At 38.6% G+C, this 122,662-nt stretch overlaps 14 protein-coding genes and 4 long non-coding RNA genes across 37 annotated transcripts; 9 read left to right on the top strand and 9 right to left on the bottom strand.

The window, feature by feature from the left end:
* The first annotated feature begins 14,630 nt into the window (after positions 1 to 14,630).
* Positions 14,631 to 18,156, top strand: LOC124201864 (PAN2-PAN3 deadenylation complex subunit pan3-like). Of its 4 annotated transcripts, none has more exons than XM_046598118.1 (10): positions 14,631 to 14,769; positions 15,332 to 15,414; positions 15,478 to 15,802; positions 15,950 to 16,108; positions 16,224 to 16,502; positions 16,582 to 16,799; positions 16,882 to 17,021; positions 17,125 to 17,325; positions 17,394 to 17,556; positions 17,638 to 18,156. In XM_046598118.1, exons 1-10 carry the CDS (start codon positions 14,646 to 14,648, stop codon positions 17,794 to 17,796), a joined length of 1,851 nt encoding a protein of 616 aa, XP_046454074.1. In that variant the 5' UTR covers positions 14,631 to 14,645; the 3' UTR covers positions 17,797 to 18,156. The 4 variants fall into 4 exon arrangements, with proteins under 4 accessions (XP_046454074.1, XP_046454075.1, XP_046454072.1 ...); XM_046598119.1 differs by having other exon boundaries at positions 14,668 to 14,776; XM_046598116.1 differs by lacking the exon at positions 14,631 to 14,769 and adding an exon at positions 14,797 to 15,256.
* A 1,031-nt stretch (positions 18,157 to 19,187) lies between these two features.
* LOC124203157 (tetraspanin-2A-like) lies at positions 19,188 to 20,919 on the bottom strand. The gene is made up of 5 exons (XM_046599813.1): positions 20,639 to 20,919; positions 20,061 to 20,258; positions 19,794 to 19,973; positions 19,515 to 19,700; positions 19,188 to 19,438 (listed from the first exon to the last, which is right to left on the bottom strand). Exons 1-5 carry the CDS (start codon positions 20,726 to 20,728, stop codon positions 19,340 to 19,342), a joined length of 753 nt encoding a protein of 250 aa, XP_046455769.1. The 5' UTR covers positions 20,729 to 20,919; the 3' UTR covers positions 19,188 to 19,339.
* Positions 20,920 to 21,796: 877 nt separating this feature from the next.
* LOC124203156 (protein mothers against dpp-like) lies at positions 21,797 to 24,536 on the bottom strand. 2 transcript variants are annotated; one of them, XM_046599810.1, is made up of 6 exons: positions 24,185 to 24,536; positions 23,861 to 24,099; positions 23,281 to 23,743; positions 22,883 to 23,191; positions 22,574 to 22,814; positions 21,797 to 22,504 (listed from the first exon to the last, which is right to left on the bottom strand). In XM_046599810.1, the coding sequence occupies exons 2-6, from the start codon at positions 24,089 to 24,091 to the stop codon at positions 22,345 to 22,347; spliced, it is 1,404 nt and encodes a 467-aa protein (XP_046455766.1). In that variant the 5' UTR covers positions 24,092 to 24,099; positions 24,185 to 24,536; the 3' UTR covers positions 21,797 to 22,344. The 2 variants fall into 2 exon arrangements, with proteins under 2 accessions (XP_046455766.1, XP_046455767.1); XM_046599811.1 differs by having other exon boundaries at positions 24,154 to 24,499.
* Positions 24,537 to 25,612: 1,076 nt separating this feature from the next.
* Positions 25,613 to 28,030, top strand: LOC124203154 (pre-mRNA-splicing factor SLU7-like). Its single transcript, XM_046599808.1, has 4 exons — positions 25,613 to 26,003; positions 26,068 to 26,727; positions 26,801 to 27,195; positions 27,260 to 28,030. Exons 1-4 carry the CDS (start codon positions 25,841 to 25,843, stop codon positions 27,842 to 27,844), a joined length of 1,803 nt encoding a protein of 600 aa, XP_046455764.1. The 5' UTR covers positions 25,613 to 25,840; the 3' UTR covers positions 27,845 to 28,030.
* Positions 28,031 to 28,420: 390 nt separating this feature from the next.
* LOC124203155 (protein misato homolog 1-like) lies at positions 28,421 to 30,801 on the top strand. Its single transcript, XM_046599809.1, has 8 exons — positions 28,421 to 28,628; positions 28,797 to 28,883; positions 28,941 to 29,076; positions 29,149 to 29,390; positions 29,462 to 29,743; positions 29,829 to 30,000; positions 30,078 to 30,341; positions 30,587 to 30,801. Exons 1-8 carry the CDS (start codon positions 28,554 to 28,556, stop codon positions 30,784 to 30,786), a joined length of 1,458 nt encoding a protein of 485 aa, XP_046455765.1. The 5' UTR covers positions 28,421 to 28,553; the 3' UTR covers positions 30,787 to 30,801.
* A 640-nt stretch (positions 30,802 to 31,441) lies between these two features.
* LOC124202384 (lisH domain-containing protein ARMC9-like) lies at positions 31,442 to 32,885 on the bottom strand. Its single transcript, XM_046598728.1, has 5 exons — positions 32,662 to 32,885; positions 32,317 to 32,583; positions 32,064 to 32,229; positions 31,867 to 31,994; positions 31,442 to 31,764 (listed from the first exon to the last, which is right to left on the bottom strand). Exons 1-5 carry the CDS (start codon positions 32,743 to 32,745, stop codon positions 31,654 to 31,656), a joined length of 756 nt encoding a protein of 251 aa, XP_046454684.1. The 5' UTR covers positions 32,746 to 32,885; the 3' UTR covers positions 31,442 to 31,653.
* A 1,551-nt stretch (positions 32,886 to 34,436) lies between these two features.
* Positions 34,437 to 36,722, top strand: LOC124203307. 3 transcript variants are annotated; one of them, XM_046600045.1, is made up of 4 exons: positions 34,437 to 34,566; positions 34,720 to 34,979; positions 35,064 to 36,014; positions 36,072 to 36,722. In XM_046600045.1, exons 3-4 carry the CDS (start codon positions 35,667 to 35,669, stop codon positions 36,465 to 36,467), a joined length of 744 nt encoding a protein of 247 aa, XP_046456001.1. In that variant the 5' UTR covers positions 34,437 to 34,566; positions 34,720 to 34,979; positions 35,064 to 35,666; the 3' UTR covers positions 36,468 to 36,722. The 3 variants fall into 3 exon arrangements, with proteins under 3 accessions (XP_046456001.1, XP_046456000.1, XP_046456002.1); XM_046600044.1 differs by having other exon boundaries at positions 34,720 to 36,014; XM_046600046.1 differs by having other exon boundaries at positions 34,562 to 34,632; positions 34,720 to 36,014.
* LOC124203309 lies at positions 36,443 to 37,373 on the bottom strand. Its single transcript, XR_006878508.1, has 2 exons — positions 36,892 to 37,373; positions 36,443 to 36,818 (listed from the first exon to the last, which is right to left on the bottom strand). It is a non-coding gene; the product is annotated as an uncharacterized LOC124203309 (long non-coding RNA).
* Positions 37,358 to 40,805, top strand: LOC124203308 (V-type proton ATPase 16 kDa proteolipid subunit). Of its 3 annotated transcripts, XM_046600048.1 has the most exons (5): positions 37,363 to 37,546; positions 39,252 to 39,615; positions 39,955 to 40,144; positions 40,199 to 40,412; positions 40,498 to 40,805. In XM_046600048.1, the coding sequence occupies exons 2-4, from the start codon at positions 39,525 to 39,527 to the stop codon at positions 40,401 to 40,403; spliced, it is 486 nt and encodes a 161-aa protein (XP_046456004.1). In that variant the 5' UTR covers positions 37,363 to 37,546; positions 39,252 to 39,524; the 3' UTR covers positions 40,404 to 40,412; positions 40,498 to 40,805. The 3 variants fall into 3 exon arrangements, with proteins under 3 accessions (XP_046456005.1, XP_046456004.1, XP_046456003.1); XM_046600049.1 differs by having other exon boundaries at positions 37,358 to 37,486; positions 40,199 to 40,805; XM_046600047.1 differs by having other exon boundaries at positions 40,199 to 40,805.
* A 3,403-nt stretch (positions 40,806 to 44,208) lies between these two features.
* On the bottom strand, positions 44,209 to 48,761 carry LOC124201834. The gene is made up of 5 exons (XR_006877720.1): positions 46,941 to 48,761; positions 46,505 to 46,842; positions 46,299 to 46,443; positions 45,968 to 46,208; positions 44,209 to 45,889 (listed from the first exon to the last, which is right to left on the bottom strand). It is a non-coding gene; the product is annotated as an uncharacterized LOC124201834 (long non-coding RNA).
* Positions 48,762 to 50,585: 1,824 nt separating this feature from the next.
* LOC124201831 lies at positions 50,586 to 53,585 on the top strand. The gene is made up of 2 exons (XM_046598073.1): positions 50,586 to 51,735; positions 51,852 to 53,585. Exons 1-2 carry the CDS (start codon positions 50,900 to 50,902, stop codon positions 51,868 to 51,870), a joined length of 855 nt encoding a protein of 284 aa, XP_046454029.1. The 5' UTR covers positions 50,586 to 50,899; the 3' UTR covers positions 51,871 to 53,585.
* A 7,492-nt stretch (positions 53,586 to 61,077) lies between these two features.
* Positions 61,078 to 69,387, bottom strand: LOC124201832. 4 transcript variants are annotated; one of them, XR_006877715.1, is made up of 11 exons: positions 69,229 to 69,387; positions 68,968 to 69,148; positions 68,729 to 68,894; positions 68,499 to 68,657; positions 68,341 to 68,425; positions 68,177 to 68,278; positions 68,034 to 68,121; positions 67,825 to 67,900; positions 67,551 to 67,761; positions 63,272 to 63,274; positions 61,078 to 61,089 (listed from the first exon to the last, which is right to left on the bottom strand). It is a non-coding gene; the product is annotated as an uncharacterized LOC124201832 (long non-coding RNA). The 4 variants fall into 4 exon arrangements; XR_006877716.1 differs by having other exon boundaries at positions 67,569 to 67,761; positions 69,229 to 69,386; XR_006877714.1 differs by lacking the exons at positions 61,078 to 61,089; positions 63,272 to 63,274 and having other exon boundaries at positions 67,279 to 67,761; positions 69,229 to 69,325.
* On the top strand, positions 66,386 to 68,153 carry LOC124201833. 3 transcript variants are annotated; one of them, XR_006877719.1, is made up of 6 exons: positions 66,392 to 66,568; positions 66,649 to 66,829; positions 66,903 to 67,068; positions 67,140 to 67,269; positions 67,363 to 67,754; positions 67,817 to 68,153. It is a non-coding gene; the product is annotated as an uncharacterized LOC124201833 (long non-coding RNA). The 3 variants fall into 3 exon arrangements; XR_006877717.1 differs by having other exon boundaries at positions 66,388 to 66,568; positions 67,140 to 67,754; XR_006877718.1 differs by having other exon boundaries at positions 66,386 to 66,572; positions 66,903 to 67,754.
* A 4,378-nt stretch (positions 69,388 to 73,765) lies between the features above and the next one.
* On the top strand, positions 73,766 to 76,863 carry LOC124202965. Its single transcript, XM_046599495.1, has 5 exons — positions 73,766 to 73,930; positions 75,423 to 75,493; positions 75,561 to 75,864; positions 75,930 to 76,002; positions 76,082 to 76,863. Exons 2-5 carry the CDS (start codon positions 75,423 to 75,425, stop codon positions 76,282 to 76,284), a joined length of 651 nt encoding a protein of 216 aa, XP_046455451.1. The 5' UTR covers positions 73,766 to 73,930; the 3' UTR covers positions 76,285 to 76,863.
* Positions 76,864 to 76,961: 98 nt separating this feature from the next.
* On the bottom strand, positions 76,962 to 88,428 carry LOC124202963 (PHD finger protein rhinoceros-like). Of its 6 annotated transcripts, none has more exons than XM_046599486.1 (14): positions 88,277 to 88,428; positions 87,685 to 87,772; positions 87,368 to 87,564; positions 87,090 to 87,295; positions 86,865 to 87,028; positions 86,650 to 86,801; positions 86,273 to 86,560; positions 86,030 to 86,203; positions 85,816 to 85,967; positions 85,618 to 85,738; positions 85,401 to 85,523; positions 85,018 to 85,296; positions 84,752 to 84,916; positions 76,962 to 84,688 (listed from the first exon to the last, which is right to left on the bottom strand). In XM_046599486.1, exons 2-14 carry the CDS (start codon positions 87,746 to 87,748, stop codon positions 78,077 to 78,079), a joined length of 8,697 nt encoding a protein of 2,898 aa, XP_046455442.1. In that variant the 5' UTR covers positions 87,749 to 87,772; positions 88,277 to 88,428; the 3' UTR covers positions 76,962 to 78,076. The 6 variants fall into 6 exon arrangements, with proteins under 6 accessions (XP_046455442.1, XP_046455446.1, XP_046455447.1 ...); XM_046599490.1 differs by having other exon boundaries at positions 86,650 to 86,798; XM_046599491.1 differs by having other exon boundaries at positions 86,650 to 86,798; positions 87,884 to 88,427.
* Positions 88,429 to 89,078: 650 nt separating this feature from the next.
* Positions 89,079 to 92,539, top strand: LOC124202964 (zinc transporter 9-like). Of its 2 annotated transcripts, XM_046599493.1 has the most exons (16): positions 89,079 to 89,394; positions 89,459 to 89,632; positions 89,688 to 89,830; positions 89,909 to 89,937; positions 90,004 to 90,086; positions 90,151 to 90,265; positions 90,323 to 90,461; positions 90,674 to 90,791; positions 90,858 to 90,895; positions 90,974 to 91,085; positions 91,147 to 91,202; positions 91,265 to 91,433; positions 91,496 to 91,563; positions 91,982 to 92,159; positions 92,215 to 92,261; positions 92,332 to 92,539. In XM_046599493.1, exons 1-16 carry the CDS (start codon positions 89,340 to 89,342, stop codon positions 92,374 to 92,376), a joined length of 1,569 nt encoding a protein of 522 aa, XP_046455449.1. In that variant the 5' UTR covers positions 89,079 to 89,339; the 3' UTR covers positions 92,377 to 92,539. The 2 variants fall into 2 exon arrangements, with proteins under 2 accessions (XP_046455449.1, XP_046455450.1); XM_046599494.1 differs by lacking the exon at positions 89,079 to 89,394 and having other exon boundaries at positions 89,511 to 89,632; positions 89,695 to 89,830.
* Positions 92,540 to 95,590: 3,051 nt separating this feature from the next.
* On the bottom strand, positions 95,591 to 96,932 carry LOC124202420 (piggyBac transposable element-derived protein 2-like). Its single transcript, XM_046598770.1, has 2 exons — positions 96,263 to 96,932; positions 95,591 to 96,194 (listed from the first exon to the last, which is right to left on the bottom strand). The coding sequence occupies exons 1-2, from the start codon at positions 96,920 to 96,922 to the stop codon at positions 95,610 to 95,612; spliced, it is 1,245 nt and encodes a 414-aa protein (XP_046454726.1). The 5' UTR covers positions 96,923 to 96,932; the 3' UTR covers positions 95,591 to 95,609.
* A 507-nt stretch (positions 96,933 to 97,439) lies between these two features.
* LOC124202955 (pinin-like) lies at positions 97,440 to 98,441 on the bottom strand. The gene has a single exon (XM_046599476.1). The coding sequence runs from the start codon at positions 98,439 to 98,441 to the stop codon at positions 97,440 to 97,442; it is 1,002 nt and encodes a 333-aa protein (XP_046455432.1).
* Positions 98,442 to 122,662: the final 24,221 nt, after the last annotated feature.

Here is a 122,662-nt window from a genome sequence, read left to right as displayed (position 1 = left end):
GTTTGCTTTAAGATCAAATCCAGGCTAGGCTTATTAGGGAAGAACAAAATACGACATGCAACGTGAAACAGTAAAAAATGATCATATTTCTCATCTGAAAAAATGTCTTTTAAAAGGATTGGACCAGTGTAAAGAAGGAATGTTTTAAATCATGTTGCTTCCCTATTCATGTCATTTCAATTAGACGCGGTGTCGCGGTTTACCTGTATTCTGATAATATTCAGATGTATACATCTTTCACACTGGACCCGGACCACAATGACCAGAAGTGGGCCTTCTCCTCTATCACTGCCTGTGTTGACGAGACGAAGCAATGGATGACGTATAACCTTATCAAGTTCAATGAGTCAAAGACTAATGCTCTAGTGGTGCACTCTAAGTCCAGTCGGTGTAAAACTGCTGCTCTTCCTCTGATTGTTGGTGAATCGTCTATCCTACCATCGGACTCTGTTCGGAACCTTGGTGTCATCCTAGACAAACATTTGACTATGCAGCAACAAATTAATAATCTAATAATATATATCTGATAATATCTGTCGGACGTCCTTCTACCAGCTAAGGAGAATTGCCAAGATACGGATATTTCTCTCACGGCCGGCTGCTGCCCAACTTGTTTCTGCTTTCGTGCTCTCACACATAGACTATGGCAATTTTCTTCTGGCTAATCTTTCAGCAACGCGACTGTATCCACTACAGAAGGCTCAGAACGCTGCGGCGGGGCATTATGGGCATTACTCGCGTCATTACGGGCGCTCGTCGACGAGACCCAATGACGTCACATTTGAGAGATCTCCATTGGCTGCCTATCTTCTACAGGATTCACTTCTAGATCACGGTTTTGACCTTCTGATGTTTGAACGGTTTTTCCCCCTCGTACTTGTCTAGTCTGTTAAGGCGTCAGAGCTTTGCTAACCCGGGTGAGTTCAACCAAGTTTCAACCAGGTAAGAGAAGTTTATTCTCTCTTCCTTTTTTTTCTCAAAGACAACATGATTAGTCCCATGTATAATAGGTCAAACCATGATGTCATTCATCTCATCGGTTCAACAAATGGCAGCTCAACTTACCGACTTACAACTACCGATATCTGAACTACAAATCATATCAAAGGTTCTTATGTCTCTCCCAACTAACTACTTACACTTCGTATCAGCCTGGGATAGTGTTCCTGCAGCTGAAAAGACTATCACTCTGCTGACATCGAGGCTATTGAAAGAAGAGAAAATGACAAATATTCGTAGTCAGAACAAACCTAGTTCACCTGATGCAGCATATTTTTCCGGAACTCCAGATCAGTCATGTATGTTATATACTAGACTGCATTTTATTCTTTTTATATAAACTAACAACTGTACTGTTACAACACAGCCTCTTCTCAATTTCGCGGTGGCTATCGAGGAAACCGTGGAAACTTTCGTGGAAACCGTGGCGGTCATCCTTACCGCGGAGACCGGGGTTCTAATTACATCAGACCCCAATGCACATATAAACATTGTGGAAAGCCAGGCCACACGGCTGACAAATGCCGGAAGAGAATTCGAGATGAAAGCAACAACCAAGACTTTGGATACACATCAGCCTTCATGAATTTCTCAACCAGAAGGTGTGGACATAAACAATTCTCTTTATATACCCAAACTAACGAATGTCGTTTCAGAGCGTTTGACTGGTTTGCTGATAGTGGCGCTACCCAACATATGACTGACCAGTTACCAATCATGCGGAACTTTCTGTCAGTTGACGACGACAATTGGCTTGTCACTGGAATCGGAAATTCAAAACTTGCTGTTAAAGGCAAAGGCGAAGTTGAGATCACATCATTAGTAAATGGAGTGAACCTTAATGGTAATTATTAATACGTTGTCAACCATAAAAGAGATTTGGCTTATCACTTGTGCTCACTAACAGGTGTGATCAGAGATGTCCTATATGTACCAGGACTAGGTACAAATCTATTCTCCATTGGAGCTGCAACTCAAGCTGGCTCAGAAGTTTACTTTGTTAACGAGACTGTAACCTTCGTGCGTGGTGGGCGAACTGAGATCCAGGGTCAACGAGTTGGAAATACCCTATATTATCTTAACATCCTAGCTAAAGAAACAACTGGTAGCTCAACAGCCTTAACAGTGAAGAAAGCTGGCGTACCCCTCGCCACCTGGCATGATCGTTTTGCACATCTGAACTTCAAAACAATTCTAAAAATGGTCACCCTGAACAACACAACCGGACTCAACGTATCAGAAAACAACACTGACTGTAAAACATCGTGTGAAGGCTGTATCTTAGGAAAGATGCACCGTTCTCCTTTCAAAATTGGACGGACTCGTGCTACGGAAACAGGTCAATTAGTGCATACTGATTTATGTGGTCCGATGCAAGTTCCAACACCCAGTGGATCCCGCTATTTTGCAATCTTCAAGGACGACTATAGCAGATGGACTGTCACTCGGTTTCTCAAGAAAAAATCTCAACTGGATCAGTGTCTTCGTGAGTTTGTCGCACAACTAAAAGGATAAACGAACAACGAAGTAAAGACAATTCGCTCTGACAACTGGGGCGGCGAATACTTCGGAGGGGAGCTCGTAACCTGGCTGGCTGAACATGGAATACGACACGAAAGCAGTGCTCCACATTCACCCCAACAAAATGGTGTATCAGAGAGGACTATGCGTACACTAATGGAAGCTGCAAGAAGTCAAATGCACGCGATGAAGGTTCCGATCGAACTCTGGGGTGAATCAGTAGCCTCTGCAACATACGTCCTAAATCGCTCTTCAACAACGAAATCGGATGTAACTCCATTCGAGAGGTGGCACGGTAAAAAACCCGACGTTTCACACCTGCGTACGTTTGGATGTCAGGCTTTTGTTCATGTCCCAGATGCTGTTCGACGCAAACTTGACGCTAAAGCCAAAATGGGCATTATGGTTTGATACTGCAATGAGTCAAAAGCCTACCGCGTTTGGAATCCAGACACACGACGAGTCCTCATTAGCCGAGACATCATCTTTAATGAAGAAGAGATACCTTTCTCCACTGAGAGTAACACGGATTACTCACTTATTTTTCCTACGGAACTAGAAGAACTACCGGCTACAGAAATGATGTCGTCTGATTCTGTCGGAACCTTACCTACAGCCACTGTCAGACAATCATCCCCTGTCAATCAACCATTGGACATCTTGATGGAAGAAACCCCATCAACAACAGAGTTGACTGAGGAACTTCATCCGGGCGATCTAAGTCCTGTACGTGGACTACAACCAGATCTCCAACAAAACGCACCTAGATCAAGCAGTGAAATTCAACAAATTGAGGTGGTTCAACCACGAAGAACATCTAGAAAACCCATACTGAAATTTGAAAATTTCAAGGGACTCATATCTTCGTCAGGCGATTTGTCAACAGAACTCACCAAATCACTTGCTGAGCCATTCGAACCTCTCTCATATCAACAAGCGCTGTCGTGTGATCAAGCTGATCAATGTAAAGCAGCCATTTTGGAAGAATATGAATCCTTAATGACAAACAAAACCTGGGAATTGGTTCCTCTTCCACCAGATCGTGCTACCATCAAAAGTCGGTGGCTTTTCAAAGTCAAACCAGGACACAACAACGTTCCACAGAGGTACAAAGCCAGACTCGTCGCAAAAGGATACACACAAAGAAAAGGCATCGACTATCGCGACACCTATGCCCCAGTGGTGAAACATACAGCGCTGCGAGTAATTTTTAGTCTTGTTGCTGCTCTTGATCTTGACATGATCCAACTGGATGTAAAAACCGCATTTCTTCATGGTGAATTAGAAGAAGAAATTTTCATGGAACAACCGGAGGGTTTCATATCACCAGGAAGAGAGAAAGATGTCTGCCGCTTGATCAAATCTCTTTACGGCCTGAAACAAGCTCCTAGATGTTGGAACAACAAATTTAATGATTTCCTAATTAAGTTTGGACTAACACGTTCCACCTCTGATTCCTGCATCTACTACCGTCGTCATGGGGAGGAGTTCACTGTCGTAGCAATATTTGTTGACGACGGCCTCATATGCAGCAATGAACCGGATTCCTTATCAGCTATTCTTACACATCTTCGAACAGAGTTTGAAATGACAACGTCAGAGGCAAACCGCTATCTTGGACTTAATATCATCAGAGATCGCTCTCATCGGCTGCTGTTTGTCAATCAGAATCACTACATTGAAAACATCCTCAAGAAGTTCAACATGGATACCTGTAATCCCAAGCCTATACCTGCTGACCCTAACGCAAGAATGTCTGCTGAGATGACACCGAAAACAGAGAACGCAACCAAAGAAATGTCTTCTGTTCCATATCGAGAAGCCATCGGGTCACTTGTGAATCTCATGGTGATGACGCGCCCAGATATAGCTTTTGCGGTAAACCAAGTTTCTCAATATTGTCAAAACCCTGGACCGGGACATTGGAACGGAGTCAAACGGATTTTAGCCTATCTCGCAGGAACACCTAACCATGGTTTGCTTTTCAAGCGGAATGATGAAGAATCTCTCATTGGATACTGTGATGCAGATTATGCTGGCGATACAGACAAACGGCGTTCTACCACAGGATATGTTTTTCTACTCTATGGAGGTCCTGTTTCGTGGTGCAGCAAACGCCAGTCCTGCACAGCACTATCAACAACAGAAGCAGAGTTTGTTGCTGCCTGTGAAGCAGCCAAAGAAGCAACCTGGCTTTTACGCCTTCTACAAGAACTTGGAATCAAAGAAAATGGACCAGTTCTTTTGATGAGTGACAGTCAAAGCGCAATCAGAGTAGTAAACACCACGGAATTTCACCAGAGGACCAAACACATTGACGTGAAATACAACTATATTCGTGATCAACAGTCCAACGGAATCGTGGACGTGAGATATATATGAACCAATCAACAACTTGGTGATATTTTCACTAAACCATTGCCAACACCACGTTTCTTAATGTTAAGAGATCAGATAGGGATAAATACAATGTAAGAGGAGAATCATTTATGTTTGAGGGGAGGTGTTGAAACAAATGAGTAGCGTCAAACACAAATGTCTCGTTAAGAATGTTGCCGAAACCCTTTTCCCTTACCTTTCAGTATTGTTCCCTTGAACCTTTCTTCTTGTCTGTCTCACTCTGATTTCCCTCTCTTGTGTGTGTGTTGTCATTGAATGAGGTAATGAATTTTGTTACGGCAATATAAGTAATTTGGTAAACTATCTATATTCTAAGTGTTATTACGAGTACAAAACAAATAACTTTAATAACATTTGCATTTAATGTTGTTGGATTCAGCGGAAGATCAGTCAATATATCCCTAACTGAAAGTACACTATGTCCTCGTCAATTTTGTCATCAAATAAATGTTCTTCCTGTTTTTAATCAATAATGTCATTGCAATTAGGAGTGATGATGCACCTTTTTCTCTAAAGCACGTAATGAAATTTCATCCATTATCTGTTGTGAATCCCCGTACCTTGAAACTCATCATGAAATGCTTCTGAGTTTTTCTAAATAACACCATATTTATAATACCAATGAATCTTTCAAAAGCAAGGCAGGCACTTTTTTCTTAACGGTTTAACTATCACACAAATGAACAAAATCATACAAAATTGTCTCTCCAAAGTAAGACCTTCACCTATATGTACAGGCATCTGAAGTTGAGGCAACATCATTGAAATTCGTAAATGAATCCTCGAGTTTCTGTTGTCTTTCATTGAAATGTTTAACTTGCATTTTTGTGAAACCATAAATAACAATTTTTAATATTCCTAATTGGGTTTTTATAATCTGACGTGATTCCTTTATGTAATTCCCCTTCTCTCCTTCCCCCCCACCCCCGCCAAAAAAAAATTAATAATACGAGTTGTATTCCTCCACCGAAATGATGTAAGTGTTAAAAGCAACCACAGAATTTCCATAACTACAGTGTGGCAAATACCAACTGTAGGTGCGGATGGAGTCGTGTAATTCCAGACTAATAGCAACTTCTCACAAGCTTGCATTAATCATAATGGTCAACGTGACGGTGGTTTTTCTATTTCTTATACCGTTTACCTTTAATAATTTTAGAAACATCCATTTCAACTATGGCAAGGCATCACATTTTCCAGGCTGAGGGCTGTGACAGCAAAATTTAACTCTACAACAGAGACCTTGCCAAGGAAGTGAATAAATGAAGAATATTCACTGATTTGTGATACAATTATTTCTTTGTCACGAAAAAGAACGTCGTTTTACAGTTGATGTTCGCAATCATCAGTGGTGTCCTACTACGTAATGTGAATTTTCGATTAGATGTAACGTCACAGTACAATCTTCTACTAACGCAGTGGAGACCTCGCATTACTTCCGGTCTATTCTTGGTAAGTAAACCACTCAGTGGTAGTCTTCACCCCCCCCCCCCCACCCAAGCGACCAGACGTAGGTTTCCCTGTTTGGCTTGGCAATTTCCACACTTGAACCCATGTTTCTTTTGTTACGCAGATTGCGCAGTTTCCTTGCACCCTGTTCATCCAAACTCTAGTTAACATAGTTTTTTCCTCCATCTCCTACGCCAAAAAAATATTTCAAGACAATTCCGATGGCAACACGGCTTACAACTCCGTGCCTCGTGTCTTTCTCCTACTCGATGCCTTCCCAGTAGTCTACGTCGTCGTGGTCTTCACAGAAAAAGGATAAGCGGACATCCACAATCACGAAATTCTATAAAATAATTTAAAAATTCACAGAACAAACTCATTTGTTGAATAACAGAATGACTTTACCATAATCTAATCATCTGAGTCATTCTTTGCACAATAAGCTTGGATGAAGGGTCACGACTATAACATTCAAGTTGTCCTTTCTGGACATCTTTTCGATAGCTGATCTCCATTTATCCTTGTGCCCAAGTTTACCATTGGGATCATGTTCCTAAACAAAATACCACATTTAACTTGCAAAACCAAAAAAGGAAACTATATCCTACAATAAAATGTCTCATCTCATTGTTTCTTGAATGAATAAGACTCAAAGGGTTAAATCTAATTTAAAGTAAACTAAAGCTGTTCACCTTAACAAACCTTTTTGGAGAGAATACGCCCGGACATAGACGGTATATTTTGTGGAGAAATCCACTGGCCGTCAAGTTTTCCAAAGAGCCTAACGAAGCATCATCCATAACCTGGAAAGATGAACAAATTGCTTTGGATGAAAACACGAGATCAAGGACAGCACTTCTACTCACAACTGCAATGACTGCAAAGGGAGACATCTCACGGCGACATACATGTGATAAAGGAGACGCAAGAGTCTCTATAAACCTTCAACTTCCAGCAGCATCGCGACTGCAAACTTGATTTCGACCACTTCAGTATGTGCCAGCTCATTCGGTCAACTGATGCTAAAAACACCAACTGTCATCATCAACGGTCCAGACGGAAAATAATCAAGAGCTATTTAATTCTCAGCTATTTAATTCATTCGATACATAGGATCAGATTTTGCAAACCGATGGGAATTCTAGTCGGATTGGACCATAAAATCAAGAATATGTCCAACAAAGTGGCAATTCAAGGCCCGTCAGGTCTAAGAAATAAACAAACAAATTAGGCAAAATGCTAGCGCTGAACCATCACAAGAAATACGCTTAAGATAGGCAATCATAAAGTTCTAAGTATCCACTTCCACAAATTATCTTTCACAGCAAGTAGCTCAGAGAAAATGTCAAATCAGCCCAGTCAAAATAAACTGCACTTGAAAAGATTGAGATTTCAAAAAAAAAGATCGTAGCAAAGGCCTATCATTTTTCTCCCCCTGTCCCTAATATTTAAAATATATTGGGGAAAATCGGCAACTACGGGAGGAAACAAAGGAGGAAAAAAGTCTAAGAAAAAAACATTTTCAATTTCAAATCGAAATTTTCATGATTTTTTATATGGCATGCTGATCAAAATTATGCATGAGCTTATAGAGCTAACGATGCTCTTTTTTAAAGCCTTGGTGAACCCACCTAACTATATTTTCCGTCCAGTACAAGAAAGCCAAAGAAGTACGATTTACTACAGGCCCTCTCTAATGTGCGAACATTTTTCATTCCATTTTAAAAGGGATCTTCCCGTTAACAACAAAATCCCCTTAAAATATATGTTATCAAACTTCGATCTAAGAACCCCTAGTCCAAAAATTGTTTTCGTCATCAAACGAAAATTGATTTTTTGCCATTTGCCAAGTTTCTCTCAGCCACTCTCAGCTGTGCGAACCACAAAAAACCATTGGAAGTGTATCTCTTACTTCTTGAATCTCGATCACCAGGTCGAAATAAAAACTTAGGCACGAATACTTCCCTGTCACCCAATACCAAATACATCCCTGTTTACCCAAGTGTGAATATATTTAGAGGCCACCTTGCGTTGGTGATCGCATTGAATTGTTTGTCGTATAAAATCGCGTCAATTGTAATTCTTCTTTAGTCAACGCTGGGCTGTTCACCCTGTCTAGTGTTGATTTACTCTTTCGCGTTTTTTCTTATTGTTGTTGCATTTTTGTTTCTGTTGATCTTGACTCTGGCTATACGGCTATGGCCTGTGTGTATGCCGAGTTCTTGATGTATTTTTGACTTATGTTAACGTTTACCGGAATAATCTTTCCTTAACTTCCAAACTGAATACAAGGCCTGAGTATTCAAAACAGCAATAATCGAGTAACAGCTATTTACTTCGTTAAATTAAGTAGGGGCGTTACACTATCTATAACAAACATGTGTAATATTTTTATTTTGTCTTGCTTCAATTGAATGAATAATGAATAATATGGTTGAAAAATGATGTATCGATCGCAACACTCTTAACTGTAAATGTTTACATATTGCATCAGCAATAAAACAATAGATTTGGGATTGCCAATAATGAAACACATAAATATTGGTGTAGTGACTGTGATCGGTGAGTGTCCGTTTTGAGTAGAAAGATCCCGAATTCAGTCCTTGGGGCATAAGAGATAATAAAACATTTTTAGTTTGCTAAATGATGTATGGGTCACTACCAACGAAAGGATCATTTCGTCACTACCAGAACCCTTATTATCAAAACTTACTCTTCGCAGACATGGAAGAAATTCTAACGGAGAGAACGCTATGCCTAACCTGGAATTGTCACAAGGATTTATTCGAGCTACAACAAAAATTTCCAGTAACAGTAACAACCAAAAGATTTCTGTTTAGATGAGAAGCGAGCGTATTTTATCCGCTCGTCTCGTGCGTCGTCGTCAGGTGCTACGAGACCGCTTGCAAAGTTCAATGGAACGAAACTCTCGGCCATGGCATCATAAAACCTTGAGAATAATAGATTCCCTGAGCCAAATCAACCTTCGCAGTCCTACTGCAAATTTAAAAATGAAAAAACTATTGTCACAGAACTTCACGCATTCTCTGATGATTCTGAAAAAGGATACGGAGCCATCGTTTTTATTATGACCTTATTTTTAAAAAGAGTATTGGTAGCCTTCTTCGTAGCAAATTAAAGGAGTGTCTCAAAGAAACCAATCTTCATTCCGTGAATTGCCAACGGTGCCCTTTAAGCGTTCCGACTGATTAAGACGGTGCTCGCACTACAGTCAACAGTGCGAAGCATTTGGATTTCAGAATACTGAAGCTACCACTCGTCACCAACAGAACATTAGGAGATATTTTAGAAACCAGAAACGTTTCTGGCAAAGGAAAACTCAACGGATGATCGCTGTTGAGGAGTATGAGGAAACCAATAGCGAACAGCATTGCTGGTTATAAAGGCCAGTCTTCCTAAAAAAGCCGACAGAAAACTGGCGTTCCCTATCGATCCAAACTGAACTTCTTCAAACGACGTTGAGCCAGAAGTTAAGATATATGGTAGTGTTGACCCGCGGCCCAGCAAATGAAGCCGGAATCAATTGGTTTACGCGCGGTGCATCTTGAAATGGTGGATTTTATACAGATGAACTAATTTATGCGAGCTTACAGCTGATTCATCTTCCTCAAAGAAAAATGGACTAACTGTTACAATGACAATGGGATAAGTTTCACATCAGAGGCAAAATAAATCAGCGAAGGTATATAAAACTGAAACAAAACTGGAGTTCATTGACAAGAAGGCCGCGAAGCAGACGACTTGACACTTTTATCCCCCCCCCTCCCTTTATGCTCCCCATTTTGGAGGCGCATGGGAGAGACTCATAGGCTCAGCCAAAACCCCTTAAACACGTTTTTATCGACCCACTTCGTACCAATTGTCAATTGGGCGAGCCGCTGAATATCGTTGACGAGCCCAACGTAAACTTTACGGCTACAGAGCAGGCCTTGCCTTTGTAAGGCGCCTTTTCGGGGTTCAAAAAGGCGCACTTACTTCGAAGAATAGTTCAAAGGTTTTGGGCCGAACTATTTTATTGATTTCACAGTATAAGCGAGGTTTAACTTACAACTGTTGCCACAGGTAGTTGAAGAGTGAGATGACTAGTCATCTGACTCTTAAAGGCTACGACGGGAGTTGATATATTCGCGCGCGGCCTATGCAACGGTTGAGTGTGTCAACCGTAGAAGCAGGCAATTAAAGAGGGTGAGAGTCAAGTGAAGTAATAATGAGGGTTCAACGTTGGGTGTGGTCATAAGAGAGAGTACAAAGTTGAGCATCGTCATAAAGAGCATGGAATGTGAGAGCGAAGGGGGAAAGAATACTTGGGGTGTGGCGTGACTTTTATTTTATACAGGGACCCTTGCCACTGGGGGTAATCATGCAAGACTTTACAGGCACTAATGGGGTTGAGCGATGAGTAATGGTAACTACTCAACATAGAGAGTACCCCAAGATGAAAGGTGGCAAGAATTTTTTCTCTTGAGAAAAGAGTGTTGGTCGTGATAAAGATACTGTTGAATTCGGGTGCGATTCACACGCAGTCAGTTTATTCTAGATCAAATCGCACAGCATCAGAACACAATCAAAATTACATGAGACGAACATGAAGATGAAACTGAAGCGTACCAAAACGCGAGCTCGAATGCCACTCTCTCCCTACCGATTGCCGTTCCCCTAGAGGCGTTTTCTGGGCGCTAACCGCCGCATCACAAACATAATCGATACGACTACACAACAGATACTCTGTAACCACTCCTCTTGCATTGACCACCACTCGTTCCGTTTAGATAGAGGCTAGGAAGACGTGACAGACGGCGCCAGGTATAATGAAAAAGTTTGCAAGAACAGCACGATCGGAGTGAAGGAATGATCTTCGATCGCACAGTACGATCAGGACAAGAGAGAAGACACCAACGGAAGTTTGCTTTTGAAGAATTTGCCCAAAAATCATTTTTACAAAAATTCTTTTGTACAAGTGATTCAACGCAAAATAGTTCACATCTCGTGTTGAAGTAATGAAAAATTGACCTAAGTTCACTATAGTGAATAACCAGTAGAATTGGAAATTGCCAGAGATATCACGCAGTAATCCCTAAAGGCAATTTGAATTGTACTAAAAGAATGAAGAGAAGACCGAAAGGCGTAGACTTATTTATTACACAAAAATCCAGCTATTTAAAGCCAACACAAGGTTACAGAAAACATAAAAAAGGGTTACCCTTCATAACCGTATCTTTCTTCCTTGCATTTCCACCCACCTTGACTCAGACTTATTTTAACAATACAAAACATGGGTGTGGGTGGGCAGGTTAACAAATTGCACAATATTTCGTGCCCATGAAAATTAATAGATTGAGCCAGAGAAAAAAAACTGTTTCAGGCAAAAAAATACTCTGCTCAACAAACATTGTTGTGTGGTGATCGAGCTTGACATGTACTAATACATTAGGGAACAGACAGACAAAAAAAATTTTTAACTTTTTTGTCTCGCTCGAACTGGCCTCCTCGGATTACTCCTTCCTTCCTTCTTTGGCATTTCTCTGCTACTGGACTCTACTCCGTCGCTAAGAAATAAACTAATTTGAATTAAGGTTCAACAAAAAAACAACTTGGGAGGGCTATAGGGCGGGTCATTCCTTTAGTACAATTCTTATTGCCTTTGGCTGCCTTGGCTTCCCTGCCTTGCCTTGGCTGCCTTTGCTGCCTGTCCTATTCTTGGCTGCCTTTGCCTTTGGCTTCTCTGGCAATTTCCAATTGTAAAGCGAATTCATTCGCTCGACCCTAAGGTTGAATTTAAAGCTGTTGAAGCCTTAATCATGATTCCCATTTTCTCTCTCCTTGATCTCGGCCGCTGCGTTCGATACCATCCCACTTCTATTACAGAATCGGTTGAATGTTTATTCTCGCGCCAAACTACCTGTTTTCAAAATACTCTCTATCGACCATCCGTCTTTTGGCGCCTGTGACGATGCCGCACTTCCAGTGGAATGGGCAGAAAAAGTGTCAGGCGTCTCAATGCCCGACTCCTTCATGGCTGCTTTTATCCACCTCGCGATTGTGTTGGATGATACCGGCCCGTGCGGTGCCCTAACGCTTACCCATAGCTTCTAGTCCGCTGAACCCGACCGAAAAGTGGCCGTTGCACTAACAAAGCTTCTAATGGCTTCTACCGGGCACAATAGCGGGTTTTCAAATTTTTTATTGAAATACAATAAAAGGACATCAAGCGATCCGGTTCGGATCGCTGCGTTTTGCGGAGAGTCGATAATGAAAAAAGGACCACGTCTTCTGGAAAAAAAACACAATGATTTTAGATCCATTCCCGCTATTTCCGCTACCCTCATAAAGGAGGCGAGTGCTACTAGTGTAAACGCCTTTCTTGTCATCACTGGTAGTGGCAATGAATTATTTGAACCTAGCGAGGAAAGATGCAATAAAATTTGGTCGGGACTCCACATTACTGTATACTTAGGCTGTGAGGGGTTTTATTATAGCATGCTTTTATTAATCTAGTCACCAACGGGTGCTTTCCGATCGCCCCCCCCCCCCTTTCTATCGAGTCTAGAGTCATGGAAAGCATCGAATGATGCAAATTGATAGTGCTGCACGCTTTACCCACAACCCGTAGACTTCGAAGAAACTCTAGAATATTTCCTTGATCCACCGACCAGGAATCTTTACCCCTCTCCATGCACTTACACATCCAATTGCGCCATGCCAATTCGTAAGCTGACTCGGTGCTTGGGCGGAATCCTTCCAAGAGAAGTTGGACCACTTCCACCAAAAATCCCTGCAAGCTATAACGTCTCCCGAGAGCTTCCACGCGACTAATAGTAATCCTTTCGTTATCAGCAGGGGATGCGGATCGTTCAACGGCTAGGCCAGTAAACAGCACTCCGATCGCAGGAGCCGTGGTTGGTCGGAGCAAAGCTCTAGAAACAACGGGTACCAGGGTTGGCTGGTTCAGACCGGACAAACAAATACAACGGTTGCTTTTTCCCTTCTTATTTTTTCAACGAAAAATTGGAGAAAAGGGAGGAAAGACAAACGCGGCTTGGTGGGGGTTGAAGGAAGGTTGCCATCTTGGATGGGACTTTTCCCAATTTGGTGCAACCACAACCCAAAAGCATTGACGTTGTCCATAAGAAAAGGGTACGAAAAGAAGGACAGTCAAGGAAGGGAAGAATGGAGTGGGAAAGAAAGGGGTCGGTCCCTCTTTTTTTCTCTCTCCCTTTGTCTTTCAATTCGTACACTTTCTTATGGACAATGTCAATGGTTTTTGGTTTGAGGTTGCACCAAACTGGGAAATGTCCCATCCAAGATGGCATCCTCGAACCACTCTATTCCAGGGCAACGCAAAAAGATCAATATTAGTTGGCCATAACTGATCATTCTTTCCAAACACTTCTGGATCCAATATCCAGTCGCTAGCAGTGATAAGGAGATGGGCCACTCTGTGTAAAGTCCAGCAGTCGACATTTTGCCCCCTCCCCCTCTTCAGACGACGAATTCGACTGCGCTGCTCCTTTCGGCGAGCTCCGGAAGCATTTCCCAGTAGTTCTCCCCCTTCAGGACCGCCCCTATCGCAAAGTAAGGCAAAGCTTCCGGAGCTCGAGGAAGCAAAAAGGCCATGCCGCTGACGCAGTTAATTTTGAAATATTGTATTAATTTTAAAATGTGAGAATTACCTGCTGCATTAAGCTGACCAAACTTTATGAGGCCAAAGCAAGCTATCAATACGGCAGTGGTGCAAACAGACAAATACAGTGTTGAAACCAGAGCTATAGATGATGGTAGAACCACTGCCTGTAAAATTTTCCTCTAAAAATTTTTTTCTAAAGTTGCAGCCAATATCGCGAATCGAAAGTGGAAATATGTGCTTACGTATCGATTTAGACCTAATTGTCAGCGCCAGCGGCCATCTACTGAATCTTTTTTAATTTTAGTACTGGAAAAAAAATATGTTTCCCAACACACCCGCTGTGGCTCTGTAACTAAGGTCTCCAGCCAGAACACTTCCAGGAGGAAAAGGCAATGGAAGGCCTTTCCTTATAAATGGTTCTACCATACATCTATAACTCTGCTGAAACGGAAAAAAGTGGTGCCGAACTCGACGAAACTGGGGCGGAAAAAAAGTGGCGAAACTGGTTGCAACCGTCCAACTGCTCAATAAACTTTCAGGCAACCTGCGATCATCGATTTATTATTCCCACGATAGATGTCGTGGTAATAGAAAGTTTTGACGGTTGTGCAGGTCATGGTGCCGGTTGTGCATGAAGTCCATCAAGTACGCCTTCATTTGTGTCCATCATGCTACGACATCTTTCGTGGCACTCGGCTTCAACCAAGCAGTACAGCATCAGTCAGCCAGCAACAGCATGCAGTCAGTATGGTCAAGTAAATGGTACTTTTCGCCCTCTGTTGAATAAAACAACTGCTAATCGTTGAAGTGGTTTGTTGGTTTGTCGAGCTCGACGAATAGGAAATAGGCCTATATTATTTTTCGTAGAAATTACATTCTCTTCATTGTTATAGTCTTCTGTACATTGTAAAGTGTATCAGTGTATATCATTTGCGAATAGTGTTTGACTCTGAGGGGCAGAATCTTAATATTGGTTTGGTCGTTATTGGCCTGGACAGAGAATTGTCTTAAAAAGGTTTATGATGGACGATATAATTAGCCATTCACGTAAGCCTGTTGTGTGTCGCTATTTTGCCGCCTCTGGAACTTGTTTTTATGGAAATGATTGTCAGTTTTTGCACAACTCAGTTTCTCGATCAAGCGTTTCACCTACATTTCCATTGAATTCATTTTCATCTCCAGTTCGCTCAGTCAGTTCCACTGCTTCAAATTCGACAGAGTTTAGTTTGTCAGTTATAGAGAGTAATTGCTTACATCAATCATTTGGGAAGAATGTAAACACAATTCCGTTGTCTAATTCTGCAATTTTAATTAAAGATGAATACGTGCAGAAATCACAAGAGTTACCCATATCACCAGATTTGCAAATAGCTGGAGGTTCTAATTCGTCCCTTTTTGAGGTATGTGTGTTCTGTTCATTGTAATCTATTGTTGTATCTAATAAGTTGTTTTGCACAACTCAGGAAAATGTTGGAGGTACCACTTATTACTACACGCCAGATGAAAATGTGAAACCCACTGTAGAAGAACCAATAATTGGAAAACACAGTCAAATTACTGAAAAAATGTCTCACACTTCTCTTTTAAATAGAAGAATTCAATCACCAAATCAATTGGTCTCAACATCACAAAATCAGATGTACTCAGTTTATAGTGGACCTTCCAGTTTTTTACAGAGCTGTAGTGGTCAGCAGAGATCTTCTTTTTTTATGAATGAAGATATAAGAGCTGACTTACTTCAAAGAAATTCAGTTGCATTATCTATATCAGACCCTGCTTTGTTTCCAGGTATAGCCAACTTATTTCATGTCCTAAGTTTATATTTTATTATTTAAGAAACACTTTATCTGAGCTGTTTGATTGTAGCAATCAATTTTATTACAAACATACATTAACTTTATGAAGTATCTAAATTGCATACATTCTTTTAATTAGATTTGCCAACGGAAGTTGATCACTATCATGAGTTGGTCCCCCTTGAAACCCACACTTTGAATCATGCTGTCAAGTCTAACACTTATGGCTTAATTACATCTACATATAAAGCATCAAATAGCAGAACCGGCATGAGATATTGCTTGAAAAGGATTCATGGTAATATTTAAATGAATAAAAACTTTAAACTGAATCTTCTTACCTAATATATAACCTTACAAAAAAGAAGTATTGAGATTTATTGGAGTATTATTATTGTTTATAATATCTTTAGGTTACAGAGTGACAAGTGCTAAATGTATGTCAATGGTAGAGTTATGGAGGAAAGTGCAGCAGTGTCATTTAGTGACTTTGCGAGAAGCATTCACTACCAAGGCCTTCGGTGACCATTCTATAGTTTTTGCATATGATTATTACCCTGGAGCTGAAACACTTATGACTAAGTATTTGGCTTCGACTGCTCCACACCTTGATCCATTCAGCAGTGACCCATCTGCTCCGCGTCCATATACAATGCAGAAAAACAGAATGCTGCAGCAACAAGCTGGCAAAGGTTGTTTTTGTGTTTTCATTATCATTATTATTTTATTGAGTATTTTATTTTATTTTTGATGCCTCCGCGTTTTTGCAAGGTGTGTTACCTGAATCTTTACTTTGGAGTTACATAATCGAATTGTGCTCGGCGTTGAGATCAGTACATTCTGCTGGTTTGGCTGTAAGAGCATTAGATCCATCTAAAGTACTTATAACTTCAAGAGGCCGTTTGCGTTTGTGCGGTGGTGGAATTTTTGATGTACTTACCTATGACTCTAGTTCTTCCAACATCACAGCTTTGCTTCCTCATTATCAGGTATGTAAAATTTTCCTTTTGTAACATACTTATTGTTATATAGTTGATGTTTAACTGTCATCATTTATGACTAAAAATGAAGCAAGAAGACCTTTTGGCCTTGGGTAAACTTATTCTTGCCCTGGCTTGTAATTCGTTGTTGGCACTTCAAAGGGATAATGTCTCTACATCTATGGATATCATCAATAAAAATTATTCTTCAGATCTGCGCAATTTGGTGATGTGAGTATTTTTTAATATTATATGTAGATACGTTAAAAACTGCAATCTGGGTTAGAACTATCTATACTCTGTAAAACTGCCCACTGAACTATGATTTCGTTAGGTATCTGCTCTCCACTACGCAAGGTTCAAGATCGAAAAACATACAGGAAGTGATGCCAATGATTGGAGCAAGGTTTTTCAGCCAGTTAGAAGCCGCCACTCTGCATGCCGACTATCTAGAAGATCAGCTAGCCAGAGAATTGGATAATGGCCGGTTATTTCGTTTGCTTGGAAAATTGGGAACCGTTGTTGATCGTCCAGAGTAAGGCAAATTAAATTGGTTAAGTTAGTCTAGTTACCTATCGAAGTAAACTTTATTGAATGTTTAAGGTTAAATTTGGATTCGACATGGTCAGAAACGGGAGACCGATATTTGCTTAAATTATTTCGCGACTACATGTTACATCCTTGTACGGATGATGGACGACCATGGGTCGATTTGGCCCACATTGTCGCATGTCTCAATCGACTAGATACTGCTTCTCATGACAAAGTAAGGACTTCATAATTTGAGAAAGAATTGAAGTGTATTATTATATTCTGCGTTGTTTTCCCCTACGTTCACTTGCATTAGATATGCTTAACATCTCGTGACCAACAGAATGTTCTGGTTGTAAGTTACGCCGAATTGCACCACTGCTTGGAGACTTCTTTTAATGAACTGCAACAAGCAGCGTTAGCTCCGTCTTCCGCTCATTTGCTACTGGGCAGTTCTTCCAATAACGAGCAATAAATTCATGCACTGGGCGTTTCCACGAAACTCGTGAATAGCTTCAAATGTCAGAGAATTGTAGGGCCACTATTTGGCTCATTTTCCCATATAGGGAGTCGAAGAATCAAGGCGAATCTCATGCTTTCTCTACGATATCTTAATTTCAATCTGGAAGTATGTGATTTGTCGTGATAATTAAATTCGCGATTGAACGCCTAGGAAATGGCATTTGTCTATGCCACAAAACATCTTGGAACAAATATTTTTGCAATTATCAGTTTGTGTAGCATGAATGAATTTTCGTTCTATTGTTACCGTAACTCTTGTCTAGTGTGTATGCGATGTTTGATAATAACAATACATTTGTTTCTTCAAACCAAATTGAATCATCTTTTTAGGCGATGCGTCTTGCTATAATTTACAGATATAATGAGTGAAAATGTGAAGGGTATCATAGCGGGTTTTGGGCCTTAAATCATTCATTCCCTCTTGGACTCTTGGTTCACCAAGGCTGTTTGAACTTTTGACACCATTTACTTCCGCTACCCTGTTTTTAGTTGTCTCCGTTGAACGCTAAACTCCGAAACGGCAGTGCAGTAGACCACTATAGACCTATTTATCTGAAGCTGGCAGGACAAGCGGGAACAGTATCCCGACAAACATACGAAAATTTGGGGTATATTTCAGACGTAAACTGACGTACCAAATTTCTGAGAGTCATAACACTGATAGGCGATTTGGCCTTGAAGAATGAATGCAATTTGGGGAGAGAAAGGGAACATTTTGAACGTAGGTTATTTGCGATCGCTAGATGGTGTTGTATTCGTCGTGCCTTAAAAAAAAGATAACAAATATTTTAGAAAATATGAAGAGGGCAACAACAACATTCCTCTCCAAATGTTCTTATCAATAAAACGCAAATAATGTTGAAATGATGAACACATAAAATGCACCAGCGATTACCTTGTGTCAACTAGATAATGCGATGCGCCAAAACAGAATCTATTAAATTGCGTTAAGACCGTTTGTATCTATTTTTATTCTAATCAGATCGCTCAGGTTTAATAGGGGACGGGAAAAAAACGAAGGCGTAATTTTAATTTTGGGTCGTGCGATGTATTGGTTTTACAAAAAAATTTGAGTAAGCCTACAACATGTTGGACGTTATAGTAAATAGCAAAATGAAATTCGCTTGCGAATAGAAAAATGAATAATCTAGGCTGCTACCATGAGTAGAGACAAATTTAAAAATAAGAGGGGTTAGTATAATGTATATATCCGGTCTGTAGACTGGCAAGACTGACACAAAAGGCGCCAATATAGGAAAAACACTAACTTAAATTCTAACCTTTTCTACTAACTCTTTCATCTACAGATATATCCTATAAATCAATCGTTATGCTCAAAAGGTGTTCAATTTTAAGATTGCGGTATATTTTGATCTTCAATTTCTAGCAGGCATTTACATGAAGTTGTAGAATGTTGTGAAAAAAAGGATTCAGTTAAATGTTCAATTTGTAAAAGCAAATTTGCTGCATTAAAGCAATTAAAACGGCGAAATGATTTAGGCTTTGGATTTCTTTACTGGATTATAGACTTTTCCTTCGTTTTCCAATTTTCGCAACGTGTGTCGCATAGTCAAGCTTGCAGTTATTCCTAGAATCTGTGAACACAAAAATATGCAACGAACAAGTCAAATATGTAATACAATCCATTTTCCCGAAAGAGGGCTTTATTACTTGTAAAACTGCAAGAAACAGAGCAATCCCAGCGATCCAACCACTGCGTTCTTCCAGATAACGTGACATTCGGATATAACACCCATCCAGATATTCGTTGCCCGTTGCCTTATCCCTGCACTCGTTCGGAACTGGTTTGTGAACATTGATGTAGTCCAGTGAACTATACGAACCACAGCAGCCAACCTAGTTTTCAATGACACAAGTGTTTTAGTTTTTGGCACTTCCACGTTTTATTTTTAACACTTAGTATCTGCTTATGAAATTACCGAACATTACCTCTTCTTGGATGATGCGAAGAATTCGAGCTTCTCTTGCGTTAGTATCGCTTACATATATAAGCTCATAAAAGCGATCGCGTAGCCACCACGTGACATTAGACCACAGTGTTCCATTATTCAAAAGGACGGCTACTCCAGCGATTTCCAGGACGAAACACACACATAGTAATATACCGTACTATGAAATAATCACATCATCCACAATTAGCTACAGTTTTTTTACAATGTATAAAATGCATCTTAAATATTATTTGTTTGTCTTTACCAGTCCTAAAATGGTTGGATTTTCCGTTATAGTTCCACAACAACCAATAAACGATAGGGCCATGACGATTGAGGCAGCGGCAATCAAAATATAAACTCCTGTCCAAAACTGATACAGATGCAGTTCCAAGATATAGTGTTTGAAATCCCAATCATAACGGATCCATAATCCAAGAGTGAGGATGACAACAGCTGTCAACTGAAAAAAAAAAAAAAAAATTAAATTAAAAAAAAATAATAATAAATAAATAAATAATGTGATGCTATATTTTTCAAAATGATATATGTTTAAAAATTTTCACGGCACGACCGTTGCGACAAAGGGGATTGGTTTCCATGGTTATTGTTATCTTGCAACGCCATAAAACTTATCAAGATAGTTGGGTGTGTGTATGACTAAATGAGAACGCTTAAATTTTGTAATTAAAGTATGCAATATTGTAAAATAAGTTACAGAGTTGACGAATAATGTTAAATTCACTCCTGATTCTGATAGACGATCAGTTAAGCAGAGCAGAAAGTGAAATTGATGAAATAAAAATGTGATATGGCCAGAAATGTAAAATACGCCAAACTTACGAAAGAGAGAACATTGAACACAAAGAGGAAGTATTTCATGCAGAGCAGCGCACGTTCGCTTTTAGGCCACCCATTTCCAACTCCTGCCATTTTTATAAAACAATTGGTTTATCACTGCTTTGTCCGAAGAAATACTATTGATTGTTAAAATACGATTCGGCTTGTAGTACAGGTTCAATACGACTAACGCGTAACGTAATTTTATCCGGAATATGAACGTTTTCTGTAACTAAAAAGAAAATTTTATCAGCACTTCCTGAAGTAATATAGTGGGGACTGGTCTGGGCCGGACTGGTGCGTAGGTAGATGATAAGAAGATAAGATATGGTTTCTACTTGATGTTGATTTAGGTGATTGGGCACTGTTATGGATGGTGTGGTGCAACAACTGTTAGCTGTAAACGAACTTACTCATAGATTATTAATTTATTACGGCATTTAAAGAATGTAGCATAAGGCGCCGTTGATATTTCACATCGCACGAGACGTTAAAGCTTGGCATTGGATTCTACCAAGTTCTTAGTTAAATAGTTTGCGTCACCTATAACGGCACGGCAGTATCCGAACCGCAAGCGACATATACTCAGTTTGAATTTCGCTTTTACATTTTCTACTCAGTGGCCGCTGCCGATAAGCGATAAACGTCGAAGTCGAACCTTACAAAATCAAATAATAAGGGAAGACTACTTTGGGCATCTGTGTAATAACTTCATTTTCTGCTGAAATAGGACTGCCACTCAAATTGTACTGGAGATATTTACGATTTTTTGCCATTCCATATAGGAGTTTTTAAAATAAGATTCAAAGTAATTGAATACAGCTGCCAATTCATTTAATTGTGAAATAAAAATAAAACAAAGTCTGTGTTCTTAAAATTTACATTATGGCGCGATTTAAAAAGAAGTATGACCTGTAAAATTCCAGACGCGACAATACATACACCAAACAAACTCAATAAAACAAAATTCAAATTAAATAGCCATACGTTTTTAATATTATTGTTTCCATAATGGAAAGAATGTTAACGGGTCCTAATTACAGTCACGGATCTATATTTAAATCAAGATGGCAAAAATTACAAGGCATTACCTGGATACATAAAGCTCTTCTCGGTGGACTATTCCAATTCGGGAAAAAAAAATGAACACATAAAACCTAATAAGATTTCGTCATTTATTAATAAAATGGTACGAGTACATAGTTAAAGAACAATTTTGAACGTCAAAGCACATAATGAATCTCTACCATTATCAAAGAATTGTCATTCACCCTCATGAAAAATCAATCAGCAAGAATGTTGTTTTAAAATTGATGTTTCCCTTTTTAAGTGGTTGGATCCCACACTTCGAATTTTCTTCAAATCCAAATGAGCAAACTCGGAGAATATGGCACATAATGTTATAATGGTGTCCCTATCCGAATAGATGAAAAACACGAAAACTTGTCGCTAAAGGAAGTTAACATAAAAAAGCAGCATCCCTTCAGTTTACATTAAAGGGAGGTGAAAGCAAAATTTACTCACAATTTAATATTGATGTGTGAATTGTTCAACAGTGAAAAATAGACTATCGGCATTGAAATATATCCGCAACAAGGCTGCCACATATCTACGTTCGTCTCACACTGACGCAGCCTTGCTTATTACCGTAGATTGTCGTTGATAAACAAAATAATTCCCATGATAAAACACGATGCAGGTTGAAAGCCTTATGAGACAGATGAAATAGGATTGTGCGGTGAGCCCATTTGAGTGAGAACTTTATCCAGCCATTGCAATGGTCCATGAAGATGAATTTCTATCCAGCATGGCGTACTTGTAACATCTTGACGGTGATATTCGGCACCCCACCCTTTGACGAACGACATCCTGAAAGGTGACAATTCATAACATGTCGATGAATGAAATACAATTTAGCGATTGTGTGCTAATAGCTACCTTATTGTGCACATTTTGGTGAGCTCATAGACTGCTTCAAAACCATGATTGACTGATTGTGACAGAAGCTGAGCAAATTCCTGGTTGTTGAATATTTTAAGGGAACATCCAGGAGGAATCTTGCATACAGTTGTGGGATGAAATCCATGATGGTGATTGCAATTACGTGACTGAACAAATATAGCAGAGTCGGATAGACATTCGGCATAAACTTCACCTCCAACGTAATACAAGTGAACACCTAATTGGAATAAAATTTATTATTATCACAGTGAAACATGGTAAATAAAGCTAGATGCTAGATACAACCTTTGCCAATATGACGGCGCGTATTTTCGATGGTTGAGTTACGATTGACATTCGAGAGTTGACCAAGACAGAAACGATCAGATTTGTTATCAGGATTTGTAAATCCATCAACAATTATTGAATGAGATTGGGCGTGGAATACTTCGCCAACTCGAGAGTTCAATTCATAATAAGCAATGCTGCACCAATATATGGGTTCTTGGTAAGCCACAGGAGCAAGGTCTCCCACTGGTCCCTGTGTTGTATCCATGGGTTCCTGGGATGAAGCATTTTCATCATGGGGACTGTAGGCTGGTGGTGGAGTTTCAGCTAAATCAAATGAAAATACACATACAAATTAATACATGCAAAAGATTCTAGTGTTGGACAAAAATGATTTAATGAATGTTTCCTCTGACCTGGTAAACTGTTGTAAGGGCTGTTTGGGGCAGGACTTGAAACATTGCTCATGGGCGACGTAGGATTGGGACTAACAGAAAGGGTACTTAATGCACTTGTCACAGGCCTCTCCATACTTTTAGTGCTTGAAGGTCCAGGTGCTTGAGTTAAGCCAACAGATTGGTTTCCAAAACCATGAGCTGAGTAAGAGACATTATGAGGCATTGCTGGTTCAGGTAGCTGTTGAAAAGGTAAAAGTGAATGTCCGGGAGCAAATTCTGAATGTCTTGGCACAAGAACAGGTGGAAGCACTGGACTTTCAACTCTTTTGTAATGATAAGGATTAATGCAAACTTCCTTTTGCTTAGAGGAAAATGGATATTCACAGATTTCTAAGGGTTTTAATTCATGATGAGATTGCAAATCAGGCCAACGCCACACACGGCAGTAGATCACATGAGGCAAACCTTTCCTGTGTGAAACCTGGAACACAATTGAGAAACATGTAACTTTTTACAATTAAAATAGCTAGAGGATGAAGAACAAATGACAAAAAGTCAGTAGATGCAAAATTTTAAGATAGCATCAAGTACTCTTTACCTGTAATCTACCATCTAAACTTCTTGGAATAGTAACACATTTACTCGGTTGTCCAGGACAACTAAGTGCTTTCTCCAACTCTTCTATGGCACCCTTCTTCTTTTTCAATTTTTTTACCAAGGAGTCAACAGCTTTTTCAGCCCATTTTTCTTCTTCATCTCCTTGTTTCCAACCAAGCAACTTTTTCACTGCTGGGCTTGTAAATGAGAAAAGGCTGTTAAGTGCAGACATCTTCTAATCTGAAATTGTAAAAAAATAAGTCATCAATCACATTAAATTTAAATTCTTTAAACCTCAATGAATCAGGATGTTCGAAGTTATTACTTGCCACTCTCCAAAATGATGTATAATTGACGCTAAATTGTTAATTGCAGGTGGTTCCAGAATCAACAGTTTACAACGTGTCAACGCCTCTCCAAATATCTGTTGAGCGCTTGCCCGCTTTTAACCTCAAGCTCTGCGCCTCTGCCTCAACCTCAAGTATACTGAAGCGAAGGCAACAATTTTAAAATGACAATCACAACAACGTATTCATACTAGTAACTGCGCGAATACTAAATTGATTTTTGTTCCAAATCTAGAAGAGATGCATTAAAAAGTTGGGAAATTTTTCATAAAGAATGGCATGACGCACTTCTGAAATTACATAAACGTAAAGTGTGGCATCGTAGCACAAAATTCGTTCGATTTTTGCTTTGATCGATTAACAACAAGAGACGTTTTTTTCTTGCTTTTTGCTTTGATAAAATGATGCTGATATAGGCCTAGTAACAACTGTTCTATACTCGATAAAAACCTAATTGCAAAAGCATTTGGAATTTTTAGTGCATTATGAACTGTATTTATAATCTTATAAAATAAAATAACGAGAGTTAAAAGACCAAAATCGATTATTTAATCGCGATAATATGTTACAACAAATTTTCAAAGTATTTTCTGGAATTTCAGATTCAGCAGCACAGGGAATCGAATGTTTTCTCAAGTCAAATTATTTAAAATATAATAAATTAAAATTAATTTATTGAGTAGTTAAGCCAAATCATTTATCTGTTCAGTCTTAATATCTTAATGGAGGTAATGGGGCTTAATTGTGTAACGACATAACGAGGGGCGGAAAAACAACAGACCCAAGAGTACCGTATTCAGTCTAGTGCTGTAACCACTAGCACAAATTATTTTCACAAAATAGCAAGGTTATGGGGAACATTCACGAAGCTCCAATTTTTAGTGACTATTAAATCTAACGTAACCCGTTATCCTTATCAGCCGCGCGCCGTTACGTATGAATCGCAAACAAAGATGCGTAAAAACCATTCCGAAGATTCAATATTTTCCCGTATGAAACGGCGAAACGCACAAGAAAAGCTACTCTACATATAGACATCCGCTAAATTACGATGTTCAAATCAACTGGGAAAATGATTAAAATCGTCCCTGTCGTTCAGCATTGATGGATTTATGGTCTAAACTTGAGATGGCTCACATTTTTTAAAAAAGAGTATAACAAAAAATAGAACTTGTTTTTAAAAAGTTGTTTTTTCCCGCGACCATTTTTAGCCAACTTTATTATTATAAACGTTTTCACTTTTCAGCCGAGCCGCCTCAATCACTTTTATCGAAATGTGAAATGTTAGTTCTGATCCTGAACCTGACTCCCTGAGACCCTGACTGAACATACTCGCTTGAGGCCTATTTATGCGTACAAAAAGTAAAAACAAGCAACCCTGCAGGCAGCAGGCTGCATGAAGTACTCCTGCAGTCCTGCATTCCGCACCCACACTTTATCCACTTCCCCTTATGTGTAGTCAGGTGTAGTGTCGTGGAGTCGTAAATTCGTGTATCGCAATAACAATCAAAGGAATAAAGGATTGCTTGACAAACGAACATTGCAAACTGGTTCATTTCACACCAATTGTTAAAATTGTAGCACATGAATTTTATCAACTTCTTTTACTCGTTGGTTTGAAAAATTTTCCTAAAATGGCGAACACTCCAAGTTTACCAGTTTCGCTGCTAATAGCTAGCAAATCTCAGTCTGTAGGTAGTGAACCTCAAAAGAAAACTCGAGAAGACTGGAGAAAGGCAAAAGAGCTAGAAGAAGCCAGGAAAGCAGGAACTGCACCAGCTGCAGTAGATGAAGAAGGTAATTGTTATAAATTTAAAAAAAAAATAAAATTACTTGTTTGACAACTCTAAATTTTCTACAGGCAAAGATATCAATCCTCACATTCCGCAGTATATTTCTTCAGCGCCATGGTATTACAACACTGTTGGACCAACACTAAAACATCAAAGACCTCAAGAGGATGATAAACAAAAACAGTTGGCCAAAGTTGGTGATTGGTTTCAGCGGGGGGTGAATCTTGATTCCCTTACAACCAAATTCCGAAAAGGAGCTTGTGAAAACTGTGGAGCAGTGACTCATAAGAAAAAAGATTGTATGGAAAGACCAAGGAAAGTATTGGCAAAATTCTCTGGTGCTGAAATAGCCCCAGATGAGTTTATCCAACCTGATCTTAAACTTGACTTTGATGGAAAACGTGACCGTTGGAATGGCTATAATCCAACTGAACATTTGGGCATTATAGAAGAATTTGAAAAAGTTGAAGACACTAAGCGCCAACTGAAAGCTCAGAGGCTAAATACTGGAGATGAAGATGAAGGAGGAGAAGAAGAAATGGATGGTGATGAAGATAAATATGTTGATGAAGTTGACATGCCTGGAACAAAAGTGGATTCTAAGCAGAGAATTACAGTTCGTAATCTAAGGATTCGTGAAGATACTGCCAAATATTTACGTAATCTGGATCCTAATTCAGCCTACTATGATCCAAAAACTCGTTCAATGAGGGAAAACCCCTATAAAGGTACCTTATATCAATTTGTAATGGAGTGATCATTTTGAAATCCTAATTTAATGATTAATTTTTTATTATTAAGATACTGGAAAAGAAGCTGAACAGGTTGACTATGCTGGTGAAAATTTCATTCGTTTTAGTGGGGACACTTCAAAACATGCACAGGCTCAATTGTTTGCGTGGGAAGCTCAACATGCCGGTGTTGACGTACATTTATTAGCTGAACCCACCAAGGCTGAGAAACTTAAAGTCGAGTATGTTGGGAAGAAAGAAGAAATCAAAAGCTCCATTCAAGAGAGTATCTTAGAACGTTATGGTGGTAAAGAACATCTGCAAGTTCCACCCAAAGCACTCCTACTTGCTCAAACCGAACAATACGTGGAGTACTCTCGAGCTGGAAAAATTATCAAAGGGGCTGAAAAACCAGTTGTAAGCTCCCGCTATGAAGAAGATGTGTACATAAATAACCATCAGTCGGTAAGTCTAATCAAATAAATAGCTCTGTTAATAACCGTGTAACATTTTAAAATTTTGTTTGTAGGTCTGGGGCTCTTATTGGAAGGATGGTCAATGGGGATTCCAGTGCTGTTATTCTATGATAAAGAACTCGTATTGCACCGGTGAGAGAAGCAAAGACATCGAAGAAGAAAAAATCCCGTCTTCGACTGTTGCTATAAATGCAAACAAAATTGTGACACAAGATTCGGATGACGGGAACACAGACAGCCATGACGATAGCCAAGAAGAAAAATTTGAGGAAAAGCAGTTGCCTCCACCAGAAGTCGTCAAAGACACAAAAGACTACGAAAAATCGGAAGCCAGAAGGAAAAGGAAGAGAGATAAGAAGAAGAAAAAGAAATCACACAAAAAATCAGTTGGGAAAAAGGGTGACACCCATGAAAGCAGCGACTCGGAAAGTGATGAAGAAGCCGAGAAAAAGAAAAAGTTGCTTGAAGCTCTTCAAGCTGAAGAAAAGCGTCTCCGGCAAGTTGACCGTCTTATGAGTTTGGACGAAAGGAAACGACCTTACAATAGTATGGTGGAAAGTAAAGCGCCGAACGAGGAGGAACTAGAAGCCTATTACATGAAGCGTAAACGAGAAGAAGATCCAATGGCTTTCTTTTAATTTGGTTTTCGAATAAAAATGTATTCTTTCACTTTTTTCAATTTTTTTTTTATTCGGGAGAAGTCTCTGAATGTGTTGTATGACTTATATCTTAGCATCGTGACCATGTATGGCTTACGCCACAATCGTACCACCGGATTAGATATAATTTTGAAGCTAATAATGAATAAATGTTGAAATAGAATATTTCCCAGTATTCCTCCATTCTGTAGTTGACCTTTCCCATCTCAAAAGTAGTAAATTTAGTCATAACTTTTCCGTTGCAAAAAAAAATCGACAAACGGTTGACTTTATTAGTTAATTTTAATTTTACTCATTTACTGCTAGGGTTCAGAATTCGTGGGCCTATTATTTTCAAGTGGACCTAGTCTATTTAGCAATGTTAAAGAAAATGGTTAAAAATTTTCTCAAAATGTATTTAAAATTTTTGTTTTTACAGTTAATTTGGTCAACTTAACTCACTAAAAAAAGTAAACTTCGGATTTATCGATCGTCAACGATCGTCAATGAATTTGCAGTATTATCGGCCATTTCGAATAGCAATAGTTCGAAATTGTAAAAATAGGTGGCATAACGTTCTATAAACAAAAACCCCGAGAACGTCGACAAACGAACTGTTCAATTGGTTCAACTCTCAGTCAACTTTTCCGAAATCTCAAAGGCCCGATGGGCTTTATTTGGACCGATTAACAATATTTTTGATTTTCTGATGGCGAAAGAAATCTTGACCATTCAACTCGGGGAGTTTTCAAATGTAATTGGCGCCCATTGGTGGAATATACAGGTATTAAATCTTTTGACGTGTGTTTTGGTTTCTCAACATTTGTGAATTGGTAGATAGATTATGATATTTCATTAAAATTCATGAGATTGCCAAGTAAATTTAATTGACTAATTATTTTAGTTCTTGTGTCTTTCAATAACACATTTGTCTAATTTATGGTTTGAATAGAGTGCAGCTGCTGCAGTGTCCTCTGACAAGTATGAGGCAGTAGAGAATGAAATAGATCACAGTGTTTTTTTCCGAGAAGGAGTATCTGTGAGTATATTTTTGAATTTAGTTTGTGTACAGAGTTACTCTTTAGATCAATAACAGGACAAGGCAGTTGGAAACCCTAGACTTGTTGCAGTCACTATAAAAGGAGAAATTGATTTTCCGAACAGAAAAGTAGAATTTCCTTCGACTCATCAGAATGAACATGATTGGATACTCAGAGAGGACACAGCATCATGTATGAGTATCTTTAATTTTATTGATAATAAAAAAACAAAATACTTTAATGATTATGTTGAACAATTTCTAGGTGATAATGAATCATACCCCAATATGGATTTTGAGTCCAATGATTTCTGTGATTGGAGAGCTTTGTTGAACAACAAATTACATCCCAAATCCATCAATAACTTAAATGGTTTTCAACATATGAAACCAACAGAGACATTTAATTTGTTTTCTCAAGGAATATCATGTATGAAAAAAGAGGATGACTTAGAATATATTGAGAACCAGATTCGATTCTTTATTGAAGAATGTGATTATTTTCAGGTTAGACATTTAAAAAAAAATTATTGTGAACTACAAGAATAGTAATACTGTTATACATTTTCGATTTTCAGGGGTTTAATATCCTTCTTGATGCTGATAATGGATATGGTGGTGTTACATCACAGTTATTGGAGTTGATCAATCAAGAGTACTCAAACAAAGTCATTTATACAATCCCTTCATTTCCAGCACATTCTGAGTATAACTTTGCCAGAAGAGCAGAGTGTTTGGCAAATATGGGACTAGTCATAGATTCACTTTTTGAGGGTTCCTCAATGTTAAGTCCAGTCAGTTTGGATCCTCTTTGGTGTTCCACAAACTCAAGAAAATTTCGCCGTCTTGAAGACCTAAAGGTTCGTCTACTATAAAACTTTTAACCTTGTTTGGTACATAATCATTTTTGCTATACTGATGACTGTTTGATTTCAAAAATTGTAGCCATACTCCATGTATCATGCAGGAGCAATAATAGCCACCGCTCTAGATTCAATTTTGTTACCTCTACAAACTAAAAAAAGCTTTTTTCATATGACCGATTTTGTTAAAAAAATTACCATGGAAGGTCGGAAAGCAGTTGGTGTTTCTTGTGCAATACCACTTCTTGATAAAGGTGACAATCTTTAAGCAAACGAATGTTTTTCACATAGTGTAACTTTTTATTTATCGAAATAATTGTCAATCTTCTAGTCTCCAATTTTGATTCCATAAATTCGGCATTTTTGGAAGTTGTGCCATTGACTCCTGGCGTAGAAAACTTCAGAAACTGCTGGAGGCAACATCTAGTGTGGCGTGGATTATCAAATCCTTGCGAGTTTCAGTCTGTCGTAGACTGTTGGTCTCGTCGTCAATGGGATCACACTATGACTGTCAATTCTGTCTTCAGTACTTTTTGCTCAGCCGTTAAACCTTATCCCGAAAAATTTCTCGGTTCATCTGGACCTTACGAAACAGGTACCGTATTCAGTTATGTTGACTATTTTGAGCGACTGCCCAATTAATCTTATTTTCTAATTCTAAAAGTAAGTTTCATCCTCATCTATTTTTAATCACTTATTTATTCCAAAAACAAAGGATACAAATATTGTTTGTTTTTATATTAGATCCTGACACTGTGTTTATATTGTTTTTAAAAAAATATGTCTGGTTTGGAAGATGTTAAATTATTTTTTAGTAATTGATTGTAATTTTATTTTTAGGTCATTCGCACTTCCGTACTTTTGGAGGCCTTCATAGTTCTGAAACGTTAGGTCACAGTTTGAGAGAACTTCATTCTGCAATATCAAAAATTGAAATCAAAAGTCTACAGCGATTTTTCAGTTCCGGAATGGAAGAAGATGACTTCCTGGAAAATCGAGATCATATTTTTTCTTATGCTGAACTTTATGATGAAAATTAAAATATTTTGTGATTATTTTCTATCCTTATTACACAAAAAATTCTCCAAGAATAATATGTTCATCATTTTATTTCTGAAGCAACGCGGATAAGTTTTTCTTCACGTGCCACATGATTTGCACCAAGTTCTAACACTCGGAGTACACTAGGTTTCTTCATTTTCCATTAAAATAAAGTTCTAGTTGTTGGCAGAATAAGCACTTTTGCCGTTGACCCTGAGGTAGTCTCTAACTCGAAACTCTTCCTGAACTGTTTATTGCAGGGGGAAAAAAATAGAAAGTATGGTCTTGATCAAAATTCAACGATGCTTTTCCCGGCACTAAAAAAGGACAGTAGTCAGGCATTTTTACTTTCACGTTAAGTTGAGTTCGCGGAAAAAGGTAATAGAAAGGATGGAGGCCAGAAATTTTTTTTATGTAAAAGGGAGAACTTTCTAAAAAGTTGGAGATCTCGATGAAGGACTATCCCTGTCGTCTCTAGAAAAAAGGCCCATGTCGCGAGTCTTATTTTTTTTCAAAAAAGTATTATATATTTTTATCGGCACCTACATTGAAGATTGAAATGCCATCTTCGTAACTGACGATTTTAGTGCAGACTCTGCAGACTTTTTATATGCATAGTTAGTTTAATTACAGCTTTAAAATGACTAGCAAACGTAAACACGAAGCGCTTTTTATTTGTGTGTGCATGAAAACAACATATTGATAGAACAGACGATTAAATGAAACGAATTAACATCATAAAACAAACAAACAAAAAAACCACGGGTAGATTTTGAATAAATCAATAAAACCACTTTTTAAAAAAATGTTGTGTGTAAATGGTTAATAATAATCGACAATAATGTAAATAAATAAGATTTTCCGATCTACAAAGAATTTTTTGAACCAATTGTTTCAACTGATGTCGATGTCCGAAGGGAACGAGCTTCCCATTGAAAACCTACCTCTAGAGAACTTTTTTGCTCCCCCTCGGAAATCTACAAGAAAAATTTAAATTTAAATCAGTGTTGCTTCTTTTAACTTCAAGAATAATTAATTTTAGTCTTATGACATTTTATTGGATAAAAAACAATAATTACATTCGTTTTTAAAAGACTATGAGAATAAATCATTATTTGTTGATTGTAGTTTTCAAATGTCTCAAGAGAACATTTCGTATCTCCCCGAATTGATTCCTCTAGAGCTGCAACTAAACGAGTGGCCAAATCTGTGTAAAATACAAATTTAAACAAAAAAGTTTTTTTTTTTTAATTTTTAACCAAAAATGCACGCATACCTAAGAGTGACTTATGATCATCTTTTAATTTCGTGAATTTGGCTTTTAAATTGAAATATTTTCTATTTTGTTGTTCAAGTCTTATTTTGTCATCACCATGAATATGAGTGATTCTCTTCTCTAAAAAATCTTTCCATTGCGTTTTTAAATGTTGCACCCACTCATCCTATTGACGACACAGCAAAAAAAAATGTATTTCCAATTAAAGAAAAAAAAAGAATTAAAGTTTAATCAAGAAATAACAAAATATTACTTTAAGAATTTCATTTAGCAGAAAATGATTTTGGTTCTCGATGTATGGAATTGCAAAATAAGGTGCCAACTCATTAAACTTGGAATAAACGGAACCTTTTTCTTGCAGAAAGTTAGAGAATTTTTTTCTCGCTTTTTTCTCCGCATTGTTAATTGAAGTTTGGAAAACTGTAAAATATACTTGTAATTTGAAATCAACCAAGAGAAACAGATCATAGTTAGGATCAGCAAGAGATTCTTCGGGTTTTCCCACAAGAGACTCCCATACCTGTGTAGAGTGAACTCAACAATTACACATAACGCATTCACGAATTCGTCACATTAAAAAATTGAATTGACCTCTTACTTCAAAAAATTTTTCGCCGTCTCCTTTTAAAAAATGCTCATCCAGTTGCTGAGCAAGTTCACGGCAGCATACATAATCTTCCATTGACGGAATGCGACTTTCATTTTATTCTTACCCAACTTTTATTGATTAAACGGCAAGGTTTGCTAAGCAACACCATATATTTTCTTCTTGTACTCAACGAGTAAATTGTCTTACAGACAATAACAACATTTTATGCATAATGGTGTAGAAATTCTAATATATCCTTATAAAATAAACTACAGTATAAGAAAAATGAAATTGCTTCTGCTTTACGTAGGATTGTGGATCGATGTTATTTCACGGGAACCATAGTTGATCAATCCATGCTTGGATGCTTTGATGAAGACGTACCGCTTTATATTTGCATGGGAAGCATTATATTTCACGGTTTCAAATATTTCCCTAAGCTTCGCGTGATCCTTGTGACTAGGAGGCGCTAGCAGGACCCCCAAAATACCAATATCTATTATGTTTATTGAAGCCAAATACGCAAACATTGAGCTCAACAATTCAGTGTGTCAACTCGTCGTCGTCTCTCTCCTGGAAAGTTCATTAAAAAAAAAAAAGAAAAACCTAAACTACACGGTATTTGTCGAAAATATTTTAATTTTACGGAGCTGGCGGAACAGCAGGTGCCGTAATAGGCCTATTGCGAGTTACCGGCGCGCTAGTACTATGCTGCAACAAACCCTTCGTCTTTTCCACCATGCAGAAGCACATGCGAATCTGCAGCGCTCCCAAATGCATTGAATGATGATTTAAACTCAATAAATGATTGACTAGTTGGTCACCGTGATGCGTGATGGTAACGGTGTGGATTCACTTACATGTACGTATCATCGCTTAGATACCGACTTACCCAGCAAAATATTGTCACGTGTTATAATATGTCGTACTGTTAACGTTGGTGCTGTGTGCCGACGTTGAACCACTCGACATCGGTCCTAATTTTCCCCGAACCTCAACGTTTGTTCCAACCTTGGCTGAGATTAAGAAACGCTTCTAGGTGTGTTTACATCTTAGTTTGTTATGGGGACGCTATTTTCTGTCTGTCTCATGTTGAACAGCATCGAATCGGACATCATCTATTAACTCTATTCGCTACTTATCCTTTATTGTGTATCAAGTCATGAGAACATTACCCAATTTGAGAAAGTGACGTTACGTGCTGACTGCTGAGCCCTGCACCGCCAGCTCCGAGAGTCAGAGACCTCTGATTGAAATATTGAATCTTCACTGTCAACCGCACTTGCGCCAGCTCAGAGCAAAAATTACAACTACGCTTAATCAATCAAATTGAGCAGTTGATAGATGATTGATTGATTGCATGGTGGAAGTTTTTAAAAATTCCATCGGGAATGATTCCTTTCCTTTCAATGATTGTCTTCCTCTTCCAAAGCCTAAATTTCAAAATATCGGCCAAAAATCTCCTACAATTTCATCGGTTGGAATTTCCCGATAGGGATTCTATCGCCAAAGACCTGTTTCCTGACCCAACCCAACCCAACCCACACCAACAGATGGCGTTGTTCCTCTCAGAGAGATAGGAAAGTTGTTTATTTCATTAATGTCTTATACGATTTTTTTCTTAGAGTTAAAAAATTAGGAAATTATGATCATGTTGTGCAAGACAAGGTTTTACATGGAGCCGTCACATTTAGATTTTTATATTGCGACGAAATCATAATTATATACTCGAATTTGTGTTTTCGTGTTTTATTAAACTGCCGTTAGATGGTTCTGACGCATTGCTATAAGGCCGTGCTATATAAACACAGCCTATTACTAGTCAATCAACTCGGTCTACTGTTTTCCATTTGCAGTCTTCATTCGAAAGTAATGGTATTCTCTTCCATCAACCAGCGGCCATCAAATCCTCAGGTAATTAATTAATTTCAATACCACATTGGTTAAAGAAAATGGGAACTGTTCTTGAAGACTGCCTAAGTATTCTCTTTGCTCGCATTTGTTTTTTAACCACTACAAGTCTGTTGTTGAATGCTGTTTGATTATCGATAGTGTTTTGTGTTGCAGAATAAAATTACAGGAATGACCAACAACAGTGAAGAACAACAGACCTCATCTTCCACCGAGGAGACCATCATAGAGGTGGTAATTCAGCCACCAACTACAGAGGCCAAGGTTGAATCTGATGCTATGCTCCCCCCGCTGTGATCACCACTCAGCCAGCACAGCCAATGCCTGAACACGATGACAGCATTGCTGTGGGGAAACCACCGTTTCAATACCACTTTGGTTAAAGAAAAGGGGAACTGTTCTTGAAGACTGCCTAAGTATTCTCTTTGCTCGCATTTTGTTTTTAACCACTACACTGTTGTTGAATGCTGTTTGATTATCGATAGTGTTTTGTGTTGCAGAATAAAATTACAGGAATGACCAACAACAGTGAAGAACAACAGACCTCATCTTCCACCGAGGAGACCATCATAGAGGTGGTAATTCAGCCACCAACTACAGAGGCCAAGGTTGAATCTGATGCTATGCTCCCCCCGCTGTGATCACCACTCAGCCAGCACAGCCAATGCCTGAACACGATGACAGCATTGCTGTGGTCATGTGGGAAGCCACCGTTACTGGTCGACGCCTCATCGACGAGATGGTCAACCTGGGATCATCCTACGTGGCACAGGAAGAGAAAGCAGAAGGGCATGATTTCAATGAGTACGTAATGGATCATTCTACGTGGCACAGGAAGAGAAAGCAGAAGGGCACGATTTCAACGAGTACGTCATGCCGTATGGCAAGCTACCGCTGAATGTAATTCACAACTACAATCTTCGCATCGTTGACACGGGTCGTTACCGCATGCTCAAGGAGATCCGCAACAACAGAATGCTCAAGTCCAAGAGCGAGGTGGCCGCCTGCAACGAGTTCGTATCGTGGCTCATCTAGCTCCAAAAAGATAATTTCACCGACAAGAAAATTGTCTTTCAATCGAAAACAGGTGCATGATTTGAAGGATGAACATCGCATGGTCCTTAAAGCTTTGGCTGATCATCACCTTGGAGTCGACACACCTTTGGAGAGCGCTGTTCAACGTGCTCAATCAAGCACTTCACAAGATCCTTCGCAAGGTGCATGGCGGCCGCATCAACACTAGGGTACTTAAGGAGAACCTCATCAGTTGCGATCATTTGCTCGAACAAGTCAAGAAGATCAAAGAAGAATTGACTAAGGAGGCTCAATGGAGACCTGTATTCGCTGACATGTTTGGTCAAGGTATCAAGCCTCGCCGGCGTGCTGGATTCCTCCGCCATATGCTCGTTGAGTCCAGCATCACCTATGCAGGCCTTACGGAAACATTCAAGGTGAGTTTGTTTTCTTATTTTCACTTCTTAACCGGATAATTGAAATTTCTTTTGCAGGACAAGAAAGATGACGGTGTGGTCGAGGTCATCAAAGAGAACATCAAAGGCAAGAATGAAGCCGACGTGGAGGAAGTCATCAAGCTGCTGAATCAACACCTTGCGCAGCCAGACAAGCCCGTCCGACGCGGTAGCGGCCGTCGAGCACCCCGCACTCGTTCCCTTTGCACCGCCACAGACTTGGAGAAGCAGCAGCCTGCGTCCAAGATTCGAGCCCGAGGAAAACAACAACGACCCTGTCTAAGTGATTATGGATGTTATTCCCAGCACTCCTGCGGTCCTGTCCGAAGTTTAAAAAGTCCCTCTCTCCTCGACTCGCCTGAAATTACTTACTGCCTCCCGCCCCACTTCCCTTTTGTTTTTCACTTAACTTGTCTCGTTTTTGAGAAATTTTGATCTTTTTTTAAGTTTACAAGTCTTTCACGAAACAAACTTGCTTGTCGCTTTTGGTTATGCTTTTCTTCTTACCAGAGATAACACTTGCTTTATTTATAAATTTACCAGGGAGCTTTTTGGTAATTGTTCTAGTCTTATACTAAAATCAATCCAGAGTGTATATGTGCGATGAAATTGTCTCTGCAGTGCCTTTGCAGTGCCTTTCATACTTGTGAGTTGATCTCATGGAATGGAATACAAAATACTCTGAGGAAATTTATTGTCTTTTATTTTTTTCTTCTCAAAAAAATTCCTCGTTAAGATTCTCTTAGGCGGCGGCGACTCTTTCCTTATCGTTGATTTGTTTATTGACTGGATGGGAATAAAGTAAAAGAATATTTTATGAAAGCTTTTTTGAACATTTAAATATGGTATTAGGACTTACTCTCTTCTTCTGTGCTGTGTTTACCCTCTGCAATAACTATGTCCAATTTGATCCTTCCCACCACATTTTTCTGAATCTTGCCTCAGCCAGAGGCCAATAAGGCTGGCAAGTGAACAATAGGGAACTGTAGGATTGAAATCTATTCTAGCCAAATAACCATTTTCCTCAAATGGTTGTACTTGAACAGATTCATCTGTAATACAAACCAACAGCCTCTTTTGACACTAGAGTGCTCCGGAGTGCAATAAATTTTACCAAAAAGGATAAAGGGAAAATCGGAAAATCAAAATATAGACTTGAGGAAAACTATTTTCTAATTGTTGGACCACTCCTATCGGGAAACTCGCGCGCGCAGCAAGGGATCGGATTAAATCTACTCTTCAAAGTATAGCCTGTTGTATCTTGTCATGTGGGCAGAGCCCCTAGCGGTAATGAGCCGTAGTTGAATACAGAGAGGCTCAGCCTCAGTTGCACACAGACAGGCTAGTGCATAACACTCCGCCTGTTCTTGGCAGCCAACCTTGCGCTCGAGCGTGAGCATGACGGCCACTCTCTAGGCTTGCGTCAACTTCTATATTCAATTCCCATTAGTCTGGTAATTGCTGTGTTTGTGAACATATATTGAAGATTCGTATTGAAGATTGTTGATACTGAGGTACCGCAATTCAAATCCCGGATGAGATAGCCTATATTTGAAAAAAAAACAAAACAAACAGATTTAGACTTACGTACTAAATTTATAAAAGCCAACGCTTGGGATGGGATATAAAAATTTACTTTCATATCAGCTACATTTTTCATAGGATTGGAACTTCAAACTTAGAACATTTCACATTTTGATTAACCACTTTAACCGTGCAACGATTTAGGCAAGGATTTAGGCCTGTCCAAAATTAGGAACATTACCCTAATTTGTTTTGAACCATGATTCGAGATTCTTTCTCTCTGTTTAAGAGTTGCTGAGACTTCGTCTTTCTAATTTGCAATTGAAAACATCTCGGATTCTCGGGGGAAGGGGGCGTTATTCAGGCTCCGTCATTCATATGCCCAGTGCATAAAACGTCGCGTGAAATGACGACGAATAACGACATTCAGGCCCAATAGTAGCAACCTAATGAGATAATGCGAGAGATAAATAGATTTTTTTTTTTAATTGGTAGATAATTCCATTTGGGTGTATTTTGCGGGATACATCTCAGGTAAAACAACATCCAAAAATGCTTGGAATAGCAGCACGAATGGATGACAAAAATACCTAGCTGATTTTTTAAAATTTATGTTACCAGTTTTCAACAGGATCTGAATGAAAACGGACTGAAAAGATCCAAGATAAAAACAAAAATTCCATTTTTAAAACTCAGAAGATGGCCATGGGTATTGTCCATTCACAAAATTATGCGTTTTGCGTTCATCAATCGTATAACCACAAGAAAATTCGTCCCAGAATGGTTATACGTGCAATAATCTAGATTTATCGCTATTTATAGTGCTACTGCTCGCTTGTATATGTTTCCCCTCACATCAGTCACATGTTTTATTTACAAAAATTGTAATTAGTGAATGTGGCAGCAAAACATGTAGACTAAGACTTTATGTATTTTACCAGTTAATTAAGGAGCACATTATATAGCTATCGCTTTGAACATAATAAATTCAGGAAATATATGTCTTGCATAGTTTGGTAAACAACCTACATATGACATTGCCAACCGTTTTTTAAAATTTCGATGTTTGTGTGTTGCTGAACCCCGGTTCTTGCTCTGCTTCTGCGCTATATCTATATCACAATTCACAACGCCCTTTATAAATAAGAGGCCCTTATTCGTTTATCGTATATTAATCAGATTTTAATCTATTTTTCACAAAATTAAAATATGTAATGAATAAAATAATTTAAAATACGTTAAAATATTTTCATAATTTCTCAACTTCTATTTTTTTCAGATTTTTCTGTAAATAACCTTTCTATTTGCACAACATGATTTTTTTTTTGGGTTTTTTAGGAATCATAGAAAGAGCACTATTTTATTTCAGCTACAAATCTGAATAATTTTAATTACGATCGAGGCGTATCGCTACGTCTAAGCGTACTCGCTAGAGTCATTGATCGGCAGGCTGTAATTATTAAATATTCCCTTGATATTCCTAATCTAGTTTTTTTGTTTTAATATTTTATAAGAAGATGAACCGACTCTTTGCAAGTTAATATAACCCATCCATATTACTGTTACTTTAAAGTGTGTCAAACTACATTCTTAGAAATCTGTTGTTATTCTGTTACAATCTGGTTACAATATATATCTTATTACTATATAAATATATAAATTACAATAGTATTTTCTTTGCCGCCCTTCCTTTAGGTATTTCCCGTATTTCCCATCCAGAGGGAGCCTACAGTCTCTGAACTGTCCAATGAAAATAGAGTTTGCAGCTAGCCAATGAAAGCAAGACTTTCTTAGATCAGGTGCTTTCGGTCACGTGACCACGAGTCACGAGTTCAGCGACAAAAAACTACAGCGGGCGAGGTCTAAACCGGCAGGGAGATCGCCATAGTTTGACAGTGGTTGAGAACTCATCATCTTGATTACAAGTCTTCGCATTGCACATAGACAACTAACTAAATTCATCTCATCATGTCTGGTGAATCAGCTTTAACGGAATTAAATCCAATCTATGGCCCCTTTTTCGGTGTAATGGGAGCAGCATCTGCGATGATTTTCAGCGGTAAATTGACAATTTTGTTGTTTCAGAATTTTTGTGTCATTCACTTCACACTTGTCACATTTGGAAATTTCATGTAGAAGCTTCAAGCTTGTACTTTGCTATTTATGTGTACTAACCGAAAACCCGATTTTATTCGAGTTTCAGCTATCCATCTTGCTAAAAATCATTAAATTATAATAAGTTCTCAAGTTTGGATATCTTGTGACTTCTAATCACAAGATATACTGATAAAAGCATCTCTTGTGCAACCAATGGACTTTATTTTCCTATTCTTTTATTTGCAACACAATACGTCAGTTTCTTAAATGTTTTTTTTTGTCTTCTTTTCTAATTATGTAGCCTTTGGTGCTGCATATGGAACTGCGAAATCAGGAGTTGGTATTGCTGCCATGTCAGTTATGAGGCCAGAATTGATCATGAAATCAATCATTCCTGTGGTCATGGCTGGTATTATTGCAATCTACGGACTTGTAGTTGCTGTACTTATTGCAAGTAAATTGGGAGACCCGTCGCAGTACTCAGCCTACAAGTAATATCACAAAAGTAGTATATGCTGAGTAGGTCTAATCTAGTTCTTTTTTAGTGGTTTCATTCATCTTGGTGCTGGGCTTGCAGTAGGATTTTCAGGACTTGCAGCTGGTTTTGCAGTTGGAATTGTTGGTGATGCTGGTGTTCGTGGCACAGCACAACAGCCCCGTTTGTTTGTAGGAATGATTCTTATTCTTATTTTTGCTGAAGTCTTGGGTCTGTATGGCTTGATTGTAGCCATCTACCTGTACTCCAAGTAAATGCCATGGGTAAACATCTCTCCTATTGTCATTCACAAAGCCCATTAATCCTTTGCCAACATTTAGATAAGTTGTTGATTGGATACATCCTTAGTTTAGGTTTTACCCACACTTCAAGTTGCTGTCTGCATTGGTGTCTAAAAATAAGAGGAACATTCAAATATATAAACCAACACCTGTCATTCCAAGATTATCTTGGTGTTGGCATGGCATCAGCAGTGTGAAGTCATTTTTTTTTTAGCCAGGATATTCTTTCTGTTGGGTAACCATTGTAATCTGCAATTGTTACACTCTTGTTCATTGGTTTTAACTAGAACTTCTAATTTCCTTAATTCCAATTCTTTTTCCTCTTCCAGTGTCATTTCTCTGTCTAAATGTAATAAATACTAAGTTCGTTTGAGAGTTTATTTTTATTTTCATTGACTAACGTATTTCGTGAAATCAATACATGGTTCCTTGCTTGCATTGATCTGACAATCATATGACGAAGACGGTAAGTTTGCGCATGCGTATTGAACTATGTAGAATTTCAATGTTCTACATTGTTTAAACAGGACTATAGAAAAATGTTCGTGTTTGTTTGAGCCGCTGTACAGTATAATCGTAAAGACAGCTGTATCGAGTAAATAAATGTGCTGTCGCAGTAATAGTAGACCAGGAATTTTTAACGATTGATTCGAAATAAATAGCTGCTTTATTATTATTATTATTATTATTAATTAAATTATTTAGCTAACGACTTATTATTTAATATTATTTAAGTAAAGGTTTATTAGATTTTAACAACTTCTACTTGCAAGGTGTTCGAAACTGATTCTGACAGATTTTAGATAAATAAGTGTTTCAACTTTCAAGATTAGTGAATGAATTCTAAAACTTTGAAAAGAAATGACTAATCCCCACTTTTATGGTTATATAGCCTAAACGTGTTAAAACATTATTTTATTTCAATTGAAATAAAACTTGAATACACTTGTGTATACCCTATAATCCCCCTTTGTCCTGTGAAGTGTTCCTGCCCACGTTTCTAAAAACGACTCATATCGCTCTTATAGACCTTATTCTGATCCAAAGGTATGGGTCAAGCCGACCCCTTTGCGTCGCGTTGCAGTGTGAAGGGGTGCCGTGAACAGGAGATTTTATTTTGGCTCTCCCCATGTGGCATGGGACTAGGCTTTTCGGGTTAATCGTGCCCGAGGGAAGAAAAGGGAGGAAAGGAAAGAATGAAGAAAAGAGGGGACCAGACTTTCCTTTCCTCCCTTTTCTTCCCTCGGGCACGATTAACCCGAAAAGCCTAGTCCCATGCCACATGGGGAGAGCCAAAATAAAATCTCCTGTTCACGGCACCCCTTCACACTGCAACGCGACGCAAAGGGGTCGGCTTGACCCATACCTTTGGATCAGAATAAGGTCTATAGATGTTGAAAATGAAAAAGTAGTAGTCGAGCAAAAAGTCGTGCGCAGTTTACGCCGATGCGCACCACAGCGGCCGATAGCAGAACTAAGATTGTTATTACGCTTGACACCAAATGTAGGCCCAATCCTTTGTTCGAGAACCGTCTGCTTGTCGAACAAAGGATTGGGCCTACATTTGGTGTCAAGCGTAATAACAATCTTAGTTCTGCTATCGGCCGCTGTGGTGCGCATCGGCGTAAACTGCACAAGACTTTTTGGCATGTCTACTACTTTTTCTTTGGAATAACATCTATACCCTGGATTCGACTAAAGCAGCGGTAGCGGTAAACCATTGACACGTATCAAACCGATACCCGATACGTTAAGCATTAGCTCCTATATTTTTCTTCGTATCGCTCATTTGTCATATATAGAGAATGAACGATAAAGATTCCCATTTACTGCGCTCCTATGGCATATGAGTATTCTCCCAATCACGATTGAGAAATAAAGCCATTGCAGAAACAGAGCTATAGATGATGGTAGAACCACTGCCTGTTAAATGTTCCTCTCGGAAATTTTTCCTAAAGTTGCAGCCAATATCGCGAATCGAAAGTGGAAAAATGAGCTTAAGTATCGATTTAGACCTAATTGTCAGCGCCAACAGCGGATATCTACTGAAACTTTGTTAATTTTGGTACTAGGAAAAAAAATGTGTTTCCCAACACACCCGCTATGGCTCTTTAACTAAGGTCTCCAGCCAGAACACTTCCAGGAGGAAAAGTCAATGGAAGGCCTTTCCATATAAATGGTTCTACCATACATCTATAACTCTGGCAGAAACTTTATTTTTATTACTTTACATTATTTCTATACCCCTGAAATAGTTGACTAACTATTTTTTACCTTGTAGCATTTATTACCAAGTAGAGCTTAGGGTGCTTGGTTGCTAGATGGCATCGGCGTTCCTTGCTTCTGCTGAAATTTAACAAGCGGTCCACGACTCAAGTAGACTGAAATCCCGGAGCGGCTTTCCAGATCTAAATCCGGAAAAGGCCTTAAAATATAAAAAAATATAATCACGTTCGTCTCTCACGCCGGATTTACCTGCGTTTGCAGAAAGACGAAGTTCCCACCCGTTTACGAGATATTAAGCGTTTAAGTTTGGGTTTTTTGAATTTGCCAGAAATGGGGGGTACTTTGACATCGCTTTTCTGAAAAGCGGGGGCGGGAGCTATAGAAAAAACTAATTGTAAAAAAAGTTTATTGCTATCTCAACCACCAAAATCCAAAAGGAATTTTCTTTCCGGATTTTATTGGTTGAGAAATTTACTGAGAGGCTCATTTTTCCCTTTTCCCTCTCTGCCTGGCAGCCATTTTTTTGTACTCTCCGCCGCGCCCCTTGCGGAAGCCAGCCTGGTTTCACTAAATATTAAGGCCGATATGACTTCTATTGGTCTAAAATTAAGGCCAACAGATAAAACCTTCTGCTTGCTTCCGCAAGGAGCGCGGCGGAGAATACAAAAAAATTGCTGCCATGCAGAGAGGAACAAAACAAAATGCCTTTTACTTAAAAATCAATAATAAATAAACTGCAATGACCATCGAGGGGAAATAAATCTTAAAAGATTACCTTATAACTAAGGAATGCAGTTATCTAATTAAGAATAGCGAGCTGCAATTACCAACTGAAGACGACTGAAATGGGAAACATTAAACTAAGAATGACACCGGCGAAACTCCATAAGCCACCATGCAAGAGTGCGTGTCCAACATTTTTTTAACGCTTACGTAAAACTTGGAACTTCGGACGTTAGCCAACTCTATAGTGCTAGAGTGCTAGTGCATGATGCCAGATAACATATTTTTTTACTCACAGAAAAATAATCTTTTTGTAATGCTTCATTTTTTTTTGAGTAAAAAAACAAATTGTATTCCTAGAAAATTCAAAAATGTTATCTGGTGTCATTTGTTCCAGACCTCAAAATTGTAAAAAAAAAACATTAGATTTAAAATTAATGCACTTTAAAGAATAGAAAACCTAGTAAACTAGGTATCAATAGATACCTTGTTTAACGCTCCGTAACGTAGTTACGTTTTAAACATAAACACAGCTAAAATAAAAATTACAAAGATGATTAAAGACTTTGACTTTTTCAATGATTTTCAAATCAAACAATGAGAAAGCTTCTTCGCTACAGATCCGCCAGGGGGCAGCGTGAGGGGTGCGTTCGCAAATTGGTTAGGTGGCGCGTCATGCACTAGCACTATACTATAGCCTCTGGCGGCTGAAGGTGGGACTCGACTTCCCCGAATAAACTGAAGGGGTGAAGACTATGCGTAACCAACATTTAGTGGCCAAGCTACGCCCACGATCCGAGCGGAATTTTCATTGAATAAGTCCCTTGATTATTCTGGTGGACCAAAAGGATAGGGAGTTTGGCTACCTTTCCTGGTAGACCGTGCAATAACCTTACAAAAATTAACAAGACTGCCCTGGACTTAAGAAAAATGCTGACATGTCCTTCAATGGTCGGAGGCTTCGTAAAAATCACCTTAGCGGACTGTACTTGGCTTCACGAAGAGCGCATTACGTTGCTCAAGCTCCGTTTGTGTGGGTCGCATACGTAAAAAAAACGCCACCACCGGGTACGACACATCTAATTTACCCGTAGTTTCAAAGCGGCTGTGAAATTCAGGATTTTTGTTCAGGATGACTACCGATTTAGCCACTGCCACCTGGTTGTCGAGGATGACAATTATTATTTCATCACATTATTGAACATTAAACATCATTACATCATTTCATTACATTTTTTTTTGTATCGGACATGAGAAGGAATGAGACCTCTGTTGGGAGTATAGAGCAGTTCTTTACCACAGAAACCCTCGGGTGCAGAACCATAGACACATTTGGCTACCAGGACAAAATTAGAGAGAAAGCCATGGACCAAAGAGATATAAGACGGGGAAGAGACAGACAGGCGAGCAAGATCAGGAAGAGTCATAGTCCGTTAAAGGCTAATAACACTATCTGCAAGCGTTACTTTCATTTTGACAGCCTCATCGTTAAGGCACTTTTCTGATTGTCGACAGAATCCAAATAATCTTTAAAGACGGGAAACGTTTGATTCAAGATTGGAAATGTCAACAAGTTGGTTCTCTAGTAAGGACAAAGCTCCAGAAAGACGAGAAACAAGTTCAGATTTACTTAGCGAATTGATGGTTATAAGTGGTGGCCCAGCAATTAAGGTGGAGACGGGGTTGTTCTTGGACTTCTTCACGACATTAATATTCACCTTGTTGGAGGATTACAATATATTATTTAGGGGAGCCGGACCGAAGGCCAAAAGAACATTTGAATTTGTGACTCCAGAATAGAAATTTACGACACTAGGCGCAAATAAAATTGTTCTTTAACGAAAAATGGCTTACTTAAATCGCCAGAATAACACCCAGAAAAACCCCTAAACGACATAAGACCAAAGCGTCGTCGGTTTTTTGCGACACCATTCCAATAAGACCTGGCAACGCTAGGTAGCTTACTACTGTTACAGTTATCTAAAATGCATATTGTTGACTATAAAAATGATGGTCGCAACAATGGAACCCCAAATCTGCTGGACGGTCCAGACATGTGTTGATTACATTTAAAATCCCCATTCTGCATGAGTTGAGGAAGCGGAGCGGCATTAGTGCGGAATAAGAGACGAACGAGTTCATTCGGTACTTGCGCATGGGGCAAGTTCTCCCACGTAACATGGGCTTGCCGTTTGCTGGAGGTTGTGGGGCAATCTCTCTTTGAAATTAAAGGGTGTGAGGTACGCGCACTAGTCTCCCCCCTCAAATATCACAACAATCTCGGCGTTTCTACGGTGAACAATCCGTTGACGGAGTGGACCTTAAACAATCACCTCGGCAGGTGGAGCGATCATCACAGGAGCTGGAGGAATCATCTCGAGAACTGAAGCAATCGCCTCCAGAGTCGAAAGCTGGAGCGATCATCTCGGGAACTGGAGTGATTGGATCCGCAGCCCGAAGCAGCACTTCAGAAGCGATTCCCTCATATTTTCCCCAGGTTTTCTGGTGACCTAAAAGTAAAGACAATTGATTAGACAATTAATCAATTGAGGGGAGGGGGGTTTAATGGACATAGTATGAATCCTTACCATCCTTAATTTAGCCTCCCCCCCCATGATAATTTATGACTCACACCATCGGATTAAACTAATTCGAAGACGGGATCAGAAATTCCAGCAGGGTAATTATGTTTTCTTGAAGGTGATCGGTTATCTGCCTGTCTAGGTTAATGTCTCTTCTTCTTCGTAATTGGTGGACTGGACATCAACCTTCTACCCTCCCCCTAAAAAAAATCTCGAATGGTAATTCCCGCAGCTCGTTGGAGATAATCTGTAAAAAATAATTAATAAATGAGATAAGATCAACATCGATGCACTACTTCCAACAGACATTAAAACTATAGTATTCTTTAACACCTACCAATATAAATATTCAAAATCCTGAATGGACCACATCATTAACTCGTTCATTCCGCGGTGCCACGATTCAATCATGTGATTTGTCTGATTAAACCTGATTTTGGACGGACAATCGTTTGGCACCAACTCGATCCAGCCAAAACGTTCTTATATAATTCAAGAACCATGTCACCGATATCCGGAATTGCACATCATGAATTTTGTTACCTGCTTGCGCATACAAATGAATGGCTGGGAATCCCTCTTAAATTGTTATTCTTTCGTGGGGCAAAAGATGAAAAGCAATGAACATTTATTTATAAAAACTAGGTCCGTCCGTTTATCGTCCGCTGAGGTGATCCTATCGACCGTAAATTTTAATTCGTTCTAGGGTGGTACAAGTCGGACAGCCATTGGATATCCACATCTGAAAAACCGTAAAATGGATTAAAATAGACGGTTAGTAGAACGTCCGGAGCTGCCTGAAACGAACGGTTGGACGTTATATGAACGTTTAATGAATGCTGTGTGCTAGTAGAGAAGAAGAAAGAAAATCTGTACATGGCCTTAAAAAAGAAAATAAATTTGCTTACAAAGAGAATACATTTAACCCACACAATACATCAATTGCGTTATTTCACAAAAGATTATTTACAATTCTTACCTAGAATCTGAATGCACGGGATAAATATGACCGTGTCGCACATTCCATCCGTTGCGAACACCAGCCCCAAATTCCCATCTTTTAGGGGGGGGGGGAATTTTTTCGAGATAAGTAAGAACTTATTATAACTTATAATTGAACTTATCTAGTTTACACGACGACAAACTAAAACACCAACCACCACCAACGTTGATGAAGCTACTGTGCCTAGCTGCAAGTGCTGCCTAGCTACTGCATAGTGCTACGAACCTAGGTCCAACGGAACTCAAGTTCAGGTGAGGGTGATCTTAAAGTAAACAATGCAACAGAGGAAAACTTGCTAGATGCCACTGTAAAATAAAATGAATCGGCGGTGGAGCGTCATGGAAGCCGACACCAAACCGAAAAACCAAAACGAGATTCGGGAGATTGAGGGCAAGGGCAAACCACTGCCGAAATGACGTTGAAGCCACGAACCAAACATGTTTCGTTTCTGAGAGTGCTGACGGCCAATGTGAGAAAATGAGGGTGACTTGAAGAGGTGGGATTCGATGGTAAAAGTTGCAGCAGTGGGAAAAACGACTCAACCAGGCCAGATTTTGGGGTTTCGATTTTGCGGAAATCGCGAGTAGGTTTGGGCATGGTATTTTAGACCATTTTATGCGAAATTTAACGGGAAACCGAATGGTGAAATATGCGTCTTTCTAAATGTTATAGTTTTTAGATATTGCTAAAATAAAACAAGGGGTTACCAAAATTCGCGAAATTTTTTGGGTTTTCTATGGCTGTTTTCTGCCAAACGAGACCATCTTAAAAACATATAATTTTATAGAAGTGAAATCCTAGTCCCCCTCTAAAAACACCCAAAGTAATTTTGATATGCACGGCTTATTTGCCGAGGTATTAACTGCAAAAAATAAATAATAATAAAACCCTCCATTTCCTGGCATTCTCTGGCTTCATCCTCCTAGCCACCTAGTGGTAGATATTGAAAACGCGCCGATGAAACTCCCTGTTAGAAAAATATGCTAATACATAATTTAATTTAATTTGGAATTTGCGACCAATCTAGGTTTAATATTTTGGCGCTCGTATATTGTTGTATCTGACTTTATTTGTGACAGGTGCAAAACGGACAACAAAAATATATATTTATATACAGAAGAGTGTGGCAAGTCAAAGTTATTTGAACTTTGAACTACCAAAACAGGTTGTTGAAGTCAGTACTGGAACACATAACATCTACGTTAGTGAAAAATTGTAGGATTTCAAGTTCATGATCTCTACCGTTTTTGATGTTAGTGAAAAATGCTTCTACATCATATTGTTTGTGATGCGTGAAATGTCCTGGAACTCCACCACTACTGAATTTTCTCACCCGGCAAGTTGGAAAGAATCCTGTAAAAAGAATTGAACAGTGGGAGTTGACTGATCGAACCATTACCAGAAATTCGATTAGTACTGATTTACTATCTTGTGACTTTGTTTTACCGTTGGAACGAAAATTGACGGCTTTTAACAGTTCATATATCAGAAACTAAATCTAATTTCTGCCGTAAACTTAAAGAATTGTTATCACTAAACGATACTACTACGATCATAGAAGAATGAGAAATGAGAAATATCTACAAGGATATTACTCACAGATATATTCTATGATTTCTCAAGATTCAATAAATCTTTCATTCACATTTTTTAGTTCACCGCAGGCATACCCTATACTTTTTTTGCATTTTAAATGACCGCTGAGAAAGTGCAATGATCAGGGCAACAGGAAAATTTTCTATTCATGCATAGTATCAGCCTGATACATTGATATATTATACACCAAGAGCTATTTTTAAAAGAATTGCAATTTACAGAAAGCTATTAGATAATTTGTTCCGTCTAACTGAGAGTATAACGGCAGCCTGACTGAACAGAAGCACTAGTTGGAATGGCAGTGTTGTGTTTAATACAAATAATCTTGATTTGATGATACCTATTAAGCATCCACATGCTTATATCTTTTTCGGCTAAAAAATAATCTACCTCGTTTGGCTTCAATATTTTTTTATGCGAAACTTAAAAATTCCTCTGTAGAACTAGTACTTTTTCAGATAGTGGTGATTCGGCATCACTTAACAACAGCTTCAGCTTGGTAACGACATCTTTTTGTTTAGAACCTTCAATCTAATTAATTTTGAAAAAGTGTTGTGTGCAGGCTACAATTAGGTAGATGTTATTAATAAACAGATGACCAAATCTGAAATTCAAAAGGTAAATACTGCTCAATAAAGTTGACAGAAAATTTAACACCTATCATACCTATCCTGAATTATTGACAGTATTTTATGACGTACAGGCCCAACATTTGGAAAGAATCTTCAACTGCTTCTTGAGCTTTTTAAGCAAAGGCAGAACAACAACTCCTATGGTGAGAAAACAGCCTTTGTCTCATTGAAAAATATCTAAAATAGCAGCTTATGGCTTTACGCAGTGCATATACTCAAACAATAAGTCCAATTCATCTTTCGTAAGAACTGGAATGCCAAGTGAACGAAATACTGTGATAGCTGCGCCCAGGCTCTTATAGTGTTTAAGAAAGGAAAACCTACTATCATACAGAGAGTTCCACCGAGTAGGCCACAGTGTTGCTTCTTTGACTTTTTCAGCTACACTGATCTGCCAATTTTGTTCGAAAGAGCATTCATTTTGGACAAAACTTGACGACAAGAATTTTGTTTTGGAAATTTCTTATTATCAAAATCTGAGAGTTCTATATCAACACTAGCAATCAAGTTCAATGTGTGTGAGGCACATCTAAGAAAGATAAATTGTCAGTAATAGTTATGCAACCAAAAATTTGAATCTTCTTCACTACAAGTAACTACCAGCAGCCCTACTATTAGCCGCCTCTGCCGTGATCAGATTTAAAGTATTCAAAGGACAAATTCATAAATTCATTAAACATTCAAGTAAAACTCATCTAATAATAACGTACTGAGAATTCTTTAAAGGCTTTTACGAAATTTTGATCCGTTAACAGTAACAATATGAGAAGCTCTTCCAATCAAATAGTATTCTTCCAAAATGTCGTCAAGTAGTTTTGCTATGTTTTCAAAATTGTGTGTTCCTAATAAATAATAAAGACGAAATTTAAAAAAAAAGCCGCATTAAATATTTTAAATGTTTACATTGGAATCGTTTGCAAGAAATTGCAGCTGATTTTCTCTTCAGTACTAAAAAATCATACGAAATGAGCCAGTGAGCAGTAACCCTTAAGAAACTTCTATTTTTTGACCCCCACAAATCGGCTGTCAAACAGACCAAACTGGCCACAGCAAAATATATTTTCATGTTTTCTTTAAATTCAATAAATTTATTTGCAATTAACTTCTTCAAAGATGTAACGCAAAACACTTCGACTCTCCAGTCAATTTCATTCAGAAGATTGATGAAATGAATACTTTATAGTGTGATTGTCATGCCCCGGTGGCAGCTCCGCCTACTTCGAGATGGCCACCGCCAAAGACGTCACGACCCGACGTCACGCTGACGTCACGCTCTGACGTCAGCCCTACAGCGTCATCCCCGACGTCACGCGGGAGAAGCATCCGGTCAGCACTTGCCAACCGGGAACGACTTGCCACATCAACCCGGTCCGACACGCCGCGCCAACCTGTCCTGACTGTCCGCGCCATCCCGAGATGACTCGGAAAGATGAGCTGCTCTGCAGCCAGCGTACTGAGTCTCTCCCCAATATATAAACCGCATGTATCCATGTCGTCTGCTGGGTCGTGCTCTCAGTAGCAGCACCAAAAAAGAGCTCCCGACTTTATTCAGTTTTAATTGGGAAATTACAGAATTTTTGTGTTTTACTATAGTTCTTTGTGCTTCTGACTATCTAGTGACTCTGGTGAACTATTCTGTGCATTGATTGTGACTCAACTTGACTGATATTCATTAAGATCTATCTTGGAGTGTCCATTGTTTTGATTATGCTCGTCATGTCGCCCAGGGCGATGTCTAGACAGCAGCTTTCAGCAACTATTCACTCTTTGCTTATTCCACCCTTTCTTCCTAAAGCACTTCTGTTTACCATCCGATTTCATGGAATTGCTAGAACACCACCAACAAAACGTGAAAGAACTGGCGGAAAATCAGCACAAGCGAGCTACAGCAGAGCCAAGCAGTTCCTTCATTGTTCACTCGTCAATGCCAGATCATTGCTTAGCAGATCGCACATCGTTCAAAATAATATTATTGAGAACAATCTTGACTTTGTAGCCATTACGGAATCATGGCTACCAGTTGAAGGTGGTGATGAAATCTTACGGGGACCTTGTCTGGCTGGCTACTCGGGCCTTCACGTACCGCGGACGGGCAGGAGAGGTGGAGGATTGGCAGTCATCTACCGTAACACAGTAAGATGTCGCCTCCTCTCTCTTGACTTCGAAGCTCAATCATTCGAGTTTCTCGCAGTTTCACTGTCTGTGAACTCAGTGGCAATTGTCCTTCTCGTAGTGTATCGTCCCCCAACCAACAACGTCAATCAGTTTAGTGATGAATTTGCATGTCTACGAGAATCTTTAGTCTCGGCCCCCGGTCGACTGCTAATTGTGGGTGATTTTAATTTTCACGTTGATGACAAGTCAAGCCATGTCGCTCGCTCTTTCATCTCCCTAACTGACTCATTCGATCTTCAACAATACGTAAGCGATTCGACTCATAGTGGTGGCCACACATTGGACCTTGTGTTTTCACGTGCAGCAGATGACTTCATATCGACCTGTTATGTCTCTGAAGTAATTAGTGATCATCGTGCTGTCCAGTGGTATGCTAGTGTTAATCAACCTCTCCGGTCAAAGAAGACAGTGGAGTTTAGGAAGACTAAGTCAATTGACTTTAATTCATTTATCTCTGACTTGTCCTCTCTTCCAATTGTAACAGGCCATTCTGTCGACTGTGAGAGTGCTGTGGTACAGTATAACGATGGTCTATCTGAAGTGTTAAATCGCCATGCCCCATTGATTAAAAGAACTTTTATTGTCCGCCCGGAAAACCCGTGGGACAATGAGATGATTCATTCTGCAAGGAGGAGAGCAAGAAGAGCTGAGCGACGTTGGAGAGTGACCGGTCTCACAGTTGACAAGGAGATAATGAATTAGACTTAACTGAACCTCCATACAATGATTAATGAAGCGAAAGCTTCCTTTCTTGAATGAAAAATTCTGGAGTCAACAGGAAGGAAGTCCTTCTTCCGTGTTGTCGATTCGTTTCTCCTCGTCAAACCAGGTCTCCGTTTGCCTTCACATGACTGCCTCTCTGCGCTGGTTGAGCAATTCAGCAGCTTCTTTCTTCGTAAGATCCAGGATATACGAGCGAGCCTTGATGCTGTTGCTGATGGTTGGGTTCCTTAGATTAGGAAATCAGTCATTCCACTCTCATCATTCCTACCTGTATATGTTGAAGAGGTTTCTGATCTGTTACTAGCCTCCCCATCAAAGTCGTCTCCACTTGATCCGTTGCCTACTTCAATCCTGAGAAAATGTGTCACTATACTGGCTCCTCCCATCACTGATATTGTCAATCTATCTTTTTCCTCGGGTGTATTCCCACACACCATGAAACTTGCTTTAATCACTCCTCTATTAAAGAAAAATGATCTTGACCCTGATGTTCTTTCTAACTATAGACCTGTATCAAACCTCTCATTTCTATCCAAACTTCTTGAGAGACTGGCTGCTAAACAACTGTTAAACCATCTTGAACTGCGATTTCTTTTTGTCCAAATAAGGGGAAATAAGAACATTAGAAATTAAATTCGACGAACTTTCGACCCAAAATTTTCCTATTTGCAGATTATCTCGTAAGACTCGAATAGGCCGATTTGCTTTACCAGCGGGTGTTACAGTCTATTTAACAAAATTGCAGAAGAAAGAGTCAACACCCCATACACCCGTAGAGCACGATTTACTTGCAGAGGCAACAGGTGGAATATCACCGATCCCAAGATTTACTGAGGAAATTAAGTGCAGGCCAACAGTAGAAACAGAGGCAGATACTAGCATTTTTGATAACGTCGAAGAATTTATTCGACTACCGGTAGACGATATAATTAAACTTTTGCAAGAAGAACAGAAAACTTGCAGCCAGACTTAAGAGATAAAGCTAGATTCCTGGACCGATTGTGGAGGACAGATTTATCGCCAGAGTTTCATTGGAACAACTATTCTGCAGAATTAAACGAAGTGACAGGCTTTAGAGGGTGGGATAGTGACGACGATACCCTTAGTACTTTTGATCTTGATTTAATATACCCAGACGACGATATGGCTTTAACACAGGCAGCAATCGACACACTGCAGGTAGCAGGACAAAATAATACAGCAGCATTAGTAACAGGCATGCGTACCTTGGCGGCACAGAGAAAACTAGAAAATAGAGCTTTTTCCATTTGGTTCGGGTAAGTAGAGCGAAAAGTCGTGCGGCTAGTCGACTAGTGCGCACCATGGCGGGGGATAGCCGAAACTTGCTGCAGACTTTGCTTGATCCGGTCAATACCCCCACGTAAGGCCATGTACTGTAACCTGTCAGGCTGTCAGCAGCAAAAGTGAAACCTGTTTTATTTCTTAAGTGTTTAAAATGGTAACAGCTTTTTGTTTGATATGTTCAACTTATGAAAAAAAAGAGATCGCCGAAGTTTTTTCAAAGTGCCAGAATGCAACATTAACAGTAATTCAATTGAGAAAGAACTCATTTCACTTTGAAAAAACTTCGGTTCGGTTCAGGTTTCACTTTTGCTGCTGACAGCCTGACAGGTTACAGTACATGGCCTTTCTTGGGGGGTATTGACCGGATCAAGCAAAGTCTGCAGCAAGTTTCTGCTATCCCCTGCCATGGTGCGCACTAGTCGACTAGCCGCACGACTTTTCGCTCTACTTACCCGAACCAAATGGAAAAAGCTCTATATTCCAATTTTTTCAGGCGAAAGTAATTGTCCGTTAGTCATAGAAGAATGGTTTAAAGTAGCGGAAAGAACAGCCAAGTTAGCAGGATGGAACGAAGAACAAAAGATAGCATTTTTTCAAGAAAAATTAAGTAAGTCATCAGCCAATTTTAATGACTCTTTGACAGCGCAACAAAGAGATGTGTACGCAGACTGGAAAGCGTTACTTATAGCAGGGTTACATGATAATACAACAAAGGCTATTAAAAAGGGAGAATTAAAAGATTTAAAACAAGAACCAGACGAAAAAGTCAGAGATTTTCAAACACGTATAGACGACATGTATCGGATAGCATATGGAGCAGGGCCAGCGACTAACAACGACGCTAACGTAGTATTAGTCCGAGACGATATGAAGAAAGAAATTCTTTTGGCAGGCCTACGCAGAGAAATTGCCACACTAGTTTGGAACAGGGTGGAAGCCGATGCAACGTACGCTAATACAGTAGATACAGCGATAGAATGCGAAAAAGTGACTGAAGTAAAAAAGATAGCACAGAGTAACGATATAACTTCTGCAGTTTCAGTCATTTCCCAAGAAAACGAGAAAAACGCGGCAAAGATAAAAGAATTGGAAGGTCTGATTCACAAACTGTCGACGAAACCGGTCTCACCTCCGACGGCATCAACACCAGTCGATTTGGGAGACCCAGCAGTAATCGCAGCCTTCAACACATACAACAACGCGCAAACCAATTATCCGAAAACAGTTGGTTTCCCGGAAAATAACAGAAGCGGCAGCGTAAGTCCATTCACGTATAACAGACCAACAGGCCAGAAGACGGAGCAAGAGCTCAGACGCCAGTTAGAAATAACAATAGCAGTCAGGATACTCGTATTACTTGTTATAACTGCGGCAAGAGACGGCATATTAGTAGAGAATGTTGGTCCGGTCGGACAACAACAACAAAAACAACTAGGCCGACGTCGCGACAATCAAAGATTCTCGCGAGACGAAAGGCAAAATTCAGAGCGATAGGGACAAAATTGGAGACCGAATGGAGGGCCGCAAAACAATTATCGAGCTCGCAGCAACGAAAGATACGATCGCAACAACAGTACGTATGGCAAACCGTTCAATCAGGAAAGGGGTCAGAACAACAATCGTTACAGCCAAGATTATCGCTAATATAAAATAATATGTAAATACGCAATATAAACTTTTTCATGTACCAGTAAAAATAGACAATATTTTCACATATGCTTTAATAGACACAGGAGCTGAACATATTTCTTTAATAGACTAAGAAAAGATTCAAAACAAAATAAAATAAATAATAATAATAACCTGCGCAGCATATGCGGTGACAGTATGGATATTTTAGGAGTATACAAATTAAATATTAGCTTAGATAATAACGCTAAAATAGTAGAGCAGAAATTTTTTGTAGTACCCGAATTGTCAGAAACATGTATATTAGAAATCGATTTTATAACTAAAAATGCGCTTGTCCTTGACGGAAAAACCCGCCGGGTGACTTATAAAATGAAAGGGAAAACTTTTTCGCTTATAGCAGACACAGGAAATTCAAGTTATCCCTATTCGCCCCTAATTCAACTATTGAATGCTACCGTGGCAAACACTAACGATAACGGGGAAAATATTGCATTAAAAGTTGAAAAACCCGTTTCTAAAGTAATAATCGATGACGTAAATTCAGAAATGTATAGAAATAAGATAGACAAACTGTTAGAATTAAATAAGGACGTAATCGCAGATAAATTGTGTGAATTAGGTCAAGCTAAAGGTATTAGACACCACATTGAGACGACGGGAAAAGTTATATATATGCGACCTAGACGACAAGCCAGATCAAACCTAGCCGTAATAGAAAAAGAAGTGAACGAGATGTTGAAGTATAATATAATTAGGCCGAGCTCAAGTCCATATAGTTCACCGGTCCATCTAACTGACAAGAAGGATAGCACTAAACGCTTTTACATTGACTTTCGTAATTTGAATACGGAAACGATAAAAGACAAATACCCTATACCAATCGTCGACGAAACAAAAGATTATTTGTTAGGCGCTCGTTATTTCTCAACACTCGACTTGATCAGCGGGTATTGGCAGATAGAAATTGAAGAAGCCGACAAGCACAAAACAGCTTTTACAACTAGCCAGGTTCATTATGAATTTAATCGTATGCCATTCGGATTGACGAATGCACTAGCAACTTTTCAGCGTTTAATGAATAATTTATTACAACCAGTTATTCACAAATTTGCACTAGTTTACTTGGACGACGTAATTATTTATTCTCGAACGATCGACGAGCATATCAAACACATTCAATGCGTACTAAATCTGTTAAGGGAGGGAGGATTGAAAATTAAATTATCGAAATGTTTATTTTTGCAAAAAGCAGTAAAGTATTTGGGACATAATATATCAGAAAATGGCTTGAGGCCGGATCCAAAGTTAACAGAAGCAATTAGAAATTATCCGACGCCACAGAATAAAAATCACGTGAAAAGTTTTTTGGGATTATCAGGATATTATATAAAGTTTATATGGGATTACGCAAATAAAGCGAGAGCGCTCACGATTTTAACAAGACAGAAAGAAGAATTTAGATGGGGCCCCGAAGAAGAAAGTACGTTTCAATTTTTAAAAACTTTCTTGTTAGAAAATCCGATTTTACGATTCCCAGATTTCGACCTCAAGTTCATTGTCCAAACAGACGCATCGGGATTTGCCGTGGGATCAGTTCTAGCGCAACGAAAAATTGTAAACGGAGAAAAAGTAGAATATGCCGTAGCAAACGCATCGCAGCAATTAGACGAAACACAAGAAAAGTGGCACACGACAGATAAAGAAGCATATGCAATATATCACGCGTTAAAGACATTTTATCATTATTTGTACGGTACGAAATTTACGGTTGAAACCGATCACGAAGCATTAAAAGGATTTCCAAAGATAACAGAAAATACCTATGTCAAGAAAAGTTATTAGATGGGCTTTGTTGCCAACGAGTTCGACTTTCAAACAGTTTTTAGGCCTGGTGTAGCTAACCAAAATGCCGACGGGCTAAGTAGAATTCCAAAACAAAAGGAGGTAGTTACAATGTCTGGCCAGACACAAAATATAAAAGCTTTAACAACAGAAATGTTTTTACAGGAACAGGAAAAGGATAAATTTTGTAAATAACCGAAGGAAAGATATGTAAAAGAATAGCAACGACGAAATAAATTCATGGAAGAATATTTAGTAGCTGTAGCAGACGAGAAAGAATACGAAAAGGAACGTAGCAAGAACGAAGATAACGAATATGACGACAACCTCGACGAGGAGGAACAGATAAAAGAATTTCAGAATGGATTAATCGGCACGTCCGACGGAAAAATATTAGTACCAGAATCATTAAGAGAGAAAATATTAATCAGATTTCATAATAGCCCATTCGCGGGGCATATAGGCGTAAAAAAGACAACGGCGAGAATTCAAAGACGTTTTAAATGGCCATTTATGGTAAAGGAGATCAGAGATTATATACGTAAATGTGAAATATGTGCTAAACGAAAAGTAGGTGGAGATAACAAGTCTCCGTTCAATCCAATTCCTCCAGATCACGTATGGCAATTTATGGCTATGGATATTGTAGGCCCATTGACCCCATCAGGACCAGAAAATCATACGTATATTTTAGTCATGGGCGAATATTTAACTAGATATATAACAGTTGCATCAATGCCAGATAGTACAACAGAATCGACAGCTAAAGCTTTTTATAAAAATATTATAACGCGACACGGTGTGCCAGAAATGGTACTGACCGACCAAAGCCAAAATTTCTTGTCAAATGTAATGGAATGTTTGTATAGACAGTGTGGCGTAGAAGCCATTCGAACGTCGGCCTACCGCCCTCAGTGTGACGGTATGGTCGAGCGTGCAAATCGAACGCTTGCCGATATAATTTCTTGTTATGTTAAAGACAACCCTCAAGACTGAAAAATTGAAAGGTGCGTTTACAAAAGTTGACTTAAAGCCAATAATTAATTCATTTAAATTTAAAATTGAATCGGAAAAATTTGGCGGTGCCTACTCTAGCTTTTAAGAATTTCATGCTAATTATGGTACTTGAATTTCGTGTTATTGTATTGGTATATCGTAACTGAGGGATTCCTTAACTATTTTTTTATATAAGTGATTAACGTGAACCGACATGCGTGTGAAATTTCTAAGTAAATGTTAGATGCTAGTATACAGAAGAAAAAAATAGAAAACGTCAGATATCGGGTGATGGCAAGAAGTGGATGGTAGGGCAAGCAAAGGGATTGAAGAATGCCAAGGCCAACTAAAACCGCAGGCTATGTCAATACAGAACTACTGTCGCATTACCGGGCATCGGTAGAAAAGGAGATCATAAGTGTTAAAATCATTACTAAAAGTTTTTGTTTTGTTTCTTCCCTTATGTAGTGGAATGGGTTCAATTTTGAAAAAGAAAAAATAATTTTTTTTTACCCAAATATTTTTCCCGGTAATAATTTTTTATTCTTTCAACAAGAATGGATTGAGTCATTTTTTTTAATAAAAAAAGGGGTGTTGAACATTGAAGCGAACTAAAATATCCATATAATCGCGCAAATGTTTAATTCACATTTGCCGTGATCCAATGTGGAAGAGTAAATCGTTGAAAACACCAAGATTTTTTTTGTCTCCCCTACAAGTAGTAATTTTTTTTCTCTCTCTTCGAAAAAGAATAACCAAACAACCCAAGTGCACCCCCTCTTTGATCCATTAACGGATATTATTTTTTTTAACAGTGGAGATTAAGCCACACATGCTCATTGTTGTTATGGATACGAATTTCTCATTTAATTTTTGTCCCTAAATTGTCCCCCCCATACCAGATTATATTTTTTCTCCCATTAAAATTTCATGTTTTGATTAGGAGACATTTATCCAATTCCCCCGCTTACAATTAGTTTTTTTCTCTCCACAAATCGTCTATTCTTCCGCTGTCGTATATTTTTTTTGTGTTTTCTCTCCCTCCAGCCCCCGTAGAAAATATTTACATGCAACCATTCTTCCCGCTAATGTTTGGACCAAATAAACTCAGTAGCAATCCCGCTTATTCTTTATCCCGTACGAAACTTTTAGCTAGTTCTGTACTAGAAATAGCTACGAAGTTAGGGGTATATAGCTAGTAATTTTCAGCCTAAAATTTTTAAATTCCATATTGGGAATTTAGAGTTAGTTTAAGCTTTATTTTTCAAGCTAGAAATCTTAGATTGAAGGTAGCTTGAAATTTTCTCGCTACAGTAGAATTGCAGGTTGAAAAAGATTTTTTCGCGCGCTCTTCTATTGTTTGCAGGGTCACCCACCCACTTACTTCTTAAGACATATTTGCTGCACTTACTTACTTGTGGTCGCTGGTTCTCCGGATCTGGCATCTTCTGATATATTTATTAATGATAAATATTTGATCCTATTATAGTTGTGTAGAAATTCTTCACATAGACTAGTTCTAATTATAAAACTATTGAAAACTTATATAAAATAATAAAAATAAACAATTTTTAAAAAATATATTTTCTAAATTTTACCTATTAACCAATTACCCGCCCATACCTATTATACTATTTGAAGGTTATAACATGATTGTTATAAATAGAAAAATCTGTAGGCCTATTTTGTTGATAGGAACACCCCATATGCCGATTTTTTTAAACCTATTTTTATATCACGATTTATTTCGCGATCAGATTAAAGCGAAACCCTAGATTACAAATTCCATACTAGAACTAGCTGAAACACTTAGGAAATATAATAAGGGAGAAAAATTCGAGCTGATTTTAAGCTTAATTATTTCAATCTAGATCAGAAAACGCCCTAGCTTGGAAAATAAAAGCTGATATCATGCTAATAAAAGTGGAGCGAAACCCTAGATAAAAACTTCCATACTGGAATTAGCTAACAGTTAGGAAATATATTTAGGGGTAAAAATTCAAGCTAGTTTTAAGGTTAAGTTTTTCAAGCAAGATAAGAAAAACCGTAGCTTGGAAAATAAAAGCTGTTACACGCTACAAAATAGTGGAATTATGTTGAGGTGAAACATTTTTAGGTAATTTCAGCATGATCCATGGTTGGATTTTTTAGCCTAGCAACACGTGAGCTGTTATCAGCGGTTATTAGCTAACAGTTCGAAATTTAAGCTAAAAGTTTCGTACGGGATATATAGCCACTAATTGGCCACGATCATTCACCCCGTCCAATCAAAAAATATGTATAACCTCATATGAACTTTTTTTTTCCTCCCTCTCTAGTTACACGTATATTTGTTCGTAAACCCATGTACGTTTTTCCTGTGCCAAATCAATTAGTTAGCGTACTGTCCGACGACGATGCAAGTCGTCAGGAATAAGGGCGCATCAAGCGTAAATGGACGTCCCCTTCTTCCGCCCTACAAGTGTCATTTTAGTTACCCCACATTCCCCCACATTTTTTTCCCTCTCAGCCTTTCCTATATTCTCCCCCTATAATTTTTTTTCTCTCCCTTTTTTTTATAATTCCACATATATTTGAATTTCTCCCCCTTTAACCACATTGCCCTCCGAATATTATTGTTGCTGCGTCGTTGGGATCTACCTGATCCAGCAAAATAGAAAAAGAAATTTTGTTTTTGTTGCTTTGCCACTACCCATAGTACCCATAATTAGGTTGTACCCAATTTTGTTTACGTCATTTTTTTTTGGGGGGGGGGAGGGATGTTGTACGCTGTTCCCCACGCAAAAGGAAGGCGCTCAGTACTTCCATTATTTTGTCACCCACTCCTGTCGTCTCTTTCCCTCCCAACAGTCTTACAAGTTTTTTTTCTTCTTTCTCTCTCCTGTGCGCCCCGCCTTTTTTTCACATTTTGTCTCTCTCTTCATTACATGATCAAAGGGCGGGCTTCACCAACAATATAGCTAAATATTGTAAAATTATTTCTTTCTTGAACGTCTTGTGGTAGTATTTTCGTCTCTGCCTCTACAACATTTGTTTTGCAATAGGTGCTGGATCTAAAGAGCTGACAATTTTTTCTTAGAGAGATTTTTAGACGCTGTACTACTTGGGAAAAACGTAGATGAAGGGAATCGACCACGTTTTCATTTCTTAGTTACAGATTCTTTGTAGATTTTATGCACATCAGGATATTTCTATAACACAGCAAAAAATAGTGTTGCAATCTGCTCAGCCGACGAGCGGATTCGCCCAATCAGATTGTTTACGTTACACGAATGAATTAATACACGATAAATAAACTAGGGTGCTTACACGAATATATTACTCACAGAAAACACAATACACGCGAGAGAGCCAGGTATTTAGCCAAAGCTCGGTTGCCACCTGTTTCGGCACTTTTTTTCGGCACTTTGATTTCGTCGTTTTCGGCACTTTTTTGTCGTTTTCGGCACTGTGTTTGTCTTTTTCGGCACCGCCGCCAGATTTAGTTCCAGGCGTCATGTTTTTGGGAGGGTTGCCAGGCGTGTGTGTTTTTCCGTTTCGGCACTATATTTTTCCGTTTCGGCTCTATGTTTTTCCGTTTCGGCACTATTGTATTTATTGTATTTATTATTAGATTTATTTATTGGATTTTAATAAAATTTTGTCACCAACTAAAATTTTAACACCACATTTTGAAACTCTTTTCCTTTTCCTATTCCGCGTATAGTCTAGTACCACAACCCAAATTGTTACAGTTTTAGTTTCCGTTTCGGCATCGTCACAAAATTTGTATTCCACCAGGTGTCGTGTAAATTATCTTTAGTACCTCTAATTTTTCGCACTTTGTTCTTGTACGTCGTGCTCTTGTGTCACTGTCGATTTTTCTTAAGTGCAATGGAAAGACCAACCAGAGTTAGAAAGCAGCCAAGTCGGCTTGCCGATTTTGAGCTTGGCGAGGATTCAGGGAAGTTAGTACGTGGGGGAAATACACGAACGAACGGAAGTATACTGACACAAACGTCAAACGAAACAAATAAAAAACAATAAGGCCACAGCGCCTCTGTCGGGGGTAGTCGACCAGCCATCAGGAACGGGTTGGGTTGCTCCAGCCGTCAGGAAGAGGGAGGGTACCACAGCCGTCAGCTGTCAGAGCGCCCCTAGCGGCCTGACGGTGCAATAGCGCCGATAGCAAATTGACATGAATAAATCGATAAATTGAAATGGGGTGCCGAAAAGGTTGAAGTTGGTCCCGAAACGATCGAAATTGGTGCCGAAACGGACAATTTGGGTGCCGAAATGGACAATATTTTTTCATAATCGAGGAAGTGTGGTTTGCATAGGGTGCCGAAAACGACGAAATCCAAGTGCCGAAAAAAAGTGCCGAAACTGGTGGACACCCTAGATCTGACTACTCTTTCGTGTGCCGGCCGTCACATGACAGTCGCGCCCACTGGCGGTCACAATCACAATCACAAGGGCCCTCAGGGCACCCATACAATACAGAAAGGGGCTCATAGGTGGAGTAAGGAGACAGACGGGGCCGTCTGCAACAAGGAAACAGCTTTAAGGATGTATAAAAAACGTAAAGACTTACGAGAAGATGGTGAACCAAGTTTGAAGGATTGCTAACTCTCCCCCACGTTTTTCTGAAACAAAGGGGTTTAGTAGGGACTGGGGGAAGAGTAAGCGATTCCGTAGACCCGGCAGCAGTGCACGGCTCTCAGAAGTGGAGATCTGAATGAAACATGTGAACGACATTTTGTGCGGAATTTTACGGAAAACCCAATGGTGAAATCCGCAATGTTCTAGCTAGCATAGTTTTTAAGTGATTTAATCAAACTAAGGGACCCCCAGAAATTGTAGCGTTTTTTTCTGATTTTTGACATCAGTTTTCGGGCAAACCAGACCTTTAGAAAAAATCAAATTTTTCAGAATAAAAGATTTTGCTCCCCTCTAGAGACATCTCGCCCCGTTTATTTTTAACGCTTATTAGACGGGATATTGGCAATTGAAAATATTGAAATTTTTTGTCATTTTCTGAAGATATTCGCCATTGACAGACGTCATTTTGCCACGCCATCTAGTGGCCGTTTTTGAAAAAAGCAAGGGAGATCTATTCTTCTGGCCATTAATTTTTTATCAATTATTGTTGAGAAAAGAATAGAATTAATCGATGTAAAACAGCTGGGCTTGGTTGGCTATCGATGATCGGAGTTAAAGAAAAAAATTAATTACAAAATCTTTAAAAAAGCCTTTTTATCTGTTAAACAGAGAAAACGCGCGCTTATGAGGGGGCGACAACCTGGCGTGGGTAAAAGATTCTCTCGCTCGTTCCCAAACTTTGGGTAGGTACTGTAGTTTACCAGCCGCTGGGTGGTTTAGGGTCCAGAAAAATTGCTGTCCTAATTTCCGTGCGGGATACTGTACCTTCTGTTATATCGTGGTCATAGTACAGTCCAGTCAAACAACATGTGCACTACCCACCTTAAATATACGTAACAAAAAGATATCGTTTGTCGGGTATATGTCGGGTATGTTTTCAGCGGGATTTTTTAATATTCATTTATTTGGGTGTCTTGTGCTATAGATCTAAATTTCTACGCTTATCGGCTAAACTACAGATGATTCAAGATTGACATCTTCAAATTCATTCTTAAACAATTGAACGCAATTTAAGACAAACGTGTTTAATATAATGAAATAGGTAATGTTGCGAAAGGCGCAAATTAAAAAAAATTGCGAATTTCAATCACGATTTTAACATAAAAATTGCCTAATCTAGATGAATTAGATATTTAAGGACAGGGAATTACATTAAGCTTAAATTAAATCAATTTCTGGACACATTGGTTAGTAATTTTATTACGATCGAAAAACCCCTAGATTTACTATAACCCGATAGGCGATCGGCCTTCTACCCTAGCGAACCTGGCGGGTAATCTTGGGACCCTTTACTAAACACCCGCCGGTCTTGGGGATAGCCGAGAGTGTACCTTTCCTATTATTTCATGATATGTACTAAGGATTTTATTACGAAAATTAATAAATATCTCATGACTGATTAGTAAACAATAATTGAATTGATAATCATTTGTAAATAATGATTTCTTTCAAGTGAAAATAAGTAGGAAAAAATGAGAAACAAAAGAATTTAAGAAAATTTTTGATTTTTTTACAAATTACTCCATCATATCCATCATCTATTCGATCAAAATTAAAATGTCTACTATTTACTTAATTACTGCGAAATGCATAAATTTAATGTTTGCATTTTTTCTAGAAAAAAGGGCGCTAAAACATCGCAAATGTATAACTAAAATTAAAATATTATTCCATCCTCTCTCTCTTCTATTTAATTTAATGTTTCTATTTGGTGTGGAAATAACTACTAAACTCTGTTTAAAAATAACGTTTTGTGCTACGCCGGATAATATTTTATTTAGAAGGACACTTAGAAAACATTTTACAACCAAAAACTAAAAAAAATAAAATAATAAGTTACTATTTTTGCAAACCCCCACCCCCATCTTTGTTTTTTGCTAGGACATCCTCACTATAATTTCCTCCATACAATGATATAAGATTCCTTCGGTAATGTCCTTTAATTAAACGTACGTTTTTTAAACGTTAAAGAGACAGAAAATCAAGGTTAAATAGTAGAAAGTAAATAGTATACATACTATTATATTTGGAAAATTCTGTTTTCCTTTATTCTTTTAAATTAATTGATTCTTATTAACTAATTGACTAATAATCTGTCAATATTATGAGTGGTCATGTTTAGATTAAGTTTAAGTAACACTTATTACTATAGTAACAATACAATTATATCATGCGGTCACATGTTGCATTACATGAGTCTTGGCTAATAGATAGCGAGCTACCATCATACCCATTTTTTCCCTTCCAATAATATAACAATGATGGTCTAATGGTCATCAACCCAGGCTGCCATTCGCATGGTTCGGGGTCCGAATCTCGATCAAGTCGGAAAGGAAAACTAAGTTTGTAATTTTTGAAAAATTCCTCTTAATAAGCTTTCGGAGGTAAATGGAAGATCGCAAGAAGATCTTGATAACCGAGGAAAGGACAGAGGAAGAAGGAGAGATGAAGCTTCAAAATGAATATAATCTAACATTTTTTAAAATGTTCCTCAACGTCTTGGTTGATGACTAACTGTTAAAAATGGAGGCATTGAAATTTTACTTGGACAACCAAATTTATTAAAATCAAGATAAAAAATAGTAAACAAAAAGAGGTAATAAAAAAGATTGGCGGAGATTTAGGACCGGTCGAAATAGGCCCCGACGAAATAGGCCCGGCATATAGGACCGGTCGAAATAGGACCCTACGAAATAGGCCCACTTTTAAAATATTTTTAAAGCGGTCCTATTTCTCCGTCAAAGTGGGCCTATTTCTCCCAATTATTTCTAAGTTCCATAAGGTACTCTGAAATATTTTCAAAAAATAATTCGACCTACTCTGCATGAGCGAGTAGGCGGAATATTCAACGGTGGATCCGCCACCGCTTATATTCATTGCCGTAGCTCAAACCACGATGAGTGAATTCACACATTGCCGTTTCGTTTTTCACATGTTAGGTAGCTGATTTCCGTCTTTATTTTTTTATGAACGTATTCCCCTTGATCTTAACTGTAAAATTCATTTTTTACAAACGTCGTTTTCACTTATTAACTATCGCTAATTTAAAAAAATGAACAAATTTTCGTGTTTTCTTCGCCATTTATTTGTTCCGTAGCTCGATCCCCCCCTTCAGAGGCTCAGCCTTGAACGCGTCTCTCCCCTTCAGCGGCTCAGCCTTGAACGCGTCTCCCCCCTCTACCTATGCCAGTACTCAGGTGAAGTAGGAAATGAACATGTTTGATGAAATAAATGATTTCAAACATATACATAACAATTTCATGTTTTTTAAAGCAACAAACGCATATCACTTTTAAGTTTATTGTTTTATGGGGCTGACGCGAGGTGCTGCTCAAGCCGGCCAGAAGTGTGGTCGAGCGGGAGAGGCTGCACGCACTCATGGGAGAGGGGTGAGTGAAGGGGGGGGTTTACCTGGGCCATACCATACACGCCCATGTTTTCCCTTCTCCGTATATGTTAACGGGTGGTCTAGTGGTTAGTGACTCGGGCTATGAATCTCAAGCGCCGGTGTTCGAATCTCGGCCATGTCGATAAAGATTTTTATTTACAAAATATTTTAGAAAAATTAATAGCTCAACAGCATAAAGCGGTGTGGAACTATCCTGGCGAAATTGATCGTTTTTTGTTTTTTTAATTGATGATATATACATTAATTGATTTAATATACCGCACGAAAAGGAAATTTCTATTATAGTTGAATACCAAATGTGGTTTTGAAGATTTCCATCTATCGGTGATAGTAGCGTCACTAGCGTGGTTCAATAGCGTCATGAAGATGGCGTCATCTGCTCATCGTCAACTTCAGCGTTTAATTTACAAATAAGAAATAGAAATCCTATAAAAAAATTAAAATAGCTTCAACATGTGTACATTTTATTTTTAATCATTTTAAAATTTGAATTGCAATTTTCGTTACATTTGATCTGTAAGAATTCGATTCTGAATCATTTTCATTTCAAATCGATTCACACACATAGCAGACGCTAACACATCAAGCGTCATCAATAGCGTGGTCTGTGGTGCAATGCTATCGCTGGAGTAAGGCGTTTACCTTCAATTCGGGTATGTTAGAGAACTCTTATCATGTTATTTTCAATCTTTAGTTTCTAATATTGTAATTATCAACTTGTGTGGATAAGTAGCGTCATGATTGGCCTACCCTGATGGCGTCATGATCGCTGCTGATTGCCTTTCAAATAGGTTTTCAGCATTCTGCTTACACCTTTGGCATAGAGTCACATATTTCACAATCCAACATCAATTGGTACCAACAGCAGCCCTTCTCTCCATCATCCAGAAGGGTCTGAGATCAGTGTTGGAGATGTGTGTGACAATTTTAATATGATGAAATTTATCTACCACCAAATTTTTACTCTTTTATGTTTTTGTTTTCCAGGATGGTTCGGAACAACCCATGGAAAGCTTATCACTCATTGATGCTGTGATGCCTGATGTTGTTGCAAGTCGTTAACAGCAAACACAGAACAATCAGAAACCAAAGTGGTAAGACCGTAAGACAGAACCACCAAATTCCAATGGAGATGAACCCATGCATTCCTATCGTAAGATAGTCAATACTTTTTTTTTATCCCCTGAACTGCTTACTTATTTTCCCTTCAACTATTTAATGAAGGCTGGGAAGAGGAATTACTAGAGGAAGAGGAATTACTATCCTGTTTATTGAATATACAGTGTAATGACACCATAAAACATCAGACCACCTAAATCATAATTGGGGGAAATTTCAAAAAATAAAACACGCGGTAGCCAACTGATTTTTAAAACATATTATCTTATTTTTATTGACAAATCAAATCAAAATATTTTTATCAACGTCACAACGGAAAATATACCAGCTCAACGTCCCACAATCGAACGGTCAAGTCAAACGAAGCGCTAGCCAAAATCAGATTCGTGTTGGGGTTTTTTGTTCCAAGGCCGGTAGAACTCCATTTTTTGGTGTACATTTCCTTGTTGTGTTTTGTGTGCTTGCGAATCATGAACACAAGTGGCTTATTTCATGGACCACATCTAGGAGTGTTACTCATTATTTATCTCCTACCAGTTGGCGGGTGGCCCAAATCTCCCGTTTTACAAGATGACATTGGTGCTGGAGCAGCTGTGTGAAGACGTAAAGCTATCACAGAAGCTTCTCTCACACGAGAAAATCAAGGCCCATAGGAAGAAGGAGACACAGTTGAAGAACTCCATCCTTTTTGCTTTGTGGACACGGTACCAGGATAATGAGGTAATAACTGAAATGATTCAAATAATTGTTAAATAACCATATCAATCTATAATTATTATTAGTTATCAACCGTGGAACTACTGGAGGAAATAGTGTTAGAACTGAAAACCTCATTCCCAACTGTAGTCACTGACCATCCTTTAAACCTGAATGATGAAAACATAGATAATTATGACATGTCATTTGTGAGCGATGATGAAATGTAAACTTAACATTCAACTGATTTTTAAAACATTATCTTATTTTTATTGATGTATAAAATGTATTGGCACTGGTTACCTGAATAGCATTCAGGTTCCCAATCTTTTGCCTTGTCAATTGTTTCCGTCTTTCTTTAAAGCTTCTCTTCAGTTATCCCAGCAAATACCTTGAAATGAAATAAAATTAAAACAAATCGAATGAAATAGTAAAACCAAACTTACACTTCCGTCAAAAGCACTTGCTCCAACTTTATCGCCCCGAGAATTCCAGCAAACTTCAAAAATGCCTCCAGTTCCTCTGTAGCTGTGTAACAATTGCCCAGACTAAGAATAGTTGAATGAAGATGTAGTTTGTTTTTGTTTTAAACTTGGAAACTATTATATACCTGAGTAGACCAGCTGTGTACACATTAGTCAAAGCTACCAGATGCTAGGTATTTGCCATCGGATGAAAATGCACATTCCATCACACTAAAAAAAAAAGAATTCTGTTATTAAACACCAAACTATTTGGCGCTTAAGTTATAAGAAAAAACATACATACCAGTCAAGTAAGGTGACTTCTTTGTTGCTCGGAACTTCAGTTCCACCCTTCTGAATGTTGTTGGGTTCAGGCGCAGACAGATGAAAACTTCAGATTCATGGCCACGAAGTACAGTAGATTTGCTGGCAGGTATCTCTACTCCTGTTTCCTCTTCCCAGCCTTCATTAAATAGTTGAAGGGAAAATAAGTAAGCAGTTCAGGGGATAAAAAAAAAGTATTGACTATCTTACGATAGGAATGCATGGGTTCATCTCCATTGGAATTTGGTGGTTCTGTCTTACGGTCTTACCACTTTGGTTTCTGATTGTTCTGTGTTTGCTGTTAACGACTTGCAACAACATCAGGCATCACAGCATCAATGAGTGATAAGCTTTCCATGGGTTGTTCCGAACCATCCTGGAAAACAAAAACATAAAAGAGTAAAAATTTGGTGGTAGATAAATTTCATCATATTAAAATTGTCACACACATCTCCAACACTGATCTCAGACCCTTCTGGATGATGGAGAGAAGGGCTGCTGTTGGTACCAATTGATGTTGGATTGTGAAATATGTGACTCTATGCCAAAGGTGTAAGCAGAATGCTGAAAACCTATTTGAAAGGCAATCAGCAGCGATCATGACGCCATCAGGGTAGGCCAATCATGACGCTACTTATCCACACAAGTTGATAATTACAATATTAGAAACTAAAGATTGAAAATAACATGATAAGAGTTCTCTAACATACCCGAATTGAAGGTAAACGCCTTACTCCAGCGATAGCATTGCACCACAGACCACGCTATTGATGACGCTTGATGTGTTAGCGTCTGCTATGTGTGTGAATCGATTTGAAATGAAAATGATTCAGAATCGAATTCTTACAGATCAAATGTAACGAAAATTGCAATTCAAATTTTAAAATGATTAAAAATAAAATGTACACATGTTGAAGCTATTTTAATTTTTTTATAGGATTTCTATTTCTTATTTGTAAATTAAACGCTGAAGTTGACGATGAGCAGATGACGCCATCTTCATGACGCTATTGAACCACGCTAGTGACGCTACTATCACCGATAGATGGAAATCTTCAAAACCACATTTGGTATTCAACTATAATAGAAATTTCCTTTTCGTGCGGTATATTAAATCAATTAATGTATATATCATCAATTAAAAAAACAAAAAACGATCAATTTCGCCAGGATAGTTCCACACCGCTTTATGCTGTTGAGCTATTAATTTTTCTAAAATATTTTGTAAATCAAAATCTTTATCGACATGGCCGAGATTCGAACACCGGCGCTTGAGATTCATAGCCCGAGTCACTAACCACTAGACCACCCGTTAACATATACGGAGAAGGGAAAACATGGGAGTGTATGGTATGGCCCAGGTAAACCCCCCCCTTCACTCACCCCTCTCCCATGAGTGCGTGCAGCCTCTCCCGCTCGACCACACTTCTGGCCGGCTTGAGCAGCACCTCGCGTCAGCCCCATAAAACAATAAACTTAAAAGTGATATGCGTTTGTTGCTTTAAAAAACATGAAATTGTTATGTATATGTTTGAAATCATTTATTTCATCAAACATGTTCATTTCCTACTTCACCTGAGTACTGGCATAGGTAGAGGGGGGAGACGCGTTCAAGGCTGAGCCGCTGAAGGGGAGAGACGCGTTCAAGGCTGAGCCTCTGAAGGGGGGATCGAGCTACGGAACAAATAAATGGCGAAGAAAACACGAAAATTTGTTCATTTTTTTAAATTAGCGATAGTTAATAAGTGAAAACGACGTTTGTAAAAAATGAATTTTACAGTTAAGATCAAGGGGAATACGTTCATAAAAAAATAAAGACGGAAATCAGCTACCTAACATGTGAAAAACGAAACGGCAATGTGTGAATTCACTCATCGTGGTTTGAGCTACGGCAATGAATATAAGCGGTGGCGGATCCACCGTTGAATATTCCGCCTACTCGCTCATGCAGAGTAGGTCGAATTATTTTTTGAAAATATTTCAGAGTACCTTATGGAACTTAGAAATAATTGGGAGAAATAGGCCCACTTTGACGGAGAAATAGGACCGCTTTAAAAATATTTTAAAAGTGGGCCTATTTCGTAGGGTCCTATTTCGACCGGTCCTATATGCCGGGCCTATTTCGTCGGGGCCTATTTCGACCGGTCCTATATCTCCGGCTTCCATAAAAAAACAAAAAGGGTTACAAAAATAAGAGTGGGAATATACAAAGTAAAAAGAAGAATAAAGACGAAATCGAAATCGAACATAAAAACTAAATCAAATAAAATAATTAATACTCTCCACTCCCATAGCAGAAAACTTGTCTTGCTAGGGAAGATCCAAACTTTTTTTTTTCTTTTTGTTTACACTGCTGAGCATGCACTTGCAGTTGGAAGGTTACGCAAAAAAAGCGAATTCACTAACTAGGATTCGGCAACCAGCTAGGTAACAAATACGCAAATTAAATTTATAAAACAGTAATAAAAACAAATGAAAACCCCGTTACGCAATGTATCAAATTTTGAAAGAATTATGTACAAAATTTGGTGGCGATTGGTCATTCAGGGAAGAAACGTATAAAGGATTACAAAATGGACATTAAACCCTCTGAATTTCACTGCTAGCTACTAATACCCTACCCCCTATACCCCACACCCTATATTGTTAAGGACCTTCGTATATAAATATACCTCAGGGATAAATGAGAAGGAAAACCAAAAGCGCTGCCGTCGCGGCATAAAAAAAAATTTCCAAATAAAAACTTCGTTATATATATTTAATGATCGTTGTTTATGTAATGATATCTGTTTTTGACAAGAGAAAACATGATTTATGAAGAAATATTATTTATACTATATAAGTAGCTATACGAACTAAATAAAATACGTTTTTTTATTTTGGCACAAATTGACCCAGAGATTGCTTAACGATTGAAATAACGGGAAACAAAAAGTTGCTGGGGCCCTGCAGATCAATCAGTTAATATATGAGTGGCATGTTTCAAGGGTAGCAAAAGTGTGGGTAATATGCATTTTATATAAACTTTGAATGGTAAATTCTCAGTTATATACTTTTATAAGTTGTTGGCTATAGTGGCCTATATTATGAGGTTGAAAATTTTGTAAAGAATAAAAAAAAATGCACCTGTCCTGATTTTGTAGAATGATGCTTCCCAAATAATGGTAACGTACCAAATCGTAATTAAAGATTCCAGCGAAGCAACGATTGTACATAGGGCATACACGTGAAATAAACGAAACTTTATTACGAAACTTTAATGAAATTCGGTTCGGTTTGTGGCCTTGGCTTTTGGCCCCTAACGAATGTTCGGTACGGTAAAGTTAAATAGTAATATATGAGAGGATATCAAATTAATTTTTGAAAATGTATAGTATGTATAGTATGTATGTTAGGGGAGAGCGGGGTCACTCGGGACAACAAAATTATTTTCCCAATATCTCTTAAACTATACATAATTTTTGAAAACAAATAAAAAGCATTGTTGAATGCCCCAAAATCTACGTCCCCTAATTTTTTTATAAAGATCAGATCATTATTTTAGCTGTAATCAAGCTTTGAAAAAAAATGGGAAAAAAAAATTTCAGGGGGGGGAACTGGACAGAGAGATAATAAACAAGAATAATAATATAACAATACAACAATATAAATGATAAAAGACATGGTTATAACTCTAATGCTATTGCAAAACTATTGAAAATGAAATTCTTAATAGTTACTTTGGTCATTAAAGTAATATAATATGTGCAAAAAAAATAATAATAATGATAAAATGTTATCAAAATTTGGTATTTAATGCTTGGGGGGTGAAATGGACAACGCAGCGCTGACAATATAAAAAGAGGAGGGGCTTAGAATGTTTCAAGTATTGAATCACAAATAAAAGTATTAAAGATGGTGTTTGTTTACAAAATTATTTTGTTTGCTTACAAAAAAAAATTTGAATATTTTTATAGCCTACTGCTCTTACAGTCCGATATTACCCCAAAAAAGATGTCCAGTATTACCCGCAGCAAAGACATTTTTCTAAATCATTATTATTCTTAAACGATTAACCGTAACAATAAGATTTTTATGCAACACGAAAACAGAATGAATAAAGTACTATTTTATTCAACAATAAAAATTTTTTAACCGTAGAGGTTGTTTAGTTATACAAAAAACTATGGCAATGACAAACATAAAATTAGACCGCCATTTTTTTTGTTATTGCTATAACTCAAAAACGATTAACTGGATTTTACTTATACTTATACCCTGTAGTTGTTATGAAATTCTTCATATCACACTTTTGTTTTTTTCTCATCCTTACCGTCAGTTATTGAGCTTGTCCCACCTGGTACGTGTTCAGCTTGACCCCGCTCTCCCTACAACTGATAACTATATTTTATTTTAGTTGCTTGCCATTTAACAAACAGGTGTGATGTTTTGAACTGTTACAGTCGAGCAAGGAAACAGTGTATTAAACTTTAAGCTGCCGCCTATACTGAAACTACTTATTTATGAAAGATATGCGCGCGCAGTATCAACTTGGAAGTTATATAGAAAGATACAATGCTTAGGCCTCTAAATCTGATTACTATTTGTCTGGGAAAAATCGTTCGTCGTTACATTTGAATAATGTATGAACCCCAAAATGGTTATTGGGTGATAGGAGCAACCCTGTAGAGACATACGGGTTGCAGCGAACGAGGGGTTTCTTAATAGAGAAAAACGAAAACAACCACATGTGTGGGGTTGCGTAAGAAAAGTATGTAATGAAAATATAAGTTAGGCTACTGCACATTGGTTGCTGAACAGATCGATTATGCGGAAAATTGCTTTTTCATGTCATTAATGTATAATGAGTCTTTGTATTATTCATCCAATGCTGACGTTTACTCAGCTTTACTCAAAGCTGTCACTTTTATTTTCTGTTAACTAATATGACACTTTTCACAGCGGCCAAAAAAATGCGTTTGCTTTCAGACAATAACACGGCCGAAATTGGGTAAATATTATTGGTAGTAGGAGTGTACGATATGTTGATGAAGCCTTTCGCTAAAATTTCCACGAGTGCATGTCAGGTTTTTCTATATTTACACATTGATGAAATGCCAGTTAATGAACCTAACTGAACCCACGAAAAGAACGTTGTTTCAGATCAACAACAATGTTCCTTTTTCCTTCTCCAGTAAATTGCTATTGGTCACGTGATTCTCTCCTTTGCCTACTCCCACCGTGGGTTTCTGCTCCCTCCAGTACGTTCTCCCTCGTCGCTCCCTCGGCTATTTATCTCGGGCTTCCAGCAGTCTAGGGTTCAGTCGAATTCAGGCGTCTGTTATCTCTGAAGTGCTGTTCCAGGCTCTTGTTTTGATCAAAATAAACTACGTACGGTAGCACAAGCAAGTTTGAATCAATTCAATCATCAAGGTAATTATGTTCACGGCTAAATATTTACAAACCGAAACTATTCATTGCCAAACAAAACACATTTCTAAACACACTGAATAGGCTACCTAATTTGTTTCACCACCATTCTAAATTTCTAACCTTTTTACACTTAATTTGGTGATTTAGAAATTCTTAATTTTGATTTGAAAATATTTTAATGAAATTTTGTATTGCACATTAATCTGATTCTAACTCATCAATATGGTTCACCTATGCAGTTTTTTTAGACAATAATATTTAATTGTGATTAAATTCAGATTTACAAATTTATTAACTTTTGTTATTTCGAAGTTCATTATTTTCATTATTTCATAGAAATTTTTAACTAAACGTTTCTTTGTCAAATTAATCTTTCGTTGACGAAGTCATCTATACCCGTGTGTGTGTATAGCAACCGTATTTACGGTTGAAATTGATCGATAGTCTAGTTCCATCCGACTTGTTTTGCTGGCACTTACGGACTTACACCGTATAAGATTTACATGAGAAACACGTACCGGTGCTGGTATAAATCAAGGAAAAATCACTCCTAGGGTTATTTAGGCATTTGCTAGTTAAAAAATCATTGTTGACATTACGAGCAGGTTCTGAATCGCAATCATATCTGCGATTTATTTTCTGTAACCAAAATCTAAAAGTTTCATGTTTAGAGATTAAATTTAATAAATTTAAACATTGCATTATGGCTGTTGACACTATATAAGTCCCATGAAAACGCATTTCTTTGATTAAGCCTACTGAACGATAGCAACCGTTAAAGGCGTTATTAAAAGGACTTTATGGACTAAGGACTAGGTTCGTTCAATTAGAACTAATTAGGTCTTTGCGGATGTCGCGTTTCGCAATTGGGTGCGATTCAACATGAGGCAATGAATTATTGGGTCGCATAGTAAAAGGTCTGAGAATGCAAGGGCACAATTTCTATTTCCCATAACAACAACTGAGTAAAAAAAAAGTCAAAGGATATTAACATCTAGCATTTCCTGATCCAAATTTTATCACTTCACGCGTAGTCCACAGATAATTTTCATGAAATAGTACAATTGTACTAAAAATATCAATCGAGTACAATTAATTTTAAAAATAAAAATATCATTGAGTACAATTAATTTTAAAAAATGCATATGGCATTACTGAAATGTGAGCTAAAATGTCAACTCTCAAAGCACCGTCATGTGTATAGTAGATCCAGACGATGATTTTTAAATTTTTGTTTAAAATTATATTCAGTTCAATATGGAATTAAGAAAAATTATAATGTTGTAACAGACTAACACTATAAGAATATTGGGCAATCAGATCTTTAAACCACAATTAATTTTAAAATTGAAAAGAAGAACAAAAATTTTGTGTTGTCCTTTCATAAGCCTACTGCTTACAAGCCAAAATAAAGTAACCATAGCTACGACTACACCACTACATTAAGAATGAATTTTGGAATGCTGTTAATTCACATTGCTTATACTTGTAGATGGCTTATTCAACAAGTTTCGGCTCGCTGGTGATAACAATTTGCCTCTTGTATTCTTTGACGCAACTCAGGTAAAAAAAATTCGGCAGGTCCGCTGTCTACATGCACAAATATTTGATTATATAACTTCTCTATTAGCGCCCATACCTTGCAAAGCCCAGTCAACCTAGGGTTACTGAAGGATGAGGAGACTCAAGCACGCAATTATTTTGCTGATTTTCTTCGAGTTTTGTATGCCCCTCAGGCGCCCAAGGATGACGTGTCGCTGTCCGCTGGTTCCTCGAATGATATGCCGAACGAGATATTTCCAATGATATCTTCTGATGAAGATGATCACGAAGAAGAGAACTACGACCAAATTCGACGAAAGGAATTCCCTGTAGATGGTGTTTTATTGCCAATCTTGCAAAAGCGTAACGCGAGATACTGCGGATCTTATCTAGTAATAACGATAAGTTACGACGAATTTAAGAAACGATGATCATTTTAATATTATTACGTATTTAGGCCGATGCTCTTCGAATGGCTTGCAGTAAGAGCAGTTATCTTCCGCTGTTCGGTAAACGTTCGACCTTACCAGGTAGCCCTTTCCTCAATTCAACTTATACATTTTAAAATATATTTATGGGATGAAACAACACGCTATTTAACTTTTGAAGGTAAATCATTGGGATCGACAACTACAGCGGCGACACCGAATGCGGAATCAGGTTCTTGGCCTTTTATCAATGACGATAAAGCCCATTCAATTTTGAGCAATCACCATTTGTTTCATCGTTACACACGAGGAGTTCACGACGAGTGTTGCGTCAAGGGCTGCACTTTCAAAGAGCTGACGTCTTACTGCACTCGTCCCAATTAACTATGGAGCCAACGAAAAGTTATGGACTTGCGACGTTATAAGCAATTAAGAGTATCATTTACTATTCAATTGATGTAAACATTTGCACTATCCATATTCTGCAGCTTTTTATCTCTTTGGGCATTCTAAAGTGACCTCTATATTGGGCTCTTCCTTTGGCACAGTACGATTTCATGGCGATCGTTTGTGTTATACTGTTGTCACATTACTGACTAGCGATGTCAGCCGAAAGGCTTTTATTTTTTTTTTAAATGTTTTGATTTTACTTCTGCTACTCATTATGGATTGTTACGGTAAACATGTTTTTTCACTAAAGTCACTGTCACGTGTGCGTCATATTCAAACCCGAGTGAGAACTATAAAGCAAAAAGAAGGAGGGGACTAAATCATCTGTGATTCATCCTATTTTGTTCCAAGCGTTTAGGTTCCCTTTGTTTTCCAGCGATTAAGGTAACACTTGTCATAATGAAATCCTATCTTTTGTTACGCAATCAGCCTTGTATTTTATCCATTCTGGCAGTAGTCGCTAATTATTGATTTCCTCCTCTGAACGATTCCGAAAATACAGACTAAAAGGCACTGGCTACTTCTTTTTACTTCTCTTACAGTCTTACTTGACAGTAAGCTGTCACCAAATGAAATGGCAAAGGAACACTCAAAACTCACGAAGTTCTCTCTTAGTTTGGATTCAAGCTTGTATTCAATTTAGAAGCCCGTACCATGTGGTCACATCGAATACCAACATAATTTGGAACCAGTCACGTTCGAACACCAGTTACCTAATACATGAGTTGCAATACGATTAAAATATTCAGTGTAAAACACAAAATTTACAACAGCTAAAAGAAACTCAGTCGGCGGTGTTCGTCATAAATAATATCGAAACCTTACACAATTATAACTCGTCCATTATCGAAAGGTGTTTTTGTCATATAGCGGGACCAACGTGAAGCAGTTCATTTCATCCAACATGAATCTAAATTTGTTTTTTTTTTTTTGTTTTTCCTTAGCTAAATGCCAGTTGTTACGTTATGGTGTGGGGGGTAAGAAAGTTCATAACGTTGCACTTCCATCGGGAAAACTGTACACATTACAAATAGCTCTGACCACATCGTTTTTGACATGGGTATCAAATTTTAAAGGCTAGAAAAGAGACAAAAAGGGCATGAACAATATTGAACAAACACATACTCAATAATAATTAGGTTAAAAATGTTACAGTAGGGGGGGGGGGGGATACGAGACGCAGTAGTATTAAAATAATATACAAATGACCGAAAGATGTTAAGGTACCTCTGTCCACATTTGTGAAATTGGGATACAAGAAAAAAGAGGACTGTCCAGTATGTCAAAAATCTATGGGCAAATGGTTGATCAACCGCCGGAGGTGAAAGTAAGACTTTTATTCCACATTATGAAAATGGACCAATAAAAAAAAATAAATAATTATTATTATTCAGAAAAAAAAAACAAAAAAAAAAAAAAAAACGGAGGAAAGAAAAAGATGGCGGGGAGTCAATGACTCGGAACACAACGCATGCAAAATATGTTTGGTCTAACAAATTTCTTTAAAATGACCGCTGCAGCAAGCGCCTTCTTTGACAACACGAATTTTAGTTGGGGTTATTGAATAATTCCTTTTTGTACAAAGAACGAGCACTTTGAAACCAATTCATTCATCTTGTTTTCACCTCCGATTTCATTCATCATTCGACACACTAGGGGAGATGAGATTAAAGGAAGGAGTACATGGAAATGTAGCAGAGTGTGAGGGGATAGTCGATTACTGTTATCACCTGACTTCGCAACTTTCCTTGGGCGTGGCTGTCGGTGATGGAGGTGGAGTGCAGTCGGATTTTGCTTTAGTAACGTAGCTACCTTGTGAACAACGCGCCAGTTTGAGTTTGATGGGCATCAGCCGCACCGAGGTGACTCCAGATGGAACATCGTCTCCTTCGTGTTTCTCCAGCGGTGGAGGTGGTGTGACATCGTTTCCTTGAGATTCCGCATTCTCCCCATCTGGCTGCGGCAACTTCTGGTCGTTGGAAGAAGGATCGCGGTTGCCGACACTGCTCACAGGTTTCTTCCCAAAACGGATGATGAGTTTGGGCGGCGCGGAACAGTTTTCCCTGTTGTCTTTGGAAATGATTTGAACGCCGTTACGAGCAATGTGGCCATCCGTAGATGGGCTCAGACCGCTCTCATCGCCACCTAAACTTCGTTTTCTTTTGCGGCTACCTTCGCCACTGTCGCCGTTTCCGCCGCCAAATTCGAAACAGTCTAAGCCGCCCCCGCCAGCGATTGACACAAGGTCCGTACTAGCAACAGGAGGCCTCCTACGGTTGTTGCCGTCACGATCCTTTGATTTGCTGCGATCCTTCCTCGTTTTGGTTTTGTGGCGCTTGTTTTTGAACTCGGGTTTGGAGTCGATACCGCAAGGTGCGCCATCCGGCTTGTCACCGTTGCCGTTGTCCTCGGCTGATTGCGTCGGATGTCCTTTCCGTCGTTCCGATTTAGAAAAATCGGCCATGACTTCCTCGCGAAACTTCATGCTTTGCCTCCAAAGCTCTTCCAGCGTCGGTGGGTTGTTTTCATGACGTGGTGGATCGCTGCCTCCGCTGTTAAGCCCTTCTCCTCCAGCCAGTCTAGTCATATCACACCCGGAATCCGACAGGCGTTTCTTGGGAGGCCGGAAGCGAATCTTCTTCGCTTCATCTTCTTCCTTGGTGCGAGGAGCCATCAAATCATTTCCATGATTGTCACTGGATACTTCTAGACCTGAATCACAGACGGTGACCACTTCGCCAGCGCCAAGCTTTTCACGGAATCGAATCTTCAATTTTGGAGGCGGATGACTACCAAAGTCGAGGTTTGTATTGTTGTCTTTCTCATTGGCCAGTGTCATCTCCAAACAAGAAGTGTTGTTTCGATTACTCGGAGGCCGCCCTCGTCGTCGCTCCTTCCTCTTGCCGACTTCGGTTTCAATGGTTCTGTCGGCGGCCAGTGACGGATCCACCAGTGACGCTGACATCTGGAGATTCCGCAGCTCCCGAGAAAGAGGCGGATTCATAGAAGCGCCTCTTCTTCTCCTCTTTCCCTCTCGTGTTTCATTGATTGGACCCGTACTGACGTAATCGTCGTGACTTCCAAAGGACCCTAAAGAAGCCACGGCTTTGGGAATAGAAATGTGGCTTTTACCTCCGTTGTAACCACCACCCGTAACCTGCTGGCCCGGATTCGACGAGGAGGGAAGCGTCCCGATATTGGTGCTGCCAATGACTTCGCTGAGATCGTTGCTTCCGGCTAAGAGATACTCCTCGTTGGCGTAAGCGAGAGCGGACGAATAAGGAAAGTGAAGGAACGCGTTCAGATGTGAGGGCTGAGTTGGAGTAGGAACGTCCTGCGAAACGTACTGCCGGATCAATTCCTTCTTCCGCATTCGCCTCAAGTTGGAACTCTCGGCGGCTGGAGTAGAAGTCACGCTGTTTGCATTCATAGATAGCGGCAGGTTGGAGGCATTGCCAGCGGAGTTCCCGGAATAGTTGGCATCCAGAAACGGACCTTTGATCTTGAATTTGAGAGCGTGGCGAGACGAATCAATCGACGTCATGACACTGTTACCCGCTGATGCTGTTGTCACTGCTGTCACGGCAGCCGTGACTGAAACCATTGCTTCCGGTTTGACGGAATCAGAAATGCATGGTTTCGTTGCCAAGGCCGACTCTATGGCGCGATTGAGGGCTTCCAAGTCCTGCATGGCTTTCACGGAAGGGCCGGGCATGGGGGTTGCACGAGGGAAAGAGTCGGCATGCGAATTGAGCACCGAAGCGATTCCGGTTGTTGGGCTTGAGCTCGAAGCCAACGGAACCGGCAACTCGTCTCTGACGGGGCAGTGACTCAGCATAGAGGTGGAACTCGATTTCATTTCTTGCACGGACGCGAATTCCCGTTTGGAATCTGGCAAACACGGAGAATCTTCGACAATGCGGTTATAAGACACCGAAGTACTTGTAGTCGATATTATGTTGGCCTCGACGTTCAGCGTGTTGCTACTCGCTCGAGGGATGGTTAACCTCATTGGAGGTACTACCTGAGGAGGTAGTATGGGCGTTTCAGTTTCGACGGATCGCTTTCGAATCGGGGAGGATTTCTCAATGTGAAACATGGCATTGCTGCTCATTCTGCGGGATATCTCGTTCTCCGAATCAAAGCCAGCGCTATCCGTCGACGGTTCACGACTTTTTCTTGTGCGGGTAAGCCCGGTAATTGAAAGCGACTGAAGTCCGGATTTACATTTAGGACTCTTACCACTGACGGGACTGGAAAACACGTCCGGTTTGCGAATCATTTTCGAATTCAGAGGACAACTGCGCTCGGGATCACTAATGTGATCATCGTTAAAGTCATCGAAATCGTAAACGGTCCCCACAAGATCTTGAGATGAAAGCCCGGAGACAATTTTCGGCTCGAAAACTCCCACGGAGGCTCTCTTCGACACCGTACCTCCTCTACTACGGGCTCCACGCTGGCCGCCTCTTCCTCTCCCTCCTCCTCGTGGCCTAGTGGGTGATACGTTGGAAGTCAAGGCTGGTATCTCGGGGGTCGGCATGGTTTCAGTACTTGGAGCAGCGCCTGGATGCATTTCGTTCAGCTGCTCGGCAGTGGCTTTAGTGGCGTTGATAGCTGCTTGTCGAGTAGGTCGTTGCCGTCTTTCTGAACTGAGGGAGACGGCTTCGACCGTCGTCGTCGGTGACGAAACAATCGGCGACACTACATGCACGATTGACGATACCGCCCTGTAGCTCACGTCCATTGTAGTGGCCATGACTGAAGATGTTCCAATATTCGGGTCCTCTGGCTGAACTGGTTGAACTGGCAGAAATGATCCGTCGAGCGTCCGGGACAACGGCGTGATTGTCCGCAAAGGTGATGACGGCAATGTTATAGAACTCGGATCTTCTTTGTTACATTCTGTGGTGTCAGTCGACTGGCTAAACGCCTGTGCTGGTAACATTGGTTCTGGAGGTACTTTAGCAGGGGAGCGGACTCCTGGCAGTGTCGAAACGACAATCTCCGAAGACTGGTTCATAGGTTCGTCGGTGGAAATAATGGGCAGCAGCAGCTGCTCCTTTTCAGCCCGGACATGAGACTCACAGGGTTTGGAAACTGAAAGGTGTTGCGAATCCAATCGAGGTGCTTCTGTAGGTGTCGAACACTCGGCCAATGTTGTCGAACTGGGCAAAGGCAGCGCCGGATGTGGTGGACACAGGAACGGTGACGCTTGTGAGGGAACGCCAGGACGCTGTAGCATCGACACATCTCCCATAGTAGAAGCATTGAACGAGGACGGGTAAAGGAAAGGTGGAAGGAATTCCGGTCTGAAAAAGGAACTGAAATACGGCGGAAAGTGGAAAGGAGTCGAAAAAGGAACGTTGAAAAAGTAAGGGGATAGAGCATGATCCTGGGAAGCAATCGACGAAGGATTGGCGTGTGAATAAGTAGATGGCGATGACCTACTTTGGGCGGACGAAGGGGATTGTGTTTCGACTGCATCTTGTGACTCTTGACTCACCGAAAGAACAGGCATTTCAGGAGCGACAGATGCCTCACGGTCGACTATTGTGCTTGTTGGTTCTTTGGCTGGAGTCAACGGTTTCCATTTACTAACGGGCACACTGTTGTTGGAGGGCGTAACAGCTCGTTCAGCAAACGACGAATCCTGCCCCTTATCTGTGATGACAGATAGCGAATGACAATTACTTTTGTGATCTTCCGACTGAGTGGAGGGTAGGAGTTGGTCAGGTGGTCCGCATGATCTCTCTTCGGAATTCACTTCCAGGCATTCGGTGGTTTGCAAAGGAGTTGTAGATGTAGGTCCAGTTTTAATTGCGTATTGCATTCGCAATTTCTCAACGAGATTCATTGTTTCCCTGGCACTGTCTTCGTTAGTGTCCGCCTTGGGAATCGCCTCCGCATTGAAAGAATAACTCAAAGTAGAAAGAGCTGCAGTTTCGTCTTGATCATACTCTTCGTCGAACAATCGACCTTCACTTATTTGAGCGGTATTTTTAAGAAAACCTGTGTCACTGTCGGATACACTGCGGGCGATATCCAACAATTCGCTTTCGTCAAACTCAAATAGATCACTTCTGTTGATTTCTTCTTTCGCTTTTTTCATGGGAGGCTGAGCTACGGAGAGAGACCCTTCGATCGGCCTCGTTTGCTCGAACTGATAGTCAGAGAGCTCTTTGTTTCTTCTGTGCTCCGCGGATCCCTCGTCAGGCGTTTGGGGCGCCCGTTGAAGAATTGGGCGTTCAACCATTTCAGCTCCTTCTTCGTGCCTGGCTCTCGAGGCTTCCGACTCCGGTGGGGTAACGTTCCGTTGTCCTTTATCACTTTGGGCTTCTTGTCTGCATAATTGATCCTCGTTAACTTGGGCACAGGTTGACTCTGAGTTGGGAAACTCAACTGAATTTCGACACTTTCCGTCAATGTGTTGGAATCCAGTACTTGTCCGACATGGTTGCTGACTGTCCAATTCCTCGTGATCTTGTTTCGATGGGATGTGATCTCTTTCACTCCGCTTGTTGGTGGGCTTCGGCTTAGGATTGATAGTACGTGATCGACTATCACTATCGGCGATGGGCAATTTCGTTCTTGCAGTGGGCGACTCATCGGATTCGATTGAGATGGGAACACTGGTTGCTGGATTTTCCGCTTCTGGGACGGCCCTGAAGCCACCGTTCTTTTGTCGGGGCGGTGTGATTCGGTCTTTGATCGTCTTTGTTTGGGGAACAACTTCTTTGACGTTTGATTCTGATTCGGAATCGGAACTCGATGAATCGGATGATGACGACGATGACGATGATGAAGAAGAGGACGAAGCGGAGAATTTGTTTGAAGGTTTAACAACGATGTCAGCGGAATTGACGGCAGTTCCAGGTTCGGTCTTGGGAGACGGTTGTTGTGGCTGCGTAGTTGACTGCGTTTTAACTTTAGTGTCGATGGTGGAGGTGGCTGATTGGCTGGACGAGTTGGAACTAGATGAGCTACTAAGGCTGGAGTTTGAAGATCCAGATGAGGAGGAACTTGAGGAGGAAGACGAGCTTGAGGAGCTACTAGATCGAGATCTTGAACTGGATGAACTGGATCTGGTTCTAGATCTGAGGGATTGTTGTTGAGCTCTATTGGCGACAGGCCATTCGGTTTCAGATGGGATCGCAGACAACGCACTGATTTGAGCAACTTTCTTGATTTGTTGTTGCTGTTTGAGTTGCGCGGCAGATTCTCCAACTGATTGGGCTTTATTTCGGACTGATCCACTTTTCTTTTCCGCAAGAGCTGTCGCGGAAGACTTCGTGGCGGATACATTTTTGCCGGATGTTTTCTGGGCCCCACGACCAGCTGAGGAGGACTGGCCGGACGAAGCCACACCTCCTCGGGCGGAATGGGATTCGGACTCTGATGGCCGGGGACCCCTGTCTCGAAAGGGCTTACCGGCTACCTGAGTCGTCTCCGCATCAGCACCCATCTTACCTTTCTTTTTGTTAGTAAGCTCGTTATCTTCTTTCGTATCAACGGAATCTGAATCAGTCGAGTCGAAGAGACGATCAATCTTGGATTTTGTTTTCAACTCCAGTTTTCCTTTGGCAACTGGGGCAGTCAACATTTTCGAATCGGTTCTTATTTTCTTTTTCATCGACGAATCACCCGATAACTCGGAATCGATATCAAACAACGAAACCGACGACTTGCAGCTCCCAATTTTGATAGTCTCGGCCGCTTTCCTTGCTGCCTGCCTCTGAGGAACATACGATGGGAAGTCTGATGAGGCTGCAATTTTTTCAGTGGAAACGAAAGAAGCCTTTTTGTCTTTATCCTTGCTGCTTTTGTTATCTCCTTTGGTTTTTTCTACTGAACAGGTTTCTTCTGAGGTTGAATTCGTCATTTCTGTACTACCCTTCAATTCACTTTTAGACTGCTGCGGGAGAACGACATTTTCTTTACCCACACCTTTAGTATCTTTCTCTTCTTTTTTCTCCTTGGCTGAAACATTGGCGTTAGCGCTATGCAAACTTTCGGTCGCTTTTTTCGCAGCTTGTCGCTGTGGCACGATCAACTCAGTAGTGGATTTGATTACTGTTTTGGGTTCACTAGCTTTCTTACCACGACCGCGACTGGCAGTTGTGACTGGAGAGAATGCTTTAACAGCCGCTTTAGTTCGCACAACAGAGGAGCTGGGGTCACTACGACGTCCCATTTCCTCCTCACTGTCCGTATAAATATACTTGCCGACTCGGTCACACATTTTAGAGACGGCTTTCTTGGAACTAAACTGTGTGATGGCCACATCAAAATCGCTATCAACTGAAGTTATTGACGTTTGCGAAGGTGTTCTCGGAATCTGAAAATATTTAAGGTTTAAATATTTTTTTGGTCGGCTTAGAATATATGAAACAATTATTACCGCTCTCTTCCATTTACAGTTCGTTTCAGTATCAGATGCAGCCGATTCGGCACTAATAGAGGAAAGTGACCGAGACCTGCGACTTTCGCCTCCGTTCATGTAGGTACGTTTATACGGATTTTCACCTTTTACATGATTAGGTCGACTTACAAGTCCATTTTTATCCTAAATATTTCAAATGAATCAATTTTGGTTCCAATAGTATGCATGTAAATATACAATATTTTTTAATTTAATTTTTTTAAATGTATGAAAGCATATCACACCTTTTTTGTAATCGCTGCATTAGCCTGTACACCTCCAATGAGTTGAATGACTTGTTCGAAGTTCTCTTTTCGGCTACTTTCCCCACGTGAGTACATGATATCGTAGATGTTTGGCCCGTGATTTGCGTCACGTAATGCAACCATCTCTGTTGGAGATGCATTTTTGAGATCAGACAAAGACAAGACGGCTACTTGCTTGTGAAAAGTTTGTTCGCGCAATCGAAAATAAGAACGCGATAACTTCTCTCTACGGCTGACCATGTAACACAAATTCCGGACCTATTTCAAGAAAAGAAATGCGTTTATACCATGACTGAATTTTAAGACATAATGACATAATGTGCAGAGAAGAAGGAGAAAACCAATAATGGGGAAACACGTACCCTCTCCAGATCTTGCCTCAGTTGTACAAATAATTTCATACGTTCCATATCTTGCTGTTGTTGTTGACTCAGTCTCTCCGTCTCGGTAGTTTTGGGTGGAAGCAATGGTCTGTCTCGATTAGACTGAGGAGTTCAAAATAATGATTGAAAATTTTTAAGCACATTAGCCAAGGAGTCCGAATAAATGAGTAACTATTAATTAAAAGATTTAACATACCTTTCTTTTGAGAATCCAAAAATGAAAAATTTGATCAACAACATCGAGGTCAAGATCTAACGTTCGGGATGTTTCGCTAATGCTAGCGTGCTTGAAGAATTCCGATTCAATTAGTTGCAACCTGAAAAATGCAGCGATTAGTATTACATAATAAAACTGCGTTAATCATTTCTCTATAAATGGTTATGCGTTGGTTACTTTTGGGCACGGATCAAGTTCCTTTCTTCTACGGTCATTTCTTTCTTTACTTTCCTAACAGATTGTGTGTTTTCTTCCACTTCGCCTTCCGTATGAGATCCACTGACCCCTCCAGTATTTTTCTTGACCATCGAGTGTTTTTGGCAGTACGACTAAAGCAAATATTGATTAATCATACACTCACTAGAACAATCATTTAATGGAAGAAACATACTCTTAGCTTCACCCCGTCTTCTGAATGTTCATCCTCGACAATAGCTTTCATCTCTAAACTGTGTCTAAAACCGCAAGTAACGTGGTAGGCAGTTTTACAAGACTTGACTGAACACTGTATGCAGGCCCCACTCTTTTCTTTGCATAATACACAATTTAGACTCCACCGACTTGGCTGAATGTTAAAACACCACGAAGAATAATATAGGGCGTCACAAAGTAATTAAAAATTAAGTAGCATTACCGGTATGCTTGATATTTTAGTGATGGGCTCCATCTTTTCAACACAGCCTATAGATACTTCAGGTATCCATAGAGCACATGCCACATGAGCCCACGTCGATCCACCTCGTGTAGCTTTCAGTGCCCCACCTTGATTGGGACAAAGCTGACATGGCGGGCGTAAACCAAGTGAACAAGGTTTGCACAACCAAGGACCAGGGGGAATACTTAAAATGCCGTAGCAAGCTTGATGAACGCAAATATTGCAACGATCGCAGAAGACCATTTCATTGCCTTCTTCCGAATCCGGCTACATATAAACGAACACACATAAGGAAAAAGAAAGAGAGAAGTCTTGCATTAACGGAACGGAATAGATTTATCTGAGGAACGGCTTACCCCTCTGCAGACATCACAGATAACGTTCTCGTCATATTCGATGCCGAGAAACTCTTCTGTCTTGAGCAAAGTTTGCATATTGGCCCATGATTGGCGCTCAAGCTCTTCCATGGTTTGTTCGAATGATAATTCAGAGATCTTGGATGAACCTGCTAAAGATGTATCACATAAATTACCAGCGGAACCAGTTTCGTTTACTTGTTGATTAGCAATACCAATCGCGTTACGCTGAGCATTTACACGGTTTAACCACGCTAGATCCAAATCGTCCATATCATAAGCGCATGCTTGTTGTGATCGCGCTGGAGCTGAAGTCAATTGGTGGATTTCAGGCGAATAGAAATCATCATGCGTTACCCTTACAAATTTGTTTTTCGGGCTAAAATGGCAAATATATTAAACTCTTTTTATAGTTGTTTGATATAGAGAATCAATCTTACAGTTTGAAATCATGTGTCCTTTCTGGCGCATGCGCATTAGGGAGACAAACGACTCGAGGGATCGGTAACGAATCAGGAGACACTGGAACTTGAACGCCTCGTTCCCATTCTTGACGCCACGGATCAGATAATGACCAATAATCTTCTGTGCCTAGGGGCTCAGAGTCTGGTAATTTCATTGCTGAAATAAGATCTTTTCGAAACAACTGGAGTAAAAATAAACACACAAAATTATACACTTTGGAATGACTGATTGGGCAGTTAAAAATCTTTTCTACCTCTGCAGGTGCTTCAATTGCATTTCGATTATAAATATTAGAGCTCTTGAGGTCAGAAAGGTAGCGGGGAGTCCATGGGGTTTTGGAGGCTGAATCTGGGTGAGACTGAGTATGGTCATCACCTGATAAGACTCCTCCTCCACAATTACTTTTGGTCCCAGCACCTACACGCAGGCGTTTCCGTTTTCCTTTTGAACCTACACAAGAAACAATTAAGATTGGATGTATATGGGACTTGGAATGAGAATCTATAACAATGCAAATTTACTAGACACAGGATATTTTAAATTTAAAAATATATATTAAGTTATGCTTACTCATGGTCTGAGTCCCATCTTCACACTTGCCTTTAGATGGCAATTTCTTCACTCTTTGAGACATGTTTTAGTAGAAGAAAAGCAGCACCTGACAAAAAACAATAGGAAATTTATAATATCAGAATTAAAAAACAACAAAAAACAAAACAAAAAATTCAGTTATTGTAATCAAATGGTGAAAATATGCAACATTTGTTACTGGATAAACAACGATGGACATGTCTGCTTTTCTAACGTTTAGTCATATGCCTTTAACAAACGGTGTAAATATGACAGACGTAAATAACGGTGCAAAGCAAGCTTTTTGAGAACGAACGCCATCTTGGAAAAAAATTCCCATCCCCTCTTGTCATAATAAATCGTTTTTCTTGATTCTTAAGTGACTCTTTTCCGACAAACACATGCAGAAGATCACTAGGATAAAATCCTAAACCATAAGCAACTCATCAATTGTAGAAAATATCCAAGTATAAACATCATCTAGGCTGAACTAAGACGAGATGAGGGTCCCCCGTAAACAATGTTCTTTCTCAGTCACTTGGGAACTTTCAGCACACTTTAGATGATGATTTCACTAAAATGTATGCAGTACCATATTTATCTCGTACGTAATGCATGACAAGACGAATCCATGTTATTGATATTTCACGGGAATATCCCGAAACCAGCCATTTGGCGCCATCGAAAACTACAAAAAATAAAGCTGCTGAAAAAATTAAATATCGAATATGTGCGACAAATTACTATCGATCATGTAATTGTAAATCGATTTAAAACTGCAGTCTTGGAATTCATTTTCTGACAAAGCAAAAACTTACAATTTCAGTAGGCCTAAAGATTGATATTTGTGTAAAATATTTTTATTTTTTAAATGAAATGTATTAAATATTAAAAATATGGTAGTGTTCCTAGCTAATTCGGGACACATTTCGGTCTATGACCACGATATAATAGGAAAGGTACACTCTCGCGCTATCCCAGTCTCTTCGGAAGAAACGGCGGGTGTTTAGTAAAGGGTCCCAAGATTCCCCGCCAGGTTCGCTAGTGTTGGGGGCTTATTCCCTCTCGGGGGTATAGTAAAAATAGGGGTTTTTCGTTCTTAATCATATAAAATTATTAATCAATGAGGCCAGAAATTGATTTCATTTAAACTTTATGTGATTCCCTATTCTTAATTAAACGACCCATCCCGGTTTCAGGGTAAACGTAAGCCGATTTGGAAACTGGAATGAGCGCTCTAGTGAGTGTGTCAGGGACTGTCAGCTACTACGCTCAGCTACTTTTGAGAGCCTAGATGGCTCTGTTTCCAGTTTCCACTTCACAATTCTGACAGGCCCCGCCCTAAAATCTCTCAAAATTCGGCTTACGTTTACCCTGAAACCGGGATAGGGAAGCCAACACAGCCGTGAACCGACCAGGGATCTATGGCTCTGGTAACACTAACAATAAACAACTAATAAACAAGCCAGCTGAGCACTGCTGGTGTTGCAGACAACACCGTGCCGTGGCTAGTGCACTTACCTGTAAAAACTAAACTAAACGAGAAACCACGGAGAAACTAAAAGAGTGAATATAATAGCATTCAGGAACACATAATTATCGCAAGTCATTTTGTTTTAAAGTTGTTACTTGCCAGTCAGTCAATACTTGTTACGATGAGCCGGTGGTTATTCTTTTCCAGTTCGTGCAAGTTTATTTCCATATTTGCAGGTTGTAATGCTGTGTGCAATTGCTTTTATTTGTACGTGCTATCATATAGTATTATTCTTTTCAGAGGGAAAGTATTTTCCTTACTTAGGTCACAGTTTTTTGCGCCTTTCATCAAAGGAAATACCATTGTCTTGGAAGGTGTTTCATTTTAGTGGTATTCATACTTTAAAATTTGATTGGCAGAAGTTTGGAGAAAAGGCAGTAATAACATCATTGACTAACAAAGAATCTACCTCTGGTGATTATTCTATTCTTATTTAATTTGTCAAAACTAATTAAAAAAACAATTTTAGCATTAAGTTCAAAAAATGGAATGGAAAGAAATTTCATTACTCCTGTCAGAGCAATGAATGATTTTTTCTTAAAGCCAAGTGATTTAGAGATTTTGAGGAAAACAAGACGCAGATCTCCTTATGAAAGTGAACCACCAATAACTGTAAAACAATTTTTAAAAATATATAATTGGTGAATTTGGTTATGTAATTAAATTTATCTTAATTAAAATAATAAATAGGTATATTGGCTGAAAGATGTGGAAGCAAAGTAAAATATTTTCATGCAATTTAAAATGAATAAAATATAACCACACAATAATTTGTCGTAAAACAGAGCGTTAGAAGTATGGGGCAGTCAAGAAGCTCTAGACCGTGAAAGAAAAAAGAAGACAGAAGAACTAAAGAGATACCAACAGTGTAAAGTCCATATTAAATTATTCATCAAACTATTTTGCTTAACTTGACTATTTCTGTTCATTAGATATTTTTAGTGTTAAAAGAGTGTTGAAGGACATGAGAAAGGAACCAGCAAATTGGTCACCTCAAGGAGGCTTGATGGAAGGCTCTGGCAAAGTTGTTTTAACTGCTGTTGCAATGTATTTTAAAAATACTAATTTTTATTAAAAATACTAATATTTCTTCATTTTTTACAGAAATGGATGCAACTTTTTGTTTAAAATGATAGCTTGGATGTACACAGGTTCACACTCAATGTTCTCAGAATGTTTACACTCATTAGCAGACACTGTGAATCAGCTAATTCTAGCTTATGGAATTCATAAGTCGAGTCAGGTATGTTCCCTCTCATCATACCCTTTCCATTATTTATATACATATGGACGTGAAGTTATATATTTTATTATTATAAACAACATGTTATATTTGTGTCACATTAATCATGTTCATTCCAAATGTCCCCTGTCTACAACAATTCCCCCCAAACAAAAAAAAACAACAAACAAAGCAACATGTAATTCTGTTACATTTCTCAATTTGTTGTATAGCAATCAAATCCCGACCACCCTTATGGGTACTCCAATATGCGTTACGTTGCATCTCTAGTGTCTGGAGTTGGTATATTTTGTGTAGGAGCTGGCTTATCTGTTTACCATGGAATTACTGGTAATCATTTATTATAAATCATAAGTATACATATAATGAGTTTGATAATTTCTTGAATAATTACAGGCATATTCAATCCTGACCCAATAGGATCTTTTTATTGGGTTGGTTATTCCCTTATTCCTTAATGAAAGTATTCCTCTCAATTAACATAGCATATGCATCCAACTACATAAACACAGGCATTTTTTATATTGGGAGGATCGTTGGTTTCAGAAAGTGCAACCTTATTGGTAGCTATTAATTCTCTGAAGAAGGGAGCTAGCAAAGCAGAAATGAGTTTCTGGGAATATGGTAATTTATAATGTTTTAATGCTTCTGTTTTAGTAAAGGTGATTTGAACTCAATTTTCTAGTTAAGCGAGGACAGGATCCGAGCGTTAATGTTGTATTATTGGAAGATTTAGCAGCGGTAAAACTCTTTACGAGTTACTAATGCATTATTGTACAAACAATAAATCTTATTTATTGCAGGTACTAGGAGTTATGGTAGCCGGAAGCTGTATGGCTGTTGCGACACACTTAAACTCTCCGATCCCAGATGCCATTGGATCACTGTTGGTTGGAATTGTTTTAGGAGCAGTTGCATCATTCATTATATATTCCAATTCTGCGGCACTCGTTGGCCGTTCTATTCCATTGAGTAATTATAGGTTTTTTTCGATTGCACAAAATATTAAATTGTTTATATATTTCTAAATTCAGGCAGTATACAGCAAATAAATTCAGAATTAGAACGTGATCTCATGATTCGAGCTGTTCACGACGTAAAGGTAATGAATGGTATATGAATGTTTTCGGGTATTCCGATATACCATAAGATCATTTACAGTCGACAACCATATAGGCTGCTTTAACAGATACATACAAAGGCTTTACGCCGATATATTTTTAAATAACTGCATTTAAAAAGTGGTTTAGAGTAGGCCTAATTTTCACAGTGCTTACATTTAACTGATAGAATTTTACAATTACATATTGATCAATATCTATCTAAAGACATTTCTAACTTCGTCCTAAGTACATAAAAAATCGTTGTTTACAGAAAATTCATACCAAGGAATAGCGGAAGGATTAGACGTTATTGCACTATGTATAAAACAAATGCTAAGATTTTTTTAATGTTAGGAAAAGTTATTGTTTAATTTAAATTGTAACAAAATTACTGCAATGTTTTGTTACTATATACAGGGGATCGATATGGGTTCTGGCCTGGTACGCTATAAAGCTGAAGTGGATTTTGACGGAAGAGAACTAACACGGTCATATTTAGACAAACAAGATTTGGAAATGATGTTAGAAGAAGTTCGAAATATGAAAAACATAAACGAAATGGAAGCATTTATGTTGAAGCATGGTGAAAATATCGGTTAGTAATTCAAACATTTGTCTTTCAATGTGGGATTAACGTCTACTTTTTTCAGTTGATCTTCTCGGTGCTGAAATCGATCGTATTGAAAACGCGTTAAGGGTAAATATATATATCTTTATATAAAACAGTAATTCATATAACAGATATTCTATTCTTTGCTTGAAATTAGAAAAAACATCCTGAAGTGAGGCATTGTGATTTGGAACTACTATAGATTTGCCTACATTTTAATGATTGTCAATATTAAGTAAAATGGCAATTTTACTTTTTCCAACGATCGCAGAAGTTAACATTCAGAGTTTGAAATTGTACCCTCAATTCAATTTTTTTTGAGTCAGTTGAACACAATGATCAATGAAATAAAAATCTCAACAATTGTTCAATAATTTATTCGCGTTTTATACATATCTGAAAATCCGACTACTTTTAATGCTAGTAATAGTGGTCCATTAAAAAAAAAAAAAATGTCCGCCTTCGAGATTTGGTGGCCTGTTCTAGGTTAGGCCTACACGTCAATAATGTCTCAATGGTGAATTTTGCTGCCCGCGCCGAATACAAATAAAATAGTCACCTCTAATTCTCATTACGTATACAAACCACTGAATTGCTCGAGATAGATAAAAACTATGAGATAAAATGGTTCTGCGGGGCACCGTACCACGTTTTCTGATCTTGCATTTCAATTAAAATAGTTAGTAGGCCTATGTATACAAAAAATTACCTTCCCGTGATGAAATAAAAACTAATCGATGCTAAAATAATTGCGAACCCGAAGGGCGAAGCTAATAATTGCATACGCAGAAAAATAAAAACCATGTCACTTTGTATGTATGTATGTATGTTCCGCACCATAGCTCGGGCGTTTTACGACAGATTTCGGACTTTTTGGTCTTAAAAATTAGAAAAAAAATATGCGGTGCGACCAGAACAAAAATAATTTCATTTACTTAATTAGTTTTCCCGTTATTAATGAAAAACTGCTAAAATAATTGTTTTACGACTAGGGAAATCTGGCGGTTGTGACTACAACTTTTTCCCCTTAGGTCTAAATTCCACTTTTCATTATAGCTTCCCTTGTTTTGGGTTACCTTTACTTTTTTTACTTTTTGGTCTTAAAAATTAGACAAAAAATATGCGGTGCGACCAGAACAAAAATAATTTCATTTACTTAATTAGTTTTCCTGTAATTAATGAAAACTGTTAAAATAATTGCATAACGACTAGTGAAATCTGGCGGTTGCGACTACCACTTTTTACTTTAGGTCAAAATAAATCACCACCAGATGTCCATAGCATCGCCATGATGACGCAATCTTTGATTTGATAAAAGTGCAACTCTGTCGTGCAAATTTACCGCCGGAGGCTATGCGTGAAAATCCTCTATCCTGCAAATATATTGCCGGAAACTATTTTGCTCTTGAAAAAAGGTTGGTCAACCAAATTAATTGTCGTTGTAGTGGCTATGACTTAAGATTCGTGTGGCGAAGATGACTGGTTCAAGTCCGCCTCCCACCAACATCGGTTATCGTGAACATCGGCATGAATGGGTTAGGGTATTTGTAGTCTAAGTTCGGAACTGACGAAATATCGTGATGAACAAATTTTCAATAAAAAACACGACACTGTCGCACAACAATCAATTTCATTTGATAATGGATGGAATTAAAATGCGAAAAATAGATTTTTTGTTATAGCGCTGGCTTGATAATGAAGAGGGTCATGGTTCCAATCTCATTATAGATTTACCTTTTTTTGAATAAAAATATTGTTTTGACCCATGCCCTTTGTTAACCATAACTCAGACAAATCAAAATTTCACGATAGAATTTTTTTCCAGAAAATTTCAGAGAAAAAACATAGAATTTACAGAAAAATTAGGAAAAATTAGGAAGGCATTTAGCAAAAAGTCCGACTTAACAATAGGCCCTGAATTTTTCATTTAAGACAGTTTTCAACTGGCTTACGACTATCCCTTCGCGGCGAGCTGATAAGCTTGATTTTCTATCTTATTCATGCAGGTACACTCTCGGCTATCCCCAAGACCGGCGGGTATAGAGTAAAGGGTCCCAAGATTCCCCGCCAGGTTCGCTAGGTTAGGAGGCCCCTCGCCTCTCGGTGGTATAGTAAAAATAGGAGTTATTCGTTCGTTATCTATAAAATTACTTATCAACGTGTTCAGAAATTGATTTAATTTAAGCTTAATTTAATTCCCTATCCTTAAATACCTAATTCATTTAGATTTGGCAATTTTTTATATGTTAAATTCGTGATTGAAATCGCAAAATTTGAAAATTGCGCCAAAAAATCAACTGTGTTTTTAATTACTTATTTTTGTTTATTCTATTTTAAAATATTTAAAATGAATTTGAAAATTCATCTTATATTGGAGTTTGTTTGATGCCATCTTGTAATCTTAAAAATTAGAAAAGAAAAGATTAAATACTAGATACAGGTACTACGCCGATTGCTTCACGTAACACAGAGAAACGAGGGCTCGGCAAAGACTTTGTAAAAGGTTCTGCAAGTTGGTCAGCAGTCCGAATTTCATATCAATTTCTTTTGCTTCTTGTTGTCCCCGAAAAAGTGGAAACGCACATCTATGTACTTGGTCAGCTGGTGGAATTTTGGACTCCTTGTCAATTTAATTAATGAGATGTTGTCACACATTAGGGGTAACGGTTGCTTCCAAGTTTTACCGTATATAGATATCAATAATGTTTATCGTCATAAAAATTTTCAGCGTCCGCCAGACCGGCGTTAATTAGTTATCATTGATTTAAAATGAAAAGTTAGCGCTATCTCTTAACACAGGACCTCCCCTTAATCGAGCCTTGGGCAACTCCTAGACGCATATCCCTTGGGGACTCTCCCCCTTCTAGAACTTTTGTCCTATGTTAAAGGATAGGGCTATCTTATCAAATTAAATAAATCATAACTAATTCACGCCGGTAAGGCCGACGATGAAATTTTTTATGACGATAAACATAATCAATATCTATATACGGTAAAAATTTCAAGTCTCTACATCCAACGAGATTTTAACTGAATGCATTTAAAATTTAAAATTAGTATTAGGGTAACTTAATAAAACATAATTTAATTTTTGAATAAAGATTCGGAAAGCCTGAATTATTTCCGATTTTTCTATGTATTTTGTACGGCTCGAGTTTTTTTCGTCATATTTGTCCCGAGAGACTTTTGCCGTTTATTGTGCCTCTTGTGTCCCGTCAGGCGGGCTTGACTCTCATTCCTGGTAGAATGAAAGGACCCCGCCTGACGTTGAGGTCTTTACCATCGACCATGGGTCTTTCCAGTCGACGGCTCCTTATGAAAAGGAATAGGATCTCTAATTAGAAAAGTCAGTCAGATCCTTCGTCGGTCCACCACTCTGGCAAGTAGCCGCACTTTCGAGTAAAAATGCACAAGGACGTAAGAAAAAACACAAATTTATTGTTGGAAATCATCATAATCATCAATCAAATAGCCTTCACGTCGGTTAGAATATTCTAGATCGTCGGAATCAGCGGATGAAGAAGAACACTCCTTGTTGGTTGGCTCATGGTCAGAAGCTTGGCCGTCTGATTCCTCCGAAGCGGAATAGACAGCTTCCACCTCGTCCAGCGGAGCCTCCTCAGATGTGTAATTATCATCGTGATACTCGACAAAGCAATTTATCTTCTTCCCGAGGCACAAAAACACATTACATTGTTTGCACTTTGAGAATGGTCTTGATTCCAATTTTTTGGGTGTCGTTGCCTGGCACCACTCGCACCTGCCTCTCGCCTCCCCAAAGATGGGTAGATGGTTGCCCACACAAGTGAACCGAATGTCGTCCCTTACACTCAGTCGACTTTTCCGCCGCTTTGCTCCTGGTTCAGCGGAAGGGTGAATGGTTGGCATCATTCGCCCGGCTCGACCAGCTTTGGTTTTATTTTCGTTCAGGGCGTGGGACAAAAGACCCATCGTGACGTTCCGTTTGAACTCGAGAAACGGCATCTGAACTTCGTAACTCTCCAGATAATTTTCCTCGACCTAAGTCAAGAAAAAAACGGAAATTATTGTGTGTTTAAAGTTTTAATTTCCGCCATCTGTGATCTCACCATATCATTGAAGCATATCCAGCTGTTCACCAGACATGTCTCCAAGAGAGAGTATAAGAGACGGTGCCACCATTTTTTGGCTTTACGGTCTCTCTCGTAGTAAGAACGCAGCTGGTTCGCCGTGTCTACACCGCCCATGTTATTGACATAATCGTCAATAGCCTTTGGACAAGACTTGGATCGGAACGAACCATCACGCTGCTTTCTCCTGACCTTGACAATATCTGAGCCGTGATAGTTGGAAGCGACCCGAAACGCCTTAGTGTCTCTCCATACGAAGATTCCCTTTCGGCATGTTCCGGGCTCACCACCGAACTTGGCTGCAAATTCGTCCGGCCGCAGGTTCGACTCATTCTTCGTCATGATGGGCTGGTTGACCCGACTTGGAAGAATCGTTCCAACGGCGTTGACACCATTCTCGCGGAGCTTGTCCAGGAGGGCAATGCTCGTAAAGAACCGGTCAAAGGCCACTACGAAACCTTGATCTGTCAGGGGTTGACAAAGATCAACGACAACTCTCTCCACCGCCTCGTTATTACGAGATCTTTTTTGCTTTTCCCCAAAGCGAGCTCCTTGATAGATCTCAAACTTATAGGTATACCCACGAAGGCAACAGCGGCTCCAAATTTTGAAACCAGACTTGATCGGTTTGTTCTTCATCGTCTGCCTCAGCATTGAGCGGCCATTGTATTTGACCATAGACTCGTCGATGCTCTGACCCCTAGGAGGCTTTCTACACACATGATAGCGTTCATTGAGTCTTTTGACCAGAGGACGGATCTTACGGTTAGGATCCGGTCGCTCTGGCTCCTGATCCGGGTCGTCAGAATTAGGGTCAACATCATCCCATGGGCTTGCGCAAGCTATGTGTTTAGAAATGAATTTGAATCGCTCGCGAGTCATGGCCTGTTGAATTATTCCGAGCCCGAGACCAGTGTCTGGTTGCTGCTCCCAGAACATCGACAGCTCGGGCAGACGGTGATATCCGATCAAGAACTGTATGCCAAAGAAGGCTATAAGTTCGTGGTCTGTGACAAAACCTCCAGCAGGCAACCGCGGGCCGATTAACCTGCCTTCAGGCTTGCCACCCACTTTTCGAGACGGTGGCGTCTTCCTTGAATTCCAGAATTCAGCGATGTAGTCATTTGTTGCCTCCCGAAGAAGGTACAAAGTGTCCTCACCACCAAGCATCGACTTGAAAACTCCGAGGGGACTCGAAAACAAAACTGAATTGACTCAACACGGGGCCTGGTTCTTCTAGGGGTGCAAACTGAATTGCCTTTTCCTGGAACTGAAGCCTCGGTGAATCATCATCAGCCCATGATTGTCTCCCAACGTCGCCCCAGACTTTGCATTCTTTCCAATTCCGGTTGACGGCTTTATGTTGGGCGACTTTTTTGGCATCGGCCTTCTTTTGCATGTTCAGCTTGGCCGAATCTGAGTTCGTTTTTTTGGCCAGCCGGAACGGATGCGCTGTAAGAACGCGAGGCCCACGACACCTCAAAGTCGCGTTCGTGAGACCAACCTTTTTCCCTGTGTAGTGCCGTGTTACTTCACCATCGGGATCGGCCGTTTCAGAAGAAGACCCTGCACTAGTTGGTCTTCGGGTCTGACTTCTGGTTCGTTTTGGTGGGGAGGAGCCACTCTTTGAACTGTCTTCACGTTCCTTTCTTGTTTTCGCTTTTTGAACTCTTTTGAGTCTTTGAAGCGTCGCCGGTGATAGATCCAATCGTTGAAGTTGAACTGTAACGTCTTTCGGGGTTAATGGCTCTACCACCGGCTCCTCTTCTTCTGTCCCAGCTTTTTGTTCATCATCCTCTGAGGCAGATGGTTCATCCTCTATTTCCGGATCCTGATCAAGCTCCGGCCGCTGCGAAGCAACCAACTCCTGACCAGGCTCCTCATCCGGCTTCTCAACCGGCTCCTCGACCGGCTCCTCGACCGGCTCCTCAACCGGCTCCTCGACCGGCTCCTCGACGGCAACCGCCTCCTCCTCCTGATCTTGAGCCTCCGGTACAGTATCAAAATCGATTACCGACTCTTGATCTCCAGCTAAACGTTCTCTTTCTTCTTTCAGCTGCCTCCTTTTTAATACAGCTGCGGCGGTGGCTTTCTTGGCTGAATTTTTCACGGCTCTCGACTTAGTATATCTTGGGTCTCTCTTTTTATTTTTCGCCATTTTTAATCAATCTGAAAATACAGAATCGAAAAAAAGGCACGATTAGTCTTTGTGAATTCGGCAAAAGGATAACGAATTGCCTTACGTCCTAAGCCTTATACGACGGTCTTATTTTATCATGCAGGGGAAAAGCATGCACATGCAGGAGTTACCGGGGCTGATTCTTATCCAGCGCCTTCCACCGCCTTTCGGAGTTTCCTCACGATACAGCAGTAATCAACGCACGGATGAGAAAGTACAAGAGGCTTTGTGTAAAATTTAATTACACGGGCACTAATAGCGCCTCGAAGACTTCAAAATCAATTCAAAAGAACCGTTGGACGGAAAGGAGCTCAGCTACGATGGAAATGAAACTACAACTAACGCCGAATCGGACAACTTCCCATTCTGCGTCTTCGTTCCATTTCCCAAAGCTCCCCGTCGATACCAAAGTTTTTGCGTCGAAGCTACTAAAGAAATTTTGCGCTTTCATTTTCGCCTCTTTCGCCTTCCCTTCGATATCTATCCAACCACCGGCTTCAAATTCACTTGAACCCTTTTTTTTATTTGTATTTGAGGCATCGCGGACACTTAAGTCGCGCGGCACCCAGATAGGAATAAAAATAAATAAGGAGCGTCGGGTGGAAAGGAGCTCAGCTACGGTGGAAATAAAACTACAACTAACGCTGAACCGGACAACTTCCCATTCTGCGTCTTCGTTCCATTTCCCAAAGCTCCCCGTCGATACCAAAGTTTTTGCGTCGAAGCTACTAACGACAGTTTGCGCTATCTCTTCGCTTCTTTCGCCTTCCCTTCGATATCTATCCAACCACCGGCTTCAAATTCATTTCATTCGATTACACGGACCGGAACGGAATAAAAATACCGCCTGGAAAAAAACTATTTAGAACTGACACTTCCCGTTCTGTTTTCGCTAATTCCCAGGGGAATTCATTACAACCACCCCTTCATTTTTCTTTCATCCGTGTTGTCCAATATATTTCTGACATATCTGAACTTTGAATTTCTGACATCTCTAACCGGCCAGTCTGCTCTGGCTTAATCGAATTTGCACCCGGCTCTAGGATAAATTAGGAGCCAATTCACGAGACATTCGTCTCTACGCCACTCCCAAAAAACTCTTAGGACTTTATTTTTTATTGCCATGTTTATTCAAGGCTTCTATATTGGCCAAAAGGATCCAATTTTATTTGATTTCGACGGTCTCCTCATGCTGGGACATGCATGCACATTCAATAATACGGGGTTTGTTTCTCATCTTATCCAGCGCTTTTCACATCTGCCGCAGATTGCCGCACATTTGTGACCAACGCACAGAAAAGACAAGACAAGAGGCATTGCTGACCACCCAACGGGCACTATAAATCCGGAAAGATTTCTGGTTGAATCAGGATCATTTCTAGGCGGCCCAAAACCCGGCAATCGGGCAAATGAATCGGAGTTACTCTTGTATTGGAAAGATTACTAGGTTTTTAAGTTTCATCAGTATTCGAACAAAAAGTTCAGCAGGATGAATTGCACCGTTCGTCTATTATTTTGTCTTCCACAAGCTCGCATTCATCCAAGTCCCGGCAACGACGTCACTACCCCGTCGACGGGACTTGGCAAGGTTCGATTTTTCAAGACTCGGCGCCTGGCGCATTCGCCCGGTACTGCAATGGGCACGGGGACCAGCCCAAATAAACGTGTTAGGAGTTATCTGCCAAAACGCTTTCGTCTCTGATTCGAACCATTCACCGACCGCTTCGACCATATCCATCATTTAAAACCATTACGCGAACTGTGTACAGAAGTGGAATTCCACGATCTTGGACCGGTGAGTAGAACACGAAAGATGAAAACTACTAAGATTCGAATTGGGGATGAACTCTCCTCTTTTCGTCCCCAATCTTTCGCTTTGCTGTTCCATCGGTAATCAAGGAAGAATTAATAATACCATCACCATCAGGTATTCACTTCCTGATTAAGCAACCGACTTTCGAGACTTCCTAGGGTAAAATTGCTTTCGCGGGTCGATACCCTCGTCTCTCTCATAATCTTTCGGTTCGGATTTATATCTTCCGGCCGTAGACAGGTGGGTACTATAAGACCGAGAAGCGATGCAACGGAATCGAAACTGAATTCATTTGAAGCGGCGGGTAGGTTAAGGAGCTCTGGCCACAAGGAATAAAACTAGTAACCCCGAATCGGACACTTCTGATTCTTCGTTTTTGACCCATTCCAACAGAGCTCCCCATCCAAACACAACTTCGAATTCATTTCTTTCACCCGCCATGCTCTCGAACTCATATATGCCCGTGCGGAACCAAAATAAAACCAATTGATGGTCGGAAAGGAGCTCAGCTACGATGGAAATGAAACTACAACTAACGCCGAATCGGACAACTTCCCATTCTGCGTCTTCGTTCCATTTCCCAAAGCTCCCCGTCGATACCAAAGTTTTTGCGTCAAAGCTACTAAAGAAATTTTGCGCTAACTCTTCGCTTCTTTCGCCTTCCCTTCGATATCTATCCAACCATCGCTCGATCCCATTTCTTTCGACCGCGCCTGCCTGGCTGGTCAGCTCTACTTCTTTGTTTTTTTTAATGAAGAACACAAATAAAACCTCACAATTTCTGACATCTCTAACCAGGGCGGTTGGTCCCCTTTTATCAAATATCTACTAAGCGCCGGCATCACTAATTCTGATTCCTGAAATGATCCTACTAACGAAATGAACCGGACACTTCCGAAAACCAGCACAACACTGGCGTTCTCCCGAATTTCAGATCATTCCAGTGCACGTTACACTAGGAGCTCACCACTGATCAATACTTGAAAAAGTGCCTAACCACCTGGTGGTTCAAATCTGGCCGGGCTTTTGATAAAATTGCAGCCGCCTGGAGGGACATATCTGGCGGAGACTTATATGTCCCGACCCAGCTAGCAGAGTATATTTCCCAAATATTGCTAAAATATTATATTCCTACAATTGAGATGTTGGTAAAATAATTTTTTTAAATATTTTTCCAATATATTTTTGCACCCAAATTTGTTGGCTCACAATATTTTTTCAACTTGTTTTACTTATTTTACTTTTATTGATGAAATAACAGTTTTACTACTTTTAAAATTTTGACGGAAATCTGGTTGTTGTGTTTATGGTTATATAGTACAGCGTGGACAATTGTTCAACTTATAATTAGACAAGTTCTTGTTTTTGGTCTTGAGTGGGTTTGAACCATCACACCTTGAGTCATCAAGCGAATGCTGTAACCACTACACCAACAGCGATATTACGAATGTTTTTCGACTTGAAGCAATAAAAGTTTTTAACTTCTAGAAGCCACGTAAACAAGGGCTAAGAGGTGATTTCCTATAGGGGTTTGTCCCGACAGGCAATAGACAGATCCAGAGGATCTCGCCAAGGATGTCCCTACGGCCAGAAAAGGGATAAGTCTAGTCCCGTAATGTTAAATATTGTTTTCCGAGAATGTTCTTCGGTCGATAACCCACATATTGGTATAATATTAGATTATTAATTTGCTGCGTCAAGGTGGCTGTTAAATTGTTTTGTTGTTTTCCCAATGAATGACTATTATGAAAGATGAATAAATCAATATTACTTTTTGTTATTTTCCCAATAACGGACCATTAAAAAAGTAATAAATCCTTTTTTTATGAAAAAGCTATAGTCTTTTACATTTAACATGCGTTCAAAATCCTAAATGTTTTATATCGTATTCAATTCGTTAGTTTTGCATACAATTGCCTAAATGAACAATCCAATTGTCTTAAAATCCAAATCTTGCACAAGTCTCGAACAACTAACTTACGTACTTCGAAATTAAAACTCTACCTTCACGCTAACGTGATATAATTTATCTTAAATGTTAAGGAGATGAAATTTTAAAACTGCTATTAATATATATCTATATAGGTAATTCTATGGAGGTTGGTTCAAACCCACTTTCAGCAAACAAATGACTTATGAAACAAATAGTCTCAATAATCACACTGATGTAATTAAATCGATTTTGCTCACGCTGGGCTATAACCATGACAATGTGTAAGTATGCACTATCCATCTGGTCACATCGGGACTTTATTATCATCTCCGTTGCTGGTGTAGTGGTTATAGCATTGGATTGATGACTCAAAAGATGATGGTTCAAACCCACTCTCGGCCAAAAAGGCAGCAGCTAACCAATCATTTGAGATTTTGAACGTGTGGTAAATGTAAAAGACTATTGCTTTTTTCATAGAAAACGATGTATTCCTTATTTAATGATCCGTTATTGGGAAAATAAAAAAAAATTATATTAATTTATTCATCTTTGATAATAGTCATTTATTGGGAATATAACAAAAAAATTTAACAGCCACCTTGTCGCAGCAAAGTAATAATATAATATTATACCAATATGTGGGTTATCGATTGAAGAATATTGTCGGAAAAAAATATTTTACCAATAAAGACATGCTAGCTGGGGACAGTCCAGATCGAAGGTTCTCGTGTAGACTTCGATCAGAGCCGCCTGACGGGCCAGAAATGTCCCGTCACCGAAAACTCGGTAAAACACGAGAAATACTCGTTTTAATTTCTCCTCCTTTTTATCATTGAAAGACGGTAGGTCAATTAATTTTTCGTTGTAAGGCAATTCAATTCTGTAGGATGGATTTCGAGATATAAGCTTTGATAGGAATGAATTTAGCCGATTTGAAATCTCTCGTGTCTGTGGACGAGGTCCCACCAGACCCTACTGAAAGCCGTCGAAAAAAAACGTCCCGTCAGTCGAAAAAGGGTTAACGTTTAAGATAAATTATATCACGTTAGCGTGAAGGTAGAGTTTTAAATTCGAAGTACGTAAGTTAGTTGTTCGAGACTTGTGCAAGATTTGGATTTTAAGACAATTGGATTGTTCAGTTAGGCAATTGTATGCAGAACTAACGAATTGAATACGATATAAAACATTTAGGATTTTGAACGCATGTTAAATGTAAAAGACTATAGCTTTTTCATAAAAAAAGGATTTATTACTTTTTTAATGGTCCGTTATTGGGAAAATAACAAAGAGTAATATTGATTTATTCATCTTTCATAATAGTCATTCATTGGGAAAACAACAAACAATTTAACAGCCACCTTGACGCAGCAAAGTAATAATCTAATATTATACCAATATGTGGGTTATCGACCGAAGAATATTCTCGGAAAACAATATTTTACCATTACGGGACTAGACTTATCCATTTTTTGGCCGTAGGGACATCCTTGGCGAGATCCTCTGGATCTGTCTATTGCCTGTCGGGACAAACCCCTATAGGGAATCCCCTCTTAATCCTTGTTTACGTGGCTTCTAGAAGTTAAAAACTTTTATTGCCTCAAGTCGAAAAACATTTGTGGTATTACAAATGTTTTTCGACTTGATACCGCTGTTGGTATATTGGTTATAGCAGTGGATAGGTGACTCAGGGTGTGATGGTTCAAACCCACTCAAGACCAAAAAAAAGAACTTGTCTAATAACAAGTTGAAGATAAACAAATAGATACGCCCACGCTGGACTATATAACCATAAGCACAACAAGCAGATTTCCGTCAAAATTTTAAAAGTAGTCAAATTATTATTTGTTGGAGTTCTGTATCAACTCACATACTCTTTCTAGTGGTAACACATACAAAGCTGCACACAATAATAAAGTGAATGAAATATGCTTACATAAAGTCCAGGTTAGTATAACTTGTATTAAACCATAGCAAATAGCAAGATCGAGGACGATGCTTACTCGTCCTACACACACACAGTAATCCAGAACGCAATACTCGTAGTCCGAGTTTCTTTCTTCCGAGTCAACGTCATACAGACGACGATCACCTCAGGCCTGAAACTCCACCTCGGTTTCAGCAACCCAAGCGCAAATAGTTGGTTGTGGAATGTAACCTCAACACACCTCCTCATTCCAGACACAACAAATACAGACACAAAGAATACATAATATAATTCAAATGAAAATTGTAAAGATGACTCCAAGTTTAAATCAAAGTAGAAGAAAAGACAATAAACAAAATTCAGCTGATTTGTAGGATACCAGAACTCTCAGAGACACAACATTCCTATAAATACCGATCTCAGGAATGGCATCGAGACCGCACCCTTTAATGCAAAACTGAAATGTCTCTCTGTCTACAGCTTTAGTCAACACATCCGCAAATTGCTTTTTAGTCTCAACATACGCCACCACAATTGTTTCGTCCGCAACCTGTTCTCTAATATAATGATACCGGACCTCAATGTGCTTAGCACCCTTGTGAGCTAAAGGATTATAGGCAAGTCCAATCGCACTCTCATTATCACAACGGAGTAGTGTGGGTAGAATTTGGGTCGTACCCAAATTGTCCGGCAAGCGACGTAGCCATACAGCCTCTCTGGTAGCCTCACTCGCCGCAATATATTCTGATTGCATTGTGGACAACGAAACAATAGGTTGTCTTCTACTCGACCACGTAACCGCACCACCATTCAAAATGAAAACGTAACCCGAAGTGGAACGTCTAGTATCAGGGTCGCCAGCGTAATCAGCGTCTGAATAGCCGACGAGGACATGGTTGTTGGAATCTTTTCCACCGAAGCATATCCCATGAATGCGTGTTCCCTTCAGATACCTCAACACCCGTACAGCTGCTTTCCAGTGTTCTAATCCCGGGTTTTGACAATGTTGAGCCAATTGCCCAGCCATGAAGGCAATATCAAAACGTACAGTAAGGGCCGCATACATAAGACACCCCACGACTTCGCGGAAAGGAAGACCAGCCATGGACAGGACATCCGCAGGACTAGAAGGTGAGGCCATCGTTGACAAGCGTGGTGAACCCTTCAGCACCGGAAGCGATATTGCTGGCGCAGTAGAGAGCTGAAATTTAGTCAGAATCTTGTCGATAAATTGGGGGATGGAGAGGGAAATTTGGCGCTTGGCGCGATTACGAGTTAGTACAATGCCAACAAATAGATCAGCCGGTACCGCGGTGATTTCAAACTTCTGGTTGAGATAGGAGACCAAAGTATCAAGGAGCAGTTGAGAACTGCCAACCACTAGTCCATCGTCGACCCAAGCTGCGATGATGAGAAAACTGGTGAGTGTGATGTGGTAATAGACACAAGGGTCAGCGGTACTCTGCACGAGACCATAGTTGATGAGGGCCTCGTGGAGAGTTTTGTTCCAGATTCGCGAAGCCTGGCAAATTCCATAAATGCCTTTATTTAATCGGCAAACTTCAGATTCACACCCAGGAACAATATAGCCTTCAGGTTGGGCAATGAAAACAACTTCATCGATGAGTCCGTTGAGGAAGGCAGTGGTAACATCAAGTTGAATGAGTTCCAGATCACGTGCAGCAGCAATGGCGATGATGACACGAAGTGAATCATATCGCACAACCGGTGTAAACGATTCCTGATAGTCAACCCCTTTCACCTGGCGGTAGCCTTTAGCAAAAAAAAACGCGCCTTGCGCCGACACGGCAATCCAAGTTTGTCCGTTTTTAGGTTAAAATCCCATCCACTAGGAATACATGTACGACCAGCAGGGAGAGGTACGAGGGTCCAAGTCTGATTCTTGATGTGAGCCTCCATTTCATGATCAGCAGCCTTGTGCCATAAATCACCCTCAGTTCCACTCATGGCCTCTGTAAACGTGTTCGGTTCGTAGAACAAAGAAATGGCCTTAAACGCCATGGAGATGAAAGCTGTCATGGACAAATCAGGCGATTGATGCACAGCGCAGGCACCTCCCATCTCGATTGCAAACAGTTTCTTGGGGACCAATCCACGAAGAGATTTCCGAACGGGTACAGCTGCAGGACGATCAAGTTTCTGCGTGATGACCGGTGTATCGTTGGATACAGGACTAACAGCATCCTCAGACGTGCTGGGGGTGGACACGGGTGCATCAGGCGTCGTAGTTTGGATTTCATTTCCCAACGGAGTGACAGACCAATACGGCAAATTTTCATAGACTTTGACATGCCGTGATATATGAGTCCGTCCAGTAGCTGCAACAAATATGCGACTCGCCTTTTGTTCCTCGCTTTCACCGACATAGGCGCCTTTTGTTGCCTTAGGGTCGAGTTTTTGACGTAGAACATCAGGTGTGAAGAAATAGGCCACCGATCCAAAAACTCGAAGATTCGAAATATTGGGTGCTTTTCCAAACCACCGCTGGTACGGAGTAACAGTTTCAGACTGCGATATTGTACGGTTCAAAACATACACAGAGTAATTGATAGCCTCCGCCCACAATTTCAGGGGGATTTCTTTAGCATGGATCTGGCTCCTCGCAGATTCTACGGTAGATCGATGGTCCCGTTCAGCTATACCATTTTGCTCGGGCGTATACGTAGCGCTTGTTTGCAGTTGTATCCCCAAAGTTGCCAATTCATTCTTCAGATAATTGTTGATGTATTCTGTCCCACCATCACAGCGTAGTCGATGAACTCGCCGGCCAGTTGCGGTGAAAACAGTCTTCACGTAATCAAGAAAACAGTCGGCGGTCTCAGACTTGTGTTTGAGAAAATACACAGTCTTATACTTGCTGTAGACGTCCTTAAAAAGAACATAAAAACGTGCTCCTCCAACCGAATCGACTTGCATAGGGCCAACAAGATCTGATACAATACAATCCCCGACGTTGTGGTAGACAGTGTTGCTCTTGGTGAATGGAAGCTTGTGCATTTTGCGTGCCCAATTCACAGCCATGACAGCATTCATTTAGGGTGGTAGCTCCTGGTGTAATAAGCATACCCAATACTCCAGTCCCAGCAGCCATCCGTTGAATTGTTCTTCCATTAACATGGCCAAGGCGTTCATGCCATACATTGACTGTAGTTTGACAGGTAAAGGCAGCCATAGCTGATTCAGAATGTGTGACGACAACAGCATTCACCTTGTAGAGGGTTTCACCTGATCTGGACGCAGTCATGATGATTGAGCTATCTCTACCAACAGCGGCATTGAGTCCTGAGAAAGACACAGAGTACCCACTGATGGAAAGGCAAGCAATCGAGATCAGAGTCACCCCCAATCCTGGGACGTAAAGCACATTCTTGAGTTCTCCATTGGCGGTTACACCATTCACACAGGTAGTCAATTTGATGTTTCCGATTCCATTTGCATGAAGGATTTTACCACCAATCCCATTGATTGGCCAGCTACCCGGTGTGATGTCACTCAGTTCCATGAAAAATGAACGTTCTCCACTCATGTGTCTCGTGGCACCTGAATCTAGCACAATGGTATCGTGTTCGATAGCAGACAGACAGCAGATGGAAATCATGGAGAAATCCACTCGTCGTTGAGAGCCAGTTCCATCTTCATCGTTATTGGGTCTTTTAGGCTGATTGGGCTGCTTCTCTCCTTGGTTAGCAATGCGCAGGCGGCATTCAAATTCGTAGTGTCTTGATTTTCCACAATAGGTACATTTTGCGTTGTCTCTATTGATTGTATCTCGTGGTGTACCACTACCACGAGTCCGACCACCACGGTACCTGCCGAATCCTCTTTGACTCGTCGATTCTTGGAGAGCATTGTTGTCGACGGTTGTAGCTGGAGAACGGCTTGCTTCTTCTTCAAGTCGTCTGACTTCAATTCGTCTTTGCTCAGGAACAATTCTAGCTCGTAGAGCGTCCATTGTTCTTTCGTTGTTAGGTACATTGTCCCATGACGACGAGAGAAATCCAAATCTTGCAGGAAGACTACACATGATAGTGGTAATCAAATCATGTTCAGTGATGTGTACACCAAGATCGTTGAGTTCTGTCGCCATCGATTCTAATGCCGTGATGTGAATCATGATATCTTGACCAGATGTAGGCCGTAGATTGAGAAAATCTTGATGTAATAGATGCTTGTTATCAGCTGCACGCTGTAAATATTGCTGTATAGGTCTCCAATCGTGTCCACATTTCGTGGCTAGTTCTGCTATTAAGTAGTGCGAGTTTTCTGACTTCGTCGCAACTATTAAAGATGAGGAATCTTGCATAGCAATCTCTCATTTTCCATTCAGCTATCTCGTCACCATTGACCAGCATAGGATTTTCTACATTTTGTTCAAATTCTTCGGGTGGAAGTTGAAGCTCACCCTGGAAATATCGACAAAGAACAAAACAGACATTAGAATAATCAATTCTCTTCCAATGTATAAACGATTGGGTGTAATACCTCAACAATGGGTTTCAAGTTCTTCAGATAGAACATCATCTCCATGTTGTGTTTCCAAGTGGTAAAGTCTTTACCATCAAACTTTCTTGTGTGCTTAATCACCTCTATTGAGAAATTGGCGGCCATTCTAGAGAGTGGTTAATAATAAAAGAATCGTCCACTGGGCCCATAACCTGTTGGAGTTCTGTATCAACTCACATACTCTTTCTAGTGGTAACACATACAAAGCTGCACACAATAATAAAGTGAATGAAATATGCTTACATAAAGTCCAGGTTAGTTTAACTTGTATTAAACCATAGCAAATAGCAAGATCGAGGACGATGCTTACTCGTCCTACACACACACAGTAATCCAGAACGCAATACTCGTAGTCCGAGTTTCTTTCTTCCGAGTCAACGTCATACAGACGACGATCACCTCAGGCCTGAAACTCCACCTCGGTTTCAGCAACCCAAGCGCAAATAGTTGGTTGTGGAATGTAACCTTAACATTATTTCACCAATAAAAGTAAAATGAGTAAAACAAGTTGAAAAAATATTGTGAGCCAACATATTTGGGTGCAAAAATATATTGGAAAAATATTTTAAAAAATTATTTTACCAACATCTCAATTGTAGGAATATAATATTTTAGCAATATTTGGGAAATATACTCTGCGGAAGCCGGAGATATAGGACCGGTCGAAATAGGCCCCGACGAAATAGGCCCGGCTAATAGGACCGGACGAAATAGGACCCTACGAAATAGGCCCACTTTTAAAATATTTTTAAAGCGGTCCCATTTCTCCGTCAAAGTGGGCCTATTTCTCCCAATTATTTCTAAGTTCCATGAGGTACTCTGAAATAATTTCTAAAAAAATTCTACCTACTCTACATGAGCGAGAAGGCGGAATAATCTGCGAGAGATCCGCCACCGTATATATTTATTGCCTTAGCTCAAACCACGATGAGTGAATTCACACATTGCCGTTTCGTTTTTCACATGTTAGATAGCTGATTTCCGTCTTTATTTTTTTATGAACGTATTCCCCTTGATCTTAACTGTAAAATTAGTTTCTATTTTTTCCCGCGACGAAAAAATCCGAGTTGGGATGGAATGACCCTAATGTGAGCGCAAAACGGTAAAGATCTTAGGCATAAGCAGATTCGTCAATGCGCATTCATTGGTAACACGGCATCACGATTTTTGAATGAAGAATTACCCTATGAGTTAACAATGTAACATGTATTGTTTTTCTAACACACGTTGTAATACATTTCTCTGTAACACCACGGTCTACCAGGAGAGGTATACCCAAACGCTCTATCCCTTTCGTCAGCCAGAATAATCAAGGGACTTTGAAGCTTCCTCAAAATGCCGCTTGTTTCTAATAAAATTTATAAAACATTTACATTTGAACATTCAAAAAATTGCATTATTTCCTTTATTTTCTTCATTTTTCATCGCATTCAACAAGAAACATTCAAAACATTGCATTATTTCCTTTATTTTCTTCAATTTTCATCACATTCAACAAGAAACATTCGAAAAATTGCATTATTTCCTTTATTTTCTTCATTTTTCATCGCATTCAACAAGAAACATTTAAAAAATTGCATTATTTTCTTCATTTTTCATCGCATTCAACAAGAAACATTCAAAAAATTGCATTATTTTCTTTATTTTTTTCATTTTTCATCGCATTCAACAAGAAACATTTAAAAAATTGCATTATTTCCTTTATTTTCTTCATTTTTCATCTTATTCAACAAGAAAAATTAAAAAATTGCATTATTTTCTTTATTTTCTTCATCTCATTCAACAAGAAACATTCAAAAAATTGCATTATTTCCTCTATTTTCTTCATTTTTCCTGGCATTCAACAAGAAACATTCAAAAAATTGCATTATTTCCTTTATTTTCTTCATTTTTCATCACATTCAACAAGAAACATTCAAAAAATTGCATTATTTCCTTTATTTTCTTCATTTTTCATCCCATTCAACAAGAAACATTCAAAAAATTGCATTTTTTCTTCATTTTTCATCATATTCAACAAGAAACATTCAAAAAATTGCATTATTTCCTTTTTTTCTTCATTTTTCATTGCATTCAACAAGAAACATTCAAAAAATTGCATTATTTCCTTTATTTTCTTCATTTTTCATATCATTCAACAAGAACTATTCAAACAATTGCATTATTTCCTTTATTTTCTTCTTTTTTCATTGTATTCAACAAGAAACATTCAAAAAATTGCATTATTTCCTTTATTTTCTTCATTTTTCAAAGCATTCAACAAGAAACATTCAAAAAATTGCATGATTTCCTATATTTTCTTCATTTTTCAAAGCATTCAACAAGAAACATTCAAAAAATTGCATTATTTCCTTTATTTTCTTCATTTTTCATCGCATTCAACAAGAAACATAAAAAAAATTCATTATTTCCTTTTTTTCTTCATTTTTCTTCGTATTCAACAAGAAACATTCAAAAACTTGCATTATTTCCTTTATTTTCTTCATTTTTCAACCTATTCAAAAAGAAACATTCGAAAAATTGCATTATTTCCGAAATTTTTTTCATTTATCATCTCATTTAACAAGAAACATTCGTAAAATTGCATTATTTCCTTTATTTTCTTCATTTTTCAAAGCATTCAACAAGAAACATTCAAAAAATTGCATTATTTCCTTTATTTTCTTCATTTTTCATCGCATTCAACAAGAAACATTCAAAAAATTGCATTTTTTCCTTTATTTTATTCTTTTTTCATCGCATTCAACAAGAAACATTCAAAAACTTGCATTATTTCCTTTATTTTCTTCATTTTTCAACCTATTCAACAAGAAACATTCGAAAAATTGCATTATTTCCGAAATTTTTTTCATTTATCATCTCATTTAACAAGAAACATTCGTAAAATTGCATTATTTCCTTTATTTTCTTCTTTTTTATCGCTCTCAACAAGAAAAACTCAAAAAATTGCATTGTTTTCTTCATTTTTCATCGCATTCAACAAGAAACATAAAAAAATTCATTATTTCATTTTTTTCTTCATTTTTCTTCGTATTCAACAAGAAACATTCAAAAACTTGCATTATTTCCTTTATTTTCTTCATTTTTCAACCTATTCAACAAGAAACATTCGAAAAATTGCATTATTTCCGAAATTTTTTTCATTTATCATCTCATTTAACAAGAAACATTCGTAAAATTGCATTATTTCCTTTATTTTCTTCTTTTTTATCGCTCTCAACAAGAAAAACTCAAAAATTGCATTGTTTTCTTCATTTTTCATCGCATTCAACAAGAAACATAAAAAAATTCATTATTTCATTTTTTTCTTCATTTTTCTTCGTATTCAACAAGAAACATTCAAAAACTTGCATTATTTCCTTTATTTTCTTCATTTTTCAACCTATTCAACAAGAAACATTCGAAAAATTGCATTATTTCCGAAATTTTTTTCATTTATCATCTCATTTAACAAGAAACATTCGTAAAATTGCATTATTTCCTTTATTTTCTTCTTTTTTATCGCTCTCAACAAGAAAAACTCAAAAAATTGCATTGTTTTCTTCATTTTTCATCGCATTCAACAAGAAACATTAAAAAAATTGCATTATTTTCTTCATTTTTCATCGCATTCAACAAGAAACATTCAAAAAATTGCATTATTTCCTTTTTTCTTCATTTTTCATCGCATTCAACAAGAAACATTCAAAAAATTGCATTATTTCCTTTTTTCTTCATTTTTCATCGCATTCAACAAGAAATATTCAATAAATTGCATTATTTCCTTTATTTTCTTCATTTTTCAAAGCATTCAACAAGAAACATTCAAAAAATTGCATTATTTCCTTTATTTTCTTCATTTTTTATCGCATTCAACAAGAACTATTCAAAACATTGCATTATTTCCTTTATTTTCTTCATTTTTCAAAGCATTCAACAAGAAACATTCAAAAAATTGCATTATTTCCTTTATTTTCTTCATTTTTCATCGCATTCAACAAGAAACATTCAAAAAATTGCATTATTTCCTTTATTTTCTTCATTTATCATCTCATTTAACAAGAAACATTCGTAAAATTGCATTATTTCCTTTATTTTCTTCTTTTTTATCGCTCTCAACAAGAAAAACTCAAAAAATTGCATTGTTTTCTTCATTTTTCATCGCATTCAACAAGAAACATAAAAAAAAATCATTATTTCCTTTTTTTCTTCATTTTTCATCGCATTCAACAAGAAACATTCTAAAAACTGCATTATTTCCTTTATTTTCTTCAATTTTCATCACATTCAACAAGAAACATTCGAAAAATTGCATTATTTCCTTTATTTTCTTCATTTTTCATCGCATTCAACAAGAAACATTTAAAAAATTGCATTATTTTCTTCATTTTTCATCGCATTCAACAAGAAACATTCAAAAAATTGCATTATTTTCTTTATTTTTTTCATTTTTCAAAGCATTCAACAAGAAACATTCAAAAAATTGCATTATTTCCTTTATTTTCTTCATTTTTTATCGCATTCAACAAGAACTATTCAAAACATTGCATTATTTCCTTTATTTTCTTCATTTTTCAAAGCATTCAACAAGAAACATTCAAAAAATTGCATTATTTCCTTAATTTTCTTCATTTTTCATCGCATTCAACAAGAAACATTCAAAAAATTGCATTATTTCCTTTATTTTCTTCATTTTTCATCGCATTCAACAAGAAACATAAAAAAAAATTCATTATTTCCTTTTTTTCTTCATTTTTCATCGTATTCAACAAGAAACATTCAAAAACTTGCATTATTTCCTTTATTTTCTTCATTTTTCAACCTATTCAACAAGAAACATTCGAAAAATTGCATTATTTCCGAAATTTTTTTAATTTATCATCTCATTTAACAAGAAACATTCGAAAAATTGCATTATTTCCTTTATTTTCTTCTTTTTTATCGCTCTCAACAAGAAAAACTCAAAAATTGCATTGTTTTCTTCATTTTTCATCGCATTCAACAAGAAACATTCTAAAAACTGCATTATTTCCTTTATTTTCTTCAATTTTCATCACATTCAACAAGAAACATTCGAAAAATTGCATTATTTCCTTTATTTTCTTCATTTTTCATCGCATTCAACAAGAAACATTTAAAAAATTGCATTATTTTCTTCATTTTTCATCGCATTCAACAAGAAACATTCAAAAAATTGCATTATTTTCTTTATTTTTTTCATTTTTCATCGCATTCAACAAGAAACATTTAAAAAATTGCATTATTTCCTTTATTTTCTTCATTTTTCATCTTATTCAACAAGAAAAATTAAAAAATTGCATTATTTTCTTTATTTTCTTCATCTCATTCAACAAGAAACATTCAAAAAATTGCATTATTTCCTTTAATTTCTTCATTTTTCATCGCATTCAACAAGAAACATTCAAAAAATTGCATTATTTTCTTCATTTTTCATCGCATTCAACAAGAAACATTTAAAAAACTGCATTATCCCTGAGGTATATTTATATACGAAGGTACTTAACAATATAGGGTGTGGGTATAGAGGGTAGGGTAGTAGTAGCTAGTAGTGGGATAACTTGCTTGCGATAAGCTAAATAGCGCACGATAAATATCATCAAACATTTAAGAAACGAGCAATTGCTAAAAAAAATATTTTGCGCTAATTAACGTGCATCACACTAAATTTATTTAAACGGTTGCACTTCTTATAAATTATCGACTAAAATTAATCCCGCTCATATTTTACCCTCAAATTCCGTGCTGGCCAGACTAGTGAGACTACCGCTTGCTTGCAACGACACACATGTGGTTCATGTAGTCGCAAAGGGGTAGTACTGCAAGCCCGGAATTAAACAGCGAAACATTACCGCAATAAATTTCAGCCCAAAATTTGCGGGATGTGCTTCCGTTGTATTTACTTTAATTCGATGCGCGTTAAGTAGCAATATGAATTAATTTTTTTAATAGAATTGAATTTTTTCTTTAATATTATGATGAAATTCATGGCGAAGAATAATAAATAACAATAAATAGCAAATTGCGCTTAAGTTAATCTTAATTAAATCATTAGCGTCATGCACGCTTATTAGCGAGAAATCTAGCGCGAAATATTTAACGTAATTATTTTCATGGAGCGAGCTTCTGAAACAGCGGACAGGCGACGCTTAGCGATAAAGTAACATGTGATGCTGAAAATTTGGCGCAATTTATTTCAGCCGGAAATTTGCCAGAAGTGCGACCGTTCAATTTAGCCTACTTGATTATGATGCGCGGTAAGCAGCGTTAAATATTTATTTCAGTGCTTGCGCGTTTCATAAATAATAGGATGAAATAAATTAGAATAAATTTAGCGCAACGTGCGCAAGTTAATCAAAAAAACATTAGCACAATTCGCGCTTACATAGCACTAGATCTAGCACGAATGATTTGACTCCGTGATTTTTCGAGCTAAAAATTTATTATAGCGGTTTATCTTCGTTTCATAAATTATACTATATTAAACTTGATTGCGATTAATGAATCGCATCCCGCAAAAGTTAAGGAAAAATTTATCGTTATTAGCGCCATGCTCGCTTAGATAGCAATATAGATCTAGCGCGAAATATTTGACTTTGTTATTATTGTTCACTGAGCGGACGGGCGGCACTTAGCGCTAAAATAATGGATGGATCCGTGATAAGCATTATAATAACGGACAAGCGTTCAGTACTCGTCCGACAAGTCACCGCAATCATTTTCCTTATCGCGCCCGTTTAATAATATTTGATACGATGCGCGTATATTAGCGCAAACTATTTATTTCGGCGCTTGTGCGTTTCGTAAATTTTATGAATTTAGCGCTTCGTTCGCAAGTTAAGTACAAATAAATTATTAGAGCAATTGACTTGATTGCGATGTGCTTTATGTTTGTATGATATGTAGCGCTAAATATTTATTTTAGCGCTTACAGGTCTCTTTTATAATATGATGGAATTAATTGCGCATAATTTAGATCATCGCGCGAAAGATAATTTCAATTAATTTTTTAGCGCCATGCGCGCTTAATAGATAGCGCTAGATCTAAAACGAATATATATATTTCTAAAACAACTTTCAGCATTCATAAATTTTCTCATAAATAAAATATATCAAAAAAAATCTGGCTGGATACAAGATTCCTTCGGTAATGTCCTTCGGGAATGTTTTTAAACGTTAAAGAGACAGAAAATCAAGGTTAAATAGTAGATAAATACATACTATTATGTTTGGAAAATTTTGTTTCCCTTTATTCTCTTAAATTAATTGATTCTTAATAACTAATTGACTAATTATCTGTCAATATTATCATAATATTCGTAATATTCGAAGTAGCACCACTCATAATATTATGAGTGGTGCGACTTAGGTGTGGCGGAGGCTTCGCCCCACCACCCCACGTCGCACTTCATGTTTAGATTAAGTTAAAGTAACACTTATTACTATAATAACAATACAATTATATCATGCGGTCACATTTTGCATTACATGAGTCTTGGCTAATAGATAGCGAACTACCATCATACCTATTTTATCCCTTCTATTAATGTAACAATGATGGTCTAATGGCCATCAACCCAGGCTGCCATTCGCATGGTTCGGGGTTCGAATCTCAATCAAGTCGGAAAAGAAAACTAAGTTTGTAATTTTTGAAAAATTCCTCTTAATAAGCTTTCGGAGGTAAATGGAAGTGGAAGATCGGTGGTAACTCTTCACGACCGCAAGAAGATCTTGATGACCGAGGACGGCGAGGAGAGGAGAGAGGAAGAAGGGAGAGATGACCCAGAGCTTCAAAATGAATATAATCTAACATTTTTAAAATGTTCCTCAACTTCTTGGTTGATGACTAACTGTTAAAAAAGGAGGCATAGAAATTTTACTGACAACCAAATTTATTAAAATCAAGAAAAAATAGTAAACAAAAAGAGTTAATAATAAAATAAAAAGGGTTAAAAAAATAAAAGTGGGAAAATACAAAGTAAAAAGATGAATAAAGACGAAATCGAAATCGAACATAAAAACCAAATCAAATAATTAATACTCTCCACTCCCATAGCAGAAAACTTGTCTTGCTACGGAAGATCCAAACTTTGTTTTCTTTTTGTTTACACTGCTGAGCATGCACTGACAGTTGGAAGGTTACGCAAAAAAAAGCGAATTCACTGCCTAGGATTCGGCAATCAGCTAGGTAACAAGTACGCAAATTAAATTTTTAAAACAGTAATGAAAACAAATGAAACCCCGTTAGGACATGTATCAAATTTTGACAGAATTATGTACAAAATTTGGTGACGATTGGTCATTCAGGGAAGAAACGTATAAAGGATAACTAAATGGACATTAAACCCTCTGAATTTCACTACTAGCTACTACTACCTTACCCCCTATACCCCACACCCTATATTGTTAAGGACCTTCGTATATAAATATACCTCAGGGATAAAATATATCTTTTGTGGGATGGGACCTTTTGTCAGCGACAAATATCGGGTTCGACAGAACCATTTGTCGCGTTGGGTGAGACCAGGTTGACTAATTCGTGTGCGCATACAGGCTGGTCGCACACTATCTCGTCTATGCTTAGCGACGAATCGCGCCGTCACTTTTTCTACTGAGGAAAGTCGACTCTTATCGACTAGTCTATAAGAGCCGACTTGTCCATTAGAGTGTGCCTTTTTTAATGCTTGCTTGTATTTTTGTAATGATTATTGTATTTAATCGTTTGAATGTAGGGTTTGAATGTGAAACGTTTGCAGAATAAATTTATTTAAAATTCTCGTGTTTATTTTTGAAGAACGGTTGATTTTAAAGGTAAATTAAAAAAAGGAGATACTCTAGCTTGGTGCTGGTTGCTGGACTAGTGATGCTTAGGATACATTACAAAAGTGGTACAGGAATATACATAACTGAAGCTTTATTTAATTAAAACGTTAACAGCATTTGTTAATATATATTTAGATCTGATTTAATCTAGATTGCGACGAATCCCACAGTCATTTTTTCTACTGAGGAAAGTCGATTTTTATCGACTAGTCTATGAGAGTCGACTAGTCCATTTGAGTGTGCCTTTTTGATAGCTAGTGTAATAATTATTGTATTAAATCGTTTGAATCCAGGGTTTAAATATAAAAACGTTTGCAAAATACTTTTATTCTTAATTTTTGTGTGTATAGTTGTGTAACAGATGGTTACGGAGGGTTAATAATGATTAAGTAGAGATGACGATTCGTTGGGATGATTCACTTTGTATTAGAGTACTAACAGTGACTGCACATACAATAATACTGGAGATACAAAGGTATACGAATGCGTGCCGATCTCCGATGGAGTTTCACTTATATACCTACGGTTATAACTGGGCAGCTTTCTATGATATTAGAAAGTCTAAGGTCTTATAGCCTAGACACGCGATCATGTCGTTAAAGATTAATTAGTTATCAGTCCCGAGGCTGAGCTAGTTCTTGATACTAATCGCCTTTTGCGATTGCTCCCATTACATTCCTTCCCTTTTTTTAAGAAGAATCGAATTTTTATGAAAGGAAAGATTGATTAAATTTTTTTTTATTTGCCCAAATTTAAATCTTAAACCCGAAGAATTGTAGTATTTTCAACTGTAAATATTCTAAGTATATGAAAGCGTTATTCGTAGGGTTGATCTTCTTGGTCCGTTGGTGTTCGTTATCCATTTCTCGAACTTTCCTTTTCGTCCACGTAGCTTTAGGCTCAGGTTTTTATCTGCTGTCCATGGTAGTAGCTTCGTAGATGTAGAAAGTTGTTCCACTAGGTTTGAATTTTGCATCAGCTAATGGTTGTTAATCTACCGTTCATTTTCGATTTACTTTGATTTAATCGTTCGGTAAATAATGTCCACATGTTTACTTTTTGTATCTTTCGTTTAGGTTTAATATAGCGTTCCTTTGTTTTGGAGAGATTATAAGTACAGTATCGTCCAAAAAAATCCGAACACCATGGTCTCTTTCTTTATTTTTTAAAAATTCTTCGAGATTTTTTTCTTAATCCTAAAAAATGAACTTTGTAAAACAATTCATTCTACACATAATATGAAGTCTTGAAAGCTAAAAACAAAAAATATACACTAAACTGGGCTTTTGAAAAAGAGGTGCGTTCGGATTTTTTTGGACGATACTGTACACTGCAACTGTTCTTTTCGTCTTCTATATGGCATACCCGTGAGTCTACCCGTACGAAACTTTTAGCTAATTCTGTGCTGGAATTAGCTACGAAGTTAGGTGGTTTTAGCTAGAAATTTTCATGTCAAAATTTTTAAATTTCATGTTGGGTATTTTAGAGTAGATTTAGCTTTTATTTTCCTAGCTATATAAATCTTAGATTGAAGGCAGCTTGAAATTTTCTCGCTGCTTTACCTAATGAAAGAAAAGATTTTTCCGCGCGCAATCCCATTGTTAGCAGGGTCACCCATCCAATTACTGATTTAGAGTTTTCTGCTGCACCTACTTACTTCCTGTTGCTGGTTGTCCCGATCTGGTATCTTATGATATATATTTAGTAAAAAATATTTGATGCTTTTATAATTGTGTCGATAGGCCTAATTCTTCACATAGACTTCTAATTTCACTAATAAAAAAACTTATATAAAAACAAACCATTTTTAACGTAAAAAAATATTTTCTTAATTTCACCTTTTTCCCATACCTATTATACGTACCAACTATGCGTAGGTTTATAGGTTGTAAATAAAAAAAAATCTGTAGGCCTAATTATTTTGTGTCTGTGCCTGACCACCCCACATGCCGCATTTGTTTAACCTTTTTTTAATATCATGATTTATTTCGATCAAATTATAAGCGAAACCATAGATTAAAAATTCAATAGTAGAATTAGCTGAAACAGTTAGGAAATATGTTAAGGGGAAAAAATTCGAGCTGATTTAAAGGTTAATAATTTCAAGCCAGATCCGAAAACAACCTAGCTTGGAAAATAAAAGCTGAATATCTGCTAAAAAAAGTGGAGCAAAACCCTAGATTAAAATTTCCATACTGGAATTAGCTTACAGTTAGGAAAAATATTAAGGGGGGAAAATTCAAGCTGGTTTTCAGGTTAATTTTTTCAAGCAAGATAAGAAAACGCCCTAGCTTGAAAAAAAGCTGATATCTGCTTTAAAAAAGGAGAATTATTTTAAGATGAAAAATTTCGAGGTGATTGCAGCATTATAGCTGGTTTGATTTTTAGCCTAGCGCCGGGTGAGCTGTTTTTAGCTAACAGTCAAAATTTAAGCTAAAAGTTTCGTACGGGCAGCATAAATATCTACCCCCTATACCCCCTTCCCCCCCAAAAAAGGCGTGAAAAAATAGGATCTTACCGCTACAGAATTGTTTTTGTGCTAAGTATTATGCAATCGGAAAAGTGAGTATACGAAGAGTTAAAACGGTTGTATATTAGAAAATTAAAAAATTTACAATGATTACAACAATGCCAAGTCAAAATGTTATTTAGGTAAACAATTATGTCGTGATACGGCACAGCTCTCGAAGATTTTATGACATCAATGATTGCATTTGAAAAATATTACACATACGACTATTCAGTTAAAATCAAATGTTAAATAACTAAATTAGTTAGGCAAACAAAATATGTAAAAAAACTCAAAATAACTGCTCGTTATCTGGTGCAACCTGACGACCGATATTTTTTACTAAGAATAAACAAAGAATAAAGTATGTAGGGGAGACCGGGGCGAAATGGAACAGGGGGTTAAGTTGAACAGAGGGCTTTTATAGTGAAAAACTCGTTAAAATTTTTTTATTTCTTTAGGGTATATGGGAAATGGTATTTTTTAACCTGGGGTTAAATTTTGTTGGAGTAGTTGAAATAATTGTTAAGTTATTATCGAAAAAGTAAAATCACTGGGTTGGATGATTAGGATAACTGTTTAATTTTTCTAGTTTCTAAGCATTTTTCTATAGATTTTTCAATAGATTTTATTGAGCCGTTGCTGAGAAAAATGGCGTTCCATTTTACCCCGGGGTTTGTTCCATTTTACCCCGTCTTTTTTCGGTCGAGTTCAGACCGAGTAAAAAAAAAGCTTACTTATGTTTCTTTGATATCTCGTTTATTTTTCATTTTCAACATGCAAAAAAAAATAAGTGGGTAGCCAAGATGTAGCTTAACAATATAGAACAAACAGAAATTTTAAAATGCATCTAGTTTGTCAGAAATCATAACAAAGACGGCAGACAAAAAAAATTGTTCCATTTCGCCCCGGTCTCCCCTAGTGGGAAATCAAATTATACAAGTTTGTGCAGTGCTATATCCTATTTATAACATTTAAAAAAACGTCAAATATATGGATTTTTTTTTAATGAAAAGATTTTGCAACATTATTTACTGGTGTGTAGACAACTCGGCCAAAACCAACTCGGCCAAACCTTTTGTTTTTTATTTTTTTATTTTTTTGGCACTTTCGGCGCGCCATAGAATGGTGTAATTTTTAAGACCAAAAAGTCCGGAATCGTGAAACACCCGAGCTATGGAGCGTTACATACATACATACAGACAGACAGACAAAGTGACATTTATTTTTCTGCGCATGCAATTATTAGGTAGGTACTGTATTAGGTAGGTACTGTATATCAATACAGTAGTCTATAGAGCAAACCAATAACGCGTACCCCAGCTATGGCAAACTCGCGGTGGCCATTTTAGCTAACAATTCACTTTTGGACGACGTTGATTTCTTATTGTGTTTTTATGGTATCTTTGAATATAGTGTGAGGTTTCTCCTAGTGTATCTTAGAACAAATCTATAGCAGTGATTAAATTGATAAATGAATAGGAAATATTTTGATGTATTTTTTATATTTTTTTGAATTTCTGTTAATTCATTACAAACTATTTAGAAGAGTTGTTTACGTTTTTCAGGGAATGATCCACCAAGAAATTGGCCGAAGGGAAGAATGGGGAGAAGATGGAGAGAGTCAAAATTCAGCATAAGCTTTGCTTATGCGGCGTTCACACTAAATCGTTAATTGCAGAGTTTCAACTCATTTTTAAGTTGACACTTGACGAACTGCAATTGTGGTTTACCAGCTGTTTAGATGTGAAAAAAGAAAGGTATGGCGATGGAGGAACAACATTGTCTAAAGAGCAATTACAACGAACCCATTCGGGGCATTCCATCAGAACGACAGAGAAAGCAACAATACATAGACTTTCGTATAATAGGCGACTTGACTATTACATGCGAAACATATTTTAAAAAAGGTATCCAAATATTTTACATTACAACCCCACTTAAAGAGTAAGAAGTTAAATCATACCAAAAACTAGAAGACAAATTTGTATGCGCACGTTAACCTTACTAATGTGTGATATGGTGAAGTTTCTCATCAATCAACAAGGTAACAAACTACTTTATTAAAACTGATATCATACATATGAAATGTAGTGGCGTGCTGATGTCGCACTCGATTGCCACTCAGATAGTCAGGGTTCAATTCCTGAAACATTATAAGCTTCTATAGATGGTAAATCCATTCAAATATGTCTAATATCGGTTGATACGATAGAAAAATGAATTAAATCGTGAGAGTGGAATATTAGGAAGGTGAAAATAGCAGGTAATAATTTATTAATTCATTAATTTAAGATTTTTTGGGCAAGATATCTAGGAGAGATGACATTTGGCCACTGTATAGCTTGTACAAAGATATCATTAGTTATCTTTACAGCAGATGTAAATATGTCTAGAAGATATCCACAAGATATCTTGTTCTACTTGGGCAGTTTTCTTTTTTCAACATTGTTGTGTTTCATCAATCCAAGCGCCAGTTGCTGAACTAATCCGCTGTTGCCAAAACCCACTCCCTCTTCCGTCAAAAACTCTTGGTCGTCTGCTAGACTACTCTTGCCTCTTTCTCTTCTCTTATTGGAATCAACGTGTCAGGCCTACTCTCTAGAAGGTTAAGACAAATTATATGTTTTCTATGTTCTGTTCTCTACTTGCCGTGACATTGATCCTAAGTTAATAT

This window comes from Daphnia pulex, chromosome 9 (assembly GCF_021134715.1).
Source record: "Daphnia pulex isolate KAP4 chromosome 9, ASM2113471v1".
Classification (NCBI taxonomy): domain Eukaryota; kingdom Metazoa; phylum Arthropoda; class Branchiopoda; order Diplostraca; family Daphniidae; genus Daphnia; species Daphnia pulex.
The sequence above is the reverse complement of the archived record's forward strand: the minus strand, read 5'-3'. Positions and strand labels throughout refer to the sequence as shown.

Coding starts and splice junctions, on each gene's coding strand:
- LOC124201864 (XM_046598115.1), top strand. CDS start 15,034: ATGATGGACGATATAATTAGCCATTCACGTAAGCCTGTTGTGTGTCGC. Junction 17,326..17,393: donor ACCGTTGTTGATCGTCCAGA/GTAAGGCAAATT, acceptor TGAATGTTTAAG/GTTAAATTTGGATTCGACAT. Junction 17,557..17,637: donor ATACTGCTTCTCATGACAAA/GTAAGGACTTCA, acceptor CACTTGCATTAG/ATATGCTTAACATCTCGTGA.
- LOC124203157 (XM_046599813.1), bottom strand. CDS start 20,728: ATGGCAGGAGTTGGAAATGGGTGGCCTAAAAGCGAACGTGCGCTGCTC. Junction 19,701..19,793: donor TTCGCATCATCCAAGAAGAG/GTAATGTTCGGT, acceptor ATTGAAAACTAG/GTTGGCTGCTGTGGTTCGTA. Junction 19,439..19,514: donor TGTTTCTTGCAGTTTTACAA/GTAATAAAGCCC, acceptor TTGTGTTCACAG/ATTCTAGGAATAACTGCAAG.
- LOC124203156 (XM_046599810.1), bottom strand. CDS start 24,091: ATGTCTGCACTTAACAGCCTTTTCTCATTTACAAGCCCAGCAGTGAAA. Junction 23,744..23,860: donor GTTTAGATGGTAGATTACAG/GTAAAGAGTACT, acceptor ATTGTGTTCCAG/GTTTCACACAGGAAAGGTTT. Junction 22,815..22,882: donor GCGCCGTCATATTGGCAAAG/GTTGTATCTAGC, acceptor TATTCCAATTAG/GTGTTCACTTGTATTACGTT.
- LOC124203154 (XM_046599808.1), top strand. CDS start 25,841: ATGGCGAACACTCCAAGTTTACCAGTTTCGCTGCTAATAGCTAGCAAA. Junction 26,004..26,067: donor AGCTGCAGTAGATGAAGAAG/GTAATTGTTATA, acceptor AATTTTCTACAG/GCAAAGATATCAATCCTCAC. Junction 27,196..27,259: donor ACATAAATAACCATCAGTCG/GTAAGTCTAATC, acceptor TTTTGTTTGTAG/GTCTGGGGCTCTTATTGGAA.
- LOC124203155 (XM_046599809.1), top strand. CDS start 28,554: ATGGCGAAAGAAATCTTGACCATTCAACTCGGGGAGTTTTCAAATGTA. Junction 29,744..29,828: donor GCCGTCTTGAAGACCTAAAG/GTTCGTCTACTA, acceptor CAAAAATTGTAG/CCATACTCCATGTATCATGC. Junction 30,342..30,586: donor ATCTGGACCTTACGAAACAG/GTACCGTATTCA, acceptor TTTTATTTTTAG/GTCATTCGCACTTCCGTACT.
- LOC124202384 (XM_046598728.1), bottom strand. CDS start 32,745: ATGGAAGATTATGTATGCTGCCGTGAACTTGCTCAGCAACTGGATGAG. Junction 32,584..32,661: donor ACGGCGAAAAATTTTTTGAA/GTAAGAGGTCAA, acceptor CACTCTACACAG/GTATGGGAGTCTCTTGTGGG. Junction 32,230..32,316: donor TGCTAAATGAAATTCTTAAA/GTAATATTTTGT, acceptor TGTCGTCAATAG/GATGAGTGGGTGCAACATTT.
- LOC124203307 (XM_046600045.1), top strand. CDS start 35,667: ATGAACATCGCATGGTCCTTAAAGCTTTGGCTGATCATCACCTTGGAG. Junction 36,015..36,071: donor GCCTTACGGAAACATTCAAG/GTGAGTTTGTTT, acceptor TTTCTTTTGCAG/GACAAGAAAGATGACGGTGT.
- LOC124203308 (XM_046600049.1), top strand. CDS start 39,525: ATGTCTGGTGAATCAGCTTTAACGGAATTAAATCCAATCTATGGCCCC. Junction 39,616..39,954: donor ATCTGCGATGATTTTCAGCG/GTAAATTGACAA, acceptor CTAATTATGTAG/CCTTTGGTGCTGCATATGGA. Junction 40,145..40,198: donor TCGCAGTACTCAGCCTACAA/GTAATATCACAA, acceptor GTTCTTTTTTAG/TGGTTTCATTCATCTTGGTG.
- LOC124201831 (XM_046598073.1), top strand. CDS start 50,900: ATGCTCGTCATGTCGCCCAGGGCGATGTCTAGACAGCAGCTTTCAGCA.
- LOC124202965 (XM_046599495.1), top strand. CDS start 75,423: ATGGCTTATTCAACAAGTTTCGGCTCGCTGGTGATAACAATTTGCCTC. Junction 75,494..75,560: donor TATTCTTTGACGCAACTCAG/GTAAAAAAAATT, acceptor CTTCTCTATTAG/CGCCCATACCTTGCAAAGCC. Junction 75,865..75,929: donor GATACTGCGGATCTTATCTA/GTAATAACGATA, acceptor TTACGTATTTAG/GCCGATGCTCTTCGAATGGC.
- LOC124202963 (XM_046599485.1), bottom strand. CDS start 87,748: ATGTCTCAAAGAGTGAAGAAATTGCCATCTAAAGGCAAGTGTGAAGAT. Junction 86,561..86,649: donor TCTGTGATGTCTGCAGAGGG/GTAAGCCGTTCC, acceptor GTTTATATGTAG/CCGGATTCGGAAGAAGGCAA. Junction 85,297..85,400: donor TGAGGCAAGATCTGGAGAGG/GTACGTGTTTCC, acceptor TTCTTGAAATAG/GTCCGGAATTTGTGTTACAT.
- LOC124202964 (XM_046599493.1), top strand. CDS start 89,340: ATGAGCCGGTGGTTATTCTTTTCCAGTTCGTGCAAGTTTATTTCCATA. Junction 89,831..89,908: donor AAAGTGAACCACCAATAACT/GTAAAACAATTT, acceptor AATAATAAATAG/GTATATTGGCTGAAAGATGT. Junction 90,896..90,973: donor CAATAGGATCTTTTTATTGG/GTTGGTTATTCC, acceptor ACATAAACACAG/GCATTTTTTATATTGGGAGG.
- LOC124202420 (XM_046598770.1), bottom strand. CDS start 96,922: ATGAAGAACAAACCGATCAAGTCTGGTTTCAAAATTTGGAGCCGCTGT. Junction 96,195..96,262: donor GGATATGCTTCAATGATATG/GTGAGATCACAG, acceptor TTCTTGACTTAG/GTCGAGGAAAATTATCTGGA.
- LOC124202955 (XM_046599476.1), bottom strand. CDS start 98,441: ATGGCGAAAAATAAAAAGAGAGACCCAAGATATACTAAGTCGAGAGCC.